This window comes from Drosophila miranda (assembly GCF_003369915.1).
Source record: "Drosophila miranda strain MSH22 chromosome Y unlocalized genomic scaffold, D.miranda_PacBio2.1 Contig_Y1_pilon, whole genome shotgun sequence".
Classification (NCBI taxonomy): domain Eukaryota; kingdom Metazoa; phylum Arthropoda; class Insecta; order Diptera; family Drosophilidae; genus Drosophila; species Drosophila miranda.
Genome location: NW_022881603.1, coordinates 20,482,480 through 20,616,932, shown reverse-complemented (window position 1 = coordinate 20,616,932; position 134,453 = coordinate 20,482,480). Strand labels below are relative to the sequence as shown.

The following is a 134,453-nucleotide window of genomic DNA, read 5'->3' as shown; positions in this document are numbered from 1 at the left end:
GCCCTAGGACATCTCCATGTTAATGTCATCGGCTCAGCTTATGGCCGGTCATCAACTATGTCATCGGGGGTAGTGACGCGGTCATCGACGTATCAGCAGCTGAGTCATTAATGACCCGTACTGCAGGGCATATACGGCTTTTAGCTTCACACACAAGCGCACTGAAAGCATGTCAGTGTCTGCTTGCCGAAACCGTAGGGCAGCGTGGTCGCTGATGTCTTTGGCGCGGCACAGTGGGGACTCAGCCGAAATAGTAAAAAAATTGTATGAGTGCTTTAGATAAATTTAATGTACGCATCTAATAGAGAATTTTCCAATCGAATTTTCAAGATAGTTTTAGTTTAGGAGATATAAGCACTCAAAGTTTAACATTTTTTCAGTGTGCAAATATTTATTGAACTCATATTCACTAACTAATTTAGCAAGCTGAGACGGCCAAAGGTCCCACTGTGCCGCTCCAAAGACATCGGCGATCCGCGACCACCGCTTCGACGGTGCTGAGGCTCGAGAGTCCAGAATTATTTCGTTGCTGGTGAAGGCATTGCCGAACAGACGAAACCGATGGGCAGCGGGGTCGCGGTAGAGACGAAGTACAGGCGAAAAGGGAATTAAAACCCCGCGCGCTCCCTCGTGCCTTTCGGGTCCTAATGTTAGGACCCGCCATAGAACAGCTTTTTGGTCGCTCATGCAACATCTTGGTATTGTATAGTCTTTGGTCGTACATTTGGCTAGTTTTTTTTTCTTTTCTTTTATTTATTTTTTGGCATGGGCCCTCCTCCAATATCTGGCAACCAACATGTTGCCAGCGTCACAATGGTCTGCGCCAACATGTTGCACTGCGCAGGGAAAAATAACACAAAGAATGTATACAAAAATCATATGGAATTTCCAAGGCCTTGGAGGGAGAGAGGTAGAACGCATATACACATAGGCATAGCCAGAGTGAGCGACATGCATGGCGACATTTGAGTGATAAGTGAAGTAAATAGGTAATATGTACTATGTATACATATATTATATACACATGTATACGTGTAGATCGTAAATAGAGGGGCAGACATCTCCAAGTGATAGCGATTCAATAACAAAAGCCAATCACAGATACAGAAAAGTATACACACAGCAATACAGCGAAACGAGCCCGTTTCCATATGTTTGAAAGATGATGATGACCAAAAATAGCTGGCATATAAAAGAATCTGCTTGGCGTTTTTGTTTTTGCTGCTTGAGGTATTTGTTGGGGGCTGGCAGACGCACGGAGCGGAGAGTTCTTGGAGAGAAGTAAACAACAAAAACGCAGGAAAAAATAAAAACCACAAAAAACGCATGCGCCCTCGCTGCACTTAATACATATGTATGTACTGTATGCGTGAATGTGTGTGTGTGTGTGTGTAAGTATAATCCAAAACCCAAAGACAGTCAGCAGTTGGCCAGACAGACCCCAAAAGACGTCGCGACCCAGACAAAAGCAACAGCATTTACAGTTTCAGTTTATGTTTGCTTAAGCTGCTGCTCTCTTTGTCTCTCTGCCTCTCTCTCTCGCTCTCCCCCTATATGTGTGTGCTATTCTCTCTGGACCTTGCAAACCAAACGATCCCTGCAGTACGGGTCATCGATGACTTAGCTGCTGACACGTCGATGACCGCTTCACTACCCCCGATGACATATGTAGTTGATGACCGGCCATACGCTGAGCTGTTTACTTTAACATGGAGATGTCCTAGGGCATAATCGATGACATTGTCATCGAGCATTGCGAAAAAATCATGCACTTAATAAGCGATGATTTTTCACGAAAAATCATCCATTTAATATAAAAAAGTAATACATTCAATTGTTTATTTTTCCAATTAGTTTTATTTATTAAAAACTATTGTTAATTATTGTCTAAGGATGCTTTGTATTTTTTGTCCCTTGCGCCCTTTTGAAAATAGCTATTCTTAATATTGTGAATAGCCTTCCTAATCACTTTATCTGCTGGCTCGTTGGGTATTTTCATCTTCACCGCCACTGAAATAATATGGATATGTTAATTAATTAATTATTATGTTTTTTTTAAAGTTTTTTTTTAAACCTACATTCTACATTCTTTATTCTTCTTTTATTCCCGAGAATAAGAGAAGAATAAAGAAATATAATGTGAATGCAGCGAAACATTAATATAATTTGAACACAGTTTTATTTAAAAATTTAACCTTTTATACAATTGAATTTTCTTTATTTAACACGTGCACACAACACATATTATTAGATATTTAAAAACTGCACTTACCTGATATTAATAATAATCACAGATTACTTTATTTCACTTATTAAAACTTTATTTGACGCTTGCAAATAGCAAAGATCAAAGCAAAAGAGTTCTGTCGACGCAGGCGTAAAGGAGACGAAAAGATAAAACGAAGTTCTCTGCTACTGCGCACGGTCGGCAGAACCGAATTACGTTCGGCACGCGCGGAAAAGAAAGAAAGAAAAGGAAAAACAAAGGGTTCGATTTGGCTGGCGTCAACGCCTAGATGACATTGTAAATGACATTCGTCATCGCTCACATCTGGTACTGCAGGGATGCGACATCTTATCAGCAGCACCCACACAAACACACACACACACTCGGAACAGTGATATGCTGATATGATTTGTACTTGATACGTCGTCACAGGTCTCTCTGCATGTGGCAGTATGTGTTGATGATAAGAATAAATCTGCTCAAAGTGGTTTCTTTGTATCTTAGACGAATATTGTTGAATATCTCGTTCCTATTGCTCTTTTTTTTTCTTTTCTCAAGACCAAATCAATGCGCACACACAATCGCGGACAAAAACAGACCAAGACCCAGACGCAGACACATCCACAACCACCCAGAAAACCAAACGCTCACAAATGATATCGCATACGAGTCAAATGCGAGACTTAACCCGACAAAACGCTCGCATTCGGACCCGCATATGATAGAAATATGATACTTGTGTCGTTCAGTTTGTGGCAGTGAAAGTATCATTTATGATAGCTCGCAAAGGAATCGTTTGCGAGCCTTTTGCGATATCATTTATGAGCCTTTTGCGATATCATTTGTGAGCCTTAGGTTAGGTTAGGTTCAGGCGGTAGCCTGGGGGAGTGATGAAACCCACCCAAGCTCACTTGGACCTGTAGAAGGTCCGTTGTGGTGCCGCATGGGCGTGTGCCCTTTGTGAGCCTTTTGCGATATCATTTATGAGTCGTTTTTGATATAAAATAATATCAAAAGAAATATTTTTTTCGAGCCCATAGCAGTATCAAAAAAGACTCATAAATGATATCGCAAAAGGCTCACAAATGATTCCTTTGCGAGCTATCATAAATGATATCGCAAAAGGCTCGCAAACGATGTCGCAAAAGGCTCGCAAGAATTAGTTTTTGCGAGAGTTTTTTTTGACCCGTTCCCATTTTGTTCCGTAATAAAAAATATTTTTAAATTGTAATATGAAATGAATTTAATGTATATATGTAATATGTATGAACTATGTACTAAAATTTAAGTTTTTTTGCATCACTTTTTTCCAATCTGGCCTTCCGTTCCTGAGCATACTGGAAATATTTTTGAGTTGTATGGTCGAAATCCTGATCGTCGAGCGCAAACTTCTGTTTAAATGCATCTGTAGAAAATATAAAATATATTAAAAATTGGGGAATTACATGTTCGATATATGTTCGGCTTTTTCTTTTGTAAGACATTTTATTTCTTTTATTAATAATGTACTTACCGATTGGCAGAAATTTCTTTTAAATGCATAAGAGATGGTAGAGATTTTTAACTTAGCACTGCACAGTTCGGCGAAAATAATTGAAATGACGGCGCAAGGAACGCACGCTTTATTTGCACTTGTTTCTAATGCTCGACACATGTAAAAAAAAGAAAAACACAAATGACTTTTCGACCACTAATCTGTCGACACGTCATCTGTCGAGACGTGAACACAAAGCCGAAGGAGAATTGCCGGACCGAAGGCACACGAAGGCTTGCTTTTTTTTTGGCTTTCGACCGGCAGCGCAGTCGAAGCGCACTTTCCTATTGTAAAACTCCCGCTCGCGAGCGTTTTGCGACACAAGAAGTAGAGCTCATTTTTGGCTCGCTTGCGAGCTCGTTTGCGAGCGTTTTGCGACACAAAACCATATCGCTCGTACACAATCTCGCTTGCGAGCTCGTTTGCGAGCATTTTGCGGAACTCTCGCAAAAGGCACGTTAGTTGGTTTGCTGGGCACCTACGGGTGCATATGGACTCTCGCCACTTGTCTGCGGAACGAACTTGAGTAACCCAAGCCGAAGGATACACGGCCGACGACGACGCGTCTCTGGCTACAACAAAGACTAGTCTTTAAGACTTACCACACCTTTAAGACCATGCGATGACTACATGATGTTTATTTTTGTAAATGCTGAACACGAAAAAAAAAAACAACAAAAGAAGAAGAAAAAATATTAACAGAAACACATCTAAACAAAGAGCTTTGCTTTGTTAACGAGTTAGAGAAATGTGTGTATACATATTTTAATTTGTTGCCTGATTGAAGCGATAAAAGAAACGCAAATTCCATCAAAACCAAAACACACAGTACATACCAGTCCCCCCCTCCCCACCCTACCAAGGATATGATATATGTATCCTTCTACAGGGTAAACAACCCTCGGATCAAAATGAAATTCTAAACAAAAAGAAAAACAGCAGTTAAGGGGTGATGGCGGGGGAACAACAGGCGAGACATCTACATCTCCTTCCGCTATCCCATGGCGCCTCCTCTCCTGTAACCATCGACATTTTGCTAACTCTCTTCTCACCCAAAATCAGCTGCGAATATTTTTTTGGTGGGCTGGTCGACTCTCTCTCACTCTCTCTCTCTCTAGCACTCTCACAGTTACGCTCTTCATTTTGATGTTTTCTTCTTGCTCGCACACGTTGTTCAAAGTCATTCAACCCAGCAACAAAATAACGTAAAGTAAAACGCAATAAGGAGAGCGACGCGGAGGTGGAGGAGTACCATAAGAACAGAAGCAACAACAACAACAACGGGAAGGAGAACGGGAAACGTCAACGGCAGCAGCGTCGATGGGGTCACTGAGCGTTGCCACTCTCTCCCACTCTCACCAACACCCCCACCCCCGTATCTCCTCCCACATTCATCACGTTTTGCGAGAGTGAAATTTGAAAATATAAGGCGTAGCAAAGTCCGCCGATGGAATGCGTCAAGTGGCTGGCTGTCCGCCACACATTGCCCCCCGCAAAGAACCCCAGGATACGATCATTGACACTCTGTTAACGAAACAAGAAGTACATAAGAGTTCCTGATTCTTTATCAGCCACCAAGTAATTTATGACCCTGAATTGTCGTCAGGCACTGCACTCGGAACTGAAACCCGAATCTGGAATAGTCACCATAAGGGGCGCAGCTTCTGATAGGCTTTCTGGCTTTTGATTGTTTGCTTATCTCGAGACCCGACTCTCCCCGCATAACCGTCACTGTGCGTTTCAGTGACTCCGAAGATAAGGCTCCCTTGCGGTTCGGTTCGCTTCGGTTCGGTTTCTCGTTATCGCAGATAATTAAGCCCGAAGAACTGTTTGAGAAGTGCTGAACGGTTGACTATACTTATGGCTTCATTAACTGAATGGAAAACCATAAAAAAGGCAAACGGAGGCAATCGCAAGGAGAGGTGGGGGCAGTGGCCTCCCAGTAGGGAAAACCTTATGTGTATTTTATTATGTTTGCATTTACTTTAAGGTACATATTGTACATAGTAAAACAAGGTTGAAAGTACACACAGATGTGTGCTGTACCGCATGCAGTGCTGTCTGCTACGTGTTCTACATGACAATTGGGGGGGATATAATGATGGGAACCTAGCTGATTGATACAGAATGCGGCAGATGCGGGCATTCGTTAAATTGAAAGCTAGTCCCCTAGCACGTTCATAGGACAGAATAAGCGACAGCAACTGTGCTCAAGTATTATTGTGGCCGCTGCTGTCAAATTAGGCAAAGCTTCTTCTCTGGAAAAATGCATAATACCCTTTCTGGATGGGTCTAACAAAAGTGATTTAACAGCGCGACAACAGGATAATTTCCGCAAGAGAGTAAGCAAATGTGAAACATGCTCTCTCTTTTCTTTCTGATCTCCTCCTTTCAGCAGTGTTCCGTTGATCCAAAGATCTAACATGGCTGCCTGCGTTACATGGATAGAAAGAGAGAGAGAGGGCAGAAAACAGTAAACTGTAAAGTCTACACTGAAAAGATCTTTGGAATGCTTTAATAGTTCGCATTGTATTTATTTATTTATTTTAAGCAAATCAATGCGAATATTAAATCAATATGGATGAGCGAACCTCTCTCACCCAAACACACACACACACACACAGACACACTCACACTCACACTCACTTGCGGGGACAAACTGTCAACTGTTTTAATACGATTTCCTTTGTTCTTTTGGGGGCTGCGCAAAAAGGAAATGGAAATGAAAGCAAGGATACAGGAGAGCCAAGCCAACGCGAACATTGCTGCGCCCCCTCTCTGTCTCTTTTGGCTTTAGCAGTTTCTTTGTCTGCAACACACACACAAGCACATCAGCTGATTGGGGAGAAATCTGTGTGTGTCTGTCTGTGGCTCTGAGGCGCGCTGCAAATACAAATTGAAATGAACGCAGTGAAACGTGAATTGAAATTATTTACTTTTGCAGTGCGGTTTGACCATATAAAGAGAAGAATCATTGAAGAACGTTGCCAAGAACACACATACATGTACATCGAGTATATAAGGCCATGTATCACTGTGCATGCTTTGTTTACTTAAGGCCCCTACTTACTGGAGAGAGCGAAACAAGTTTCGAGCAATCTTCAAAGAGAATTTCTAACAAAATTCCCCCCATAAAATATCTCGGACACGTCTTCCGGACGGACGGACGGACCTCTGTCCCCGCATAAAGTTCAAAGCAATTAAACACAATTCGCGGGATGGGATCCATTATGAATATTTCACTCGAGCAAAAGGAATGTCCAATCAAAATGGCCGCCTTACCTTTTTTTAAACAAGAAGATCGGGCAAAGGCAGAATGCACAATTTCCACACTTTGATGTAAAATGCTGGTGTTGCAGTTGTTGCTAATTATAATTTGTTGCCTTATTTAGACATGATTGCAGTTTATTTTGGTTGCAGATATTGATTTGATTTGCTGCTTTGGTGCGGCGCTGCTGCTGTTGCTGCCTCCCACACACAGCCCACACAAATATAAACACACAGGAACGCACACACACGAAGCCTCTGCTCAGCTGTGCTGTGCTTTGTTGCTGCTTCCTCTCTTCCTTGTGCCTTTCATGTGCTGGTACTGGGGCTGGTGCTGTGCCTTCCGTCCGTCCGTCTAAAACCGCATACATTGATTTTTTCGCTGCATTTTAAACACTTTTAAAATTCTTGGCCTTCATTTCGTATTAATATTTTATATAACACATCATCAGCCTTTCTTTGCATTGCACACACTTTTGCTCTCTCTTAACACTTCCACTTCGTTTCTTTTCACTCCTTTCCGTGAACAAACTGAAAAAAGCACGAAGAAAACGGATCTTGCGCGTTTCGCTCCTTGTCCCCGTCTCACCCGCACGCAACGCTCCTCTAGTAGTTGTCTTTATTTATTTATTCGCTAAAACTGATCGTTTTCGTGTACGCCATTGCCACTCACTGCATCAGCCACACAGCTGAAAACGTTGGTGCAAGAAATGCCATCACAGGTGCAGGCTGCCAAGACCGCTGCATCTAAGCCAACAACTTCGACTTGATGCGAATTCGATGCCGAAATAGGCATAGTTACGCTCACACACACGCACGTCACCGCGGTTATGTTTAATTAATTGTTTATTATTTATCTGATAGCTCAGACACAGTGTGACCGCGGATTTATTGTTAAACTTTACCGTCCGACCCTCAGAAATATACCAAAATATACCGTCTCATTTTAAAAATATACCGTAAATATACTGACGAATTAAAGTTCCATTATACATATTCCTCGATCTGATATTCCGAGGAATATTACTAGCTAGATAGACCTCTCAGCTTAGCCCACATAATTTTATATGATTGATGAATCAATTTTTTTCAAGATTAATTACTTTTACGGATTCTCATGTATTTCGATTTGACAAAAACACGGTATGAAATGTTACGTCAATTTACATAAAAAGCGCCAGAAAATCACAAGGGCCTTGTGTTGTGACAGCGCTGTTGCAAAGGCGCCAAGTTTTAAATTATTTTTGTTACTTATACCATTTGATGCAAATAAAACACTTGCAATTAGTTTTGCATTTAAAATATTATTTATGTAAAGCATATATGCATATGTACTTATATATGAATGTAAATTTCGTTAAACCAAAACATTTATTAGTGTCTGTTTAAATAAATATATAGTGACATATCCATAATTCCCCACATCCCATACACATTATGTTTATGTACAATTCATCCACCCCATCCACACAAGTAACAGGACCCCACTCAAGAATCAATAACTGTTTCTTCCCATACTCCAAGCTAGGGCCCCCCATAATATAAACAATGGACCACATTGTTTCATCAACATTAGAATCACGCCACTCTCGAGAAATCGATTCTTTAGAATCACGCCACTCATGAGGACCAATCAAAGCTAGACATAAAACCAAGGAGTATCACATTCCTAGTTCCGTCATGTAATGCAACACCGATCGCCAGCAGTGGATGCCTTTCATCAAAGCCGACGCATCCCCAAATATCGATCCAGGCACGTACGCCACCGACACGAAGATGCAGCCGAGGAAAGCAACGCTCGAAGCCAGAGTCGGGAGTTCCAAGAGAAGGGCTCATGGAAACTAGCCAGCAGCAGAGAGATCAGTTCCGTTTGAGACAAGCAGACGTAAAGTTAAGTCGGGGAATTCAACCAATCTTGTGACATAAAGAAATTAAGTACTAAAAATAAAATCTTTTTTAAAAACTAAATTTCGAGTTGCGGATATTTAACTGGCGCAGTCGGTAGGATTTCGTTTAAAATTAACTCCTATATTTCGGTAATGGTCAGCTTGTGTAATTTCTAATTACTGTGATCACGTAATCCCGGAATCGTTAATAAAATTGTGAAATCCGCAAAAGAACCTATGTGTTACGAGCACATACGATTTGCAAAACAAAAATTAAGTGAACTGAAGTAAGCGAAGATAGTGATCCACCAAGAACAGTGAAACACTAAATATAAAATCAAAAAACTTACAAGTGAACCAAAATAAAGTTAAAAACTACTGAAAACAAAACAAAACCCAATCAACACCAACAACATGGCGTTACCACCACTATCATTGAGCGAAATCCACTATCCACTTGAACCAGGCACTGCTGTCGATCAGACAAATACCTGCCTATGACGGTTCATCTGGACAGCTAAGCTCATTTATCAAACGAATCGAATATGTATGCGGATTATATCCAACTGAAGATCTTCGCCAACAAAGGATCCTATTTGGAGCGACCGAGATCCAACTGTTAGGAGAGGCACAACGCATATCGCAAATGATACAACCCAACACGTGGCTCGAACTGAAGACGGCGCTGATCAACGAGTTCAAAAATCACACACCATATGAAGAACTCTTACGACAACTATACACCACCAGATTCAACGGCGGTCTTCGTAAGTTTATAGAAGAATTAGAGATAAAAGCATTATTAATAAACAATAAGCTAAACTTAGAAAACATACCAGACAATAATGTCATTTATAAAAACGCTTTGAACAACACAATTAAAGATGTCATTACTCGAAAACTTCCTGACAGAATGTTCATGACCTTAGCAAGAAAAGATATTACCACATTGTCTAATCTTAAGAAGGCAGCACAAGAAGAAGGATTGTACGAAGCTAGTACAACAGATTCAGGTACAAATAAAGATCAATCGAAATCGTCTCAATCAAATCGAAAGAATGTTGGAAACTTTTATCCAAATTATAATACTACTAACTATCACAATAAAACCCAGAGTTCATCTGGAACAGGTCAGACTAATCGAACAAATCAAAATCAAAATTCCCAAAATCCTGGATTATACAATGAGTTCAAAAATTCCTTGAATCAAGGTAGGGCTCAGAATCCATTCAATCAGCAAATATCTCAAAACCAAGCTAGTGGGAGTGGACCCAACCAACCTACTAAAAGAGGGAGGGAGAGCCAGAGTGGCCAAACGAAGATGGACGTAAATTTTCATCAAGCCGACTCGGAAGAAACCGAGGAGGACCCTATATAAACATTACCATTAATAAAAGAATATTAAGGTGTATCGCTGACTCGGGATCATCGATCAACATCATGAAAGAAAATTATACAGATTCCGAGATAAAAGACGATAACCTTACGGTCCATACCATCAATGGACCTGTCCGTTTAACTAAGAGTATAATGAGGAATGCGAACAAAACATGTCCGTCCGAACAAAAGTTCTACATACATAACTTTTCCGAAAATTATGATATTTTATTAGGAAGAGAATACTTGATGGCAAGTAAAGCCGTCATCGATTACAGAAATGACACTGTAACACTAGGAGCTAGGTCGTACCCAATCATTCAGAGTGGAGAAGCTATTGAAGCCGGCAAGACCGCACAGAAGTGCACTGATGCCTCTACAAAAGAAGAGAAGATCGCACCTAAGTGCCTTGACCCATCTCCAGAGGGAGATCAATACTTCGCTTCCGCTCTAGCCAGTGAATTAAGGGAATGTAATCAATTAAGATTGGAACACTTAAACGACAAAGAGAGGGAAGAGTTAAAGAAGGTCTTATATGAGTTTAAGGATGTGCAGTACAGAGAAGGTGACAATTTGACATTCACAAGTACAATCAAGCACGAGATCAAAACTCAACATGAAGACCCGGTCTACAGACGACCATACAAATATGCCCAGATACATGATCAGGAGGTAAACCAGCAAATCAAAGATATGATCAGGCAGGGAATAATTCGAAAGTCGAATTCTCCTTACTGCTCGCCCATATCTATGATTCCGAAGAAGATATTTGCTTCAGGAAAGCAAAAATATCGAATGGTAGTAGACTATAGAAGTCTAAATGAAATAACAGTTAAGGACAAATTCCCAACTCCACGAATGGATGAAATCCTAGACAAACTAGGTAAATGTCAGTATTTTACGACAATCGATTTAGCAAAAGGTTTCCATCAAATACCCATGGAACCTAGCTCAATCCCCAAAACTGCGTTCTCCACTAAGCATGGACATTACGAGTTCACTCGTATGCCCTTTGGGCTAACCACTGCCCCAGCTACCTTCCAAAGATGTATGAACAATCTGCTAGAAGAGTTAATCTTCAAAGATTGCTTTGTATACTTAGATGACATCATTATATTTTCCACTTCATTGGAAGAACACTTGTCACTAAGGAGAGTATTTGGAAAGTTGAGAGACGCCAACTTGAAGCTACAAATGGATAAATGTGAATTTATGAAAAAGGAAACTGAATTCCTAGGTCTTGTAGTCACTACTGAAGGAATAGTACCAAATCCAGGCAAAATCTCTGCCATTGTCAAATTTCCAATACCAGAAACGACTAAACAAATAAGGTCATTCTTAGGTCTGTGCGGGTTCTACAGGAAATTCATTCATAATTTTGCAAACATAGCAAAACCCATGACACTCAAACTAAAGAAAGGAGCTGTCATAGACCCCAAGGAAGAAAAGTACGTCGAGGCATTTGAGAGACTAAAAGTACTCATCACCTCAGACCCTATCCTTGCGTTCCCAGACTTTGACAAAATGTTCACGGTAACAACCGACGCTAGTAACATAGCATTGGGAGCGGTTTTGTCACAAGAACACAAACCGATCTGCTACGCTAGCAGAACCCTAAATGAACATGAAATAAACTATTCAGCCATCGAAAAGGAATTATTAGCGATCGTATGGGCAACCAAGTATTTCCGTTCATACCTGTTCGGTAGAACATTCGAGATACAAAGCGATCATAAGCCCTTGATTTGGTTGAACAACCTCAAGGAGCCAAATATGAAATTACAAAGGTGGAAAATAAAACTGAATGAGTTTGATTTTAAAATGAAATATCTACCAGGCAAAGAAAATCATGTAGCTGATGCCTTATCAAGGGTAAAGATTAATGAAAATCTCCTTGGAGAAGCTTCCAATAGCGTTGGTGCAACTCTACATAGCGCACAGGAAGACAATCTAAATCACATTGCTACCACGGAAAGACCAATTAACTATTACAATCGGCAAATTGAGCTAATAAAAGGCAATGAAGATAAGGTAGAAACAATTCGTTATTTTCACAAGCTAATCATCAAGATCACGTATAAGGAAATGACTAACACCTTAGCGAAGGATATAATAAAGGAATTTCTATGCACCAAAAAGAGCGCATTATATTTCCATAACGAAATAGATTTTCCTCCATTCCAAAAAGCCTATTTAGAAATCATTAATTCTAACAATATAACCAAAGCTATTAAATCAAGCAAGAAACTCCTAGATATTCAGAATTACTCTGAAACCAGGGATAGAGAAAACCGTCAATTGGTGTAGGGGAAAATACTATTACCCGGATTATCAAAAACTAATCCAAAACATCATAAACGAATGTCCTACTTGTAATATTGCCAAAACAGAGCATAGATATACGAAGATGGCATTCGAAATTACACCGGAAATACTGAACATCAGAGAGAAATACGTCATAGATTTCTATATGGTTGGTAACCAACAGTTCCTATCATGTATTGACGTATACTCGAAGTTTGCCACTCTTGTAGAAGTAAAAAGTCGTGACTGGTTAGAAGCAAAAAGAGCCATCATGAAAGTTTTTAACGAGATGGGCAAACCAATTGAAATCAAAGCCGATAAAGATTCAGCTTTTATGTGCACAGCATTGCAAGCATGGCTGAATGCGGAAAACGTCAAAATAGAGATCACTTCCAGCAAAAATGGAATATCTGACGTAGAAAGATTTCATAAAACAGTAAATGAAAAATTAAGAATAATATCTAGCGAGGATAACCCAGAAGATAGATTCACGAAGTTTGAATTAATTCTTTATACTTATTGTTCGGAGCAGAACCCAGCCGATTAGCTGCTTGCCAAATAGCACCTAATTCTTGGCCCTCAGCCGCTTATTTTGTTTGTTACTTATGTCTATGTCACTCATTTGTTTGTTAAAGCTCTGCGCTTGCTTGCCCTGCTAAACGCTCTCTGCCAGCTCGCTCTTCGCTATCTCCGCTTTGCGTCTGCCTACCGACGTCGGCCGAGCGAAGCTGCGCTTAGCGATCGGAGCGGCAATGTAAAGGGCAGGCAAGCCACACTTGCAATTTGGATGTCACGCATTAAAGAACATATCGTAATTTTATTTCTGCGCCGAGTTTTGTTTAATTCGAAATAATTAGTCGGCCGATTGGGGATAAAAAACATTATCTCCACATAAAATTTGGTGACCCCGACGTGATCGAAGAGTTGCAGTGTCAATTAATAATCATTCGCGATCGACATTCGTTAGCCCTAGCAAATTTTCGGCGGTTAAGCACAATTCGGTGCTAAAACACACTTACATACACCTACATACACGCATTGCTGGCTATTAATTTCTCTGTCGCGACAATTCGGTCAGTGCAGTGCGGTAGGCAGTGCAGCGAACTCACTAATACACACAAGCGGAGTACAAAGCGGAATCGGACAGCTCGCACAGCCGCACAGCTAAAGGCATTAGCTGTAATCCCTTTGCTTTCGGTTCCCACGTTTATACGTATACAGGGTGTCTTTTTCGGTCGTGCTGAGTGACTCTTTTAAAACCTCAACATGGCAGCACCTGAGCCTACCAATGTCGCGAACGCAGCAATGCCGAGTGATGTAGATTTCTACAAGCACAAGGCCGAGTCCATCGCGCGCCAACTAAAGGCCATGGATCGCTTTCTTACCAAGGAAGAGCTTGCCGAGTTAGATGAGGCAGAACTTCAAGCTCGCTTAGAGCAAATCGAGCGAATGAATGCGGATTTCGATGCCGCTCAAACGAGCCTTGAAAGGCTGGATTTCCTGCAGTTAGCCCATGATGCCCGGCTGGACTTTTCGAATGTTTATGTCAAGGTTAGGTCCAGGCTGTCGCGGGAGTTGATGGCTGCTCGCACGGTAAATGTTGCCAATTCAACGGCTCGGCATACTCTCGAGGGGAATTCGTCGTTGTTCGCCTATAATAGTACAGGCCGTTCTCGAATGCCCGAGTTGCAGCTTCCGCGATTCAGTGGGAGCTACATGGATTGGCCAGAATTCCACGCGATGTTTTCGACAATGGTGCACAAAGACCATCGTATACCAATCATCGAAAAATTCCAATATCTTCGTGGATGTCTAGATGGTGCTGCGCTGGATACGATTCGTTCCTTGGAACTTTCTGAGGAGAATTACGACAAGGCGTTGAATTTACTAATGTTGCGATTCGATAATAAACTGTTACATTTTCAGGCACACGTCAAGGCTATTTTCGGGCTGCAAGGGGTGGAGAAGGGCTCGGCTATCGGCTTGCGCGCGCTCAGCGATAAAATCAATTCGCACTTGCGTGCACTTCAGACCTTGGCGACCCCGCAGGAGATTTCCGATGGGTTGCTGATCTTCATCATAGGCACGAAATTGGACCACAAGACCAAGGAGAAATGGGAAGAGAACTTGCCGACGTCAGGATTGCCTCGGTGGTCAAGCATGGCCTCATTCTTGGAAGCAAGATGTCGGATGCTGGAAAATTTGGGATCGGCTATGGTAACAATTCCTAGCCAGCAGGTGGGAGAAAGTAAACCTAGCACCCTAATCACCTCCATTAACGATCATAATAGCTCAACATGCAAGTATTGCAAATCCTCCGATCACTACATATCCCGATGCCAGGCATTTATAGATCTCCCTGTTTTTTCTCGATACAAGGAGGTGAAGAAGCGCCATTTATGTCTAAACTGCCTCAACAAAGGCCATTCATTGCAACGCTGCAAGTCAGGGGCATGTAGAAATTGCCAAGCCAAGCATCACACACTGCTCCACATGCAGTCGGGCGCTGACGCTGAGTTGCCGTCGCCGAGCACGGAATCGACCCAGCATGATCCTGCAAGTGCCCTAGTAGCAAGCAAATATATTAGCCCTCCCCCTCGAGTCAAAAATCTCTGCCTAGCCAAAACGTGCTGCTAGCTACTGCAATCGTATATGTCAGGGGCCGTTTTGGATCGCTTATTCCATGTCGTGCCATTTTAGATTCCGCTTCTCAGGTTAACTTTATAACATCGAGACTCGCCAATCAGCTGCAGTTAGATCCTCACCCGTCTCGCGTTAAAATCGCCGGTATTGGAGAGTCAATTCTACCATCCAGCAAGGCTGTGGACATCGTCCTGCAATCTCAAGACGAAAGCTATCGCGGTTTCCTCTCTGCAATTATCACTGCCTCAATCACAGGAATGCAGCCTAACTTCGGCCTAGACGCAAAGGATTGGCCAATGCCAAATAACCTAAAACTAGCTGATCCTAATTTCGCCAAGCCCCAGCGTGTCGATCTGTTGATAGGTGCTGGTTTGTTTTTCGAATTAATGTGCGTTGGACAGATTCGACTGTCAGACCAATTGCCAACATTGCAGAAGACGAAACTTGGCTGGATAGTGTCAGGAAGTATTAAAAACTCTGAGAAAGCCCGTGCGGCGCTAGCAGCCGTTGAAGATCCCCCTGTCATCTCCGCTTGCGAGACTAATTTGTGCGATATTGTAAGGCGGTTTTGGGAAGTCGATGGAGATTATTCGCCCTCATCAATTTCGGAGGAAGATGTTCATTGCAAACAGCATTTCGTCACAAACTGCATTCGCCTAGAGTCCGGAGCTTACTCCGTGCGTTTGCCAACCAAATTCAGTCTAGAGGAATTAGGAGAATCGTATCAGCAGGCGCTACGTAGATTTCTCAATTTGGAGAGGAAGCTAGCAAAAAATGCACAGCTTAAGGCAAAATATATGGAGTTTCTTCAGGAGTATCGTGATTTAGGACACATGTCGCCAGCTTCGCGGCAGTCAGACCTCCCGCAGTACTTCTTGCCTCACCATTGCGTCCACAAGCAGGATCTGCCAAAACAGCGTCTGGAGTATCACTGAATGATGCGCTTATGGCTGGACCCACCATCCAACCTAAAATTCTGATAACTCTGCTTCGTTTCCGCTTTTTTAAAGTCGCCTTGTGTGGCGATATCTGCAAAATGTACCGCTGTGTACGCGTTTCCCATCCCGATACGCACGTGCAGTGCATCCTATGGCGCAATGACCCGAAGGAGGAGATTCAGGTGTTCAAGTTGGAGACTGTTACTTACGGAACCAAACCTGCCGCTTTCTTAGCAATTCGTGCTATGCATCAATTGGCAAATGATGAAGAGTTGCGTTTTCCGCTTGGCGCTGATGTTGTTCGAAGAGATTTCTATGTCGATGATCTCATATCTGGAGGGGACAGCATTGATTCTGTCATCAAAATTCGTCAGCAGGTAAAGGAGCTACTTTCGAAAGGATGTTTTCCCATACGTAAATGGTGTTCCAATGAACCCGCTGCTTTGGAAGGCGTATCGGAGGCGGATCGCGAAAAGTTCCTTACCTTTCATGACGGGACTGAAGTAACCAAGGCGCTTGGTCTAGTTTGGGATCCCACCACGGACAATCTTCTGTTTAGCTTCGCTCACGTCGGAACCGCTGCAGGCCCAATATCGAAGCGTTCGGTCCTGTCTACACTAGCTAGGTTCTACGATCCTCTAGGGCTCATCTCTCCCATCATCACAAAAGCTAAAATATTTATGCAGTCGCTATGGAACGAAAGCCTAAAATTGAATTGGGACGAAAGCCTGCCCCAGGATCTACATACGACTTGGATTGAGCTGACTTCGCAGTTGTCGATGGTTAAAAACTTTAAGTTTCCACGTTACGTGCTTCGGCAGCAAGCCAGATTAGAAATGCACGCGTTTTGTGATGCGAGCCAAGCAGCATATGGCGCCTGTGTATACATGCGTTCGGAAGCTCTTGGCATTGTGCAAAGTCATCTCTTATGCTCTAAATCCAGAGTCGCGCCCTTGAAAAGTATGACTATCCCCAAGCTTGAGCTGTCCGCTGCCCTCGTATTAGCCGAACTAGTGTCCACCATAGTTAAGGGATTATCAGCTCCATGCCAAATACATTGCTGGTCGGATTCGTCCATAGCCCTTGCCTGGATTCGAGAATCACCATTGAATTTTAATATATTTGTTTCTAATCGAGTTCAGCGGATTCAGGAGCTCACCGCTGGAATGACTTGGCATCACGTGCCCACAAAGTTGAATCCTGCCGACATCATATCACGTGGAGCCACGCCCGCTGAACTAATGGATAGCAGCCTTTGGATCTCTGGACCACCATTCTTGCGTCTTGAGAGCTCAGAGTGGCCTGCAGGCTTGCAATTGCCGACCGATGTACCAGAACGTCGTCATGCAGCATTGGTTGTTTCAAACGAAAGGGATGTATCGTACGATTGCAAATTTCAAAACTCATTCGGATCCATGCAGCGCGTCTTTGCTTACATATATCGATTCTACATTCTCAAGGACAAAGGCATAGCGCGGTCGAAGGGTCAACTTACCGTAATCGACATCAAAAATGGTACGCATTTGCTCATAAGGGCAATACAGCAGCAACAATTTTCGGAAGAGATAAGGGCCCTCGCCAGCAAACAGGCCCTACCCCCAAAAAGCACGATGGCCTCACTGAATCCATTTCTGGATAGCTTTGGATTGCTGCGTGTTGGAGGCCGCCTCCAAAATGCCGAATTGGACTACGACGCGAAGCACCCGATCCTGCTTCCTAAGGGACATCCTGTCACTGTCTCTATTATTATCTTCTTTCACGAAAGGTTTCTCCACGCAGGAGCTCAAGGATTGCTCGGACTGCTTCGGCAAAAATTCTGGCCTATTGGCGGACGCAAATATGTTGCGGGAATCATTCGCAAATGTGTTAGATGCTTTCGTTTGAAGCCAGTGCTGAGGGAACATATCATGGGAAACTTGCCTGCGGATCGCGTAAGGACTAATCCAGCATTCCACACAACGGGCGTTGATTTTTGCGGACCCTTTTATCACAAGTCGGAAGTCAGAAGCAGGCCTCCTATCAAATGTTACATCGCTGTCTTCGTATGCTTTAGCACCAAAGCAACTCATTTGGAAGTCGTTCGGGATCTATCTACAGAATCCTTTCTGGCAGCATTAAGGCGTTTTATAAGTCTACGTCCCAAACCTCGAATCATCTGGTCAGACAACGCTACAAATTTTGTAGGAGCAAAAAATGAGCTTTTGGAGCTTCGGCAAATGTTCCTCAGCGATCCTCATACGTCGGCTGTGTCACATCTCTGCGTTTCTAGTGGAATCGACTGGAAATTCATCCCCCCTCGCTCACCTCATTTTGGGGGTTTGTGGGAGGCGGCTGTTAAAGCAGCTAAATATCATTTTCATCGCATCGTCGGGACCTACATTTTTACTCTTGATGAAATTCAGACCTTGGCTTGTGAAATCTCTGCTTTGTTAAATTCCCGTCCGCTTTATGCAATTACAGAAAGTCCCGATGATCTAGATGTGCTCACGCAGCTCGACGAGCCAGATGTGGCGCATCTCCGGGTCAACCTACTTAGTCGATGGCAGCGGCTGTGTCAAATGAAGCAGGCGTTTTGGAGAAAATGGAGCACGGCGTATCTTTCGATTCTTCAGGAGCGGAGCAAGTGGCGGTCATCGTCTCCAAACATCAAGCTAGGAGCGCTCGTCATGATCAAGGAGGAAACGCTGCCACCATTAAGGTGGCCGCTTGGCCGCATTGAGAGCGTCATCCCAGGAAAAGATGGAACCATCAGAGTAGCCGTCATCCGCACTCAAAAAGGCCTTTTCACATGCCCAGTTGGAAAAATAGCGGTTCTGCCCCTTCAGGATGGATCTGTTGAAAGCCTTTGCCTTCCAACGGGGGGTGAATGTTCGGAGCAGAACCCAGCCGATTAGCTGCTTGCCAAATAGCACCTAATTCTTGGCCCTCAGCCGCTTATTTTGTTTGTTACTTATGTCTATGTCACTCATTTGTTTGTTAAAGCTCTGCGCTTGCTTGCCCTGCTAAACGCTCTCTGCCAGCTCGCTCTTCGCTATCTCCGCTTTGCGTCTGCCTACCGACGTCGGCCGAGCGAAGCTGCGCTTAGCGATCGGAGCGGCAATGTAAAGGGCAGGCAAGCCACACTTGCAATTTGGATGTCACGCATTAAAGAACATATCGTAATTTTATTTCTGCGCCGAGTTTTGTTTAATTCGAAATAATTAGTCGGCCGATTGGGGATAAAAAACATTATCTCCACACTTATAATCATAAAACCAAACATAATACCACAAATAGGACACCAGCTGATATATTCATTTATGCAGGCTCACCTGATTATGACACCCAACTAAATAAAACTAAATAAAATCACTCAATTAAATAAAAACCGAATAGAGTATGAAGTAGATACCCGCTATAAACTATCACCTCTAGTTAAGTCTAAGGTAACAAATCCTTTCAAAAGGACGGGCGAAATTAGACAGGTAGACGAAAAACATTATGAAGAAAAGAATAGGGGTAGGAAAATAACTCATTATAAATCAAAATTCAAGAAAAAGAAGAAATCTAATAGAAGCAAATATAATAATTCCAGGACATAATCCAAATAAAATATCTAGTAGACAAATTGCAAAGAGAAATGAACGGGCTAAAAATAACCAAAAGAAATAAAAGAGGCCTAATCAATATAGTAGGAACAGCCTACAAATATCTCTTTGGAACACTAGATCAGGAAGATAAAGTCGATTTGGAACAAAAAATAGAAAATTTAGCCAGCCATAGCATTCAAATGAATGAACTAAATTTGGTAATAGATGCAGTTAATAGCGGAATAAACGTTATAAACAAACTAAATGAAGAAAAAGACAGGAATCAACAAATATAAATTTTGATATTCAATCTACAACATTTCACAGAATATATCGAAGATATAGAACTAGGTATGCAATTAACTAGGCTCGGTATATTTAATCCAAAATTATTAAAACAAGACTACCTGGAACAAATAAATTCTGAGAAAATACTAAATATAAAAACCTCCATGGCTAAAATCCGATACCAACGAAATTCTAATAATTTCCAACATTCCCAAAGACATTACAAAAGTACCAATCTATAAAATCGTTCCGTATCCAGACGAATTAATTAACATGTTAACAGATATGACATACGACAAGTACTACATAAAAAAAAGGAAGAAGTATTTGTTAAAGAAACTAGATTGAAAACCAATGACAATTGTATAAAAGGAATTTTAATGCAAATTCCCACTAAATGTCCATATTCCAAAACTTTTCAAAACTTTCAAACAAACTTTATTGAACCCAATATACTAATCACATGGAATCTTCCAAAAACAACGCTTAACCAGAATTGTGTAAACCAAGAAATCATAGCGGAAGGAAATACCATTATAAAAATCTACAACTGTTCAATCCAATTAAATGAATTTACAATATCAAACACTATGTTAGATTTTGCCCAGAATGTTTATGTCAACAACAACATAACTAAAATAAAACCACTGTCGTATGTCCAAACTAATGAAATAATTATGCAATACACCAAATATAGTAACCTATTACAAATAAGTCTACTAATTTCATTTGTCATAATTATATTAGTACTACTAAGTTATGTAGCTGTTAAATTTAAGAAAACTTCTAAAAGAGTCACGGTTAAATGTATTAACTCTATAATAGAAGCTGAAGAGGAACCAACCTCAGCCACCGCACTTGACACCCCGTCACTATACCCGAGGGTAATCGCCTAGGGACAGGCTAATAACAAACGTTGGGGGTGTGACATATCCATAATTCCCCACATCCCATACACATTATGTTTATGTACAATTCATCCACCCCATCCACACAAGTAACAGGACCCCACTCAAGAATCAATAACTGTTTCTTCCCATACTCCAAGCTAGGGCCCCCCATAATATAAACAATGGACCACATTGTTTCATCAACATTAGAATCACGCCACTCTCGAGAAATCGATTCTTTAGAATCACGCCACTCATGAGGACCAATCAAAGCTAGACATAAAACCAAGGAGTATCACATTCCTAGCTCCGTCATGTAATGCAACACCGATCGCCAGCAGTGGATGCCTTTCATCAAAGCCGACGCATCCCCAAATATCGATCCAGGCACGTACGCCACCGACACGAAGATGCAGCCGAGGAAAGCAACGCTCGAAGCCAGAGTCGGGAGTTCCAAGAGAAGGGCTCATGGAAACTAGCCAGCAGCAGAGAGATCAGTTCCGTTTGAGACAAGCAGACGTAAAGTTAAGTCGGGGAATTCAACCAATCTTGTGACATAAAGAAATTAAGTACTAAAAATAAAATCTTTTTTAAAAACTAAATTTCGAGTTGCGGATATTTAACTATATATATATTATATTTTTTGTTTTCTTGGAACGGAACTAATTTGTTGCACTTTACCGTTATGCTTGAATTTTCACGAGCATCCACTTCTCTCCATTCTTTTGAAGGGGGTTTAGTTGATATATGTTTGTATAGGTTGCGTTAAGGAAACCATTTAGTTGGGGTGTCGAAATCGGAAATATAAGTTTATACAGAGAGAGATCTAAAATGGTGAACTATGTATGTATGTATGTTGCCCCCTTGGGATAACGTTCTTTCTCTTCGCTTTTGCACTCCAGCCCCGTTTATAGATTTTTCCATGGCTAATATATTTACAAAATATATGTATGCATCAATATATAGTATTTGTGTGTATGGATATTGATTTATTTAATTATTTATCGTGTGTGTGGGGGGTTTTGCATGATTTGATTGGTTTGGTTTGGGTTTTGTTTTAGAAACGATGATCCATTCAGTTGCTGTCGTTTTTTGTTTGTTTTTTGTGTGTAAATGAGATTAATTATAGTTTTGTTTTTGCATGAATATAGATAGTCCCCCCGCCCCTCGTGTGAGTTGAGTAGTTTGTTCGTTGTGTAATATACATAAATATACATGGATAACGCTAATTGCTGTACAGAGTTTAGCTGGCACTAGACTTGAGTTTAAAATTAATATTAATATTAAATAAATATTCGTCCAAGGATTCAGTTGAAGCTTAAGGGATTCCTCAGGTGTGTGTGTGTAGTGGGGAGTATGGGTTGTATGGGGTAGGTGCATTGTGTGTATTTCGTGTGTGGGTTGAACGCTTTCTGGTTCTATCGACATGTTTCAGAGTTGTCTAAAATCCAAGTGACACGCACATTCCGATGGTTTCGTGTATTTTTTCTCTCTTTCTTTTAGCAACGTTTAATACAGGTATGTATGAGTTTTGTGGGCGTTACTGAGAGTTGTTACAACTAATTCGTAATTAATCGCAGTTACAGGCTAGACACAGAACATTCAGCGGGACGAGTAGTCCAGTGAGTGCGACAGAAGCGGTCACATATCGAGTGCGTGTGGGTGTGTGTGTATATCATTATGTACATATACATTTATCTATGTATAAGATGCACAAAATGAAAAGGTTGCACAGAGCTTGATATGAAACAAAATACTAATACAGGCTCACATATTACACAAAGAATCACACAAGAAGTGTAGAAGTGTGAACAAGTGCGGACGCGTTTCCTTGGTGCTCCCGGGCGGGCGGCCTGTAGCTGCGACATCTGCAGGGAAACGAAACCAGATGGGTAACTACAACAACGCTGGAGTCCGTACATACCCAGGAGAATGCCTAAGCATAGGAGTTGCCGCATCCACGAGCTCCGGAGGCCCTTGATGCAGAACGATGACCATGGCCAGGGGTGAGGGGTGAGAGATTTCCTCTCTGAGAGTGCCCTCTGCGCTCCCACTATCCGTGCCTTCTTCTTTTTTATTACGTTTGCAATTGCTGTAACTTGGGGTCGCTCTCCCGGCTCAACTCTCCCTGCAAATGCACTTGTCATGCCAGCTGATCTAGATATCAGCTGCTTAACAGTGTTAGGCAGCGGAGAAACCCGAAAGGTACCACAGGGAAGCTCCGGTAGAGGGTGAAAGCCCGATCGCCCGCAGCAACCTGACCAACAGATGGCGGCAGCAGACACTACGGTGCAGGGCAAGGCCCGTGCCAAAGTCTCAAAGGCTCCCTACTCCTAGCGGAACACACGGAACAATAGGGGTCAAAGGTCATGGAGCAGCACAACAGACACCCCCACCGTCTAGGCGGCGCACCCCAAAACGGGGCCCGCACCAGAAAGAAGGAAAGAAACCACTTCCCTTCTTGACCACCGATGGACGCCCCAAAGGGCCTACAATCCAACCAAACCCAAGCAGCGTCTGACCCACAGTAGGCGGCTGGCTTGGTCTGCGTCTGTATCACAGTGATCGGCAGTTAAATAACCTGGAAGAAGGTATAAAATGCAAACAACCTCCAAGTAGGTATAAAATGCGTATGAAATGGAAAGAAATGTATTCGAAAAACATAGCTACTCCAGGTGGAAACCCACAAGGTGGAAATCCACCCGCGCGGAGCAATCCCGCGGAAAGGGCACGGATTCTGGAGGCCCCAAGAAGCATTTCCCCCAACCTTGCTACGCCGGTGGCACACTTGGCCGGCGAAGCAAGTATGACTACAAGCATCGAAGCAACGGCTTTCCAAAAAGCCTCGAAAGTGGCAAGAACACCGCCACAGCAGCCAGCAGCCCCAGCCCTGCACATGAAGCAGAGCAAAATACACGGCGTTGCCAGCGGGCCGTCACAGGACGGCAACAGAGATGCCGACACCCCAAAGAGGCAGCGTGACCCCCCTACCCCATCGAGTAGCGGAAGGAAAACGCCGCCCAAGAGAAGCAGAACCAGCGTGCAGGACATTGATGAGATTGGCGCAATTCTGGACGATCTCTTGTACCAGATGAACGAGAAGGGACAGAGGTCCATTAACATGGCCATCAAAAAGATCATGGCGCGCATGAAGGAGCTGCAACTGGAGGTAAGGTCCCAGCTGAAGGCGCCAGCGGAAGGAAAGGTAGCGATGGGTGAATGTCAATGACACTGCCACACCGCAGAACCCACCCCCAGGCTAGTTAACCCCCACCCAGGCGATGCGAAGACCACATCGACAAAGGAGACGCAGACGACGCCAGGAGTTCGCAGGAAGGGGACAACACCCAGTATGAAGGAGGAAAACGCACGCCGTAAGCCCCGGACAGCGCAAAACAACGGTGCCAACCGGCAAGATGCGACAAAGAAGCCGACGACCAGCACGCAAAACACTGACCCCGCGCAGAAGTGGAACGAGGTCAGAGGGCGACGGGCGAAGCGCAAGCCGACAGCCCGGCCGGACGCGGTACTGGTGAAGTGCACCGAGGGAAAGTCATATGCCGACATCCTGAAGGTGGTGAAGGCAGCGCCAACGCTCCAGGCCCTGAAGAGCAAGGTCCAGGCCATAAGGAAGACTGCCTCGGGCGAGCTGCTCCTCAGGATGCAACAACCATCTGACCCTGCCACACAGGAACTGCAGAAGGCAATACAGGCAGCGATAGGAGAGATGGCAGCCGTAAAGGCCATTCAGGAGACAGTCGCGGTCGAAGTGCTCGACATAGATGAGCTCACGACAGGCGATGAGGTATTGGAAGCAATTACAGCAGCGACCGACCTGGACTTGACCCAAGCAACAAAGCCGAGGATGCGGAAAGCGTATGGTGCCACGCAGGTGTCTACACTAAACCTCCAGCCCACCCTTGCACAGAAGCTCCTGGAGCTTGGCAAGGTGCGAATCGGCTGGGTGGTGTGCCGCATGCGACGACGGATCGCGCCAACACGCTGCTTCAAGTGTATGGCCTATGGGCACACGGCAGCGAGATGCAGAAGCCAACGTACAGTGGCGAAGGATACCTGCTTCAGGTATGGCGGAGAGGGGCATGTACAAAACAAATGCACCAACCCCCCAAAGTGCCTACTGTGCGTGGGCAATAGCGGAGACGCTCGCTCAACAGCCCACTCGGTCCTCAGCCGCAGCTGTCCCGAGTATAAGAAAGCCCTTTCCCAGCTGCTAGATGGTTAAGCTACTTCAGCTGAACCTCAACCACTGCCAAGCTGCCCAGGACTTGCTAACGCAAACGGTGCTGGAGCAGCAGATCGATGTAGCGCTCCTCAGTGAGCTCTATAAGGAAAGAAGCGAAGCGATCTGGCACCAAAGCACAGACGGCGGTGCGGCAATCTGGAGCTGTGGCCCCCAACCAGGCCAGCTCACACATAGAGTGGCTAGGGTGGGTTATGTGAGAGCCAAACATAATGGCACGTACCTATATAGCTGCTACATAGCCCCCCGATTCAGACAGAGCGAATACGAGGGACATAGCCAACGACGCCAAGGACAGATCCCCGGTCATAATAGCGGGCGATTTCAACGCCTGGGCTACGACCTGGGGCAGTGCCAGGAACACGCCCCGAGGGACAGCGCTATTGGAGGAATTTCCGAGCCTGAACGTCTGTATCCTGAACGCAGGAAGCACCCCGACATACAGCAAAGCAGGCCGAGTGTCTATCATAGACCTCACCTTTGCAAGCCCGGAGATCGCTCGCCACGCAAAGTGGCAAGTCCTGAGCACGTACACGCACAGCGACCACCTGGCTGTGATGACGGACACAGCCGCCATCGGGAATGCAACAAGGGGGCAACGAGCGCAATTGACTGGCTACAAACTCGCGAGATCCATCTCCAGGACCGTCGTAGCGGCATGTGATGCAGCTATGCAGCGAAGGAAGCTAGGAGGAAGTAGACACCGCCCAGTACCATGGTGGAACGAGCACATCGCCCAAGCAAGGAGGGAGTGCTGCGCAGCTCGACGCGCGTACCATCGATCCAGAGGTACACCACAGCTTGGGATCAAAGGGGCGGTATTCAAGGCAAACCGGAGAGCCCTTAGAGACGCCATTAGAAGCAGCAAGGCCAAATGCTTCCAGCAGCTCTGTGAGGCGGCAGATGCAGAACCCTTCGGAGGGGCATACAAGTTGGTCATGGGAAAGCTCTGTAGGCAACCCACCCTGTCCCAAGTGCCCTGTCCTGCTGAGGGAAATAGTCTGCGCACTCTTCCCCCGGCAACCACCACTCCAGGAGGCAGACAGCGTCGAGGATCAGGCACAGGCGGCCACCACCACCTTCTCGGTGAAGGAGGTCACTGCCAAACTGAAGAACGGCAAGGCGGCAGGACCCGACGGAATCCCCAACGCGGCCCTGAAATGCTTGGTCAGTGCCCACCCAGAGGTATTCACACGGATGTACAACCAGTGCATCCAGGAGCGGTACGTACCACTAGCATGAAAACGCCAGAGACTTGCCCTGGTACCCAAGCCAGGCAAGGACCTAAGCGACCCATCGGCGTACCGACCACTATGCATGCTAGATTGTGTGGGTAAGATCTTCGAGAGGCTGGTATGCAACCGACTCGAGGCCGAGCTGACGCAACGGAATGGCCTCTCCACCCTCCAGTTCAGATTCAGGAAGCAGAGGAGCACCATCGACGCCATCCAGATGGTCACGAGCTTGGCCAGAGAAGCCATTGCAGGAACGCGATGGGCAGGAGGCTCGAAGGAATACTGCCTAGTGTGCACGCTAGACGTGCGGAACGCCTTCAACTCGGCCAGCTGGAAGAGCATCCTCGATGCACTGGCGAGGAGAGGCACACCCCAATACCTGATCCGGACGCTCCGAAGATATTTCACGGACCGCGTATTGCTGTACGACACGGAAGATGGAGCGAAGCAGCACTTAATCACCGGTGGCGTTCCACAGGGTTCGGTCCTAGGGCCAAGACAACGCAGCAGACAGCTCATCGCCGGAGTGGTCACCTCCATAATCCTATATGGATCGGTTGTGTGGGCACCAGCAATGAGGGTGCCGTCATACAGCAGGGACAGCAGAGGCGCATACAGACGCAGCGCCCTCAGGGTTGCATGCTGCTTCCGGACGGTGTCAGAGGACGCCGCACTAGTGGTGGCAGGCATGGTCCCGCTGGACCTCCTGGCGGACGAGCGGCATGGCAGCCGGTAGCGAACGCCGCGAGGGCACTATAGCACGCTGGCAACGGCGATGGGACCAAGCCGAGAATGGAAGATGGACGAGACGGCTAATCCCCCAGCTGAGACCATGGATGCAGCGGAAGAGAGGCCAGATTGACCACTACCTCGGACAACTGCTAACGGGGCATGGCTGCTTCAAGCAATACCTATACCGCTTCAAGCACGCCGATGACCCGTACTGCAGCTACTGCGGGCCAGGAGTAGGTGAAGACGCGGAGCACGTCTTCTTTTCCTGTCCCCGCTTTCGTCGGGAACGAGAGATGCTAGGAGAGGCGAGCCCAGGAGTAAGCGCAGACACCCTCACCGAGCGGATGGTAGCCGACGAGCAGACGTGGCACGCGGCTGCCAATATGGCAGGAAGCGTCATAAGGGAGCTGCGTAGGCTGGAGCGATGCCGCACCAACTAGAGCCATAGAAGACACCAAGCTCCGCACCGCGAAGTAATGCCTAGCGGCAGTCCCGCGGGAGCGGACCTACCCTCAACATTCCCATTCCAACAACCCATCCCCCCCCACCACCCACTATTGTTAATATTGTTTTCCCAATTAAAAAAAAAAAAAAAATAAAAAATATTATAGAATAATCACAATTTTTGATGCTGGAGCAAGTTTTGGAAACTCGCAAACAAAAAAATAAAATCTAAAGCTACTTTTCGTTTCATTTCCGCTTCGTTCGGAGCTAGCCGGTGCTGCTGGTTATGGTTGTGGTTCCGGTTCCAGTTACGTTTCCGGTTACGTGTTCTTAACGCCATCGAGCAGTCCCAGCAAAAACATGCAGATCATCGAGATGAGGGTCAGGCTGAACACCATGGCGAACATAACGATGCAAACAGGCCAACATCAGTCTGTGGCTGCCTTGCGCATTATCTTCCCGGCAAAGCCGATGGCCGTATCTCAGAGAATCTCACAGCAGCGACAGTAGCGCAGCCGTTGTCCGCTGGTCACCGCCGGCGGTGTGCCCGGAGCAAAGTATGCATGCACCTTGATATTTGGTAAATGGTTCTGAAAAATACACAAGAGGCGCACTCGTTATATAGTAATTTTCGCTCCTCTCTGCTCTCACCTTCAGCTTGCGTATGGCGGTGCGTGTAATGAGCTGACAGTCAAATAGTTCGATGCGCTGTAGATTGTGGCACGAAACCAAATGCTCCAGCGTTCGGTCCGTTATCAGCGGACAGTTGTCCAGCTCCAGAACGGACAATATCTCGGCGGCACAGCTGCCAGTGGTCAGGTGTCGTATGCCATCGTCCGTGATCAGTTCGCAGTGCGACAGGGTCTAGAGAATTACAAAATTTCGAACATATTTTGTACAAATTGGAAGCAAGCAAAGGATTGGGGCCATCCTACCAATTTCTCTAGGCCGGGACAGCCCGTGGCAAGATGGGCTAGCGTTAGGTCCGTGATTTGATTGCACTCCTCCAGATCCATGCGCTCCAGATACTTGCAGCTGCGTCCCAGGGCCTGAAACCCAATGTCCGTGAAGTTGCGACACCCGGACACCTCCAGCGTGTTCAGCAGGTGATTGTGCTGCGACAGGGCCATCAGCGAGAGATCAGTTAAATCCGCACACTTGGACACGCACAGTTTTTGCAGTTTGGGACACTTGGCGGCCAATTGGCGTATAGATAAATCGCTTATGGTCTAAGGAGTAACAGAGGAAACTTATAGTATGGGCAAAAGGTAACGAACTATTCCTGGGAGTCCTACCTCACAGCTGTGTACATTTAGCACCATTATATCGGGACAGTATTTGGCCAGGCACATTATGGCATTGTCGTTGATCTGTTTACAACCTTTGCTGCTGAATTTGCGCAGCTTAACGCAGCCGCGGGCCAGCGCCTCCACGCCATTCTCAGAAATCAGATGACACCACGACACATTGATCTCCATTAGGTTCTGTAATGCAATACACATGTAGTTCTCGCATTAGTAAGGTTTACGATTCGGATTGGTAAGAAAAGGCTTACCGGGCAGCCATCGGATAGATATTTGAGGCTATTATCTGTTATGTTGGGGCAGGAGTCCAAATTGATGGCCGTTAGTTTGGCGCTATATCTGCTGATGGACTGTGTTGATATATCCGTTATCTTCTTGCACTCGGACAGATCCAGATGTTCGATGTTGTGGCAGTGATTCGCTAGAGTTCTACACCGTACGTATATATAGTGAGCAGGTCTGTAAAGGGAGGACTTTGGGCATGGACTCACCTTACAGACTGATCTCCCAACGATTGACAGCCACGCAGCGACAGGGACTTGAGAAAACCGCGACATCGTTGCGAAATATTCTCAATTACCGGTCCCTAATGTAGAAAAGTCAATGATAGATTTTCAATAGATTTGATATGTAGTCAATAAAGTAGTTGTAAGCCCTGTACTCACCTCGATATCACGCTGAAAATCAAATAAATTGATTTTTTGCCAACTGGAACCGTCCAGGGCGAGCACATTCCAGTATTTGCACACCTGCAGTTAGGTGGGGCGGGGAGGGGCGATAGGGATATTCAAATATTCCTTAGTACAGGTGGCGAGGGAAGGTACAGGGGGGAGGCCCCTTTTTACAGACCTGTGCACAGCGGCATAGCGAGACCACATCCAGATAGGAGAAGACCCGCAGCAGTACCTCCTTTGGCAGTTGTTTGATTAGCTCATCGTCCAGTTGGGTGGCGCCTAGGAATGTTTGCTGCAATATGTATGGCACATGTCAGATCTACTATATATAATATGTACATATGTATGTATGCATGTTTTGTATCGTTCTAATTGGAGATGTGATGGATTTGCTTGGGCCCAACAAAATCAATTGACAAGAACTGAGGCGAATTTTTCTTTGATTGAATGGGTCCCAAAAACAAAAGCAATCGAAATAAAAACGAGGGGGAACGTTGTGAGTTGCTGCGGACACCGCAACTCTACAGTTATACCCGATACTTAGTCAGTATGGCTCTCCTCCGGCAGACGCCGCTAATATTGAACGACACGACAAAGAATGCGTGCGAGAGAGACAGAAAATCAGTCTGAGCGTGGCGTCGGGCGCTGCGTAGCCACTGCAAATTGATTTCTTGCTTTTGGCTACAAAAATGATCCGATCTGATCCAGATTCAGCAATCTGATAGATATGGTCATTATCTATGATTCTGGGTTTTTAGTTTTCTCGAATGTGCAATATTGTGGATGCAACAGATTTTCGTCCTTTGTGGGGGCGGAAGGGGGTGGGGCGAAATTCTGAGATATACGTTTTATAGTGATATCTAACAGAAGTTCGGATACCAAATTTGGTTACTCTAGCCTTAATAGTCTCTGAGATTTGTGGATGCCCCAGATTTTCGTCCTTTGGGGGGGCGGAAGGGGGTGTGGCGAAATTTGGACACGAAACGGTCGAGGTCCGATATCACAGGAGTGTGGATACCAAATTTGGTTGCTCTGGCTCTTATAGGTTCTGAGATCCTTGAACTCATATTTTGCAATTGGCAAAACCGATCATGAAACCTGTGTGTTAGAGAGAGACAGAGCGAGAAAGAATGAAATTGTTTTCTTGATTCTGGCTATAATAACTATACGATCTGGTTGAAATTTTACATTCTAGAACATATAGTCATCCTCTACGATTCTGCGTTTTTGGTTTTATCGTATCTTTAAAAATGTGGATGCCACAGATTTTCGTCCTTTGTGGAAATCTGGATCCGAAACATCGTTGCTCTAGCTCTTATAGTCTTTGAGCACTAGGCGCTGAAGGGGACGGACAGACGGACGGACGGACGGACGGACGGATAGACGGACAGACGGACAGACAGACAGGGCTCAATCGACTAGGCTATTGATGCTGATCAAGAATATATATACTTTATGGGGTCGGAAACGATTCCTTCTGGACGTTACACACATCCACTTTTACCACAAATCTAATATACCCCAATACTCATTTTGAGTATCGGGTATAATTAATAGATAAAATATAATTCTCGAGGATGTAAGGAAGCGATCCTGGGCTGGGGTACATATCTCAGTCTACTCCAGGGTCGAAATTACAGCAATATTTATAATTTGCCGGGACTCCGTATTTTGGACCGACGATGGGGGACGGGGCCGCAGTCCCGCGGACGGGAGCGATCGTAGCGTGGGACGGGGCAGTTGGTTTCACCGAGAACACTCCGGTTTTCGCCGAATAGCGCCTTCATGGCCCCACCGAACTCAGAATCAATACGGAGGTCTTTACTATGCGATAATACCGACAGGTGTCGCCGAGAGTACCTAGGCTATCGCCGGACAGTACTTACGGGCCCCCGCCGGCCTGAGAGTTACTACGAAGCGGAAAGGGGGACTATGCTATGCGGGAATACCGACAAGTGTCGCCGAGAGTACCTAGGCTATCGCCGGACGGTACTCACGGGACCCTGTCGGCCTAAGAATTACTACGACGCGGAAAGGGGAACTTTGCTATGCGGGAATACCGACAAGTATCGCCGAGAGTACCTAGGCTATCGCCGGACGGTACTTACGGGACCCTGTCGGCCTAAGAATTACTACGACGCGGAAAGGGATATCGACAAGCATCGCCGAGGGTGCCTAGGCAATCGCCGGATAGCACTTACGGGACGCTGTCGAACTAAGAATTACTACGAGGGTCGGGGGTACCGGCAAGCATCGCCGAGAGTGCCTAGGCAATCGCCGGATAGCACTTACGACACCGCCGAACTAAGAATTTCGAGTACGAGAATACCGACGCGTATCGCCGAGGGTGCCTAGGCAATCGCCGGATAGCACTTACGGGACGCTGTCGAACTAAGAATTACTACGAGGGTCGGGGGTACCGGCAAGCATCGCCGAGAGTGCTTAGGCAATCGCCGGATAGCCCCTTCGGGACCCAGGGAACTACGGGGATCAGGCGAGACACCAACAGGAGTCACTGGGGGCGCTTAGATGATCGTCGGATAGCGGCCTCGGGACCCTGCGGAGTCACAAACTACGGGATGGGATCATGCGGAGGGAACGCCGACAGGTATCACCGGGAACGCCTAGGCAATCGCCGAACAGCGGCCTCAGGATCCGGTCGGGCTACGAACTACTGGATGGAATCACACAGACTCGGGCAAGAGGCGGGAGGAAGGGCAGGGAAGATGAAGCCTCGGGCCTCCAGGTTCCCTAGTGTATAGATTGTTGGTGGTCGTGCTATGTTTCTGTTATATTACATTTCACTTTATTCTTTCTGGGTTCCCTACCTATCGCACCGCTCAGCAGCCCGTATGCACGTCCAGAGACTCGCTTACCCCTGAACTCCCACGCTTGTATTCGTCGAAAGCCTCCTCTTCCCCGTGGGTAAGGCGTAGATGCAGGATCTCCTCTCCGTAAGTGTAGTATCGATGCAGGGTCTGCTCCCCGTAAGCGCAGCGTCGATGCCGGATCTTCCCCGTGTCACTGATACCGTTGGCGTGGATCCGGGCCGCCACGTGTTTTTACTTTTTCCAAGCCACTCGAATTTTTCCGCGAACACGTCCGACTCCTACGACTGCTCCCAATCGACTTTTTCTTCCTCCCACGTTTTCCCAGCTCATAGCCGGCGTTCTGCTGGCTCTGCCGATCCAGCGTCAGCGTGGGCGGCTAGCGTCGTCATCCTCGCTGCGGCAGAAGGCTGGCGTCGTTGTTTCCCCTCTCTTTCGGCGTCTGTAGCTGCGCCGGTGCCTTTCGCCTCTCTTTTCCGCTGCTGGCGCGTCGTTGCTGGATTTGATTGCTGTTCTCAGCGGTCCTCTTCTGCCGTTGCTGCGTTGATGCTGTTATCTTATCTTTTCAGAGCTTCTCCTCTGCCGTTGCTGCGTCGATGCCGGCGGCTCGCTGTTCTCGGCGTTTCTCTTCTGCCGCTGCCGCGTCGATGCCGGCGGCTCGCTGGATCCCGGTGTTTTCCTCGTCTCTCTTGGCCGCTGCTGCGTCGTTGTTGTTGGGTTTGGTTCCCGGCGTATTCCTCGTCTCTCTTTGGCCGCTGCTGCGTCGTTGTTTTCGGGCTTTGTTTCTTGGTGTATTCCTCCCCGTTTTGGCGTCGGTGCCGTTAGGTTTCGGTTCTTGGTGTATTCCTCGCCGTTGCTGTGTCGGTGCCGTTGGATTTCGATTTTTGGTGTATCCCTCTCCCTCTTTGGCTGCTGCTGCGTCGTTGTCGTTGGGTTTCTGCTTTCTCGGTGTATTCACGCCGTTGCTGCGTCGATGCCGTTGGTTTTCGGTCCTCGGTGTATTCCTCTCTCGTTTTGGCTGCTGCTGCGTCGTTGTTGTTGGGTTTTGGTTCTGAAAAGCCAGTGGCGTCCGCCGTGATCGCGACTGTCCCCCCCCCTTTAAAAAAGATAATAAGCTACGTGGAGCTTAGAGACCCCTCGGGCCGTATAATATATCAAATTAATGACATGTATCCTTCGTGGCCTTCCCCCTCCCACCCCCCTTAACCTAAAACTGCAAAGTCAATAAAGAAAAGTCAAAAATCTTAATTCTAATAACGTAATCTCGGGTCCCTCCAATGCGAAAATGACGGCGAACTGATGGGCGGAAAAAATGTGGGTGGAGCGTACGCTCCCTCACACCCCCTCCATACTTCAGGGGTGCCGAAGAGAGACGGTGACGGCCCGGCTGCGGGTAATTTTGATGCGAAAGCAAGTGCCGTCATGGACCTCCAGTCGCCGGACTCCCAGTCGGTAGGCGCGATCGCGTAAGAATACGGTGTTGTTGGATATGAGGTCCCGGGGCAACCGACGACCTGTCGCGTTGGTCCGCCATTCGGGGGAGCCTTTGCCCATTCCGGGTCGTCCTGCACCGCGGCTACCGTAGGGTGGAGTCGGAGGATCTGCAGCAGGTCGGCCATCTCGCCATACTCCAGCGGGAGGCTCTCTTCGGAGTCGAATCAACTACTCCCTCATCGGGACGTTGTGGGGGTAGTCCGACGTGGGCGGCTACGAGGGGAGGCGGGACGTCATCTGACTCCGATGGGTTGGCTGGTGCCACTGCTGGTTCGCCTGGGGCGCGAAGCCCAGGCTCATGAGGGACCTGGAATCGGACCCTCCGTCGTCGCGTTGGGGTCCTACTCCTTCCCCTGCATCGCTTGCGTGGGACACGTCGGAGTAGTGTGGCCCAGCACCGTCCCCGGATTCGTCCTCGACGTGTACTGCTAGAGGGGTGGCTGCCCGACCTTGACCGGCCAGGTTCCACTCGGCCCAAAGGGGCGAATCCCATTCGTTCCCGCGAGCCAGTGGGTGTCTGTTCCCTTCGTCCTGCAGCGTGGACGCCAGGCTTTGAGCGTCGCGTATTATCGTCTCGTGCTCGTCGGTGTCCGTGGTCGCGTTGTCTTCGTCGATGGCAGCCCCATAACTCCCGAACCAACGGCGATTCAGGGCGGCGACGTCGTGATTGGGCGCCGAGCGGACACCTGCGGTTGCGAAGCGGCCATCGGGCTCTACTTCCTCTTCGGAGTCGGTCCCCGGGCCCTGGGTTTGTTGGTCGATCCACCCTTGGATGGCTGCCGCGCGCCGGCACCATGGCATCCTGTCCTGTTGTCGAAGTGTCGCCTCTCCGACCCTCCTCAGCCGCGAGTCCGGTGTGTCGTTGGTTCGTCGGCAGGTGCCGGGACTTCAGGCTGCTGGTCTCCGCTAGGGTGTCCCGTCGTATCACCATTTGCCCCTAGGGGCCGAGCTTGCCTTCCGTCTCTTAGACGCTTCATGTCTTCAGTCGATTCTAGGGAGAAAATGCCTGTCGGTTAGAACCTGCCTGTCTTAACTAGAAGTATTAATACCCTCCCCCTATCCTGTTTGAGCGGTGCGAGTAAGAAGATGTTTACATTGGGTGTAGTACTTATCTAATCCCATAAGGGGATGTATACGTAGCTTACGGTTTCGGTGGTCGCGCCCCTTACGGGGCGAGGACGTTACGGTAGCGCGCTACCGCAAGTGGCCCCTGCGAAGTCGGCAGGTCATTCAGGTCTCTCCAACGTCGTTGGGTTCTCCTCGGGGTGGTCCACTCCGTGGAACGCCTTTAAGTCGGCTAAACTCGCAGTTTTGAGCCGCACTGCTGGGCACTTCTGATTTGGCTCGCGTCGATCGCGTTGTATTCTTAGCGCCGCCGGGTCCGGGGCTTAGATGCGTTGTCCTTGTATTGCTGCTGGGTCTGGCGTGGTCGAGGCTTCGATGCGTTGTCCTTGTATTGCTGCTGAGTCTGGCGTGGTCGAAACTTAGATACCTTGTCCTGATGTTACTGCTGGTTCTGGCGTTGTCGTGGCTTAGCTCCGTTGTCTTGGTAGGGATACCCTGGGTGGTTTTCGAGGAAGACGGACTGGCCCTGGGTGTGTCCAGCGGTGTCGCAGTCGTCTCCGTCGAATCCTCGTTGCTCTGGGTGTTCTTCGAGGCGGACGGACTGGCCCTGGGTGTGTCCAGCGGTGTCGCAGTCGTCTCCGTCGAATCTTCGTTGCTTTGGGTGTTCTTCGAGGCGGACGGACTGGCCCTGGGTGTGTCCAGCGGTGTCGCAGTCGTCTCCGTCGAATCTTCGTTGCTTTGGGTGTTCTTCGAGGCGGACGGACTGGCCCTTGGTGTGTCCAGCGGTGTCGCAGTCGTCTCCGTCGAATCTTCGTTGCTTTGGGTGTTTTTCGAGGCGGACGGACTGGCCCTGGGTGTGTCCAGCGGTGTCGCAGTCGTCTCCGTCGAATCTTCGTTGCTTTGGGTGTTTTTCGAGGCGGACGGACTGGCCCTGGGTGTGTCCAGCGGTGTCGCAGTCGTCTCCGTCGAATCTTCGTTGATGGTTCTGGCGCGGTCGTATCGAATCGTGGGTTGGGTTCGGGTGGCGTTGCTGGGTCTGGCGTGTTCGAGATCCTGGGGCGTTGTCATGGTTACGTAGCTGGGTCTGGCGTGGTCGAGATTCTGGTGCATTGTCATGGTTACTTTGATGGGTCTGGCGTGTTCGAGATTCTAGTGCGTTGTCATGGTTACGTTGCTGGGTCTGGCGTGGTCGGTATTCTGGTGCGTTGTCACTGGTACGTTGATGGGTCTGGCGTGTTCGAGACTCCGGTGCGTCGGCTTCGTCCGGTGGGTCGCTGTTGGATTGGTCGAGTGGGTAGGAGCAGCGTACCTTGACCGAAACTGCTTGCGTCACCTCCTTTGCTGTACCGTCCGCAGGGAAGATGAGGCCTCGGGCCTCCAGGTTCCCTAGTGTATAGATTGTTGGTAGTCGTGCTATGTTTCTGTTATATTACATTTCACTTTATTCTTTCTGGGTTCCCTACCTATCGCACCGCTCAGCAGCCCGTATGCACGTCCAGAGACTCGCTTACCCCTGAACTCCCACGCTTGTATTCGTCGAAAGCCTCCTCTTCCCCGTGGGTACGGCGTAGATGCAGGATCTCCTCTCCGTAAGTGTAGTATCGATGCAGGGTCTTCTCCCCGTAAGCGCAGCGTCGATGCCGGATCTTCCCCGTGTCACTGATACCGTTGGCGTGGATCCGGGCCGCCACGTGTTTTTACTTTTTCCAAGCCACTCGAATTTTTCCGCGAACAAGTCCGACTCCTACGACTGCTCCCAATCGACTTTTTCTTCCTCCCACGTTTTCCCAGCTCATAGCCGGCGTTCTGCTGGCTCTGCCGATCCAGCGTCAGCGTGGGCGGCTAGCGTCGTCATCCTCGCTGCGGCAGAAGGCTGGCGTCGTTGTTTCCCCTCTCTTTCGGCGTCTGTAGCTGCGCCGGTGACTTTCGCCTCTCTTTTCCGCTGCTGGCGCGTCGTTGCTGGATTTGATTGCTGTTCTCAGCGGTCCTCTTCTGCCGTTGCTGCGTTGATGTTGTTATCTTATCTTTTCAGCGCTTCTCCTCTGCCGTTGCTGCGTCGGTGCCGGCGGCTCGCTGTTCTCGGCTTTTCTCTTCTGCCGCTGCCGCGTCGATGCCGGCGGCTCGCTGGATCTCGGTGTTTTCCTCGTCTCTCTTTGGCCGCTGCTGCGTCGTTGTTGTTGGGTTTGGTTCTCGGCGTATTCCTCGTCTCTCTTTGGCCGCTGCTGCGTCGTTGTTGTTGGGTTTGGTTCTCGCCGTATTCCTCGTCTCTCTTTGGCCGCTGCTGCGTCGTTGTTTTCGGGCTTTGTTTCTTGGTGTATTCCTCCCCGTTTTGGCGTCGGTGCCGTTAGGTTTCGGTTCTTGGTGTATTCCTCGCCGTTGCTGTGTCGGTGCCGTTGGATTTCGATTCTTGGTGTATCCCTCTCCCTCTTTGGCTGCTGCTGCGTCGTTGTCGTTGGGTTTCTGCTTTCTCGGTGTATTCATACCGTTGCTGCGTCGATGCCGTTGGTTTTCGGTCCTCGGTGTATTCCTCTCTCGTTTTGGCTGCTGCTGCGTCGTTGTTGTTGGGTTTTGGTTCTGAAAAGCCAGTGGCGTCCGCCGTGATCGCGACTACCCCCCCCCCCCCACCCACTTTAAAGAAGATAATAAGCTACGTGGGGCTTAGAGACCCCTCGGGCCGTATAATATATAAAATTAATGTCATGTAGCCTTCGTGGCCTTCCCCCTCCCCCCCCCCCCCACCCCCCTTAACCTAAAACTGAAAAGTCAATAAAGAAAAGACAAAAATCTTAATTCTAATAACGTAATCTCGGGTCCCTCCAATGGGAAAATGACGGCGAACTGATGGGCGGAAAAAATGTGGGTGGAGCGTACGCTCCCTCACAAGGAAAACAAATTAATTGATGGAGGAATCATGGGAGTAGAGCGAGAGCGAAAGAGTAAGACAGAGAGAAAGAGAGACTGAGAGAAGGGGGTGGGGTGGGAGGAGGGGTGGCTATGTACAAATGCTTGACCAAGAATGATATAACGACCGCTGAAGGAAATGTCATCGCAGATGGAAACGAAAATCAATTAGTTTTTTTTTTTTTTTTGGGGTTCTTACTATCTGCTGAGCGGCGTCCGAATCCTGGCCAGGATAACTGTCTGTGCTGATGGCCTCACAATGCTGGAGCGGCAGCTGCTGCTGCTGCCGCTGATCATCATCAGCCAGGCTGGCGGCATCGGGGAAACCGACAGGCTGGACGAGGAACAGTCGCTCATGGCAGAGCCAGAGGTAGGGGCAGAGCCCAAGCCCGAGCCTGAGGCAGAAACAGAGGTAGAGGCAGAGGCAGGTGCTGCAGTTACCACCACAGGTGTGGCACTCCTGGCTGAGCGCCAGATGCTGCTGCAGAAGCCGCTGATGAGATTTGTGTGTGTGCTGTTGCCGTTGGTAATGACGCTGCTACTTCTGCAGCCGCTACTGTGATTGTTGCTGTCGTTACCGTTGCCGTTACCGTTCAGTTGTAAGCTCATATTGTGATTGTGGTTGTTGTTCGCTTCGGCCCGCTCTGCGGATCCACTCCTACTGACACTGGTGCTGTTGGTGTTGGTGGAGGTGGCGCCTGTTCCAGCGCTGATACTGCTGCTGCCGTTGGGCGCAAACATTGTGGGAGTCTCCTTTGTTTTGCCTGCTCTTATCAGAAAGCGACGCTTCTTTCTGCGTCTGTCGCTGCGCTGCGATGCTCTTTCAATCAACTCTTTGGCAGGCAACACTCTCCCACTCTCCCACTCTGTCTCTCTTTGCTGCCTCGCCTTCGTGTGTGCGTCTGAAGTCTTCGTCGGTAGCCTCGGCGTCTTCGTGTGAATGCACGATTAAAATATTCACAAATTGCGTCTTCGATTCGTTGCTCCCGCGCTCTCTTTCATCCGCTCTCCCTGCCTCCCCTGCTGACGCGTATGGATCTTCCACTCCTCTCTCTCTCGCAGCTTATTTCGGTAATCTTCGTTTATTTATTTTTAAATATTCGCATCAGCGTTGTCGCTTCCCTTAATCTCGACGTTGCACCGGGAACTGTTTTTATTTATTTTTTCGATTGTCGATTGTGTGTGCACGTGAGAAAGAGAACAACAACAAAATTATTAAGATACTGGGCTTTAAAGGTTCGCCTCCCAAGGTTGTCAACGACGGCCGCTTCAGTTGATTGTTGTATTTTGCATGCTTTATTATTTATTTGATCATGCAACACATGGCGAATACGTAATGTGAGCCACAACACACACACACAAACACATACCGAAGCTCCCATGCGAAAGCTTTATAATAAAACAGCTGACAAACGTAGAGAAAGGGAGAGGGAGTGAGGAAAAGGAAAAGGTGGATGTAGATGCGTGTCAAAGGCTTTGAATTTGAAAAACGGTAAGCAAATTAAAAATTCCTGTTCAGGCATTTTACTTGCTCAGTGACCTCGAAAAAAAAGGTAACAACACACCCACAGTCAGACAAATAGGGCCACATGACAGCAAGTTCTCTGCTGCTGTTGCTGGCTGCATTTTATATAAGCCATGGCCAAAGTCAGTTGGACAGACACCACCAAAAGTTTAACTGTTGGGGCCGCCATCGATGGCGATGGCCAAGCTTTGTGCTCTGTTCTATTTACTGCAATATACATATGTACATATTATGTGCATATGCTTATATAGAATGCTACTGCAGCAACAAGGTCAGCGAGAAGAGCAGAAAATTGGGTCAGCCCCTCCAAAATGGGTTGCATTTAATGTTTGTTGCTGTTGTGGCCGATGCTTCAGATAAATATAGCACACAGCACACACACATGCTCTCCAAAACCTTATCGCCAGGCCCAACAATGGCACGCTTAAACGGGCTTAAGAAAGAAAACAGCTGATGACACACCAAAAACAGACGAAACAGCACAAAAAACAGCAAACGAAGTGCAGCAAAAAGAACTTAAAACGGTATTTTCTTCAGCAGCAATACACACACACACACACACACACACAGACTTTTCTCACTCACTCACTGGCCCACACATACGAAGACACTTTTAAAGTACACAAAAACATACACAAAATTTACAACAATATACCATTTGTTTATACGTTCTGCTTCCACCGAGTTATTATCGACTTTAATTGCATCGAACGCCCCAGACCCAGGCGGGGGTATGTTTTGTGCAAGAATGGATTTTAAATAGTTTTTCCAGCAGTTTTCGGTTTCGTTTCGTGTCTGTTGCTGCGGCCTGGAAAAATGACTGAACCAACACCAACGGAAAACAGAACCAGGGTAAATGCAGAGGCGCGCGAGACACACTACGGCTAAGGCGAGAATGACGGGCAACCACAGCGAATGCGAGCAAACATCGATGAAAACAGAGCGCCGAATGGGGAGTGAAACTGAATGACATCGAGCTTGAGCGAGGAAAGTGCAGAAGAACAGCTGAACGCGACGGCTCGGTTCTCTCCGACAATGCACGCCAAACAGAGGTCAGACCTCCACAAAGAGAGCGAGCAGCCTCGTTAGCTGCTGCGTGCACGAAGGGCGTGCGGGGGCGTCTTATGGGGCGGTGCAATGGACCCACGCCATTAAAAGAAATGAAAGCAAAAAGAAGTGAAAAAAAAATAACACAGTCTCAATAAGAGCGAGTCTGTTTGCGCGCGCGTGTGTGTGTGTGTGGAGAGAGAGGGAAGGCAGGTAGAGTTCAAGCTACAGCATGAACATTTTTGTATGTCCTCTGAAAAACCATTTGAACTTTTTACTGCGGCGACAGCAGTACAACAAATGTTCCCACATTAATTGTGTGTGTGTGTGTGTGTGTGAACTTTTAAGTGGGTTGGAAAGGGGGAGGGAGGACTATGCCATCACTACAAATTTTAAAACCAAGAACTTCATTAAAATCTGACTAAAGGGTATCTCTCAAAATAAACTGTAAATTCCGTGAATTGGCTTGCTCTCTCCCCCTCTCTCTGTTATTACTGTTACTCTCTTGTGCTTGAAAATCTGCTGAAGCTGTTGCAGTGCTGCCAGACCGCTGCAGCAACATGCGCCCGTCAGCTGTTTATCTTGACGAGCAATCTGTTTACTTTCGTTTGTTATTGGTTTTCCGCCTCGGGGCAAGGACTAGATAAGTGCTCATTGGGCATTGCGAATCGCTATAAGCTCCAAATGAATAAATGCTCCATTCCATCGATTAAACCATATGAGAACGCAATTTAAACCAGTTGACTATCTGAGAGGGGGTGAGTTTTTCAGTGATTTTATTGCACTTTTGCCTGGAGCCACTGGGCTGGGGGGTTGGGTGGTTGGACGTTGACATTAGACACTTACACTTTTACATTTTTTGTAAACTCCTTTCCTTGTCTTTGTGGATCGCCAACAAAGGCGATGACTCCTGCTGGTGCTGTTGATGAGGATCAAAGCGAGCCCAGGAAACAAAGAAACTACATCTAGTAGGGGAAAGAGGGGGGGGGGGGGGGGGGGAACAGGAATCTGTTGACTGACAAACATTTGGGTGGAGAGGGGCGAAAGAGAGTAAATACACAAATGGGAAGCCAGTCAGAGTAGTGAGGTGCGGAGCCTTAAGCTGGAGCAAGACCCCTGCGCAATACCCCAAGCCACATACCACATACCACACACACCCAAGCAAATCCATTCTTGCACTCCCACGTTGCAGGCCGCAGAGCATTAATTGCAGTTGTCTTTGAGGGGGTTTATATAAATTTTAATTTTATTTCTTTCAATTTTTATTTTATTTTATTCGGTTTGAGATAGGCGTGGCGACGGCCGACGCGGTTAATTTCTCCCCCGAACTACTCTACTCTTACAAGTAAGTTCCCAGCACTCCCGACGCTCACTGCTCGTTCTGCAACATTGTTGCGTACCCAAAACTCCGGTGTCGCTGGGCAACATCCCCTGTATAACCGCTGATCTTGTTTTTATATATTTTTTCGATCGATTGTGTTAACTCCTCTTTCACTTAAGTGGAAGACGTCCTCGGACTCCTTTAAGCCGTCAATTAGCACTTGGAGGTCACGTTGGCGTCTGTTTCTCGGAGCCAATCCAGATATTATCGGTCTTCTTACGAGTCCTGATTCCAGTTGGTCGATGTGTCGTAAGTTTCCATACTTAACCTTTATAAGTACGGCAAGCTCGGTACGTCTTCATGGTTTGTTATGTCGAGGAATGTGGATACTGTTGATCCTGGAGACTTGCTCGCGTAGTTCTGTTTATCGATTGTATCCACTATGTCGTTTATGATGATTATGCCATCATCGATGCGTGTTACAGGTTCGAGATGGCTGGGCCGAGTTGGACAGTGCGCGATGACACCGGAGTGTAGTTGCTGCGCACAAGTTGTGTAGGGAAGTTTTTTACAGAATGTTGTTGTAAGAGTGGTAGCGCGGTTTCCGATAGCTGTAACATGGTTACCACCGTCGGCAATTTTTCGTCTTCGGCGAAGTTAATTGTGATGCCGTTGTGCTCAACAGGGTGAATACAGATTAATCTTACAGAATATTTTTTTTTTTTTTTTTTTTTTTTTTTGCAAACTAGGTAAGGCTTAGGAAAGAATTCATTATTAAATAAAACTTTGATTTTAACTTCCTCTATTAAATCAGTAATAGTTAAATTCGTAGAGTGTTCATTAATTATTCTTCTCAAATCGTGAGAGTCTAATACGGAAGGGTTAACAATTCCTATCTTTTCTTTGCAAGTGTAACTGATAACATTAATGCTTTTAATTCTGAAATAATTATTCTGTTTCTTGAAAGTAATGTCTCATTTGCGATTGTAGGAATTGGTTTCTTAACTCTTCTGTATCCTCTATTATTGTTGTATATTGAAAAGTGAAGAGGAATAAGAACTCATTATGAACTGATGTCTATCTTAAATTGTCCTTGTGGACCACCCTTCCTTTTATTAGGACCGTTGTCCCCAAGTCTGCCTCGATTTTATTTTCGGTGTACAAAGGTGTCAGTTTGTTTCCTAATCGTTTGTTTGCTTTTACAAGGACTGTGTCACCTACTTGAAACTGTCTATCATGTCTTACTTCATTCAGTTTTTTCATTTGGAGTTGTTGTGCTTTATGAACCCTATTCCTGATTTCCACCTCAAGTTCAGGGGAGGACGAGTGAATTACATCGACCGCACGTTTCTTCGTTACGGAGTGAACTGTGTTATTGTATTCAATAGTTGCTTGAAGTATCGTTTCCACAGTATTTTTAAGCTTCCTTTGGGCTGTTAAACATCTCGCAATGCCATTAAGGGTGCTATGGAATCTTTCGACTTGTCCATTGGAAGTACTATGAAGTGGTGGAGCATTTATAATTTGAATGTTATATTGGTTACTTAATAATGATTTTATTGTCTCGGACTTTATGGAAGGTTCGTTATCGCAATAGATCAACTATTGTTTTTGAAGCGATGGGTTGGACAACTGCAAATTTTGAAAGCTTGTCTATGCATGTGAGGAAATATTTTTTATCGGTTGAATATACGTCGATATGTAGCATTTCGCCCACATACGAGGGTATGGGTGTTTCCCCAAGTATTTGTTTTTGTGGGTGTCGGTTGTACTTGGCCGTTTGACAAATTTTGCAATTTGCAACAACCTCGACTGCTAATTTGGTCATTTTCGGGAAAAAATAGTCTTGTAAAATTTGTTTTACATTCTCCTGTGCCGCCCTATGGGCTCAATTGTGTTCTGTAATAACTATTTCTTTTTGTTCGTTCTTGTCCAAAATGTCATTTACTATATGTTTTGTGTATCGGAATATTGTTGTTGGAAATGTTTCTATTAATTTATGTTGAATGAATGCTAATATGGGTAATCTGCAGTGGATTGCATTTTCGACATCTTTTTTGACAGCGTCACTTATTTTTTTAATTAACGAGTCCCTACTTGAGAAATATATTGTATGTCGGATCTTTTCCCCGAACAAAATGGTTGTGCGATTTGAAGCTACTTCATGCTCCTCTATTATAATTTGGTTTCGAAAACAGTTGATTGGTTTGTCTGTTGATTCTATAGGGTATGTAAGTGATATTTCGCTGTGTATTGTGGCCCTGTCTGACTGTGCATCATCTTCTAAGGTATGGATGTTGTGTCGTGATAGTGCGTCAGCGACGAAGTTTTCTTTTCCTGGCTTGTAGAAGATATTTGCATTGTACTCGTCTATGAGAGCTTTCCAACGTCTTATTTTTGCGTTTGGGTTGCGATCAGAAACTGCAAACGTTAGAGGCTGATGGTCTGTAAAAATATTTAAATTTTTTACTCCGTATAGATAGTTTCTGAGGTTTTTCAAAGCCCAAACTATAGCGAGCAGCTCTCTTTCGTTTGTTGCAAAGTTAAGTTCCCTATCATTTAGTGTCCTTGATATCATGGTAATTGGCTTCCCGTCTTGTGATAAGACGGCTCCCAGACCGAAGGACGAAGCATCTGTTGTTAGGTCAAATGCTTTCTTATAGTCAGGATAGAGTAACATTACGCTTTCGGATGCCAGAATCTCTTTTAGTTTATTGAATGCCGCGCACTGACTTTCGTCTAATTTGACTGGTATTTTCTTTGACTGTCCGGCGCTTACCTTGCCATTTTCGACCTTAAGGATGTCACTTATGGGTTTAGCTATGGATGCAAAGTCTTTAATAAAACATCTATAGTAACTTGCAAGTCCAAGGAATGATCTGACGTTGAACAAAGTGGTTGGTTGTTCGTAGTTACGAATCGCTTCCACTTTATTGGGGCATGTTTTTATACCATTACTTGAGACGACAAATCCTAAGTATTCGACATTCTCCTTGAAAAAGTGCGATTTTTCGCGCGAAACTCTCATATTGGCATCGTACAGTTTGTCTAAGACCCATGCGATATGCTTGACATGGCTTTCCATGTTTTCGGAAAAAATGATTACATCATCGACATAAACATAGCAAGTTTTCCCAATTTGCTCTCTGAGCACGTCGTCAATGGCCCTCTGAAAAATACTAGGTGCATTTTTCAAGCCAAAGGGGAGTCTACAGAACTCATACATCCCATTTGCTACGGATAAAGCTGTTTTTTCTCTATCTTTTTCTGCAAGTAAAATCTGATGGAATCCAGATTTAAGATCTAGGGTTGTAAAGTATTTAGCTGTACCCAAGTTGGATAATATAGAAACTATATTGGGAATGGGATATTTGTCATCTGTTGTTTTTAAATTTAGTTTCCTGAAATCTATGACCAAACGTTTTTTTTTATTTCCCTGTTCATCGGTAGCTTTTTTGTCTACAACCCAAACGGGGTTGTTGTATGGTGACCGAGACGGTCGTATTATACCACCTTTCAACAAGTCTTGAGTTTCTGCATTTACGAATTCTGAAACGCCCATTGGATATGGGTACAATTTTGAATATATGGGATCTTCATTTTCTGTTGGGATAGTGCCAATGATATTTGTATTATATGGGAGTGCTTCATTTGGGTCTGCGAAAACCCCTGTTCGGTTTCCTAATATCAGCTGAAACTTTTGGGATATAGTCTCAGGGACCTGTATTTCCTCGACATTTGTGAAATTTATGTTTGCACATTTTAAAAATGGGATTGTTTCGGAACCGAAGTTTGTTATTAATTTCTTATTCTTTAAGTCCAGTAGAACGTCACTCTGTTTTAATAGGTCAAGTCCAATTATAACGTCAAATGTCGTGAGGTTTGGTAGTAAAAAAAATGTTGAGTTGGTATTGAAAAGGTGCATTATACATTTTTTGTCTATGCCACTATAGCCATGGATTGACTTCACTCGGAAGGGTTTATTTACTAGGGTAATACGTTTTAGTTCTTTTAATGGTTTTATGTAGTTTTTAGAAGCTCCTGTATCTATGAGTAATTTGATTGTTCTCCCTGCTACTGTCCTTTCTATGAACGGAAGCAAGGAGTTATGTCTAAAAAATTAATCTGGTCATAATCTGAAAGGTCGTTTTCTATGCCATCAACTTCGGCGTTTGCTATAGTTTGGTAATCCTGTTCTTTCTGATCGAGTAGGGTATCTTCTGCTTCTACGTGGTTAATTCTTTGTTGTTTCGGTCCCGTAAAACGTGCGCTACTATTGTTCGGTCGCTTGTTTGTTTGTCCCTGGTTGTTGTAGTCCGATTGGTTGTTTTGTTGCTGACTTTGCCACTGGTTTTGTCTCTGAAGCGCGCTATTTTGTTGATACTGAGTAGTCTGCCTAAAACGTGAGGATGTGTCCACGTCCATTGGTTGGACCTGTTCTGATTTTGGTAAAAATTCTTGTTTCCTATACTGTGGGAGTTTCCCTAGTTGTCTTTGCCTTGTGTCCGTCATTAAATTCTCTCTGCCATGCTGTCTTTGTTCAGTTCTCTGAGCTTTTTCTTCTATGCTACGGGCGTAGTTTGAAGCGAACATATATCGATCATGATTAGCCTCAACTTCTTGAGCCAATGCCAAAGCAGAGGGTAGATCTTTTGGTCTTGCCGAGAATAGAACATCACTTAAAGTCTTCTTGGTTCCTGAGATGAACACTCGTAGAGCGTCCGCTCTGTATTTCTCATTCAATGAAGAAGCTACAGTGGTTTCGTTAGTCATAATTGTTTTGTTTATAAGGAGGGTCAGTTTCTTTTCTACTTCGTCATAGTACTGTAATAATGTAAAATTTCCCTGCCGGAGCGTTGACATCTCTTGTTCAATTAAGTATATAGGTCGTTTGTCTGCGTACGTAAAGTCTAGTCGATCTATAATGGCTTTAAAATTAAGGGGAGTGTCGAAAGAAGAGAGTACTATATCAGCTGAGTTCTTAACTTTGTTTCTCAGTATTCCTAAAGCTTGATAATGTTTTGAGCTACCGTCAAATTTCTCATAAACTTTGTATGCGGTATGCGCAGCCTTCCTCCATGAGACATAGGTTTCATTCTTTCCCTCAAAGTCGGGCAGGGATTTCATAATATCAAGAGTCTCATTACAGACAACGTCTGTTCTTATCTCTGCATCCTTGTACGCCACCACTTGAGGAGCGTTAATTTGTACACTATTTAAGCTCTCCTGAATACCCTGTAGTTTAGAAGTGAAGCTCTGTTCCTGTACGGCTAGTGCGCTTAAAACCGCGGCCTCTATCATGAGTCTGAGCTGCTCGTTTGATATATTCATTTCTAAATTTATGTTCTCTATTACGTCTTCCTGATAATTTGTTCCTTTTAGTTTCTGAAATTCTTTCACCAAATCTTGTTCTTCCTTATCACTCATAACCTAAACAAAAAATAAACCTGTTTTTTATTTATTTCACTATCAATCAACTTGCAAGACTAAATTGTGTTTTATGTGGGGTTTTTTTTTTTTTTTTTTTTTTAATGAACACTCTATTCACATGTTCTTTGTCATAAACTATGTTAGTATAGCTGCTTCTTGATGTCTTCTTATTGGTAGGTGTATGGTGGTGTATGGTGTACGGTTTATGGTGTATAGTGTACAATTTATGGTGTATGGTAGTATGGTGTCTTCTTTGTCTTCCAGATGCTGCTGGATTTATACTATGTTAGTATAGCTGCTTCTTGATGTCTTCTTGTTGGTAGGTGTATGGTGGTGTATGGTGTACGGCTTATGGTGTATGGTGAACAATTTATGGTGTATGGTAGTATGGTGTCTTCTTTGTCTTCCAGATGCTGCTGGATTTGGTTTTTTTTTTATGTTCAATTGCGTGTATTGTTTTTTTATTTTTGCCGCTGGTTCAGGTTTTGCCGTGGGTTCGAATTAGTTGGGCGCCAATTTTAATTTTATTTCTTTCAATTTTTATTTTATTTTATTCGGTTTGAGATAGGCGTGGCGACGGCCGACGCGGTTAATTTCTCCCCCCGAACTACTCTACTCTTACAAGTAAGTTCCCAGCACTCCCGACGCTCACTGCTCGTTCTGCAACATTGTTGCGTACCCAAAACTCCGGTGTCGCTGGGCAACATCCCCTGTATAACGGCTGATCTTGTTTTTATATATTTTTTCGATCGATTGTGTTAACTTATACATATTTATATACCAAGTAAATATATAACTAAACCTGATTCACAGCTCGCATTGGTTATATTGAAGAAAAGTGCAAAGGGGGTAGGGGTACAGTACAGAGTACTCTCAAGTGGTTTACTTACATCTGTAAGGAAGCGATCCTGGGCTGGGGTACCGACGGACCGACGATGGGGGACGGGGTAGCAGTCCCGCGGACGGGAGCGATCGTTTCGTGGGTTCGTGGCAGTTGGTTCCACCGAGAGCACTCCGGTTATCGCCGAATAGCGCCTTCAGAACCCCACCGAACTCAGAATCAATACGGAGGTCTTTACTATGCGATAATACCGACAGGTGTCGCCGAGAGTACCTAGGCTACCGCCGGACAGCACTTACGGGACCCTGTCGGCCTAAGAATTACTACGACGCGGAAGGGGGACTTGGCTATGCGGAAATACCGACAAGTATCGCCGAGAGTACCTAGGCTATCGCCGGACGGCACTTACGTGACCCTGTCGGCGTAAGAATTACTACGACGCGGAAAGGGGAACTTTGCTATGCGGAAATACCGACAAGTATCGCCGAGAGTACCTAGGCTATCGCCGGACGGCACTTACGGGACCCTGTCGGCCTAAGAATTACTACGACGCGGAAGGGGGACTTTGCTGTGCGGAAATACCGGAATGTATCGCCGAGAGTGCCTAGGCTATCGCTGGACGGCACTTACGGAACCCTGTCGGCCTAAGAATTACTACGACGCGGAAAGGGGAACTTTGCTATGCGGGAATACCGCAAGTATCGCCGAGAGTGCCTAGGCTATCGCCGGACGGCACTTACGGGACCCTGTCGGCCTAAGAATTACGACGACGCGGAAAGGGGAACTTTGCTATGTGGGAATACCGGCAAGTATCGCCGAGAGTGCCTAGGCTATCGCCGGACGGTACTTACGGGACCCTGTCGGCCTAAGAATTACTACGACGCGGCAAGGGGAACTTTGCTATGCGGGAATACCGACAAGTATCGCCGAGAGTACCTAGGCTATCGCCGGACGATACTTACGGGACCCTGTCGGCCTAAGGATTACTACGAGGCTCAGGGATATCGACGAGCATCACCGAGGGTGCCTAGGCAATCGCCGGATAGCACTTACGGGTCACTGTCGAACTAAGAATTACCACGGGGGGGTCAGGGATATCGACAAGCATCGCCGAGAGTACCTAGGCTACCGCCGGACAGCACTTACGGGACCCTGTCGGCCTAAGAATTACTACGACGCGGAAGGGGGACTTGGCTATGCGGAAATACCGACAAGTATCGCCGAGAGTACCTAGGCTATCGCCGGACGGCACTTACGTGACCCTGTCGGCGTAAGAATTACTACGACGCGGAAAGGGGAACTTTGCTGTGCGGAAATACCGGAATGTATCGCCGAGAGTGCCTAGGCTATCGCCGGACGGCACTTACGGAACCCTGTCGGCCTAAGAATTACTACGACGCGGAAAGAGGACTTTGCTATGCGGATATACCGGCAAGTATCGCCGAGAGTACCTAGGCTATCGCCGGACGGTACTTACGGGAAACTGTCGAACTAAGAATTACCACGGGGGGGTCAGGGATATCGACAAGCATCGCCGAGGGTGCCTAGGCAATCGCCGGATAGCACTTGCGAGACGCTGTCGAACTAAGAATTACTACGAGTACGAGAATACCGACGCGTATCGCCGAGAGCGCTTAGGCAATCGCCGGATAGCACTCACGGGACACTATCGGGCTAAACATTACTGCGAAAATCTTTATCATACAGGGCAGGTATCGCCGAGAGGGCTTAGGCAATCGCCGGACAGCCCCTTCGGGACCCATGGAACTACGGGGATCAGGCGAGACACCAACAGGAGTCACCGGGGGGCGCTTAGACGATCGTCGGATAGCGGCCTCGGGACCCTGCGGGGTCACAAACTACTGGAGGGAATCATGCGGAGGGAACAACGACAGGTATCACCGAGAACGCCTAGGCAATCGCCGGACAGCGGCCTCAGGATCCTGTCGGGCTACGAACTACTGGATGGAATCACACAGACTCGGGCAAGAGGCGGGAGGAAAGGCAGAGAATATGAAGCCCCGGGCATCCAGGTTCCCCAGTGTATAGATTGTTGGTGGTCGGGCTATGTTTCTGTTATATTCGATACATTTCACTTTATTCTTTCTTGGTTCCCTACCTATCGCACCGCTCAGCAGCCCGTATACACGTCTAGAGACTCGCTTACCCCTGAACTCCCACGCTTGTACTCGTCGAAAGCCTCCTCTTCCCCGTGGGTGCAGCGTAGATGCAGGATCTCCTCTCCGTAAGTGTGGTATCGATGCAGGGTCTTCTCCCCGTAAGCGCAGCGTCGATGCCGGATCTTCCCCGTGTCACTGATAGCGTTGGCGTGGATCCGGGCCGCCACGTGTTTTTACTTTTTCCAAGCCACTCGAATTTTTCCGCGAACACGTCCGACTCCTACGACTGCTCCCAATCGACTCTCCTCCTTCCACGTTTTCCCAGCTCAGAGCCGGCGTTCTGCTGGCTCTTCGATCCAGCGTCACCGTGGGCGGCTAGCGTCGTCATCTTCCGCGGCGGCAGAGGGCTGGCGCCGTCGTTCGGCGTCTACGCTGCGCCGGTGACTTTCGTCTCCCTGTCTCGCTGCTGGCGCGTCGTTACTTCGCTTTAGTTTTCCGCGTCTCTCTTCTGCCGTTGCTGCTGTGGGCTTACTGTTCCAGCGCTTCGTTGCTGCGTCGACGCTGGCGGCTTATCTTTTCGGCGCTTCTCGTCTTTGGCCGTCGCTGAATTGATGCTGTTGGCTACCGTTTCGGCTCTTGGTGTATTTCTCTCTCTCTCTTTGGCTTCCGCTGCGTTGTTGTTGTCGGGTTTTGTTTCTTGGTGTATTCACGCCGTTGCTGCGTCGATGCCGTTGGTTTTCGGTCCTCGGTGTATTCCTCTCTCGTTTTGGCTGCTGCTGCGTCGTTGTTGTTGGGTTTTGGTTCTGAAAAGCCAGTGGCGTCCGCCGTGATCGCGACTTCCCCTTGCGCTCCGCTCTAATTGAAATGCGCGCCCAACTCAGAGACTCCGAAGAGGGGCGGAAGCGAAGACTGCTGGCCCCGGCACGCCCCCTTCCTGAATCGGCCACTCACTGGCACTCAACTTAAATGAAAAATCATCAAAGCCAATTGAAAAAGGCAATCGAATGGAAAGTGCGACGAATTTTTGAGTGAATCGCGAACAAGAATTGTGGATAAAAACAAACTAGGTTTGATGTACATACGTGTATCATGTACATCAAAAATATATAGACTATAAGACTATAAAATACCCTTAGTTTTTCAGCACACAATCCTCGCAAGGGAGATGTATTTATCTTTTTAACCCAATAGGGATCTATCCACCAGAGACTTTCAACGGTTTTACATCCTCTGAAGGTCACTCCTCTTACGGGCATCCAAATACGTACAAAGCAAGTTCCTAGTTTTCTTTTTTTTGTTACAGACATTTACAATAATTACAGAAGAAACGAGGGGGAACGTTGTGAGTTGCTGCGGACACCGCAACTCTACATTTATACCCGATACTTAGTCAGTATGGCTCTTCTCCGGCAGACGCCGCTAATATTAAACGACACGACAAAGAGTGCGTGCGAGAGAGACAGAAAATCAGTCTGAGCGTGACGTCGGGCGCTGCGTAGCCACTGCAAATTGATATCTTGCTTTTGGCTACAAAAATGATCCGATCTGATCCAGATTCAGCAATCTGATAGATATAGTCATTATCTATGATTCTGCGTTTTTAGTTTTCTCGAATGTGCAATATTGTGGATGCAACAGATTTTCGTCCTTTGTGGGGGCGGAAGGGGGTGAGGCGAAATTCTGAGATATACGTTTTATAGTGAGATCTAACAGAAGTGCGGATACCAAATTTGGTTACTCTAGCCTTAATAGTCTCTGAGATTTGTGGATGCCCCAGATTTTCGTCCTTTGCGGGGGCGGAAGGGGGTGTGGCGAAATTTGGACACGAAACGGTCAAGGTCCGATATCACAGGAGTGTGGATATCAAATTTGGTTGCTATGGCTCTTATAGGTTCTGAGATCCTTGAACTCATATTTTGCAATTGGCAAAACAGACCATGAAACCTTTGTGTTAGAGAGAGACAGAGCGAGAAAGAATGAAATTGTTTTCTTGATTCTGGCTATAATAATTATACGATCTGGTTGAGATTTTACACTCTAGAACATATAGTCATCCTCTACGATTCTGCGTTTTTGGTTTTATCGTATCTTTAAAAATGGGGATGCCACAGATTTTCGTCCTTTGTGGGGGCGGAAGTGGGCGGGGCAAAGTTTTGAAATATTTTTGTAGCAGTGACATATCACAGAAGTCTGGATCCAAAACATCGTTGCTCTAGCTCTTATAGGCTTTGAGCACTAGGCGCTGAATGGGACGGACAGACGGACGGACGGACGGACGGACAGACGGACAGACGGACAGACGGACAGACAGGGACTCGGCTATTGATGCTCATCAAGAATATATATACTTTATGGGGTCGGAAACGATTCCTTCAGGACGTTACACACGTCCACTTTTACCACAAATCTAATATACCCCAATACTCATTTTGAGTATCGGGTATAAAAAAAACAGTGTAAATATACATATATTGTTACGCGCCTCCTGGCGTAAGTTCTGCAGCGAAATCGAGAGTAACTCAGAAGCCTCACGCTTGCGCAGAGTTCTCTCGAAGACAACACCCACCCTGGGCTACTTGAAGAACACCGACCAGTCGTGGACTACGTCCAGCGAGGAGTCGCTAAATCTTCTCCTAAATACCCACTTCCCTGGCTGCGATGAAAACAGACCCAACTACCTCGCGCCTCCTTCTGTCGCCTCAAATGCCATCTTGGGACTGCTAAGCCAGGAAAACATTTCCTGGGCGATCAGAAGCTTTAAACCCTACAAGTCCGCGGGGCCAGACGGCATTTTCCCTGCCCAACTGATTCACGCGGGACATAAAGCCATTAACTGGCTCAAAATAATTTACGAGGGAATCTTCTCCCACGGGTGCATTCCTGACACCTGGCTTCAGACCAAAGTCGTATTCATACCCAAGGCAGGCAAGCCCTCGCACACTGCCCCAAAAGATTTCAGACCCATAAGTCTATCGTCTTTTCTTCTAAAGGCGATGGAGCGGCTCCTGGGGCTGCATCTAACGGCGTGCATTCCGTCCAGTCTGATCTCAGACTCCCAGCATGCCTATCGGAAGGGAAGATCCACCGAAACGGCCCTACACTCGATCACATCGATCATCGAAGCGTCCCTTAACTTTAAGGAGTACACCCTAGTAGCCTTCCTCGACATAGAAGGCGCCTTTAACAACATCCTTCCGACCGCCATCACGGGCGCACTGACGGATCTGGGCGTTGACTCCAGGACGGTGAGCCTGATCGATCAGATGCTACAATGCAGGACGGTTGAGGCATCACTGGGGACGTCAACGTGTACCAGATTTGTCAGCAGAGGCACACCGCAGGGCGGAGTCCTCTCGCCCCTCCTATGGAACGTGGCAGTGAACACACTGCTGCGGGAGATAGAGGGGGGTGGCTGCCGTGTGGTGGCGTACGCGGACGATGTTGCCATAGCATTCTCCGGAAAATTTCCGCAGACATTGTGTGAGTGCATGACAAGTACTCTCACGAAAATGTCGAAATGGGCAGACAAATGCGGGTTAGGCGTCAACCCGTCTAAAACGGAACTGGTGCTTTTCACTAGGAAGTACAAAGTTCCGGTACTGATTCCCCCAAGACTATGTGGGGAAACGCTAGTCTTCAGCAACAACGCCAAGTATCTTGGCCTAATCCTCGATAGAAAGCTCGATTGGAAATTGAGCATAGAGGATAGAGTAAAGAAGGCCACAGTGGCCCTCTATACCTGCAGGAAAGCCATCGGACTAAAATGGGGAATGACCCCCTATATAGTTCGGTGGCTCTACACCGCCATCATACGACCAATCATGCTCTATGGAGTGGTGGTATGGTGGCCAGCCTTGGACAGAAGGACATGCCTCAATAAACTCAGCAGAGTTCAACGCATGGCAGAGCTATGCATAACTGGCGGGCTACGCACTACTCCAGGGGAAGCCCTGGATACTGTGCTGGACCTCCTCCCTGTGGATCTCATGGGAAAGAAGGTGGCAACACTTTCCGCCCTCAGAATGAGAGAAGCCAGACTGTGGAAAGCATCCGCGGTTGGGCACTCGGGAATCCTGATGAGACTCCCGCAATTACCAGAGAGGACAGATTACTGTATCCCCAGTGATCACCTCTCGACGCCCTTCCAGGTATCAATCCCATCTAGGGAGGACTGGGAGATGGGCGAACCAGGACCTGCAAATGCGGTCCACTTCTACACTGATGGCTCAAAGCTAGACGGCCGCGTGGGAGGCGGAGTCTACTGCAGCGAGCTGAACATCAGTCATTGCTTCAGGCTCCCGGATCACTGTAGTGTGTTCCAAGCGGAGGTTGAAGCCATCAAGGAGGCCATTTCGATTGTCTCCAAATTACTTCTAGATACGCACTTAGTGTGCGTCTTCTCGGACAGCCAAGCAGCTATCAAAGCTCTAGGCTCAATATCGTCGAACTCAGCGACTGTAAATGACTGCCGCAGGTCTCTGCACGAGATCGCAGAGCAGTTAGATCTCTTCCTTATATGGGTCCCCGGCCACAGGGACATCGAGGGGAATGACGCCGCCGACGAGCTAGCCAGGCAGGGTACTACGATTCCTCTCCTACCGGAGAGGGAGCAAGTAGCGATGCCCTTGGCTACCTGCAGGCTCCTAACGCACGAATTGTTCGAGCAAAATGCCAATAGGAGATGGCAGCAAACAGTTTCCTGTAAAGTCTCAAGATTGATATGGCCATATCGATCGAAGAAGCGCTCAGCAGAGCTGTATAAACTCAGCAGAGCACAGTGCTCTGCAGTTACTAGAGCCATTACGGGACACTGGCAGATCGGCACTCACGCCTCTAGACTGTCAATCCCTCATAACGACTTCTGCAGGAGTTGTCGCGACGAGGAGGAGGAGGAATCGGTCCCCCACTTCTTCTGCCACTGCCCAGCCCTTGGAAATCGTCGTCTTCGTATTCTCGGGGCCGCTTTCCTCACGGACATTTCGGACCTGTCCGTAATCAAACCAGGGACCTTGTCCAACTACATCCAAGCCACCGGATGGGACTGCCCTTAACCTGCAGAAGTATGCTCTCACGGTTCGGGCAACGCGAAGGGGCACATGCCCATGCGGCAACACAACGGACCTTTTATAGGTCCAAGTGAGCTTGGGGGCGGGAGGCTCTTATCCCCCCCCCTCCCGGCTACCGCCTTAACCTAACCTAACCTACATATATTGTTATTAAATTGCTATTTATACGATTGTGGTTAAGCATGCAAATTAAATAACTGCGGTAGCGGATTGTGTTTTTAAAAAGTTTTTATTTTACTTCTAACTTCACTGATATAGATTTAAGTAGAGGGTCACAAAGGATTCCGGACAAAGGGTTTGCGCGATCTTAATTTTTAGCTCGACTTTGCGGTGTCGCTTCTGGATCAAGACTGACTTGAACTTTCTGATCTTTGCATCGTTGATCCCTTTCGGGAATAGTTTTTCTATAAACATTTCAATTGATTTCGCCATCCCGAGTATTGGATTTTCGCATCCAAAGAGAGAACTGTAAAATGCCTAAAGTGAAGGATCTGCAGAAAGCCGGGAGTGAGATTGTTTATGAGAAGCCGGGTGTGGGCAAACATTGGTTTTTCATTTAGGCGAGTGTCAAAGATTGGGATTGCGGCGGGAGCCCTTGCGATTGTACATCTTAGAAATCAATTAGGCGGAGGCCCAAGATTGAAATTGTTTTCGTTTTGGAAAGCCAAAGATTGTTTACAACTCGTATAAGAGCTCAATAGAATTGGGTACGTTAACTCCCCCCATTCTTAAATGTTTCGTCCCGATACATTTTGAAGTTCTGATAGAGCTCTAATTTCTTCTGACAGTATTTGAATGTTGCTTTCCACTATTTCTTCTGACGGTATTCTTATTGATTTAATAAGTACAAATTTGGTTAATTTATAGCCGAAGTAAAATAACATTATCAATATCAAAATGATTAAGAATAATGTTGTTAATGGTAAGGCCGTATTACCTAATGTTATAAGGGGATTTAAAATATTAGCATTATCAAAAGAAAATTGCTTATCATTCGATTGTATATAATCAACTAATTCAAAATCGCTATATCTATGATGCGATATATATCTTAGAATTTTACCCTTATTATTTATGTGGGTTATATTATTTATTACAATTGTGTTGTTGAATATAAGGAGATACGATCCTAACAAAGTAGTATTGTCTACGATATTTTTGCCTGAAACTAATATGGCACCATCCTGAATGATGTCTATTTCTATGTTTTTTTCCCTTTTTTTAGTGCAGTTGGCTTTAAAGCCATTAACTAAATTGGTGAAACAGGTCTTCTTTAAATTTATTTGTGCGTAATTGTTAAAAGTTTCACTTTTAAAATTATTCATTAAATAGTATTTCTCCGTACATTCACAAACTTTTTCACTTATAACTAACATTCCATCATTTTGTGAGATGGCTCTTGCATGGTAAAACTTGCAAATATCTTTAATTTGAGGATATTTTATGTAAATGATTATTAAATCAGCATTTCGAATTATTTTAACCGCTGCAAAGTCCAGCAGATCAGACAGTTCAACAGGATGTTTTTCATGCTTATAAATGTCCTCTATTTCGTTTTTATTTAAAATTTTTGTATTGAAAATGTTTACTTTTAAGAGGGTTATGGTATCAACTAAATTTAGTAGGTCAAAAGTTATTAATTTTAAACGATGCTTTCTCAGTATCGTTTCTTCATTGAAGATGACATTTTTTAATGAATTTGATAGCAATTCAATTTCTTTGAAAAATTTGGTATTTATTACAAATTGTTTATTATTATTTTCAGTTAATTCATTTACTTTATTTTGTATTTTCAAAAAGTCGTCATGATCAGGGCTGCCTGCTATCCATTTCCAAATGGTACCTAATTCATTTATTCCCCTTTCATTCCGTTTTGGAACTAATTCTGAAATCATTAATTTTAATAGACTTAAGTCCATTGATATTTCCTACTCATCGTCTGAATTAATTGATTTGTTGACATATTTGGATTCTTTATCAATTATCTCTCTATTAAAACTCAAATTAGTAATATGGAAAAGTTCAGCGTATGTTTCATAAGTGTAAACGTCTCTGTCGTCTTTGAGCAATAGATAGTCACTATGCGTATAGTCAATTACTTCCGAAGTCGTCAATATAACAAAAGTCAGTATTAGTATATTCGCATACATTTTCTGGAAAAAAAATATTTAATATTTGATGTTATCTTTATGTATAATTCTGTTTCTATTGTTGATTATAATTTTATTCGGTCGATTTTCCTTAACTACCTGCTTTTTGTATCGGGATTGAAGTTTATTTCTTTCCCCGAATTTCTTTTCATAAACTACTTCTCCTATTTTATAATCTTTTTCTCTTCTATCTTTGTTATGTAGCTTAAGCATTTTGGTCTGAGCTTCCTTAAGTAATATTGGATTATGCTTGTGTTCTATTTTGTTATACAATATGTCATATGGCATTTGATTGGTCGTTGAATGTATCGTCAGGTTATATTTCAGTGCCGCCCTTATTATTATTTCTGAATAATCTGTTAGATTTAGTTCATCCTTGATGCACCGCGCTATTTCTGTTAGTGTGGAATGTACCCTTTCTACCTGACCATTTGAGGTGCTGTGTCTGGGATCAGCATAATAAATAGTTAAGTTACTTCTTTGTATGAATGATCTAAATTGTGCTGAAGTAAAGCTTGGTTCGTTGTCAGTCATTAAAGATGTTGCTAACGGAAAGTGTTGCTAAATTTCCATTACCTTATTTTCAATGTTTAATTTACTTGTTTAAATTTCCTTGACCACCAAGTATTTGGAATACGAATCTATACAAGTTATGAATGTTAGGTTTTGGGCATAGTATATGTCTAAGTGTAATTGATCTCCTTCTTTTGCTGGAATGGGAGCTTCCCCAATTGGAACTTTTACAGGGTGTCTGTGATATTTGTTTTTGTTACAGATCTCACAATTTTTTATATATTCTTTTAATTTTTTGTGCAGGTTTGTCCAATAATACAGCTTAGTTATTTGTTTGTAATTTTCGTCTAGTCCTCTATGGGCTCTGCAATGTGTTTCTTCTATAATTATAGCTTTATCTTCTGGATTTACTACATCTTGGGGGAACTTTCTCGTGAAGAGAAATTTATTTATGAAGTTTTCCTTTAGCTTATTTTGGATAAGGTATAAATCTTCTAAAGTGCAGTGTATTCCTGTGGTTAAGTGAGGCTGAATAAATTCTTTTAAAATGATTAGCAGATTGTCTACCGTATCAAATTCAATAATATGTCGGGTATTTTCATAAACTCTTACTAACTCATGAACTGTGAATCTCCCTTGCGCTAATAGTAGCTGCTGTTTAAATTGGTTTAGAGGCTTGCTAGTCTCTTGAATGACGTTTTCAAAACTACTCTCTGCTGAATGCTGAGTATTTATGTCTGATTCTGAATCTGTCTGGTCGACATCACTATCTGTCATATGATTTATTTTAATCCGAGATAAAGCGTCCGCTACTATGTTAGTTGAGCCTGGCTTATAAATGATTTTTGGTGTGAAACTTTCTATGAAGTAATACCAACGTTTCATTTCAACATTTGGAATTTTTTGCGACATTGCAAAGGACAAAGGTTGGTGATCTGTATGTATTTCAATTCCACTCCCTCCGTATAAATAATTTCGCAAATTTTTTAATGCCCATACAATAGCTAATAATTCCTTTTTATTAGTTGAATATAATTGCTCGGTTTTACTTAAAGTTTTAGAAATAAATGTTATGGGATTCCCATCTTGCGACAAAACTGCACCTATTGCTATGTCCGATGCATCTGTGGTTAATGTGAATTTTTTATTGTAATCTGGTTTTACTAATTCAATATGTGCTATTAAACTGTCCTTTAAATTATTAAATGCTCCCATTGCTGGTTCATCCAGCTGTATTAATGTTTTCTTGGATGCCCTTCGTGAAACTTTCCCATTTACTCCACTCAGATAGCATAATTTCGGACAAATTTTCTGTAATACCCTGTTAGTCCTAAGAAGCTACGTAGCTCTCTGATATTTTTAGGAATTGGATAGTTTTGTATTGTGGAGATTTTTTCTGGATCTGTTTTAATGATATTTTGGGAAACAATGTATCCCAGAAATTTGGTTTCCAATTAAAAGAATTTAGACTTTTCTAGGAAAATTTTCATGTTAGCGTTTTGCAATATCTGTATTATATGAATTAGATCTTTATAATGTTGTTCTATAGTTTTTATACCCGATACTCAAAATGAGTATTGGGGTATATTAGATTTGTGGTAAAAGTGGATGTGTGTAACGTCCAGAAGGAATCGTTTCCGACCCCATAAAGTATATATATTCTTGATCAGCACCAATAGCCGAGTCGATTGAGCCATGTCTGTCTGTCCGTCTGTCCGTCTGTCCGTCTGTCCGTCCGTCCGTCTGTCCGTCCCCTTCAGCGCCTAGTGCTCAAAGACTATAAGAGCTAGAGCAACGATGTTTTGGATCCAGACTTCTGTGATATGTCACTGCTACAAAAATATTTCAAAACTTCGCCCCGCCCACTTCCGCCCCCACAAAGGACGAAAATCTGTGGCATCCACATTTTTAAAGATACGATAAAACCAAAAACGCAGAATCGTAGAGGATGACTATATGTTCTAGAGTGTAAAATCTCAACCAGATCGTATAATTATTATAGCCAGAATCAAGAAAACAATTTCATTCTTTCTCGCTCTGTCTCTCTCTAACACACAGGTTTCATGGTCGGCTTTGCCAATTGCAAAATATGAGTTCAAGGATCTCAGAACCTATAAGAGCCAGAGCAACCAAATTTGGTATCCACACTACCGTGATATCGGACCTTGACCGTTTCGTATCCAAATTTCGCCACACCCCCTTCCGCCCCCGCAAAGGACGAAAATCTGGGGCATCCACAAATCTCAGAGACTATTAAGGCTAGAGTAACCAAATTTGGTATCCGCACTTCTGTTAGATCTCACTATAAAACGTATATCTCAGAATTTCGCCCCACCCCCTTCCGCCCCCACAAAGGACGAAAATCTGTTGCATCCACAATATTGCAGATTCGAGAAAACTAAAAACGCAGAATCATAGATAATGACCATATCTATCAGACTGCTGAATCTGGATCAGATCGGATCATTTTTATACCCAAAAGGAACAAATCAATTTGCACTGACTACGCAGCGCCCGACGTCACGCTCAGACTGATTTTCTGTCTCTCTCGCACGCACTCTTTGTCGTGTCGTTTAATATTAGCGGCGTCTGCCGGAGGAGAGCCATACTGACTAAGTATCGGGTATAACTGTAGAGTTGCGGTGTCCGCAGAAACTCACAACGTTCCCCCTCGTTGAAAATATTATTATATCGTCCGTATAGACGTGACAAGTTTTCCCAACTTGTTCTCTAAGTATATCGTCCATTGACCTTTGGAAAATTCTGGGAGCGTTCGTCAATCCCATTGGCATTCTTAGAAATTCATATTTGCCGTTGTTTATGGAAAAAGATGTTTTTTCAATATCTGATTCCCTCATTAAAATCAGGATATTTTAATCCCAAACTATTAAAACTTTGGATGTCGGATAATTCAACGACGGCGGGTTCAGGATATTTGAATCCCAAACTATTGACGGATAATTCTTCGTCGGCGTGCTCAGGATTTTTTGATCCCAAGCTATATAAACTTCCTTCTACCTTTACTGAATCACTTTTCATTTCTTTTTCTTCTTCAAAATATTTTTTTATTATATATTCCTTCAACGGAGGGATGGTTTTTCTTCTATAAAGGTCAATTTGTTTAAAGAAAGGACCTCGTCATATATTAGTTTCTCCTCATTGCCTTTATAACTTAAAGTCCCCTTTCCTGTATCAATAACAGCTCCGATTTTCTTTAATAGGTTAAATCCTATTAGTAAATCTGCCTCCATTCCATCTATTTCATAAAACACTTGTTTTGTGTTGAAAATAGTTATATTATGGAAATATTTAATTATTGAAAACCCATTCACTGTAGCAACTTTCTTATAAATTGATAATTCTTTTTTATTTTCGTAAATTCCCTTTTTTATATAACAGGAAGTTGCTCCCGTATTTATCAAAACTTTTAATTCTCTGTTTATTTTTTTATCTACTCTTTTTAAGTAGGGCAGACCTACTTCGGGGGCTGATCTAAAAAATGGTCCTCCTGAATGTTATTTATCCGCATTGCTTTATTAGCCGGTTGTTCCGACATTTCGTTTGGCTTTCGTTTCTGCGCCTGATTTTCGTTAGACTGATTATTCGGTACTACGTTTGCCCTAAAATGCTGAGCTTGGTTATAATTGTTATTATTTCTCCTATAATAACCGTTAAAATTCTCCCGATAATTTCTATTATTATTATTTCCCCTGAATTGATTGCTGTTCTGTCGGTTCTTGATTTGTATCGATTCGTCTACATCCATTGGTTCTGGGGCCTGATTTTGTTGTCTATTACCCAAGAAATAGAGTTGTCCCCATAACATGTTATTCCTTTGAAGATCCCTTTTTTGGTCGAATGGTGAACTATTAGTCCTTGGTTGTCGTTGGTTGAATCTTGTATGTAGTTGTATTGTAGTTATTATTCCCTGAATTTCTGGGGCCACTGAATTGGTAGGCAAATTGGGCCCGAATGTTATTTGATTGCAATTCCTGTACCTTTGCCAAGGCATTCGGTAAATCTGGGGGATTCAATGAAAATAGGATTTCTGCAATGCCGCCGTTTAGGCCAGTGACAAAAATGCGTAAGGCATTGTCGCTAATTTTCTTATTTGATTCTTTCGTGATTTCACTGTCCTTTCCGTGAGTCATTATTGTCTTATTTATTAACAAGGTCATTTTCTTGTTAACCTCGTTATAGAAATCTATTATTGAAAGGTTCCCTTGTCGGAGAACGCTTAACTCCTGTTCTATTATGTAAATTGGTCTTTTGTCACTGTAAACAAAGTCAAGTCGTGAAAGAATGGCATCAAAATTTAAAACTGTTCCGTGGTTGGTCAGTGCGTCATGTGCTGGTCCTGTTATTTTGTTTCTCAAAATTGTTAAGGCAATATAATATTGCTTACTTCCTTTCTTATATAACTTCACTGCAGTTTCTGCAGCTTGCCTCCATCCTACGTATTGCTTTAATCCACCATTGAAAATTGGTAGGGATTCTATTACCTTTAATGTGGTGTCATCTTTTATTGTCTCGTCTATTGTTTCTGCCTGATAATCTGATACCTGACCGGATTTAGTTTCTATTTGTTGTTTTAAATTTACAATTTGCTCCTGTACTTGTGAAATTTAAAGTGCTATCAATTGTTTGACCAGATCTGCAGTGAGATCGGTCCTTGTTTGTGAGTTAATCATTTTTAGTTTTTCAAAATCTAAAGTTAGTTGATCCACCTTAAATTTTTCTTATATGTTTGTTTTTATAATCTAATATAACCTAATTGAACTTATATATTTATTAATACAACTTTAGCTCACGAACTATCCGGTAGGGGTCGTCCTTCTTAGTTTGGCTGACAGATCTTCGAACGGGTCTTCCTTCTTGATTTGGCTGACAGGTCTTCGAACGGGTCTTCCTTCTTAAATTTCTTTGTTTAACTGGGTCTTCTGGGGATCTTCCTTCTTTGGTTTAGCTGATAGTTTCACTTTCTTTGTGTTTTGGTTTGGTTGGTTTTGTTTAAAAACTTTGGTTTTTTTGGTTTTTTTGTATTTTTGAATTGTCTTGATTAGCTTTTGTATTTATTTGTATTTTGTATTGTATTTGTATTTGTATTTGTATTGTATATTGTATTTATTTTTGCACACCCTAAGCTCCGGTTTGTTTCCTTTTTATCTCACTTTTTCTTATCTTATATCTCACAGTCACTCCGCGTTTTTATATCTGAAGGATTTATTCCATTAATTAATTGTCCTTCGGGTTTCGGCACGACGCAACACTTTTATTATTCGGTGCTTTTTATACAACGTCGCCCCACGTTGGGCGCCAATTAAATAACTGCGGTAGCGGATTGTGTTTTTAAAAAGTTTTTATTTTACTTCTAACTTCACTGATATAGATTTAAGTAGAGGGTCACAAAGGATTCCGGACAAAGGGTTTGCGCGATCTTAATTTTTAGCTCGACTTTGCGGTGTCGCTTCTGGATCAAGACTGACTTGAACTTTCTGATCTTTGCATCGTTGATCCCTTTCGGGAATAGTTTTTCTATAAACATTTCAATTGATTTCGCCATCCCGAGTATTGGATTTCGTCATCCAAAGAGAGAACTGTAAAATGCCTAAAGTGAAGGATCTGCAGAAAGCCGGGAGTGAGATTGTTTATGAGAAGCCGGGTGTGGGCAAACATTGGTTTTCCATTTAGGCGAGTGTCAAAGATTGGGATTGCGGCGGGAGCCCTAGCGATTGTACATCTTAGAAATCAATTAGGCGGAGGCCCAAGATTGAAATTGTTTTCGTTTTGGAAAGCCAAAGATTGTTTACAACTCATATAAGAGCTCAATAGAATTGGGTACGTTAACTTTCATATGTATGAGCATCGAATAAAGCGATTGACCGAAGGTCCAATGAATTATTGATTGCTGGGGGGGATCTTGAACCTAAATGGAAGTTGAGTTGACACATTTTGCTATCATATTAAAAAAGGCAGGCACTCGAATACAATTAGTTTATCAAAACAAGCAAAACCATTAATAACATGTGCGGCGTGTGTGTGTGTGTGTGTGTGTGTGTGCGAAGAAAGCACTTCTGAAGTGTCCGTCCCCGCGAATGCAATCAGAGCAATTACGTGAAGGAACAATTGAGATTCATGGAACACAAGCGATATGTTAAGCGCATACCAACCGCATAGAACCCACCCAAGTACAATGGTCGCTCAGGAACGGCAATCCCAATAGCTATAGAGGTGTCTTGGATGCTGAGAATTCGCTCAAATGTGATGTATACGGTTATAGTTTCTGGAAATTTCCAAGTTATGCAAGTTCTCTTTTCGGAGGGACTATCGTAGCTCAAATTCAATTCGCTTTGAGTGATAGAAGCGACAAGTGCATGGCATTTCAGTTGATTGTTGTATTTTGCATGCTTTATTATTTATTTGTTAGCCAGTTCTCTGCTGCTGTTGCTGGCTGCATTTTATATAAGCCATGTCCAAAGTCAGTTGGACAGACACCACCAAAAGTTTAACTGTTGGGGCCGCCATCGATGGCGATGGCCAAGCTTTGTGCTCTGTTCTATTTACTGCAATATATGTACATATTATGTGCATATGCTTATATAGAATGCTACTGCAGCAACAAGGTCAGCGAGAAGAGCAGAAAATTTGGTCAGCCCCTCCAAAATGGGTTGCATTTAATGTTTCTTGCTGTTGTGGCCGATGCTTCAGATAAATATAGCACACAGCACACACACATGCTCTCCAAAACCTTATCGCCAGGCCCAACAATGGCACGCTTAAACGGGCTTAAGAAAAACCAAAGAAAACAGCTGATGACACACCAAAAACAGACGAAACAGCACAAAAAACAGCAAACGAAGTGCAGCAAAAAGAACTTAAAACGGTATTTTCTTCAGCTGCAATACACACACACACACACACACACACAGACTTTTCTCACTCACTCACTGGCCCACACATACGAAGACACTTTTAAAGTACACAAAAACATACACAAAATTTACAACAATATACCATTTGTTTATACGTTCTGCTTCCACCGAGTTATTATCGACTTTAATTGCATCGAACGCCCCAGACCCAGGCGGGGGTATGTTTTGTGCAAGAATGGATTTTCAATAGTTTTTCCAGCAGTTTTCGGTTTCGTTTCGTGTCTGTTGCTGCGGCCTGGAAAAATGACTGAACCAACACCAACGGAAAACAGAACCAGGGTAAATGCAGAGGCGCGCGAGACACACTACGGCTAAGGCGAGAATGACGGGCAACCACAGCGAATGCGAGCCAACATCGATGAAAACAGAGCGCCGAATGGGGAGTGAAACTGAATGACATCGAGATTGAGCGAGGAAAGTGCAGAAGAACAGTTGAACGCGACGGCTCGGTTCTCTCCGACAATGCACTCAAACAGAGGTCAGACCTCCACAAAGAGAGCGAGCAGCCTCGTCAGCTGCTGCGTGCACGAAGGGCGTGCGGGGGCGTCTTATGGGGCGGTGCAATGGACCCACGCCATTAAAAGAAATGAAAGCAAAAAGAAGTGAAAAAAAAATGAGGGGAACGTTGTGAGTTGCTGCGGACACCGCAACTCTACAGTTATACCCGATACTAAGTCAGTATGGCTCTCCTCCGGCAGACGCTGCTAATATTAAACGACACGACAAAGAGTGCGTGCGAGAGAGACAGAAAATCAGTCTGAGCGTGACGTCGGGCGCTGCGTAGCCAGTGCAAATTGATTTGTTCCTTTTGGCTATAAAAATTATCTGATCTGGTCCAGATTCAGCAATCTGATAGATATGGTCGTTATCTATGATTCTGCGTTTTTAGTTTTCTCAAATGTGCAATATTGTGGATGCAACAGATTTTCGTCCTTTGTGGGGGCGGAAGGGGGGGGGGCGAAATTCTGAGATATACATTTTATAGTGAGATCTAACAGAAGTGCGGATACCAAATTTGGTTACTCTAGCCTTAATAGTCTCTGAGATTTGTGGATGCCCCAGATTTTCGTCCTTTGCGGGGGCGGAAGGGGGTGTGGCGAAATTTGGACACGAAACGGTCAAGGTCCGATATCACAGGAGTGTGGATACCAAATTTGGTTGCTCTGGCTCTTATAGGTTCTGAGATCCTTGAACTCATATTTTGCAATTGGCAAAACCGACCATGAAACCTGTGTGTTAGAGAGGACAGAGCGAGAAAGAATGAAATTGTTTTCTTGATTCTGGCTATAATAATTATACGATCTGGTTGAGATTTTACACTCTAGAACATATAGTCATCCTCTACGATTCTGCGTTTTTGGTTTTATCGTATCTTTAAAAATGTTGATGCCACAGATTTTCGTTCTTTGTGGGGCGGAAGTGGGCGGGGCGAAGTTTTGAAATATTTTTGTAGCAGTGACATATCACAGAAGTCTGGATCCAAAACATCGTTGCTCTAGCTCTTATAGTCTTTGAGCACTAGGCGCTGAAGGGGACGGACAGATGGACGGACGGACAGACGGACAGACAGACATGGCTCAATCGACTCGGCTATTGATGCTGATCAAGAATATATATACTTTTTGGGGTCGGAAACGATTCCTTCTGGACGGTACACACATCCACTTTTACCACAAATCTAATATACCCCAATACTCATTTTGAGTATCGGGTATAATAACACAGTCTCAATAAGAGCGAGTCTGGTTGCGCGCGCGTGTGTGTGTGTGTGGAGAGAGAGGGAAGGCAGGCAGAGTTCAAGCTACAGCATGAACATTTTTGTATGTCCTCTGAAAAACCATTTGAACTTTTTACTGCGGCGACAGCAGTACAACAAATGTTCCCACATTAATTGTGTGTGTGTGTGTGTGTGAACTTTTAAGTGGGTTGGAAAGGGGGAGGGAGGACTATGCCATCACTACAAATTTTAAAACCAAGAACTTCATTAAAATCTGACTAAAGGGTATCTCTCAAAATAAACTGTAAATTCCGTGAATTGGCTTGCTCTCTCCCCCTCTCTCTGTTATTACTGTGCTCTTGTGCTTGCAAATCTGCTTAAGCTGTTGCAGTGCTGCCAGACCGCTGCAGCAACATGCGCCCGTCAGCTGTTTATCTTGACGAGCAATCTGTTTACTTTCGTTTGTTATTGGTTTTCCGCCTCGGGACAAGGCCTAGATAAGTGCCCATTGGGCACTGCGAATCGCTATAAGCTCCAAATGAATAAGTGCTCCATTCCATCGATTAAACCATATGAGAACGCAATTTAAACCAGTTGACTACCCCACCAACTGTGTTGTGGCCACCCAACCACCCACCTCCTCTCACTCCCTCTCTCTGTCAATTAACACTATTCTAACCATTTCGGCGACGCAGAAACTCTCCCCTTGCCCTATTTGCTTATCTTAACTGTAGTACATATTGCAATTGGCTTGGAGCAGAGTTTCTTCGAATGAAAGAAGTCGCCGTTCCCGTCGCTGGTCATTATCTGAGAGGGGGTGAGTATTTCAGTGAGTTTAGTGCACTTTTGCCTGGAGCCACTGGGCTGGGGGGTTGGGTGGTTGGACGTTGACATTAGACACTTACACTTTTACATTTTTTGTAAACTCCTTTCCTTGTCTTTGTGGACCGCCAACAAAGGCGATGACTCCTGCTGGTGCTGTTGATGAGGATCAAAGCGAGCCCAGGAAACAAAGAAACTACATCTAGTAGGGGAAAGAGGGGGGGGGGGGGGGGGGGGAACAGGAATCTGTTGACTGACAAACATTTGGGTGGAGAGGGGCGAAAGAGAGTAAATACACAAATGGGAAGCCAGTCAGAGTAGTGAGGTGCGGAGCCTTAAGCTGGAGGAAGACCCCTGCGCAATACCCCAAGCCACATACCACATACCACACACACCCAAGCAAATCCATTCTTGCACTTCCACGTTGCAGGCCGCAGAGCATTAATTGCAGTTGTCTTTGAGGGGGTTTATATACATATTTATATACCAAGTAAATATATACAAACTAAACCTGATTCACAGCTCGCATTGGTTATATTGAAGAAAAGTGCAAAGGGGGTAGGGGTACAGTACAGAGTACTCTCAAGTGGTTTACTTACATCGAATCGATGAGGATTGCGTCCAGAATTGGTCATTTTATGCCTTGCGATTTGTAAAAATCAAGAAATGCAGCAGCTCACTCTCTGTCCCGCTCTCGTTCGTTTCCCTCCACCGAAACGATATTCTTTGTTGGCCGGCTCTCCTCCTCTCTGCTGTGCCTCTCCACACGAGCACACACAGACACAGCTTTTGGCTCTTTGTGTGCTTATGTGCGTGTGTGTTTGTGAGCAGGAAATTATGCGTCGCTGATATTGTCGATTTTCTTCCTCTTCTTGTTGTGATTACTGTTGTTGCCTTAGGTAGTTCTTTGTTCTTTTGCGTAGCAATTGTTTAACTCCTGCTGCTGTCTTTGCATTCTTTTCATTGCAACTGCATTCGCTGCAATTTTTCGCCATTGACATTATTGCAACCTGCAACTTCGATTGGCCAATCCACTGCTTGATGCGTAAATAAGTTTTTCTCTTTCAGTCATTTTTTTTTTCGCTTCTCTTCTCCTGTGAGCCGCCACTGGCCTGCACTTGTTGCTGCGTTTTTTACTGCCTTTCGAAATGTTAGTTTTTATGTAATTGCCAGTTTTTTCATCGCTTTAATAAACTGCAATATGCACTGCACTCAGAACTAAAACTGCACTCCAATTGACTTTCCCAATGTCGGGCCACTGATTGATTAAGTTGACTTTATATTTTGCTGCTTGTTTTGTTCCTTGCGTTATGCTAATTAATTAATTAATTACTATTTTTTCTGTTTACATTGTTTGCGGCCCGAGAAAGATTGTTTTTTGTTTGTTGGCGATGAAGTAGAGGTGTCAAAAAATCGAGGGCACTATCGATAGTATCGATGTTATGCTAGCCGCTACTATCGATGATTTCCTATCGAGCTAAGTATCTGTCGCTGTAATTTTATTCGCTGAAATCGATAAGCCGAAATTTAAATGAAGAAGAAAAGCCATGTACAGCGGGGTTGAAGTACATCACTACATCCAAGTACAGCAATTAAAGTATATAATTTAAAAGTATTTAAAATTCTTTCTACCGATTCATACCCCATTCAAAGAGAGCACAAAGAGCCGAGTGGTGCGCGCCAAATAGAAATTGTTTGAAAATGAGCGATAAGGATTTAAATGCAATACATTGGAGAGAGCGATTTGAGAGCGAAAGTTCAAAATAAATAAATAAACCTTTGAAAATGAAGATGTCTGTCTGAATAACGGAAATCTTTCTTAATTTTCTTACATGGCAACTACACAGGGAAGCAATTGTCAGGGAGGCACCTGATGAGGAGACATGACATTTCTACATTATTTTTAAATCGGTGTGTTAGCACAACAAGGTGCGTTCAAAGCCCGTTAAGACAATATTTTATAAATATACCCGTGTGTATAAAAAGATTTGAGCAAACAATAAGCTCATAAAATATGTTGTTTTTTGTTGGCGATAATGAATGCAGTGAATGTGCTACGAGAAGAATTGACAATCAGTACTATTGCCGCGGCTTAACTCAAGTTGCACATCTGCTGAAATAAGAGAAGGTTTAGTGGGTTAAGTTCGATTTTATCGATATCCACTGTTGATATGGCCGCTTGTCAAATTGCAAAATTCTGAATCTAAATTAAGAAAAATAATATAATAAAAAATAATCTATATTCTTACAATAAAAGAAGTACAATGTGGCCGCTTGTAATGGCTGTCCTCAGGCGCAATGCCGTTTACATAACTCTGCCCATTGCCGGCGTGGTGGGATTTATCGGCTATAACCTGGAGAGCCTGCTGTCTGACAAATATACCCCATACAGTCGTAAGTGAACGTGCCGAAAGAACTTTCTAGTTGGTCTACAACGTATTTTGATTACCTTGCAGCCTCCATTCAGGAAGTTCGCTCCAAGCGCTTGTCCGAAGAGAGCCTCACAACGAATGCCGACAAACTGGAGAACCTCCGGCTGAGCGGCTCTGTCCTGGAGCGAAATCTGTCCCCTTCCCTGCAGCCAAAGGCCTGAATTAAAAGTTATACTCTGTAGATATTAGATAAAATTACAAAAATATTTAAAATCAAACTAACTAAAAAAGAATTCTTACTGACGGACATCCCTTGCGGGGATCGAACCCGCGGCCTTTGGATTAGAAGTCCAACGCGCTATCCTCTGCGCCAAAGGGACAGGTGGTGGACGATGTGCCAATGACTCACTCGAACCCAGTGGAGTTTCGACAGCTGGAATCCCGATAAAATACCTCAAACCATCTTTAATTGCTTGATTATCCAATAATTAATTACCATACATTTGGAGTTCATGCTGAATGTTTTCATTCTGAGAGTAGAACCTTTGACTGTGCTCAAATGTTCCTTAGACCGCCTCGGTGGCGCAGTTGGCAGCGCGTAAGTCTCATAATCTTTAGGTCGTGAGTTCGAGCCTCACCCGGCGCATGTAACTTTTTTGCCCTTGTTATTATTTTCCTTTTTTATTCAATATGGAATAAAGTATAGTTTTGATTTCTTCTTTTAGATTTTCCCTTTATTGTTAGAATATTTAGTAGACAGTAGCAGACTTTTAGTTTAAGTTAATTAAGAGCTTATGGATCGAGTGGAATATCAGTGTGGTTTACTTTCCCATGCGCTGAATGGACCACTCCTGCTGGCAGAGAGGACACCGGTTGTTCTGCTTGACCCACAGCGACATGCAGCAGTGGTGGAAGGAGTGGTTGCATTCGCCCCACACCACCACACAGTCTTGGCGTCCCATCACATCTCGCTTATTGTCCGCCTGGCAGCGCAGGCACGAGTCTGGAAGAGATCAGAGAAAGAGAGAGCAGGCATACGTTAGCAATTGACGACAATGAAGAGTCCCCGCTTACGGGTGTGGACTGGTCTTGAAGTGCACTTGGCACTTGGCAATGTCCGAGCCGCGTCAAGTGCGACCAGCGACATTGAGCGACAATTAGTCGATGCCCATGACGCAGGCAGAAATCGCTTCCCTCCATCACATTATGATGCAAAATTATCCACAAGCCCTCTCTATTTGCAGTATCTATCAGAACTATTTATAGGGTGCTAAGAACCCTAAAATCCCCCCTCTCCTTCTCTTACTTTCTTATGTAAAAGCAATAATCTGAGGCTTATCAAAATTCATGTTAATATCGACAATTACCTCAAATGGCAGTCATTTGATATGCACGGTGAATCGCCTGAATCGCACTTTATTCAGAAAATATTCACACCAGAAACTGCCAAGTACTTTCATTCAACAAAAAGTGCAACGAAAATCATAATTCATCCAACCCATGGGGAGGCCATCGAGCCTTTCCCCGTTTTCGGTGGGTTTTCGTGGGAGAGGTCACTGACTCAGCGGCCCAAATTTGGGAACGTATCGGTTTTCAGTGCTGCCCAAAAACGGTTTCTCAGAACCGCTGCGAAATTTCGCCAAGTCAATGCAAAAATGGTTCAATCATTGCGTCTGTGTTTGTGTTTTGTGTGTGTGTGTGTGGATCGGGCATCACCTGAGCCGCTTGAGAGACCTGCAGGGGTTGGTGTTCACATTTCGAAATATGAGCTCGTTGGCAGAAACTTTACATACAAATCATTCGAAAAACGGGCTAAATGCGTCGTCGTTGTTGGACATGACGTGAGGCATCAAGTAAACGCCGCTGTGGCTGCCGGTGCATCGCTGTATGCTGCTGACTGGGGCAGAAAGAAACCCACAAGAATAATACTCTGTTCAATGGAGGAGTCGACTATCAGGCACCCGCTACTCGGAATTTTTTAAACCAAAAAATGGGGAATCCCCTTTGGGCACTTTAATGGTAATGGTAATGGTAATGCAATTCAATATATGAAAAGTAAATCAGTTTTTAATGTGATGCCCGCCCATGCCAATACACCCCTTGTGCACCGTGCAAACCGCGGATTAAGTACAAGGGAAATGTGATTACTTCGATGAGTCAAAGATTTATGTTGTGTGAGGTGAAAAATTACCATTCGATTTCCCTGATTCATGTTTTTGCTTAATTCTGTATTTCTTTTGTTAGTTGTAATTGAAAACCGAACGACAACAGGAAATTGTTAACATATTTCCAAGAATTTCGCTTTGCTTTTTTTTTTTTTTTTGTTGCACTGCAATGAAGTCAATAGCCGTTTGGGTGGGGGAGGAGAAGCAGGGTGTTGTTGCTGTGGCTCTAATCGAGGCTTAAATGCGTTCTTTCAATAAATTCGCTTATGTGGGCGGTAATTTTGATGGGATGGGCCTTTGAATGGGGTTACAGCAAAATGTTCAAAAGCCGCTAATTGCGTCGTTCATTTCGATTTTTCACATGATTCAAAATTATACGAGGAATTGAAACTCCGATTCACACTTATCCGAGGCTCTAGATACGCTTTTCACAGCAAATAAGCTATTTGTTAAAAGGAATAAAGATTATGATCAATCTTTCGATCAAGAACTCTTTGAATATTCTTTTGGGGGCTTTAGAGGCTTCTGCAATAATCACGAGTACCCTCTGTCAGGGTATCCAAATTGTTAATTATATTTAGATTGATATTTAACTGTCAAAATTGGTTTATAATGTTCCATCAGGCCTTTTCACTCTGACCGCAAGTCGTACAAATTCCAGATCATTCTGTGAAAATGCGCCCAAGCCTGATAATATTGCTGGCGGTTCTGCTCCAAGCAGCGAGTGTGGGTAAGATCAACGCCAGATGGGATCCAGCCACTCAAGGCACTTCTTGCAGGCCACCCGCCTGCTGAAGTTCACCAACGTCAAGTGCCAGGATCTGCCCACAACGGCGGGCTTCACCAGATACGAGTACTGTCGCCTGAAGGTGGTGCGGCGCAACCATGTGGAGCTCTCGCTGAAGGTCAACCTGCTGCAGCCGCCTGTGTGCAACCTGACCACTCGACTGCAGTGCTTCCAGCGGCGCGACGGCTACCGCCCCTTCATGTACAACGTGCTCTTTGACTTCTGCAAGCTGATGGCCGCCACCAGCCGCGAGCTCTCCTTCGAGCGCTTCATCTTCGACACAATCCGCAAGCACAGCAGCTTCAACCACTCCTGTCCCTGGACGGAGGTGGGTTCTATTCTGGGGTCCGCTCAAAGCCAATGCTCATATATCTATCCTTTTAGAACCACATGACTGTGGATAAGTTTGGCCTGGATCCCAAATAAATTTGCCATTTCCTGCGGGTGTCTATCGCTTGGATTTCACCTTCTACGCATACGGCATACCACGCACATTGACACAAGTGTTTTTCGAGAAGATTGACTGAAAGACAAATCTTCAACCCAGATCCTAATAAACATATGTTTTCCAGTGTCTATTAAACTTGAACCGGTACTCGTACCTGTCATTCCTTTCGTCAGAAGAAATATGAGTTACTCAAGAGGAAATTTCTCGAAAATAATCTAGGGAAAACATTTTACACATTACACTACTACGTATATACTCGTACATAAATACTTACGTGGTATGGTACGATCGTTCAATCAAATATCATCGCTATTTTCAATTTACATACAGTATGTACCCAAAGTTTGTTCATCGATTTGTTGTGTTCCCTATTTAGTTATAAATGTGTAGCAATGTGCAAGTCAATCAAGGCAATAAATAAATAAATATTACGATCGTCTAGATGGATCTACGATGGAATATTTTTAGAGGGCTCGCCTATCCCAGGAACAGTGGAACAAAGTTGGGCCCAAAGAACGGGCAAAGTGGTGTAAATATTTCTAAAAAACTATCCTTAATTTCATAGTTTATATATTCACGTACATAAATATATGTATATTAAAAATGAATCATATAAATTCGTGGGAAACGCCCATAGTACAGGAAGGGACAAGAAGCTCTACTGCGTCGTTGGATATCTTCGGAATTGATTTATTCATTCGACTCTTTTCCAATTGCGATCGTTCAGATAGTAGTAGTAGGGCCTGCCTCCAGGGGGTGTGTCATGGGAATTGGTATTTATACTATAAGGAAGATACATACTATACTACGTATATGCAAAACGACAGCCAGACGACAGTTGAGCCCCAACTCGGGCTAATTAGAAAATGTTTACTGTCAGATCACACGAAGCGCAGACAAACGAAACGTGACAATGACGCCGAACCCCAACCCCAACCCCTAACCCCCTTGCCAACCCAACCCCTGTTCAAGAGACTCTCAGGTGTAAGGCATTACACAATCAAATAACTGAAAAATACCTTCTCAAAGAGTCTGAGACTTTGGAATACAAAGAGTTTACGAAATAGAAGAGGGATAGGATGTTTTCCTTTGATTCTTGATGGTATTACCAGAAGGCCTCTGCTTATATTCATAAGTTATCCTACAACAAATTCGCAGTCCAAGTAATCCATATACCCGACCACACATATAGAGCCAGCTGTCGTTTGCCTGGTAAACCTGTTCGACGGTTATCGGTATATTCGGCCGATACATTCCGACAGTTTGTGGTTATCCATTCCGTAGTACGTTTAAATTCCAGTTTGCTGCACCTGACCAGACCGGACGCCGTCTGTGGATATATCTGTGGATAAGTGATTCGGATCTAATGAAGTCTGGCGCTGGGTATGCAAATGCCGTGCCTCTCAGGGCCGTCTGTCTCTGTGGAATGCAAGTTTAAGTTCAAGGTTAGCGGGTGCAACGGATGTCTGTCTTTGATCGGGAACTAAATTTAGCCTCGCAAGTTCTCGCCAGATCTCGCACATGTGACCAGATTTCTCGCGCCCCAATCGGCGCACGGCGTGCGGCAGGGGGGTGGTCGATGACCCCAATGGCAATATCGAGTCGATAATTTGTATCTGTGTCTTATCTATCGCCCCTCGCGTCACATGTTTTCTTGGTCTTCTCTTTGGCCTGACGGGCGGACAGTGCCTCGTTTCAAGTATCACGTTGCACGATTCGTTCTGGTTACTTATCTGCTGCTGCCCTCCACCGTCGATCCCCTCTCTCCAGCACACAACTCGTTTTCTCGTGTTAGGCTGTGGGGCTGTGTGGCTGTAACCGTCGCGCTTACGTGACGTCACGCACGGGGGCTTGTCGCCCCAGCAGCCGCCATCAGGCGGCCAACAAACAGCGAAACAAACGTGCCCCCTAAAACCAGCTGCGCTGCGCGCTCTTTGGCGCTGCTGCGCCAAGCGGGCGCTCTCTTAAATGCATGCATCCTCAGCCAAGAGACCGAATCGATCTCTGTGGTGTCTGTGAGCCCAAGGTGCATTTATTTAAGGTGGGGGTGCCTGCATCGGCGGCTGCATGGAAATATACTCTGCTCGTGGAAATTTTAAAAGTGCGGGAGATTTTTTAGTTGACACCGTATTTCTGTGGAAAGTCGCTCATGTGACCAAGATTGAGGTGTGAATGTTAGTAGACAACTGTTAAAGTCACGCTCCACAATGGCGGGAAGTCCGGAGAAAGAACTGGGAACAAATTAACGAGCTGTAGATGATGGGATAATACAATGGAAGTCTAAGTATTACAATACAAGTAGTTAACATGTGTAGATAATCCCCAATGCGATTCGATCATCCTAGAAGTGAGTGATCAGATATTTTAGAATGATGAAAAGCACTTACTCTTTATGCGTATTAGCGGGAATGATTCAAAGATTTAAACATATTTGACCATTGATCAGAATGGCAACCCGTCTACCTTTTTTTCTCATCAAAGATCTCTCAATATTTTCAAGGTTGTCCAAGTTCGCTTTCTGCAGCGATTCCTACCCGATCTCGTTGACCTTGGAACAGTGTTTTTTTTTTTGGCACGCTTTACATAAGCAGTGGAGCACAAAAATGGTGGCATACAGGTGCACTTTAGAAGGAGAAAGGCCCAGCTAATATTCAGCTAATGACTGCTTGAAATTTCATGTTTCTCACTCGAAACTGAAGACATTCCAACGTTAGATTGCAAATTAAAGTCCGACCTATGGCAATACATCGTACGACTGCTGTTAAGAACTTAAAAGAAAAGTCTAGACATTTGCGAGTTGAGTTGTAAATTCAAACTAAATTTTATTCTTAAAATCAGAGCCTTATATGTGATTTGACAATGAGGTAGGAGGTACAATTTGGTAGTCTATAATTATCGTTAGACCTACACAGAGGATACACTTTACTGAGTGTACATTTGAGTACATGCTTACATTAGTTTTATTTTAGGACCGCATTTGTTAAGTGTTTTCTCCACTTGTGTTTTGTTGTCGTATTAAAGGGTTACAGATCTCTGTTATGTGATTTCTTTAGAGATCGGTGTACATGAGTGAATGTGTACAATAATCTATTTATGTTTAAACATTCTGCAAGGGGCCGAAAGTGGCATTGTATTGACGATAATATGTTCATGTTTGAACATTCTGCAAAGGGCCGAAAGTGGCATTGTTATACCCGATACTCAAAATGAGTATTGGGGTATATTAGATTTGTGGTAAAAGTGGATGTGTGTAACGTCCAGAAGGAATCGTTTCCGACCCCATAAAGTATATATATTCTTGATTAGTATCAATAGCCGAGTCGATTGAGCCCTGTCTGTCTGTCCGTCCGTCCGTCTGTCCGTCTGTCCGTCCCCTTCAGCGCCTAGTGCTCAAAGACTATAAGAGCTAGAGCAACGATGTTTTGGGTCCAGACTTCTGTGATATGTCACTGCTACAAAAATATTTCAAAACTTCGCCCCGCCCACTTCCGCCCCCACAAAGGACGAAAATCTGTGGCATCCACAATTTTAAAGATATGAGAAAACCAAAAACGCAGAATCGTAGAGAATTACCATATCTTTTATTCAGAATCTGAATTGGACCGTATTATTATTATAGCCAGCATCAAGAAAACAATTTCATTTTTTCTCGCCCTGTCTCTCTCTAACACACACGCAGCATAGGCGGCTTTGCTTAGAGTAAAACATTAGCGCCTAGATCTCAGAGACTATAAAAGCTAGAGCAACCAAATTTGGTATCCACACTCCTAATATATCGTACCGAGACGAGTTTGTTTCAAAATTTCGCCACACCCCCTTCCGCACCCGCAAAGGATGAAAATCTGGGGATATTCACAAATCTCAGAGACTATTAAGGCTAGAGTAACCAAATTTGGTATCCGCACTCCTCCGCACGCTTTAAAACGTATATCTCAAAATTTCGCCACACCCCCTTCCGCCCCCGCAAAGGACGAAAATCTGTTGCATCCACAATATTGAGGATACGAGAAAACTAAAAACGCAGAATCATAGATAATGATCATATCTATCAGATTGCTGAATCTGGATCAGATCAGATCCTTTTTATAGCCAAAAGGAAAAAATCAATTTGCACTGGCTACGCAGCCCCCGACGTCACGCTCAGACTGATTTTCTGTCTCTCTCGCACGTACTCTTTGTCGTGTCGTTTAATATTAGCGGCGTCTGCCGCAGGAGAGCCATACTGACTTAGTATCGGGTATAACTGTAGAGTTGCGGTGTCCGCAGCAACTCACAACGTTCCCCCTCGTTTTGTATTTTGATTCTTGTGAACCTTTTTTGTGTACATTTTCTTTATAGCTATAATTACAAGTACAGATAATCATTTACAGTCAATTACAGTGGGTAGGGAAGTGCTATCGTTTGCAGTCTTCGTGCTTCTTTAATTCTTCTTATGGCATAGATTATTAATATTATCATTATTATGATTCCGATAATCAAGGCCGCATGTCCAGATACATGATGGAACTTAAGTCCTTTTAAGTCATGATGACCTTCTTTTAACAATTTTATTTCGTTTCTTAACTTATCCATTTCTTCTGTATGGTTAATTAATGGTACTGTTAATGGATTCCAAACAATTTTTGGTATTTTACTTATATTACTTATATAAAAGGATGAAATTGGCTCGTAGCTTTCTGTTTGAATACTGTGATGAGGTACTAGTATTTTATCATCGGTTCGCACAGTACAACCATGTATTATTGTTAAAATTCCTTGTTGCGGAAGATCAATTAGTTCTTGATTTGAGTTACTACATTGAATTCTAGCATTAATGTTTACTGGAACTTTGAAGATCCAACTACCCTGTCTTTCTAATTCGACCCAAAATGACATTGTCTCTGCTATCTTCCTATAAAAGCCATTTGAATTACCCTTTGCTTTGAAAGGAGCTATCTCACAAGCATTATCATTGGCTTTGCTCCAAGGCCAATTACCTTTGCATACTCATCTATTCGTTTGCCATTTTTGGCATTTGTTCAAGGTAGCTTCAGTCATCGAATGATAGGAATCAATTTCGAAATTATATACTAAATACCTGGAGTTCAAATCTACCTTGACTAATTCTTGTTCATGCTCAACCGGCATTGGAATTATCCTAAACAAATGGGATGCGTGTCTACCAAACAGGGGAATCTTCACGTTCAGAATTAATTTGCTATCAACAAAAATTCCTTTCGCTGTTAATAGGCTGTAAATTTCCTTCAATTCTGTTCCTGTTCTTTTTCCTGGAAGCACCAATGTTTCTAATAAGTTATCTTTTATTTTTGCTATTTCTCCCTTTAATTGTATAGGTTTTAAAATATTTGGATTTAGTCTACCATGATTAATATCTATCAGTAGATTTATAACTGCTGATTGAATTTTATCGCACTCTTCAATCAAGGAGCTTAGTTGCTTTGTTACCATAAAGAAATTTATAGGTTCTTGGTACACATAGAAACTTTCCTTTAATGCTTCCGTTATGTTTTCTACTCTAGCGCTCATACTTCTAAAGTTCAAATTTATTTCCTCGGTAGTTCTTTTGAGAATATTTACCGTTGACTCTACCACCGATGTTTGTTTTTTAATTAAATCATCTCCCTATCTTCGTCGTCCATTATCCCAAATAATATATTATAAAGTGAGCCCATAAACTCAAATGGTGCTCGCTTCTTTCTTTTATTATCCTGAGTCATGAAAAGTTTATTATTTTCCTCCAGGTCTGCAATTTGTCTTTCCGTATTATCTAAGACATCATTGCATTGATCTTCAAAAGTATAAAGTTTACCACACACAACTCCCATTTTCCCAATCAATTCTTTCCCCTTTTTATACCCGATACTCAAAATGAGTATTGGGGTATATTAGATTTGTGGTTAAAGTGGATGTGTGTAACGTCCAGAAGGAATCGTTTCCGACCCCATAAAGTATATATATTCTTGATCAGCATCAATAGCCGAGTCGATGGAGCCATGTCTGTCTGTCCGTCTGTCCGTCTGTCCGTCCGTCCGTCCGTCTGTCCGTCCCCTTCAGCGCCTAGTGCTCAAAGACTATAAGAGCTAGAGCAACGATGTTTTGGATCCAGACTTCTGTGATATGTCACTGCTACAAAAATATTTCAAAACTTCGCCCCGCCCACTTCCGCCCCCACAAAGGACGAAAATCTGTGGCATCCACAATTTTAAAGATATGAGAAAACCAAAAACGTAGAATTGTAGAGAACGACCATATCTTTAAGACTGCGGAATCTGAATTGGATCGTATTATTATTGTAGCCAGCATCAAGAAAACAATTTCATTTTTTCTCGCCCTGTCTCTAATAACACACACGTAGCATAGGCGGCTTTGATTAGAGTAAAACATTAGCGCCTAGATCTCAGAGACTACAAAAGCTAGAGCAACCAAATTTGGTATCCACACTCCTAATATATCGGACCGAGACGAGTTCGTTTCAAAATTTCGCCCCACCCCCTTCCGCCCCCACAAAGGACGAAAATCTGTTGCATCAACAATATTGCACATTTGAGAAAACTAAAAACGCAGAATCATAGAGAATGACCATATCTATCAGATTGCTGAATATGGATCAGATCGGATCATTTTTATAGCCAATAGGAACAAATCAATGTGCAGTGGCTACGCAGCGCCCGACTGATTTTCTGTCTCTCTCGCACGCACTCTTTGTCGTGTCGTTTAATATTAGCGGCGTCTGCCGGAGGAGAGCCATACTGACTTAGTATCGGGTATAACCGTAGAGTTGCGGTGTCCGCAGCAACTCACAACGTTCCCCCTCGTTTATCATTTGGAAATACGGGTCCATATTATAATAAACAATTAAATCCCAGGATGAGGCGACTATTTCAACGTCCCCCATCGGGTCCAAATATATCGAAGTGGAACTGTTCATTTTTTCAATTGACCACTTCGCCGTTCCTCTAGCAGCAATGTTTGCATTTGACACTTGGCAACATAACACAAGCATTAACAATGCTGCCATCAGTCCTAGCTTGGACATTCGAGGTCTACTACGCGTACTTCTGGTCTCTTTTGGAGTCATTCCTGAGTCTTGCTCTTCTGACTCAATTCCAGCTAATGGACAAATTTTAGTTATAGGTCGTCTCTACCTTTATGTATTTCTTCTATTTTTCCCAAGGGCCATCTAGCTGGGTGACAGGTTTCATCTTTTATTAATACAATCTGTCCTGTTTTAATATTCTGCATTCCTATTTTCCATTTATTTCTTTGTTGCAGTGTGTGCAAATAATCTTCTTTCCATTTAATCCAAAATTCTCTTTTAATTGTCTGAATTAATCTCCATCTATCCAGATTCCCGATTTTTTTCCTCTGAAATTGTCTCAATCGGGCCAAATATTGGCCTTCCAATTATAAAATGACCTGGTGTTAATACATCCAGATCGTCAATATCATTTGTAGCTGTATACAAAGGGCGTGAATTTAGTACCGCTTCAATTTGACATAATAGAGTTGCCATTTCCTCATAGGTTAAATTATTGTCCTCAATTACCCTTTTTAAGTGATATTTCACTGATTTTACCCCAGCTTCCCAAATACCTCCGAAGTGAGGTCCTGCCGGGGGAATAAAATGCCACTCGATCTGTTCTCTTTCTAATATTGGAACCACTTTTATGTTGTCTTTGAGGGCTTTTTGGTGTTCCTCGCCTAATTTGCGCGAAGCTGCCACACAAAGTTGGTTCCATTATCGTTCCATTTTTTTGCACATTTTCCTCTTCTTGAAAAAAATCTTCTAAGTGCAGCTAGAAATGCATCTGAAGTAAGATCGCTGACTACTTCCAAATGAATAGCTTTTGTCGCCATGCATACGAATACGGCAATATATCCCTTATAGGATTTCTTCCCCCGGTTTTTAGAGCATCGGATATGGTAAGGCCCGGCGAAGTCTACACCTGTATTTGTAAACGGGTGCGACATTGTAGCTCTGTGTTTCGGCAGATTTCCCATAATTTGTTCTGCAGTATTCTGTCGATACCTAGCACAGGTGACACACTCTTTTAGTTGTTTCTTTAAGCAATTTCTTAGCCCAAATATTCAAAAAATTCGCTGGATATAGTTTCGCATCAGATTAATTTTTAGGCTGGCGAAAATCCTCTAGCTGAACCCTCCACGAGGGTGCCGGCTGGGCAATGGACACTGCATTACCCGGGACAAGGGTAATGCACTGTCGCTTGCTCTGTCCGGGGTAATGCAGTGTCTAGCTAAGGCTATGGTCCGGCGTCTTCCCGATTCAAAGTCGGGGGAACCGAACCAGGGCCATGGCTAGGGGGGCCTGGCGGTCAGGCCTAAAACGCTAGGGGGTGGTCCCCCCGAAAAATATTAACCAGTATGGACCCTCGGGCCAAATATGGAGGCGAAGAAGGAAGATAAAGCACGGGTTGGGATGTCAACCCAAACGTCGGTGGGAAGCGTGACTGCTACCACCGGCGGGCACGGGGAGGAGCAATCCTCTCTGCGTGTCGCCAGCGGTCACACCTCAGACTTGGCGGGAGCAGGCCAAGTCAGTTGTAAAGCTACTGCCACCACAACAACAACAACAAAAACAACTCACTCCGCAGCCTGCAAGTTGAGCCGCACAGATGCCGTAGTCGACACAGACACGGATCTGGAGAGCGTGCTCTCTATGAGCAGGACGGAGGAAGAGAGCCTTCTCCGCTCACCGGAACCAGGCACCAGCTCCCTGCGTAGGGAAGGGCCGAAGCGTTCCAAGGAGGGGATGAAGGCCAAAGCACAATACAAAGCGGCCCTCAATATCAAAAGCCGGCTGCAAGGTAAAGTGGACATCTCCCAGGAGGAGAAGGTCAAGCTAGCCTGGGCCGAGCAGCGAGTAGAGGAGGGCCGACTACATTACGCCCAGATGCCACAGATGAGGGCGTCGAATGGCGACTATGCCAATAAGGTGGAGGAGATGATGGCCACCTCGACGCTCGACTGAGAGTGCCATTAAAGACACTCCGGCGAGCAAGCGGCAACGCGGGCCCAAGAGTGCAGCCCCTCCACCGAAAGTGGCCAAGAAGCCATCGAAATCGGACGCGAATGTCAGCGATGTGACCAAACGACATTTGATCGTGGCACTCATCGACCGGAGCGAGGAAAACGGCAAGATGTCAGCGGCATCTCGTCGACGCACTGTTTGCACACATGGAAGAAGACCCCGCGGCCCTATGCCCACGTTCGATGGTGCTGGGTGGCTAAATGGGGTTAAGATCCTAAAATGCAACGACGATCCAACCCTAAGGTGGCTGACGCGTACGGTCTGCCAACTGGAGGCGATGTGGGAGGGGGCCAAGCTGGAGGTTGTGGACCGGGAGCTTATCCCGTCCAAGCCTAAGGCGAAGGTACTCTTCCCCATCACAATCCAGGGAGACCGAGCGCTAAAGCTCCTTCAGCGGCAAAACGCGGACGTGCCAACGACCGATTGGAGGATCCTACACATTGGTAGCCCACTACCCAACGAGGGGGGCCAATGTGTGATCCTCCAAATAAACAAGGAGGCAGAGGATCTGCTGTATCCCAAGTTCGGGAAGATGGCGTGGGGCATGGGTAGCGTCTACCTGCGCCTCAAAAAGCGCCACCCTGAGGACAAGGACGCGCATACCCTGCAGGTAGGCGAGGTGGAAAAGGACTTAGGTCTCGAGTCCATCGTGGAGGCCGCCCAGGGTCTTGCGCTTGAGGACGAAGACGAGGAAGACGGTGACCTGACGTTAGTAGTCAACCCGTCGGATGCAAGTGAGCCAGCCACCCATGCTGAGTGTGCTGCAGCTAAACTTGCATAAAAGCAAGGTAGCGTCGGCGGAGCTCCTCATCGCCATGGAGCAAGGGCTCGCCGACATAGCTCTAGTCCAGGAGCCCTGGATTGCGACGGGCAATTCATGGGCCGGACTAAAGTCCTCAAATCACAAACTGTTCTACGCAACATCGGTAAGCAGGAACAGAACCGTCGTACTCGTACGAAAGGGAATCCATGCTTACCTTATGTCTCATTACAGCACGGATGACCTGACGGTTGTGATGCTGGAAAGCGAGGAAAAGCGCCTTCTGGTGGCTTCCTGCTACATAGCTCACGACAGACCCGCACCACCCGACGAACTCAGGAGCCTGGTGACAGAAGCCGGCACCAAAAACTATCAACTCGTCATCGGGACGGATGCCAATGCCCACCACAATGTGTGGGGAAGCACCGACATCAATGATAGAGGTGAGTCACTCTTAGACTTTATACTTTATACTAATCTATATATAGCAAACGTCGGGGAGGAGCACACCTTCGTGGGTCCGACTTCATCCAACGTGCTAGACCTAACACTAGCAACGGGAAACAGTACTACGGTATCTAGCTGGAGGGTCCTTGAAAGACCCTCCTTCTCAGATCACAAGTACATTCAGTTTAAGTGCGACTTCAAACATTCTTCGAAGGTAATAGTCTATAGAAACCCCCGGAATACAAACTGGGAAAAGCTTAAAAAGACAGTTACTTCGAAGCTCGCGAGTCCGGGCACAGTGAAATCCGCGGAGGACATAGAGAAGTCTCTAGAGACCCTATCCAACGCGTTGCTGGACGCCTACCACACATCGTGCAAACCCTCGAGGACGAAGAAGAGGTCCAAGCCACTCTGGTGGAGCCGGGATCTCTCTCTTCAAAGGGACAACCTCAAGGAATTCTTTAAGATCGCCAAACAAGCGAACGAAGGGATCGTCTATGAGGAATACAGACTCCTACTCAGGAGCTACAAGAAGGAAATACGTAAAGCACAACGGAACTCGTGGAGGACCTTCTGCTCCAACATCGAGAAAGTACCAGAAACCGCACGGCTACGGAAGCTGCTCTCTAAGCAGCCTACCATACAAAGCCAATTAAAGCTAGATGACGGACAGTGGACAGAGGGCAGTGACGAAGCCCTAACAGCACTAATGGAGGAACATTTCCCTGGTTGCACCGAGGTCGCTGATGCCAAAGAGCACCAGGACCTAGCAACCGAGGAACAACACCCCCCAACAGATTTGTTAACCACCAAGCGAATCCACTGGGCAATAGACTCCTTTGCGGGCACAAAAGCACCAGGACTTGACGGGATATTCCCAGCCATGATGCAGGTGACCAAAGAGGCGATTACCCCATGGCTCTCCGCAATATTCACAGCTTGTATAAGTACTGGCTATATCCCTATCCAATGGAGAACCTCGAGAGTTGTCTTCCTCCCAAAGGCAGGAAAGTGCAGCCATGCGAGTCCCAAGGACTATAGACCGATAAGCCTTACCTCCTTTATATTAAAAACGCTAGAAAAGCTGCTGAACTTACACATTAGGAATGAGGTAGGGGGACTGATGTCAACCAACCAGCATGCCTATACTAAAGGGAAATCGGTGGAGACCGCACTACATTCGGTAGTAGCTACCATTGAGAAAGCCCTTCACAATAAAAAGTATGCACTGGGAGTATTCGTGGACATCTCCGGAGCATTCAACAACGTGGCTACGGAAGCAATAACAAATTGCCTGGTAGCAACTAATACACACCCAGCAATCAACCTGTGGATAAGGAACCTCCTAGGTTGCAGACGGATGCAATCAGAGTGGGGCACCGCTTCCATGGTGAAAGAGGCACACAGAGGCACACCCCAGGGTGGAGTCCTGTCGCCCCTCCTGTGGAATCTGGTGGTCGACGACCTCATCAAGAGATACGAAAGGCAGGCCCCAATAATAACAGCTTATGCGTGGACCCCCCCGAAGATCAATCAAACTAGGCTACCTGGGCACAGTACTGGATAGTAAACTGGCATGGAAACCCAATGTATTGGAAAGGGTGAAGAAGGCCACCATTGCGCTTTATGCATCGAAGAAGATGCTCAGCAGCACATGGGGCCTATCTCCGGCTCTGATGCATTGGATTTACATCTCGGTGGTGCGACCAACTCTGCTGTATGGAGTCTTAGTGTGGTGGCAAGCTACTGGAAAGAAAACGTATCATAAGCTTATGGAAAGGACTCAGCGACAGGCTTTGCTCTGTATTACAGGGGCGCTGAGGTCAACCCCAACAAAAGCACTCGAAACCCTACTTGGAATCGAACCCCTAGACATCCACGCCCGTCTGACTGCAGGAAAGGCAGCACAACGCCTCATCGCTTCAGGAAATATGTCGCCACAAGAATACGGGCATAGTTCAATTGGAAGGGAAATGAACAGATCAACTGATTACATGCCCCCCCAAACATGCCTCGACGTAAAAACAACTGCATCCTTGGGACCTGAAGACTGGAAAATCGGAAGAGACCAAACGGAGCACCTCAATATATATACGGACGGCTCCAAGATGGACGGAGGAGTAGGAGCGGGCCTATACTGTACAGACCCTGAGATAAGGCTGTCATATAAGCTACCGGACCATTGTAGCATATTCCAGGCAGAGGTTTTTGCCATCAGGAAAGCAGCAGAAGTCGCTCTTCTCACTGAAAGAGCACACGATGCGGTCAACCTATTCGTTGACAGCCAAGCGGCGATAAGATCCATGCAGTCGTCCGCAGTCAGTTCCAGAAATGTCTTGGCGAGCAGGGAGGCACTAGATACCCTAAGCACGACAAAGTCAGTGCGGATCTACTGGATTCCCAGCCACCAGGGCATCGAAGGGAACGAGACGGCGGACGTACTAGCTAAGGAAGGCGTCGGGCTGGCGAATACGGGAACCGAGAACGTGCCTGTCTCCCTCAGAACGCTGCAAAGCGATCTAGAAAAGCAGGCCGGATCACAAACCGAATGTAGGTGGAGGAGTACCACCGCCTGCAGAACCTCGAAAATCATGTGCAAGGAACGCAATGACAAACTCAGCCACTACCTGCTGCACCTACCACGGAAGGACTGCAGATTATTAGTGGGAATATTAACGGGCCATTGCCTGGCTGCGGCGCATGCAACAAAGCTAGGCATCACAAACAGAGACAGTTGTAGGAAATGTGACGAACCTGGGGCAACCGAAACCCTGGAACATCTCATCTGCAACTGTCCTGCTCTCTTAAGGGCAAGGAGGAAGTACCTGGGCGCCCCAGTGCTGGCATCACTGGAAGATGGCTCCAAGAGGACGCCACAGCAACTACTGGCCTATGCGAAAAATACCTGGATCCTCGAGGACTTCAAAACCCACTAAACACTGCCGCGACGGTTCATACCCCCCCCCCCCCCCCCCCACCCACTATCCGGACAACTAAGGGCCATACTGGCCTATGTGGGGCCCCTCTGAGGGCCGTCCGGGTCAACCTAACCTAATGTTTCTTTATGTGCATTCTTGATAATTAAAGACGTCAAGTGACACTTATCTAAAATCAAGTGATGTTTAACCTCAAATTCCGCGTTGGAGTTTTGCAATCTACCTCCAACTCGTAACAATCCGTCTTTATCTAAGAACGGATTTAAGCTTAATGGATTATTTTTTGTTTCTATTTCCTTTTTATTAATTAGGCTAGCTATTTCGGAACCGAATTGGATAGCTTGTTGTTGTTTTACTATTAATACTTTGGCGCTCTTAATCTCCTTCACTGTCAAAAATGATGTAAATTCTTTCTTTTTGGTTTTGATTTGAATAAACCTCAATACATATGCCAATGACTCTTTCTGGTTTATGCATACACGAATATTTTTGTAATAATTCACAAAAAATGTTATTTTTTGCTATTACCATTGTTGTGCCAACAACTAATTTTTCTTCAATTTCCTCTGTGGAGATAATGTTTTTTATCCCCAATCGGCCGACTAATTATTTCGAATTAAATAAAACTCGGCGCAGAAATAAAATTACGATATGTTCTTTAATGCGTGACATCCAAATTGCAAGTGTGGCTTGCCTTCCCTTTACATTGCCGCTCCGATCGCTAAGCGCAGCTTCGCTCGGCCGACGTCGGTAGGCAGACGCAAAGCGGAGATAGCGAAAACGAGCTGGCAGAGAGCGTTTAGCAGGGCAAGCAAGCGCAAAGCTTTAACAAACAAATGAGTGGCATAGACATAAGTAACAAACAAAATAAGCGGCTGAGGGCCAAGAATTAGGTGCTATTTGGCAAGCAGCTAATCGGCTGGGTTCTGCTCCGAACATTCACCCCCCGTTGGAAGGCAAAGGCTTTAAACAGATCCATCCTGAAGGGGCAGAACCGCTATTTTTCCAACGGCCCTCTTGAAGAGGCTTGCTTGGGCGCAGCTGGCGGCTACGCTGGGATGATCGTCGAACGCAGCAATCGGCGCTTCTTTACGAAGGCGGCTTGTCGTGATTACGTCTTGATCATCGGGAACCTCTGTAATTGCATAGAATGGCAGGAAATTTGGCAATGTAGAAACTGTTGAAAGTTGAATTTCATTTGGCGTGGATATGTAGGTTTTTAATATATGGAAAAGTTCGCGCTGCAGTTCCTGATTCTCCGATCGCAGTTTTTCCACTTGCACCTGGCACTCGAGCAGCTGCTTCCTGCATTGCTGCTCTAAGTTTTGGGTCTCCAGCGTTGTGGGTCGAAAATCGTCAATAGAGATGCACGAGGAATTTTCAAAAGCGGTTAAAGCTGCACGCTTATTCTCCGAGCTATCAATGCTTCCTGATACTATCCAACCAAGTTTTGTCTCCTGCAATGTTGGCAATTGGGCTGATAGTCGAATCTGTCCGACGCACATTAAATCGAAGAACAAACCAGAACCTATCAACAGATCGATACGTTGGGGCTTGGAGAAATTAGGATCAGCTAGTTTTATATTATTCGGCATTGGCCAATCCTTTGCGTCTACGCCGAAGTTAGGCTGCATTTCCGTAATTGAGTTGGTGACAATTGCAGCGAAGGAAGCTCGATAGCTTGCGTCCTGGGATTGTACAACTATATGTACAGACTTGCTCGAAGGTAGAATGGAATCTCCGATTCCAGAGATGTGAACATAAGACGAGCGATGATCCAACTGCAACTGATCAGCAGGTCTAGATGTTACAAAGTTTGCCTGTGATTCAGAATCCAAAATGGCACGACATGGGATAAGTGCTCCATAACGATCTGTTACATGGACGAGGGCAGTAGGTAGCAACACGTTCTGGCTAGGCTGAGATTTCTGGATCGAGGGGGGGGTGGGCTAGAACACCCGCTTGCTAGAACACCAGCACAGTTGCGGCCTCTTGCTGGATCGATTCCTCGGCCTCGGAATGTGGAGTAGCGTGTGATGTTTGGCCTGGCAATGCCTGCAAAGTCCTGACCTGCACCTCTGCAATTCATGGCCTTTGTTGAGGCAGTTCAAACACAAGCGGCTCTTCTTTGCTTCTTTGTATCGTTCAAACGCAGAGAGATTCAGGAATTCCTGACATCTAGATATGTAATGCTCGGAGGAATTGCAATGGTTACATATGGGGTTAGGATGGTCGTTACTGGAGGTGATAAGGGTGACAGGTTTGTCTTCTCCCACCTGTTGACTAGGACTTGTTGCCATGGCTGATCCCAAATTCTCCAGCATCCGACATCTCGCTTCCAAAAATGAGGCCATGCTTGACCACCGAGGCAATCCTGACGTCGGCAAGTTCTCTTCCCATTTCTCCTTTGTTTTGTGGTCCAGTTTCGTGCCTATGATGAAGATCAGCAACCCATCCGAAATCTCCTGCGGGGTCGCCAAGGTCTGAAGTGCACGCAAGTGCGAATTGATTTTGTCGCTGAGCGCGCGCAAGCCGATAGCTGAGCCCTTCTCCACCCCTTGCAGCCCGAAAATAGCCTTGACGTGTGCCTGAAAATGTAACAGTTTATTATCGAATCGCAACATTAGCAAATTCAACGAATAATTAGAATAATTCTCCTCAGAAAGTTCCAAGGAACGAATCGTATCCAGCGCAGCACCATCTAGACATCCACGAAGATATTGGAATTTTTCGATGATTGGTATACGATGGTCTTTGTGCACCATTGTCGAGAACATCGAGTGGAATTCTGGCCAATCCATGTAGTTCCCCCGAATCGCGGAAGCTGCAACTCGGGCATTCGAGAACGGCCTATACTATTATAGGCGAACAACGACGAATTCCCCTCGAGAGTATGCCGAGCCGTTGAATTGGCAACATTTACCGTGCGAGCAGCCATCAACTCCCGCGACAGCCTGGACCTAACCTTCACATAAACATTCGAAAAGTCCAGTCGGGCATCATGGGCTAACTGCAGGAAATCCAGCCTTTCAAGGCTCGTTTGAGCGGCATCGAAATCCGCATTCATTCGCTCGATTTGCTCTAAGCGAGCTTGAAGTTCTGCCTCATCTAACTCGGCAAGCTCTTCCTTGGTGAGAAAGCGATCCATGGCCTTTAGTTGTCGCGCGATGGACTCGGCCTTGTGCTTGTAGAAATCTACATCACTCGGCATTGCTGCGTTCGCGACATTGGTAGGCTCAGGTGCTGCCATGTTGAGGTTTTAAAAGAGGCACTCAGCACGACCGAAAAAGACACCCTGTATACGTATAAACGTGGGAACCGAAAGCAAAGGGATTACAGCTAATGCCTTTAGCTGTGCGGCTGTGCGAGCTGTCCGATTCCGCTTTGTACTCCGCTTGTGTGTATTAGTGAGTTCGCTGCACTGCCTACCGCACTGCACTGACCGAATTGTCGCGACAGAGAAATTAATAGCCAGCAATGCGTGAATGTAGGTGTATGTAAGTGTGTTTTAGCACCGAATTGTGCTTAACCGCCGAAAATTTGCTAGGGCTAACAAATGTCGATCGCGAATGATAATTAATTGACACTGCAACTCAGAGATCACGTCGGGGTCACCAAATTTTATGTGGAGATAATGTTTTTTATCCCCAATCGGCCGACTAATTATTTCGAATTAAATAAAACTCGGCGCAGAAATAAAATTACGATATGTTCTTTAATGCGTGACATCCAAATTGCAAGTGTGGCTCGCCTGCCCTTTTAATTGCCGCTCCGATCGCTAAGCGCAGCTTCGCTCGGCCGACGTCGGTAGGCAGACGCAAAGCGGAGATAGCGAAGAGCGAGCTGGCAGAGAGCGGTTAGCAGGGCAAGCAAGCGCAAAGCTTTAACAAACAAACGAGTGACATAGACATAAGTAACAAATTAAATAAGCGGCTGAGGGCCAAGAATTAGGTGCTATTTGGCAAGCAGCTAATCGGCTGGGTTCTGCTCCGAACATCCTCTTTTGGCCAATGTTCCTTAGATTTCGCCAACCATTGAGGCCCTTTCCACCAAATCTTAAAATCTTTTAGCTTATCTGCTCTAATCAGTTCTAACGTGTCCCCATTTAATTTCCTTAATCTTTCTTACTTCGTCAGTTCGACGCCTGATAAACTTGTCTTTATTGTCTCCATTCTTTATCCAGGCTAGAGTAATAGTAGAATCACTCCAGGCATAACACTCTACATTACTTCCAACCGCTACTTTCACCCGTTGAATTAATTTTGCCAGAAGATGTGCTGCACAAAGTTCTAATTATACCCGATACTCAAAGTGAGTATTGGGGTATATTAGATTTGTGGTAAAAGTGGATGTGTGTAACGTCCAGAAGGAATCGTTTCCGACCCTATAAAGTATATATATTCTTGATCAGCATCTATAGCCGAGTCGATTGAGCCATGTCTGTCTGTCCGTCTGTCCGTCCCCTTCAGCGCCTAGTGCTCAAAGACTATAAGAGCTAGAGCAACGATGTTTTGGATCCAGACTTCTGTGATATGTCACTGCTACAAAAATATTTCAAAACTTCGCCCCGCCCACTTCCGCCCCCACAAAGGACGAAAATCTGGCGCATCCACATTTTTAAAGATACGATAAAACTAAAAACGCAGAATCGTAGAGGATGACTATATGTTCTAGAGTGTAAAATCTCAACCAGATCGTATAATTATTATAGCCAGAATCAAGAAAACAATTTCATTCTTTCTCGCTCTGTCCCTCTCTAACACACAGCTTTCATGGTCGGCTTTGCCAATTGCAAAATATGAGTTCAAGGATCTCAGAACCTATAAGAGCCAGAGCAACCAAATTTGGTATCCACACTCCTGTGATATCGGACCTTGACCGTTTCGTGTCCAAATTTCGCCACACCCCCTTCCGCCCCCGCAAAGGACGAAAATCTGGGGCATCCACAAATCTCAGAGACTATTAAGGCTAGAGTAACCAAATTTGGTATCCGCACTTCTGTTAGATCTCACTATAAAACGTATATCTCAGAATTTCGTCCCACCCCCTTCCGCCCCCACAAAGGACGAAAATCTGTTGCATCCACAATATTGCAGATTCGAGAAAACTAAAAACGCAGAATCATAGATAATGACCATATCTATCAGACTGCTGAAACTGGATCAGATCAGATCATTTTTATAGCCAATAGGAACAAATCAATTTGCAGTGGCTACGCAGCGCCCGACGTCACGCTCAGACTGATTTTCTGTCTCTCTCGCACGCACTCTTTGTCGTGTCGTTTAATATTAGCGGCGTCTGCCGCAGGAGAGCCATACTGACTAAGTATCGGGTATAACTGTAGAGTTGCGGTGTCCGCAGCAACTCACAACGTTCCCCCTCGTTTTGGAATAGTTTTCCGTTTCTTCTTTGGATTAACTTTGCTTTTGCTGGCTATTATAATTGTAGAACTATCTACCTTGGCACTACGGCAGCATAAGCCTTTTTAGCCTTTGCTGAGAATTTAGCCATCTCGCTATCCGAATGCTCTCTAACTCTGTTAAACTATTTTTAAACGAATTCCATTCCCGAGTATCCTGTTCTGATAATTCTTCATCCCAATTTTTGTCTGCTAGCCTAAGTTTTTGAATAAACAATTTTCCGACAAGTGTCACTGGAGACAACCAGCCTAAGGGGTCATATATCTTGGCTAAGGTAGATAATACTATTCTTTTGTTATTTTTCTTAATTGGTTCATAGTGGAAATTGAACCTAAACACGTCTTTAACCGGTTCCCATTGTAGTCCTAATGTTTTGACGGATTCATTCTCCTCAATGGTTAATACTTTATTTTCTTGGTCATCTCTAATGCCTTCTATAATTTCTGGGATATTTCTTATCCACTTTCTTAAGTTAAACCCAACCTTATTAAACTCCCGGGTAACTTCCTTTCCATGCTTTTTAGCATCCAGTATCGTGTCGGCACCTGTCATCAGGTCGTCCATATAAAAATCATTCTTTATGATTTCCCTGATTGCTTGATTTTTGCAATTATCTTCTATTGCAACAAGCACCCTGGTTGCTTAGTAGGGTGCTGAAGCTGTACCGTACGTAACGGTTGTAAGTTTATAATCTTCTAACTTTTCGTTTGGATTATCTCTCAAAATGATATGCAAATATTGTTGATCGTCTTTATCAACATTATTTTGCCGGTACATTTTTTCAATGTCCGCAGATATTACAAATGGCCATTTACGCCATTTCACCATAATATCGAAGATATCTTTTTGGGCCATTGGTCCAACCCACATGATATCATTTAAACTTTTATTGTTTGTGGTTTTGCTGAAGCATCGAAAACCACCCTCAGCTTTGTCGTTAGACTGGAATCTCTTATGACTCCTTGATGGGGTAAATAATATTTCCCATCTTCTTTGGACTCTACCATATGTCCTAAGGTTTTATATTCATGCATGATCTTTACATAATTTTCTTTTAATGTTTTATTATTGCTGAGCTTTCTTTCTAAACTATCAAATTGCGCTATAGCTTGGGGTTTTGCATCTCCTAGATCCTTTTCTTTTTTAAATGGTATTTTAACCACATACCTACCATTCTCATCTCTTCTTGTTGTTTCCAAGTGTTCAAAGTGACCGCCACGATAATTAGATATTGATCTCTAACAACACTGCGCATGTGCCCTGCTGCATATCGATGTTCTCATATCGATGTTCTCATATCGATGTTCTCATATCGATATTCTTCTTTCGGCGTCTGTCTCTTGCGTATGTAACTCGGAAGCACATATAATTCTGTATACTAATCTTCTGCTGTATTACAAATAAAATAACTTTAACAGGTTATGGGCCCAGACACCAATTCACCCAGAAACAGTATAAAACAGAAACAGTGAGAAACAATAAACAGTGAGAAACAATAAACATTGTTTGGTGCTTAGTGAAAAGCATTGCTAAAAAAATGGCATAGACTCATTAGTGTATGTGTGTACATAGAAAGGCAAAAGAACAAGTTGAACAAATTCGCATTGTGTTTTTTTTTATTAAATTTTTGCACCGAATCGGACCGTTGCCGTGGTTTAAAGTCCAAAATAAAGCAGTCCCAACGGATCAAGAAACACAAAAGCGAACGGAGACTCAAGTGTGTATACCAAAAAGTGCGTATGCCAAGCCGCACAAAACCGCGAGTGTGTATACCCAAAAGTGTGTATACCAAGCCTTAGAAAATCCCGAGTGTGTGTGTGTAAATAGCAACTCGGAGGGATACTTAAAAGAAAACGAAAAAACAAAAGAAAGACACGGACAACAGTATTGTCGTCGTAGTTGCTTTGTGCATGAGACGATCGACAGTTACAAATTTTGCACTGTGGGACAATAAGTATCAAAAATGAGTGGAAATATGAATTTCAATATTGAGAAACTGGACGAAAACAATTATAGCACATGGGAAGTTTTGATGAGAAGTGTTCTCATACAAAATGATTTGTGGCCAATCGTCAGTGGTAAAATTGAGCTTAGTGAAAGTGCAACAAATGAGCAACGTGCAGCTTTTGAACTAAAGGATCAAGAGGCGTTGGCGTCAATTTTACTTTGTGTTAAATCGACCCAACTAAACAATATTAAAAATTGTGTATCGTCGTCACAGGCATGGCAAAAGCTAAAGAAAATTCACAGGCCAAGCGGACCAGCAAGGGTAGTGCTTTTAATTAAACAATTGTTGACGTTAAAAATATCGGATGGTATAAGTGCACAGGAATATTTGCGGAAATTCCAGGTGTTACACGAGGCTTTAGCAGAGGTCAACATAAAGGTTGATGAAAAGATCTTATCAGTTGTGTTGCTAAATGGTTTGCCTAAATCGTATGAAAGTTTTGTTGTTGCGATTGAGACGCGAGATGATTGCCGAGCTTGAGCATGCTAAAAATAAAAATTTCTGAAGAAGCGAATAGGCAGGAAGATAGCATTAGCAAGGAAATTACAAGTAGCGCGGAACTACACGTCAGTTAAGACAACAAAAATTTTAAGAAAAACTTTAAGAAGGGCAAAAAGTGTTTTAAGTGCGGAAAGGAAGGGCATTTTAAATCGGAATGCCGTGCTAAAAGCAAGCAGGAAGGAGCAAACAACAAGGGCGCAAACAGTAAAAGCGGGGAAAGATTGGGTACAATGCTTTGCGTAACCGAATATGCCAAAGTGGAACCAGAAAAATATGTACCAATCCTAAATTTAGCTAAGCCAAATGACCAGATGTTAAATGCATGGTGCATAGACAGTGGCGCAACGGCGCATCTATGTTGTGACAAGGAACGCTTTGTGTCGTTCACGGAAGATAATCAAAAAGTATTTTTAGCCGGCGGTAAATCACTTATTGCTGAAGGGCATGGAACTGTTCAAGTAAAGTTCGGTGATAGATCCGTTACGCTGGAAAATGTTATCTTGGTACCAGATTTGCAGTACAATCTTATATCGGTCACAAAACTATTAAAACATGGAAAAAAAATTGTGTTTGAGAAAAATCAAGCGATGATTTTTGAAAACGGAAAAATAGTTATAAAGGCACATCTGGAAAATGGATTGTTTATGGTTCAGGACAATCAGGAAAAGTGTATGAACATTGTAAATGTTGAGGCATATGCATTCAAATGACACAATAGGTTCGGCCATGTACATTTTGACGCATTAAAGGAAATGGTTAACAAGCAGATGGTAATAGGTCTCAAGGGCATATACAAGCCAAAACAAGTGTGTGCAACATGCGCAAAAAGTAAAATTTGCGTGCAACCATTTCAATCGAGCACAAACAGGTCAAAGGGCCTTCTAGACTTAATACATACTGATGTATGCGGTCCAATGCAAAAGCAGTCAATAGGAGGCAATCGATATTTCGCCACATTTATTGATGATTGTTCAAGATATGTATCAGTAAGTTTCCTAAAAACCAAAGATCAGGTTTTCGAGGCTTTTAAAGAATTTAAAAGTCAAGTTGAGTGCCAAACTGGGAGAACAGTCAAGGTTTTACGAAGCGACAATGGCCGAGAAAACATATCAAACGTTTTTGATAATTACCTAAACCAAAATGGAATAAAGCGAAACTTAACAGTGCCATATACCCCCCAACAAAACGGAGTTGCAGAAAGGGCCAACAGAACATTGGTCGAAATGGCAAGAAGTATGCTGCTGCATTCTGGGTTAAGTGAATGCTATTGGGCAGAAGCGATTCGAACTGCCACGTATTTGCGAAATAGAGTGGCAAGCAGCTGCTTGAGCGGGGTGACACCTTTTGAAATATGGACAGGTAGAAAGCCAGTGGTATCGCATTTAAGAGTTTTTGGCTCAGTAGCGATAGCTCTAGATAAAACAAAGAAATCAAAGTTCGCACAGAAAGGCTTAGAGTATATAATGGTGGGCTACTCGGATACGGCCAAAGCATATCGTTTGGTCAGTAAAGAAACCAGGAAACTCGTAGAGAGTAGGGATGTCATTTTTGTAGAACCTGAAGGGGGGAAAACAAGATGCATCATGTTCCAATGACATGGCATCAATTGAGGTTCAACAAAACCAGGACTCTGAACCCGAAATAGATAGCGAGCAATTTAAAGATCCAGAAAATGAGCCAGAAAATCAGGAGGAGATTAGGTCTAGTAATGACATTCTTGTAATTCCAGAACCAATAAGAGGACCAGGACGCCCAACCATAGTACGGACGGGCAAACCAGGACGACCAAGGAAGCAGTATCATATGCTCAATGCGATACTGGCAGCAGACGTACAAGTTCCACAAAACTACGCACAAGCTGAACGGTCTACTGAAGGCGAGATATGGAAAGCATCAATGAAGGACGAGTACGGCAAGTGGTCGCTTACTTAATTGCCTAGCGGGAAAAAGTCCATTGGATGCAGATGGGTTTATGCAGTTAAGTCCAATCCGGATGGAAGCGTGAACAGGCTCAAATCACGTCTGGTGGCGAAAGGTTGTAGCCAACGCTACGGGATCGACTACAAGGAAACATTTGCACCAGCTGTACGCCACGCAACTATCAGGTTGATAATTGCACTTACAGTCGAACATGGTCTCCACCTACATCAAATGGATGTTGTCACTGCGTATCTCAACGGCGAATTGGAAGATGAGGTTTTTATGAGGCAACCTGAGGGCTTCATCAGCGAAGTTCACCCAAATCACGTTTTGAGGCTTCACAAAAGTATATATGGCCTAAAACAATCAGGAAGAGTGTGGAACTCTACGTTGGATGCAACGCTGAGACGCATTGGTTTTATACCGACTGTTAACGAACCCTGTCTGTATTGTAAGCCAGGTAAAAATATGTGTCTAATAGTTGTCTACGTAGATGACATTATTTTGGCATGTAAGGACCTAGATGATATATCTGATATCAAGATAAAGATCGCAGCAGAATTTGATGTGGTTGACATCGGGCCTATGCAATACTTTTTAGGTATTGAGGTGAAACGTGAAGGCAGTACGGGTGCGATTTCAATCAGCCAACGGAAGTATATTAGAGAGTTGCTCGAACAGTACAATTTGAAAGATTGTCGACAGACGTCCACGCCTCTTGAAGCTGGTTACCAGGTGGCATGCAACAAAGAGGACTGCCGCACGGTCGACATCACATCGTTCCAAAAGATAATTGGAGAGTTATCTTATCTTGCTGTTATGACTCGTCCGGACACTGCGCATTCGGTGAACAAATTAGCACAACGTAACAAGGATCCTCATTCCGAGCATGAAGCGGCAGCCAAGCACATCCTTCGATATTTGGCAAAAACTATCGACTGGGAGATATGCTACACAAAGCAAGGAAAGGCAATTGAGTGTTTTGTTGATGCAGATTGGGCAAGTGATATGACGAACCGAAAGTCATTCACTGTCTATGTATGCATGTTGGCAGGAGGAGCGGTTTCTTGGGAGTCAAGAAAGCAATCGACGGTTGCCCTCAGTTCCACGGAGGCAGAGTACATAGCCTTATCATCTGCAGCAAAAGAGGCGATATACTTTCGCAGCCTACTGATTGACTTGAAGCTGATGTCCAAGGAGTCAGCTATTCAGATGTACGGCGACAACATTGGAGCACAGCAGCTTGCTAGAAACCCCATGTTTCATGCACGTACAAAGCACATCGACGTCAAGATACATCATATTCGAGAGGTTCTCAAGAGAGGTGAAGTCAACATTGCGTATCTGCCAACCGATGAGATGATAGCAGATGTCCTCACAAAGAACTTAGCCAAGGTTAAGCACCATAAATTTGTTTTATGGTTGAGTTATAAGTGCTTGACATGTTATTGAATATTAGTTAAGTATATTTAAAGTTTGTAAACATGCGTTGTGTTGAGGAGGAGTGTTCAAAGTGACCGCCACGATAATTAGATATTGATCTCTAACAACACTGCGCATGTGCCCTGCTGCATATCGATGTTCTCATATCGATGTTCTCATATCGATATTCTTCTTTCGGCGTCTGTCTCTTGCGTATGTTACTCGGAAGCACATATAATTCTGTATACTAATCTTCTGCTGTCTTACAAATAAAATAACTTTAACACCAAGAAATGCTCCTCGAACACATCTTCTTCTACGTCATTCTTTTCACTTTCCAATTCCCAGAACCGCTCTAAGTCCCCAACTTCAATTGTTGTCCCCACAATAAATTTATCACCTTTTAATTTGGTGCAACCGGATATAATCCATCCGAATTCTGTATTTTGTCCAAGTAGTCCGTCTATTTTTACTACTCCGTCTTTTAAAATATGGGTATACAAATCTATCCCAATTATTACATCTACCCTACCTGGTTTGTTAAAGTTAGGGTCTGCCAACACATAATCTTGCCACTTAGTTTTATCAATATTGAAAGACTTTAATGGTAAAGCTTTCATCAGTTTCGGAAGAATAATTGCTTCAATATTTAGAGGACCTTTATTATAATCACGAGTTTTTACCGATAAAGTAATTTTGTACTTTGAAGTGCAAGAGTCTGTAGATGACACTCCACTTACCTCGGTGTTCGCTCTTTTTATACCCGATACTCAAAATGAGTATTGGGGTATATTAGATTTGTGGTAAAAGTGGATGTGTGTAACGTCCAAAAGGAATCGTAACCGACCCCATAAAGTATATATATTCTTGATCAGCATCAATAGCCGAGTCGATTGAGCCATGTCTGTCTGTCCGTCTGTCCGTCCGTCCGTCCGTCCGTCTGTCCGTCCCCTTCAGCGCCTAGTGCTCGAAGACTATAAGAGCGAGAGCAACGATGTTTTGGATCCAGACTTCTGTGATATGTCACTGCTACAAGAATATTTCAAAACTTTGCCCCGCCCACTTCCGCCCCCACTGTGGCATCCACAATTTCGACGATACGAGAAAACTAAAAACGCAGAATCGTAGAAGATGACTATATCTTCTAGAGTGCAAAATCTGAACCAGATCGTATAATTATTATAGCCAGAATCAAGAAAACAATTTAATTTGTTCTCGCCCTGTCTCTCTCTAACACACACGTAGCATAGGCGGCTTTGCTCAGAGTAAAACATTAACGCCTAGATCTCAGAGACTATAAAAGCTAGAGCAACCAAATTTGGTATCCACACTCCTAATATATCGGACCGAGACGAGTTTGTTTCAAAATTTCGCCACACCCCTTCCGCCCCCGCAAAGGATGAAAATCTGGTGATATTCACAAATCTCAGAGACTATTAAGGCTAGAGTAACCAAATTTGGTATCCGCACTCCTGTTAGATCTCACTAGAAAACGTATATCTCAAAATTTCGCCCCACCCCCTTCCGCTCACACAAAGGACGAAAATCTGTTGCATCCACAATATTAAGGATACGAGAAAACTAAAAACGCAGAATCATAGATAATGATCATATATATCAGATTGCTGAATCTGGATTAGATCAGAACATTTTTATAGCAAAAAGGAACAAATCAATTTGCACTGGCTACGCAGCACCCGACGTCACGCTCAGACTGATTTTCTGTCTCTCTCGCACGCACTCCTTGTCGTGTCGTTTAATATTAGCGGCGTCTGCCGGAGGAGAGCCATACTGACTTAGTATCGGGTATAACTGTAGAGTTGCGGTGTCCGCAGCAACTCACAACGTTCCCCCTCGTTCGTACTAAGTTTAATATTTGCGCAGCTTCTTCTGAAATTATGGTACATTGCGACCCACAATCCATGGGAGCTCTAAGGTTTTGATAGCCACCATTCCTTGCCCTTACTTTTATAAGTGCTGTGGCTAAGAACGCTTGTTCTTTTGTCAAGCAAGTGTTAACATTTTCCCTCTTTTCGTAGGGAATATGGAGCATCGTATGATGAGGTTTTTTACAAATCCCACATAAAATTTCAGAAAAGCATTTCTTACACATATCATGCCTACAGCATTTTGTGCAAAGGCGCTGTTTTTTAATAAACTGGCCTCTATCTATCGGACTCATTCCCTTAAACTTATAGCAGTAATTATGGTATGTCCTGCCATTTTACATAACGGACAATTTTCTTTTATTTTACCATATTGCACTACTTTTTTCAACGGTTTCCACTCTTTATCCTGCGACGTGTAAGGAGAAGTGTACCGTTGTTCTAAAAATTCCATTACATCTGGCAATGCTTGGATCTCTTTTGTCCTTTTTATATGACTTTCATATAATTGTAAGGTATCTTTGTTGAATTTTTTCAACACAATGTGCGCGAAAATCACATCAACTTCTTCTGTTAAATGTGACTTTAATTTAATTAAATGTATTGACTCATTTATAGAATCAGAAAACCATTTAATATGTTTCGCTGAATCGTGATCTAGCATTGGTAAGTCTAGTAAACGATTCAGCTGATCCGAAAAAATTTTTCGCTTATTTTCATACCGCTTGGTCAGCAATTCCCAAGCGGCATTATAATTCTCCAGCGGCCCAGTTAAAAGGTGAGCTACTATACTCCGTGCCTCACCCTTTATCGCGATTTTCAAATAATTGAATTTTAGAGATGTACTCAGACTTTCTCTGTTATGAATTAATTCACAAAATATTTGTGAAAAGCCGTCCCACTCTTTTTCTTCGCCCGAGAATGTGGGTACTTCCACTTTCGGAAGATCAGGCAAATCGATATCTTCTTTTTTTACCGTTGCCCCTTTAGTATCCATGCTGTTTTCTTCAGCTATGGTTTGCATCCTAACTTCTAGGTTGCTCAACATGCTTTGAATATCAAAGTCCAACTCGACGATCTGCTCGTTGAAGCTGTCGTTTGTTTCGTAGCTATGATTAAACTCCTCAATTTTTGAGATCAGTTTTTTACTAAGGAACTCAATTTTTTTCCTTTCTCATTCTACACTCTCCCATTTTTGCCTGATCAAACCTCTGCATGGTTTGCTCTAAATATGTCCTTAGGTTTTCCACTATTCTGTCGATTTCCTCAGATACTTTTTCTATGCTATTGTCAATTTTGGGCTCTATGTTTTCCTTCAAAGTTCCAGTCTCCACTGGTTGTAAGTTTGTTTTTTCTACCTTCCCTTTCGTTAATGTCTCATTATTTTTTGACTCTACATACTTTTTATGTATGTCCTCTATATTTTTAATCATTTTTTCGTACTGCTGTCTCTTATAGTAGTCATGATCGACGACTCCATATGTTAACAGTGCAGAATTATTGCCTGTAACTTTGTTTTTAAGGTCTCCTAACCTTTGGATGGTCAAATGACCAGCTTCAATCTTTTTAATCTCCCTTGCTATCGCTGCTTGAACCTCTAATAGCTTAATTATTTGTTCCGACAACATCTTAGTTTAATTTTTTTTTTTTTTTTTTTTTTTTTACTTAATTAGGCTTAAAAACAATTTGAAATATGAGACTTAGCTGATGAATTCTGCTTCTGCTGCTGTTGTTACTGCTGCCGCTAAAGTCGCTGCTGCTGAAACCGCTGTTGCTGCTGCTGGTGTTGCCTCTGCTTACGTCGCTGCTGCTGATATCGCTGTCGCTGCTGCTGGTGGTGCCTCTGCTTAAGTCGCTGTCGCTGATCTTCCTGTCGCTGCAGTTATTGTTGCTGTCACAGTGGGCACACACAAACCCATTTATATATTTATTTTTCACAGTCACAGTTATTTGTCACTTTTTTTTCAATTCTAGCCATTAAGCACTTTTGATGTTTCGGATTATTTTTTTTTCTCTTTCGATGTTCCGGCCTCGAAAACGCCACCGTCGCGAAAACTTTTTATTTTTCAATTACAATAGATACACATATTTCGTTATCTATTAAAATACAGCCTGTCCAGGTCGTATTTTTCAAAATTATTAATTGAAACTTCCGTTTCATTAATTTTTATTTATTTTTTTTGTATTCTCCGATCACAATAGATATACCCAGTTATCTATTAAAAATACAGCCTGTTTAGCTCGTATTTTATACTCTGTTCCTTCCTATAGGAGGGAAATCAAAGTTTTTTATTTTGCTACCTTTAGCTGTCAGTGAACTAGACACTTGTTCAGTCTCAAGGAAGCTGGTTTAACTCCGTGCTCTTACCACAAGGGGGTAACAACGGAGAGTCTCGAAGGACCAAAATGTTAAGACCTTAAAAGAAAAGTCTAGACATTTGCGAGTTGAGTTGTAAATTCAAACTAAATTTTATTCTTAAAATCAGAGCCTTATATGTGATTTGACAATGAGGTAGGAGGTACAATTTGGTAGTCTATAATTATCGTTAGACCTAGGCAGAGGATACACTTTACTGAGGATGTCTATTTGAGTACATGCTTACATTAGTTTTATTTTAGCACCGCATTTGTTAAGTGTTTTCTCCACTTGTGTTTTGTTGTCGTATTAAAGGGTTACAGATCTCTTTTTACACTTGTCTACTTTATGTGATTTCTTTAGAGATCGGTGTTGTTACATGAGTGAATGTGTACAATAATCTATTTATGTTTAAACATTCTGCAAGGGGCCAAAAGTGGCATTGTATTGACGATAATATGTTCATGGTTGAACAACTGCTATTATATACGTTTTATTATCACAAATCCCATCTGGTTGGAACTACTTTCCGGCTGTGCTCCCCAGGGAGCAAGCAACCGCGTGACATGGGCCAGAATTTTTGATCCACGCCTCTTGATGCACTTGCACTTGCACTGATCATCGCACCGACTGGTGGCTGGGTTTGTTTGCTTTGTCTCATTGCTAGCTGGAAGCGCGAAGGCGGCTGCCCATTTGGCATCTGGGAGGTAATGTCCCTCGTAATGGCCGTGTAATTGCCCAGTTAACTGCAGCTCTAACTGCCGCCTGCCTGCCAGCCTTTTGTAATCGTAATACTCGTAATCCCTGTCCGCACGATAGTGTAATTTCATTTTAGAATTTATGGCATTACCTGTTGCCGTTTTTGTTGCTTTTTTTAGGGTTTTAAAATGTGGTAAACATCTAAGAAAGATTTACTAGGACTACTAAATTCGTTTAAATACTAAAAAGTCAGAGCCTAGTAACCAAGAAGAGAACAAAAAAAAGAAGAAAAGGAGCAAAAAAAGTTACATGCCCCGGGTGAGGCTCGAACTCACGACCTTAAGATTATGAGACTTACGCGCTGCCAACTGCGCCACCGATGCCATGTTCTTAACGTCGGCCAAGTGCCAAGATTACACTAGGCCATATTGCATATTCTTTCAATATTTGTGCATTAATTGTAAAATAAAAGGTTGCGTCGAAATGTTTTGTGTGGTTTTGAGACTGTTTAATTGGAATTGCGTTGTGGAATATTGTCACAAACGATTGCTTTTTACAAATTGATTTGAATGGTAGACTAAAGGATCAGAATGGATAATCTTTGTTTTTATAATGAAATTTCTTTGGATGGAAAGGTATTTTACGAGCCTCGTGGTGCTTTCACAGCAGCATGTTAATTAATATACAGACTTCCAGACGGTTATACAACTCTGACCAAATCTGACCTATTACATGGTCCCCCCCCATCTATCGAATTCTTTTTTTACCATTTCAGGAATGTGCATATTCATGAGGCCGTTTAAAAATACATATGTATCTTGTCTTGCTCGTAATCAAATAAAGCTACCGAAACCTGATGGTGACCGTGTTCGGATATTTCTATAGCTATTCGCAGACTGGGTGTGTGCTTGTGTGGGTCTAGTGGTTATGACTAATTAGTCAATGTTAGTCGGCGAACTACGTAGAGTTTAAGCTTGTTTTAACGTCAGAAACTTTGCAAATATTCGCTGATCGACGGCGTGGAGTCGGCGTAACCTTGAATGAAGGGCACTGGTTTGCCATTTAGCCATAATTGCTGTTACTTGTACAATACACACGAATATAGGCAGACAATCGTACACGCACACTCTCTCACTCTCCCTCTCTGTCTCTCTCTCTGAGAACAGGTCTCATGTGCACACGTGTTTGCTGTTGTACTAGGTAAGCACTTCCCATTGAAAATTAGCCACCTCAACAGCAGCAACAAAAGCAACAGCAATATATATAAATAGAAAGCAAAAGTCAAATTCTAATGATTAATTAGTACAAAAGAGAAAAATGCCGAAGATTTTGATACACTTTTGCAGATCGATCGTTATTAGAATTGCCATATTACCTCAAGAAGCATATGAAAGTACATATGTATGGCTCTCAACCGATCGCTCTTATGTATAAACGTTTGCATTGCAAGCGTCTGTTTTGAGTCATCATACCCTCATGCAAAGTGAAATCAATGTTGCTCTGCCCAAAAAGCTTTCTCGCTCTGAGCTTTCGGCTGGGGGCAGCGATCAGTTCAGATTTGGTCAATGACTGGAAAGTTTAAAGTACAGACGTGCATCGATTAAAGCACAGGAATTCTGCAAATCACAATGTTCGTCATGAATCTCTAATCGGCAAATGATATTGTAAATGTTCTTCGGAGGTGGAATTTCCACGGATAGTGGATTTAGGTGAGTGGGTTGGGGAATAAATATTATTTTATTTATGGCGTATGCAGTGGAAACTTGCGTTTATTTGTTCTCGTGTGCAATTTTCTCTGCATTAGTTCGGAGGCTCGTCTGGGTCTTGCCAAAAGCAACGTCACCAGTCTACATATGCATAGCTGTACATACATACATAAATACATATGTACATGCCAAAGGCAAATCTACACATACATATGCATATGTAGGTACTTTGCTGTGGGCGCGTGATAAGATACTAAGAGAGACAGAGAGAGAGAGAGAGAGAGATAGAGAAAAGCGGGGTGGGTAAGAGGCGGCAGCCCACGGCATCACATGCTTAATTTTATTTTTTGTATTTAATTTATATGCTATTTTCTTTTGATATCTGTTCTTATTCTTCGTCTGAATGCTAATTTTAGCATTTTGGCACAAAAAGAGAGCCAGGGAGCAAGAGAGCGTAAAGCAGATCACGAGAGCCGCCGCGTCGCAGTGTGCGTGAAACTTTCCTCTCTGTGATGAAAGCGAGCGAAGAGGGAGAATATATTCGCGTCGTTTGGCGTATTGATGTGATTTTCGTAATTTATTTCAATTTGGTCGCAATTCGAAAGGATTGCCGGGCAGGGAGTTCTTTAATTAGCGTATGGAAAATTTTTACGCACACGCAAGACAATATTTATGTCTGTATTCTGGTCCATGAGCAGCATGGAGCGAAAAATAGATATTTTCTGACGCAATAAATGCGCACTTGCATCAGCCAATTATAGCCACAAGCTTCGGCTTTGACTCTGCTCTGTCCATAGGCTGGATGCACTGGAAAGGTTTAAGAGCTGTCTTGGGGAATGCTTTCATTTTGCAAAAGTGCATCTTCCACTAGCTGGCTGCAATGCGAGCGTCATGCTCGAGAGAGCTCTTCCCCCCCTCTATCACTGTTGTCAAGCGACCAAAGCGGCCACCGAACACTGACTCTCTTCTGGGTACGTGCAGCCGATGGGGGCTCGTCTCTTTCCCATTTAGTTGTTGTTGGTTGCGAGTGCGGTTTCTGCTCTTCTGTTTTTGGCTGTGCTACGCTCTAAAAATAGCCAAAGAGGAAGTGTTCGAGTGAGCGACTGCTTTGGCAGCGATCTAAGAGGCAGGGTACAGTACAAGTACATTAATTACGAGAAAGCTCTATGCTCGTTACGTCATGTATGGAACAGAACTGATATTGCTATCTAGTCGGAGATAATGGTAGGGGTTTGCCCTGAATCACATTTTTTTTACAGCTCAATAATCTCTGAAAGGGCACCACTAAACCCCCTTCCTTAAGTTCTGCACTTTTTCGTCCTCCAGTAGTTCCTGCATTGTTTAAAGAGAGTTCATAGCACTTACTTCAAATTCACGTTTCACAAGCTTTTTTGCAACCCGCTCTCTCTCTCTTTTGCTCAGTCCCCTGTCAATCAAGTTTCGAATTGAAAACCAAAACTAAATCCAACGAATTGCAGAGGCTTTGTGCTAACTTTTCCTCGACTTCTGGCAGAGCGGAGCGGAACCTTGAGTCATGGCAAACGCAGATTCGATCAAATCTCCGCCGAGTCGAGGGCAAATACTGAACGCATGTTTCGCAGAATCGTGATTAAAAACTTGGCGATAATTGTTCGCTCCACTCTAGAGACAGGGGCGCAGACCCGTGGGGGGCCTAACCCCTTCTTTCGGGGGTAAAGCCAAGCTCAGAGGTCAGGTCGAGTTTTATTTGAGTCTTTGGTAAAATTTCATCAGTACAAGCTCCAAAACGTCATGGAAACTTTTGTATATCCCTGTCCGAATGTTTAGATCTGACTGGCGTCTGTCTGCTTTCGGTATTCATATCTGTTTCTACAAATAAACCCACTGGTACTTGGAATTGGTGCGGTCTCATTGGGCGTCATGTTTATGCCACGTTGTGAAATAGGGAAAGACGAGCCCCCGCTTTTGGAGGCGCGTTTGTCATTTGCATCGAAATAAATAAGGCAATTAAACAGCAGCCATGGCGTGTGTTCTGTACAAATTATTTGTCTTGTAAGGGGGACAAGACTGAAATGCTCCTCAAGGCTTCCACAAATTTGCACGAGCCTCAAAGTCAACTCAATAATATTAAATTGAAAATATGAAAACTCACACAAACACATCCGCCACAGCATCCAGTGGACCATGCATAACCGAACAGCGGCCAAAACAAATCAATAAAAATATAAACTAAACGGAATTTCATCACAGCGAACTGGGATTTATCCTATCTTTGATTTCCAACCTAAAATGGGAAAGTTTTAGCCATTGGAAAGCCACTGAAACTGCACCGATCTCATCCTTCCAAGCCCTTCACTACCAGAAAACCCCCTGGTCTGTGTGATAGCCTAGAGACCTCGCTTCCTTGTAGGGTATACATACATGTTTTTGATGGTGCCACTGGGTCGCCGTTCGCGCTCTCTCTTTTATCCTATAACTACTACGCCGAACGCCTAATCGCCCACCCAGCTTCCAAGACACAACAACAGTTATACACCTCCAAATAGGAGGCGTCCGTCCGACTCCCACAAGCGTAGAGACGGGGGACAGAGAGGCAGATTCAAAGTCAAACACGGGCGACCCCCATTCATTCATGCCTTCTTTTCGACCTTCGTTCCGCGGCTCACTCTCTGCAGTCTGCTGACTGTTCACCGCTCATTCTCTCACTCAAACGCTCGCTCACTCACACACGTGCAAAGAGAGAGCGAGAGAGACTCTCTGGCGGCCTGTTTTACCGTTGGGGAACAACACAGTGTGCACAAAAGCTCAAATAAGTTGTTGTTGCTGCTGCTTCTGCGGAATCGGAATCGGTGTGCGCTATATAAGCGTTGCGCATTCGAATCTCGTACTTCAGTGCCACACTAGTGGATACATTTAGTAGTTTGTTCAAAAGGTAATAATGGGCGCTCTCGTCTCCCGAGCAATTCGCTCAAAGATATAAACAGTGAAAACTATAAATTTTACAAACAACTGAAGACTGAATATCGATTAAAATTTTAAAAATAAAATTAATTACCGATGTACCGAAAAGTGTAAACTCTTGTAAGTTAGTTATGTATTTCTGCCCAACCAGTTCCGGTCGGTCCGTAACCTTATCACGTTTTTACTTGGCGCGGTTCTCAAGAAATTTATGCAGAAAAAAGCGAAAAATAAAATAAAACTACAACAAAGCGAAGCAGCAAGTCTCTGGTCTGTCTGGCGTCAAGAAAAATGTTTATTTTATTGGAAATTTATGGGCATTTTTTGCACACTACGTCAAATGCCAAAAAGAGAGGGGAAAAGGTTCCCATAAACCGTTCGAACAATTATACACTTCTACTGGACCTGCGTCGGATGGACTGGACTGGACTGGACGACACTTGTACACTTGTATTTGCAGTCCCGAATTTTGTCTGCAATACCACTTTACGTAATGTGTGCTGGCTCTGTGCAAAAAAAAAAAAAAAAAAAAAAAACTAAAGAAAGAAAATGAAAAACGGAAAATGCTGTAAGACGACGCGAAAACCACCCAAATGATGTGCCAAGGGTAAAACTGCAAATTTGCTGAGAAGAAATGTCGAGAAAACTGTTGAGCGATGCGGGGCCAGAGGGAGAGTGCGGCGGCGACCGCGAATATTTTTAAAGTTAGACCACAATTTTGTGTGTGTGTGTTTGCACGCCCCAGTGTGGCGCTAGAAATTCCTTGCGAAAAACAAGATGAAATAAATACAATAACAAATGCGATATGCGAAATATTTCGGAAGCGCGCAAAAAGTGAAAACAAAGTCCAATGCGAAAAGTCATCCTTAAGTCGCACACGCCCAGACTCCGAGTGTGGGCGATGTCTAATTTACTCGAAATTAATTATAATCTGCAACTTAATATGGACATTGTCGGCAGTCTTTTGTTAATTTCAGCGCTCCTCAAGCAAAAAGTTTGGGTACTACCGCATAAAATGCCAAGAGATCATGACACAGCAACAACAACAACAACAACAGCAAAATCGCAACGTTGCACTGTTGACAAATGAGAGCAGTCAGTCACACCTGTGTGTGTGTGTGTGGCCCAAAGAGAACCGGGTTCATTCGGCACGTGAGGCGATTTGTAAGAGAGCGCGAGCCAGCCAGTCAAAGAGAGATTAGCTTTGAGCGCGGTTTAAGAGAGTGTCACAGCACGCTTTGCTCGAGCGTGTGTGGAAGGGGCTCGTGTTGGGAAAGATCAATCGGTTAACATTCATATAGATATCTAGATAGCTAGGCCCCCGAAAACTAGATATCCGTCATGATTCACCCATACACACCCCACTCCACACAGCCCCAAATATAGACCTGATATAGTTTCAAGGTTAATGGGAATTTTCGGATCTGCAAATTATTATTTGTAATTGCGTTTCAGTCGGCGAACACACGACAAACTACTATTATAAATGGCAATCATTGCAATTGAACTTTGCTTATCAAACTTTGTTCACCACGCCCCCGTGCCCCATTAATTTGCTAATCGTTATGTCATTTGCCGGTTGATATTCGCGCAGAATTCTAAAAAAAACGAGGGGGAACGTTGTGAGTTGCTGCGGACACCGCAACTCTACGGTTATACCCGATACTAAGTCAGTATGGCTCTCCTCCGGCAGACGCCACTAATATTAAACGACACGACAAAGAGTGCGTGCGAGAGAGACAGAAAATCAGTCTGAGCGTGACGTCGGGCGCTGCGTAGCCACTGCAAATTTATTTGTTCCTATTGGCTATAAAAATGATCTGATCTGATCAAGATTCAGCAATCTGATAGATATGGTCATTATCTATGATTCTATCTATTTTAGTTTTCTCGAATGTGCAATATTGTGGATGCAACAGATTTTCGTCCTTTGTGTGGGCGGAAGGGGGTGGGGCGAAATTTTGAGATACACGTTTTATAGTAAGATCTAACAGGAGTGCGGATACCAAATTTGGTTACTCTAGCCTTAATAGTCTCTGAGATTTTTGAATATCCCCAGATTTTCGTCCTTTGCGGGGGCGGAAGGGGGGGTGGCGAAATTTTGAAACAAACTCGTCTCGGTCCGATATATTAGGAGTGTGGATACCAAATTTGGTTGCTCTAGCTTTTGTAGTCTCTGAGATCTAGGCGCTAATGTTTTACTCTAAGCAAAGCCGCCTATGCTACGTGTGTGTTAGAGAGAGACAGGGCGAGAAAAAATGAAATTGTTTTCTTGATGCTGGCTATAATAATAATACGATCCAATTCAGATTCCGCAGTCTTAAAGATATGGTCATTCTCTACAATTCTACGTTTTTGGTTTTCTCATATCTTTAAAATTGTGGATGCCACAGATTTTCGTCCTTTGTGGGGGCGGAGGGGGGGGGGGGGAAATTTTAAAATATTTTTGTAGCAGTGACATATCACAGAAGTCTGGATCCAAAACATCGTTGCTCTAGCTCTTATAGTCTTTGAGCACTAGGCGCTGAAGGGGACGGACAGACGGACAGACGGACGGACGGACAGACAGACAGGGCTCAATCGACTCGGCTATTGATGCTGATCAAGAATATATATACTTTATGGGGTCGGAAACGATTCCTTCTGGACGTTACACACATCCACTTTTACCACAAATCTAATATACCCCAATACTCATTTTGAGTATCGGGTATAAAAATGCGGAGCGCAAAACAAAAACACGTCTGATCACTACGAAAGAGACCGGATTTTTTGTGAGATACGTTTTATAGTGAGATCTAACAGGAGTGCGGATACCAAATTTGGTTACTCTACCGTTAATAGTCTCTGAGATTTGTAAATATCCCCATATTTTCGTCCTTTGCGGGGCGGAAGGGGGTGTGGCGAAATTTTGAAACAAACTCGTCTCGGTCCGATATCTTAGGAGTGTGGATACCAAATTTGGTTGCTCTAGCTTTTATAGTCTCTGAGATCTAGGCGCTAATGTTTTACTCTAAGCAAAGCCGCTTATGCTACGTATGTGTTAGAGAGAGACAGGGCGAGAAAAAATGAAATTGTTTTCTTGATGCTGGCTATAATAATAATACGATCCAATTCAGATTCTGCAGTCTAAGAGATATGGTCATTCTTTACAATTCTGCGTTTTTGGTTTTCTCATATCTTTAAAATTGTGGATGCCACAGATTTTCGTCCTTTGTGGGGGCGGAAGTAGGCGGGGCGAAGTTTTGAAATATTTTTGTAGCAGTGACACATCACAGAAGTCTGGATCCAAAACATCGTTGCACTAGGCGCTAATAGGGGCGGACAGACGGACAGACGGACGGACGGACAGACGGACAGACAGACAGGGCTCAATCGACTCGGCTATTGATGCTGATCAAGAATATATATACTTTATGAGGTCGGAAACGATTCCTTCTGGACGTTACACACATCCATTTTCACCACAAATCTAATATACCCCAATACTCATTTTGAGTATCGGGTATAAAAAAAACGAGGGGGAACGTTGTGAGTTGCAGCGGACACCGCAACTCTACAGTTATACCCGATACTAAGTCAGTATGGCTCTCCTCCGGCAGACGCCGCTAATATTAAACGACACGACAAAGAGTGCGTGCGAGAGAGACAGAAAATCAGTCTGAGCGTGACGTCGGGGGCTGCGTAGCCAGTGCAAATTGATTTGTTCCTTTTGGCTATAAAAATGATCTGATCTGATCCAGATTCAGCAATCTGATAGATATGATCATTATCTATGATTCTACGCTTTTAGTTTTCTCGTATCCTCAATATTGTGGATGCAACAGATTTTCGTCCTTTGTGTGGGCGGAAAGGGGTGGGGCGAAATTTTGAGATATACGTTTTAAAGTGAGATCTAACAGGAGTGCGGATACCAAATTTGGTTACTCTAGCCTTAATAGTCTCTGAGATTTGTGAATATCCCCAGATTTTCATCCTTTGCGAGGGCGGAAGGGGGTGTGGCGAAATTTTGAAACGAACTCGTCTCGGTCCGATATATTAGGAGTGTGGATGAATACCAAATTTGGTTGCTCTAGCTTTTGTAGTCTCTGAGATCTAGGCGCTAATGTTTTACTCTAAGCAAAGCCGGCTATGCTACGTGTGTGTTAGAGAGAGACAGGGCGAGAAAAAATGAAATTGTTTTCTTGATTCTGGCTATAATAATAATACGATCCAATTCAAATTCTGCAGTCTAAAAGATATGGTCATTCTCTACGATTCTGCGAATTTGGTTTTCTCGTATCCTTAAAATTGTGGATGCCACAGATTTTCGTCCTTTGTGGGGGCGGAAGTGGGCGGGGCGAAGTTTTGAAATATTTTTGTAGCAGTGACATATCACAGAAGTCTGGATCCAAAACATCGTTGCTCTAGCTCTTATAGTCTTTGAGCACTAGGCGCTAATAGGGACGGACAGACGGACAGACGGACGGACGGACAGACGGACAGACAGACATGGCTCAATCGACTCGGCTATTGATGCTGATCAAGAATATATATACTTTATGGGGTCGGAAACGATTCCTTCTGGACGTTACACACATCCACTTTTACCACAAATCTAATATACCCCAATACTCATTTTGAGTATCGGGTATAAAAAGAGAATACAGTCAAAACCAGTGCCCACATTCCGCAAAGGCGGCGAAGGAGGAGGTAGTGAGAGGGCAGGGTTATGATTGAGCGGCGGAGCGAGCAGAGACGACGTCATGACGCCCACACAGAGTCGCTGCCAGTAGTCACATGACGCAGGAAAAGAAGGAAAAGCGAAAAAAGAAAAACTAAAGCCAAGAAAATGCTTGACAAAAACCAAACAAATAAAAATATTTCGCTTCTTTTTTTTGCGCGCGGTGCGCGTTCATTAATTAGCGGGTGGAAAATTTTTATATGTCCAAGTGAGCTTGGGGGCGAGAGGCTCTTATCCCCCCCTCCCGGCTACCGCCTTAACCTAACCTACACATACATATACAGTTTTGTACATATCTACGAGTAGCCGCATGCCAAGAATAAAGATCATAAATAAATTCAGTGAAAGACAAAACGCTTACAGTGGGTGCCAAAAGGAAAAGAGTACAACAAAATATCAACAAATACGTATTTTCGCGTCGGGGAAATATTTCACTGTTCCGATCCACTGTGTGCAAAGTTGGTCACGCGTCTTAGCCAAGGACATTCGATTTCCCGTTGAAAGTGGGTGTGTACTTGGAGCCCAAGGGGCCTGAATGCGCTATCAAAGAGCAAACACATGCATAAATTTCCTTTGATAAGAGCTCCAGACATCAGGGTAATTCCAGACAGTAAAAGTACAAATACTAGTAGCTAATAATCACATATACCTATCTATCTATCTATCTACAAGTACTGTATTCTAATTTGTGCATTCTTTCGCTATTTTTCTTGTTTTACAGCAAAGACAAAGAGGATTACCATCCAGAAGAAGACACTGTTTACTAAAGAAAAAAGGAAAAAGGGAAAGCAAAACTAAGTCACAATACTAAGACTCCCCCCAGAAGGACGAGCGACTAGTTCAAGTTCAATCATACAGCTGATAAGATGAGCGGACGCGACAACCGAGGCGCCGGCGGCGGCGGTGGCGGTCACCAGCCCCTGAGCAGCGCCATGGGCAAACTCAAGGAGAAACTAACCAGAGCAGGTGTAAGTACTATTCTACGCATGAGATCAATGTTGTTGTGACCCAAATGGGAGGGTCAAGGCGAAACGCACACACAAACATCGGTTGTTACATCCGTTGGAACTCAATTTGATTAAAACTAAGGGGGCTATTACTGATATCGATGACATTTTCAATTCATTATGCCCCAATCGGTATAAAAGATGACCAATCATTGGATTTGGTACATATTCCCATACCTATTTTCCAACATTTTCCAAAATTCTTCAAAAAATTCACAAACTTCACGTTCGCGCCTGCTTTATGCGGGCTCTTAGAGGTCTGTGAATAACGGATCCATACAATTCATTGTATGAAGAACAACACGGCATAGACACATGACCGATAAGGACCGATCGTGCGTCCAATGCTAGATGGCTGAACTGAACGCCAAGATGAAACTTTGTGGTTCGGATTTTAAGATGAGCATAATCGCAAATATATTTTGTGGACGATCTTGGAAATATTTCGGATTGAAGCGGATTTGATTGGATGGGGGATTGGGTGTGGTGGGTTCGTTATAATTGCTGCCAGGCCGATGGCGATATTCATTAATTCGCGATTGTCTGCTGCGAACAGAGATTAATTTAATTCGAACGTTTAAATACTCCGCAGGACGACCAGGGCTATCATCGTGTGGAGAGCAATCTGTCCACATCGAATACGGCCACCAGTTTGGACACAATACTACCGGAGGATCCGTTTCTCTTCCCCCAAGCGGCGCCCCAGAGGCATCCACAGCCCCGACCACAGCAACAGCAACAGCAGCAGCAGCGCCAGCAGCTGCGCCTGCTCGAGGACGAACCACCTCTGTCGTTTCGGCCACTGCTCGAGGACGACGACATCAACGAGCCACCCACACAGCCCTTTCAGCAACAGCAGCAGCGCACACCACTGCGGGCCAGCGGAAGCTTGGAGCTGACACCACTACCCCCACCACCCACGTCACAGGAGATACGCGAACATCGCGATCGACAGCAGCGCAGCGTGCCCGTGCCCGTGGAGGATCTGCAGAGGAGCAAGCAATCGCTGAAGGGCTCCCGCGTGTCCTTCGAGAAGAACAACGCCAGCAGCAAGCCACCCGCACAGGCGGAGAGCAGCGACGAGGACAGCTTTGAGGACAAGCGGATCGGGTTCCAGCAACAGAAGGCCACCAGCGTGGACCACAAGGGCATATTGAAGGACCTCAAGCACATTTTGGCCAACGACAATCGGCGCCAGTTCCAGGCCAAGAAGCACGTGTCGCTGGACGTGAAGGGAACTCGCTTCCTGCAGGACCTACTCAAGGAGTCATCCTCGGAGGAGGAGTTCCACAAGACGCGCCGCGAGTTCCAGGGCCGCAAGCACCAGAGTCTCGATCCGCGTGTCACCTTCAAGCTAGACAAAGTATTACAGGGCTCCAGCACCGACAGCGACGAGGAGGGCGACGACCCCGAGCACAAACGCCTCATTCACCGGCCCAAGGACATCACCAAGCCGCTCATTATCGACCTCAAGGATTTGGAGAGCGAAAGCGACGAGGACTTCCACACGTCGCGACAGCACTTCCAGCAGCAGCGCTCCATCAGCACAGATTCCCGCAAAAGGTGAGTCCCGGGGTCAAGGCATTATCTGGATCTGTCGCTAGGGGATCTATCAGTTCTGTTCTGCCAGCTGTCGAGCGTGTAATTCGAAAACGTGTACTAGACTCCAGGGTAGGCATCAAGGGAACCCACACACAGAACAATGATATATAATAGATATAGCAGGGCAATATGGAAAATCGATAGTCTAAAGTGGAATGAAAAGTGAATGGTTTACTGAAGAATACAGCTAAAAATTGTTAAAAATATACAGAAATAAGCAGGGAACCTCAGATGAACCCAAAGATGTTGCCCGAAACTTAATGCGTAGCACGTTTATGCTCAGGCTAATTGAAGTGTCTGTCCGCTTAAGTGGAAGACGAATAGTATTTTGATAGTATAATGACGGTTAGTCACCTTCTAATCCAACATTGAAACGCAATTTCAGCCGTCGCCTGTACGAGATGGATGAAATGGGGAACAAGCGGGGCGAGAACATCCGTCATGCAGTGCCCTTTGTGCGCCAGATACCCGAAGATGGAAAACCCAAGCTGGAGGTCTACAGGCCCACCACGAATCCCATCTATATATGGACACAGGTAGGTCGAACACTACAGGGTTAGAGTGTGCTATTGCTATTACTGGTTTCGTCCCCTCCCCCTATACCCCGAGGACACATCGTGCGGCTATTGTCAGCTCGTTAAGCTTGTTGGCGCCGCCACGGGCTGGATATAGCTATGGATTATGAATGGGCATTAATCCCATCATAAAGCATTCTTTGAGCCAATTTAAAACCCAAGAAGCAGCCGCAGCACCAGATTGTGGGTCAGAGCGGGACATGCGTGTCGAGAGCTATTTTCGCACGCCTTGAATTATAATTCGCTGGCGCTGGTGCTGGCACTCGCACTGCCGTTCACTTTAATTGAAATTAACGCATTTAGTTATGGCCAGACTAAAAATACTTGTATCTGATGGATCGTATTGGATACGAGTCGAATGCAATGCTCCCTTAGGGGCTAAGGGCCTCTCCTGTGTGTGAGACGTTTCCCACGCGTTCGCTCGCTGCCGCTGCCGCTGCCGCTGCCGGACTCCCGCGATTTCCAGACTCAAGCAGAAACAACTGCAGCTTCTTCGTGCCCGCTTTGGGGATGCTTATCAATCCGAGTGTCTCTCTCACACGTAAATAGCGTGATAAGATGCCGTGCTGCCACTAAAGGCATCGCGCATAGTCGATTGAGTACGCTGCTGTGCAGCAGCAGTGCAGTCAATAAGTGATAAGCCGCAAAACTGCATCTACATAACCGTCTTTACATATATGTTTTCGTCGTTCATGTGTGCCTGCCCGCGCTTATGTACGTGCCTAAGCCTAACAAATAGATCGCCAAACGGTTTGATTCTCCAAAAACTGCAACTGCAAAATGACAAGTTTCAGTTGAGTTTCGTCGGGCGAACGGCAAACGTGCTGAAAGCATTCAGGAGTGAAAGGCTTAAAGTGAAAGGCAGCCCCCAGCCGTAACATTCTTTGCATTCGGATCGAAACAGATCTATCCATAAATCCGCTAAATACAAAGCACTGATCATGAAGATCTTGATGCGTGCGGACACCCATGTGTCCTTCGCCGTGCCCGTGGAGGAGCCCAAGGCCATTTGCACCTTCTCTCAGGTGGATTTCCCTTGTCCTTGATCTCTATAGATCTTTGAAAGTGTTTGACTTTTAATTAAATATTATATTCCTTGTTGTTTTACAGGTCTTGGCTGCTATGAGCGTGTCTCTGGGCTCTCTCGTGGTGGGCTTTGTCAGCGCCTACACCTCCCCGGCCTTGGTGTCAATGACCAACAGAAATATAACTTCGTTTGAGGTCACTCCGCAAGCGGTAAGTAGCAAGAAGCAAGCAGAAAAATCCAGCAATCGAATCTCTGTGGGGGTATCAGAAATGTGGAATTTCTTCAAGTGAAAACAGCACAAGCAAAATGATGGCTTTGACCTCGTTTTAAAAATGGTGTTGCCATTGGATTTGCTTTAGAAAGAATCTCCTTTCGATCTCCTTTCTTCTGCCAAAGAAAGGAATCTGCTTTAGCTGCTGCAAAATCTTCCAAATTTTCCCAGAATACTATGTTCCCAATTGAATTCCCATAAAATTCTCTATTCAATCGAATTTTCTTCTCAAATTGCAGGCCTCTTGGGTGGGCGGCATCATGCCCTTGGCTGGTCTAGCCGGCGGCATTGCTGGCGGACCCTTCATCGAGTATTTGGGCAGGCGCAACACCATCCTGGCCACGGCCATACCCTTCATTGTGTCCTCGCTGCTGATTGCATGTGCCGTGAATGTGGCCATGGTGCTGGCAGGACGCTTCCTGGCTGGATTCTGTGTGGGCATCGCCTCGCTGTCGCTGCCCGTTTATCTGGGCGAGACGGTCCAGCCGGAGGTGCGCGGCACTCTCGGACTGTTGCCGACGGCCTTTGGTAATATTGGCATACTGTTGTGCTTTGTAGCCGGAACGTACATGGACTGGTCAATGCTGGCCTTCCTGGGGGCGGCATTGCCAGTGCCGTTCCTCATCCTGATGTTCCTCATCCCGGAGACGCCGCGCTGGTTTGTGAGCCGCGGTCGGGAGGAGAAGGCCCGCAAGGCACTCTCATGGCTGCGCGGCAAAGAGGCTGATGTGGAGCCGGAGCTGAAGGGACTGATGCGGTCGCAGGCCGACGCCGATCGCCAGGCCACCCAGAACAAGATGATGGAGCTGCTGAAGCGCAACAACCTGAAGCCGTTGTCCATCTCCCTGGGTCTGATGTTCTTCCAGCAGCTGAGCGGTATCAATGCCGTCATCTTCTACACTGTGTCCATTTTCAAGGATGCCGGCTCGACCATCGACGGCAATCTCTGCACCATCATTGTGGGTATCGTCAATTTCATGGCCACCTTCATAGCCACCCTCCTGATTGATCGCGCCGGACGCAAGGTGAGTTCCGAATGGCCAAAGCCTCGAGATTATTGTCCCTCTTTACTGACGCTTCCCGTTTTCTGGCAGATCCTGCTGTACGTGTCCAACATAGCCATGACCATCACCCTGTTTGTGCTGGGCGGCTTCTTTTACTGCAAGTCGCATGGACAAGACGTGAGCCAGCTGGGTTGGCTGCCGCTGAGCTGTTTCGTCATCTACATTCTGGGCTTCTCGCTGGGCTTCGGCCCCATTCCCTGGCTGATGATGGGCGAAATTCTGCCGTCGAAGATTCGTGGCTCACCTGCCTCTGTGGCCACCGCCTTCAACTGGTCCTGCACTTTCGTGGTGACCAAGACGTTCCAGGATATGATTGGTGGGTAGCCAAAAAGAGAGTCCCAAAAGAAGAGGTTGCTAATGAATGTTCCTTGTTCCTCTTTAGATTTCATGGGCGCCCATGGAGCCTTCTGGCTGTTTGGATCCATCTGCTTCATTGGCCTGTTCTTTGTGATATTGTACGTGCCCGAGACGCAGGGCAAGACGCTGGAGGATATCGAGCGCAAGATGATGGGCCGCGTGCGCCGCATGTCGTCGGTGGCGAACATGAAGCCGTTGGCCTTCAACATGTAATCATGTGGAGTCGAGAGTCCACACAGTCCATGGCCATAATCAAGGATCTGAATGCGATCAAACCAAATATTAGACTAGTGCCTTAAGTGCTTAAGTTGTGTAACAGCGCAATGGATAGAAGTAGGAGAACCCGGTCAGGCGACATCAAGACGAGGACGAGAAGGATTTGGGGCCTAATATTGTTAGTCCTAGCTATCGTGTAATGCTTAGCAAAAGAATTTCCTTTCTACACACATAATTGTTACTATTATTTATAGCCATTAAGTGCATAGTTTTATTATGTATGTAAATTATGATGATTTTTGATAGATATCTGGCGAGGATGATTGCTCCCAGAGACACCACAGATCGTCAGCTTTAATTTATCGGTGTAAAAAATGACATAAACGCGTAGATCTAAATCTAAGGACACACAAAACCCCCCGACACAATCTCCCTTACAAAATACACCAATTGGCTATATATATATATATATATATATATATATGGCTATATATATATATATATATATATATATATATATATATATATATATATATATATGTATATATATATACATATATCGAATATATAATTGTATACTGTACCTAAGTCCTAAGCGTATCTATATTTAAAAACTAATTTAAAATACAATCAAACCAAATTGAAGTCACGCCCCTCTCTGGGTCAAGTGGAAACCGAAGCCAAATGCACAAACTACCATAGGACCTTCAGGGTGCAGTTTACAGTTGGAACAATGTCAGCGCCTTAAAATACGTGAGTTTCATTGGAAATATGCCCCGCCAGAGTCTAGGCTAAATACAGCCAAACGGATGGCCATTCCAGATGCACATGAACTACAAAAATAGAAACGCATTTACGTCCGCCCCGTCCAGTGGCACTGGCAACAGCATTTTGTATTGTATAATTGACAATTGCATTTAATATTTGAAGAGAGATATGTGGCTGCTGACGCTGCAACGGAGTGATAGTGATGCAGATAAGGCAGAGCATTACATGGGCCTCGGTTCGATTCGGGGTTCGTTCCTTATCGGATTCCCATTAGGACAGGGACTGAAAGCGGTGCATTCGCCCGATGCCTGACTGATTCTAGACAGATTTAGAATTTGTTGCCTCAATTCGAATCTCTGATTGCCTGTGTAATCTGTTGTTTAATTTGCCTGGATTGAACTGGTAATGGGGGCAGTCACGCACAATGGAGTTGCTCTACAATCCCTAACGATTTAGTATATACAATTTAATATCTATTGCAGCATCTACCCACAGACACCCGGAGTGGAGTCAAGCTTGAGGGCAAGTTACAATTCAATACAGAGTGGAGTTTAATATGGATGGAACTATGAAGCCTGTACAGGGATACCACTTACCTCCACTCCAAGCAACAGCTCGAGCCAGTTGGAAATGATAGAATGAATAGGATCATAGAAGGTTATCCAAGATGGACACATGTTAATATCTTGATACCAATCATTTCCGTTGACAATAGCTTCAAGTTGAATCTTGTTACTCATTCCATCAGTCATTCCTTTCCCTTTGTTTCATTGTCTCTTTGGTTTCAACCGAATCTGCTGTATTCACTGAACGCCTAGACTTTTCGAGATTTGGTTAGCTGTGTACATATTCAGTGCCTAATATAAATGCAATCTACTTACCCATTACTTGCACACGACAAATCGCGCAAATGTCGCACTCCACATCCCAGCTCCACATAGCCACCGCGTTCCATTTTTTCAGGGTGAACATATTCTCCGGTTTGCTGATGTCGCTGTCATCCGTGGGTCGCTCCATTGAGCTCTCTGGGTCGTCGGCCATGTTTTGGCGAGTCAATTACCTCGTTGATTGTTATTATTAATTGAAAATTTCAAACAAAACAAACAATTATTGCAAGGAGACTTATCGATAAGGTCGATAAAATAAACCCGTCTGATCCAGTGTTGCCATTTTAGCTTATTTTAAGCTAGATTTGGCTTATTTTAAAACAGAATAGCTTGAAAAATAATTGATATGCTTATAGCTTGAAATCTATTTTATTTCAAATTTCATTTAGCTTATTTTGGCTTCAAAAAATGTGGTACAAAACACTTATTGTTTTTTGATTTTATTGTAATATATGTTAATATTTATTAAAAAATAGGGTTTGTCCTATTTGTTGTTGCTAATTTGGTATATTATCCAATTTTGTGTATAGATTTAAGGTAATTATTCGTTGATAAGTTTCAGTCACACTATGGTATTGCACATGTTTGCACATTTGCATACAAAAAAATGCCAAAAGTGTTTTATAAACAAAATTTCCACAATTTCTGGTTAAATTTCGATTAATTTAAGGAGGGGCTACGCAATGTGCCAACTGAATCCACATAAGCGTACTGCTGCATTTGTAAGTCAACAATTGGGGCCAAGTCGTGGGAATTATGGCAGTATGCTGTCGCTATAAAACATATGCGTCCAATGCTAGCATGACACAAACTAAAAAAATACCTCTTGTTAGAAAGTCCTCAAAGACAGAGGAGCAAAAGGCTAAAAAAAACATATATATAAAATTGAATTGTACATTATTTTGATGTGTTTTTATTGTTAGCTTATTTTTAAGCTTTTTTTGGATTTAGCTTATTCTAGCTTATTTTTTCTTCAATCTAACTTATGGTGACTCTCAAAATCTGGCAGCACTGGTACTCAGTGTGCCCGCAGCGCAACACCAACGGCCACATTACAAGCTGAATTTTGTATATAAAGCAACTACGCCAGAGCCAGAATCGGCGGCTGCATCCAACTCTATCCTCCTCGAATTGTACTAACCTCCGCAACCACACTTCTTGGAGCGTAATTGAACCTCCGTAACGAATCTTCTTCTCGGAGGGCATGGCTTTTGATTCTATTAGTCGGTTTAAATGGTTGAAAACTAAATTATTTAAAAGCTAATTTAAACATCAATTAAATAAACCCTCGGCGGGGATGATGCAGGCACGAGTGCTGTCGGCCACCCCGACGGAGGGCAGGCCGTGCTCCTTGCACATGGCCAGGAGGTCCTTGTTGGAGAGTGTCTCCAGGTTCGAGAGCTCCGACATTTCCGCACAAAAACAAAACGGAAAACAGAAACAAAAATCTAGAGCTGACGACGGCTTCTCCGAAAACCAAATAATGCTCCCAATCGCGTCTCGCCTGGAGTATTGTCATCTGAATATAGTATATTCCCATACATTTTCGAATGCCACGGCATGGCTGCTGGTCGAGCCGTCGTCCTCCACCTGGGCGGCGTCCTCATCGCTGGGCCGCTTAAAAATTTTCTCGAGACGGGAATCGGTGGTCGGCGTCTTGCTGGGCTTCTTCGTACTGGCCGGGCTGCTGGGCTGCTTTTTTTTGTATTTAGCTTTTTCTAGCTTATTTTTTTATGCAATCTAGCTTATGGTGACTCTAAAAATCTGGCAGCACTGGTCTGATCCTCAGAAATATACCAAAATATACCGTCTCATTTGAAAAATATACCATAAATATACTGACGAATTCAAGTTCTATTTTACATATTCCTCGTTTTTGATCTTCCGTGGAATATTCTCAGCTATATAGAATATTTAGCCATGCCCACATAATTTTATACGATTAATAAACTTTCAACCAAAGTTGCTATTTCAGCGAGTACTTACCTTTGCCGACCAAAGACTGGTATGATTCATCCATCATCGTATCCGGTCTTTCGTATCACCTTTCCTCTGTGCACTCCTTGTCCACGTTGCTGTCTATTTCGTGTTTTAAATCATTCATGGTTTGGGAGTGGTCAGTGAAATTATTATCCCCACCACACGGGCCAAGTAGTATAGAGGGCACCGCCGAAGCTCCTCTTGTGGGTGCAGATTCGCAGCATACACCATTATTTCAAAAATTTTTGGCCCAAGGGCTGTGCCCAAGGACTCCAATCTGTCGCTACTTATTTTATGGGCTATCAAAGGATCCTTTGAATTGCTAAAATAAAGTTGCAGCATTTTGCTGAACATGAGCACTTCGTTCTGGTAACTTAAGCGTAAGACATCGTCCATCGAGTTATCCAACTCTGAAACATTTCTTAATTTTAATTCCTAATACGTTTGGCCATATAAATAGTTCAACATATTGTCTGTTATGAGATGCTTCGCCATGTTATTAACTATATGTTTTGTAAACCATAAAATGGGGAATTTGGCTGCACATCGACCAATCATGTCTAGATTGGCCTGGCAATGGTCAGTCACCACCGCCAGCAGGTTGTTCTCATATCCTGTTTTGATAATCTTGCTTAGAACTTCATCAAGAGCCGACCATATTTTTCGCAAGCCTAGGTGCGACTCGTTTGTGACTGGAACCTGTTGAATACAAGTATTCGAAAATATAATGTTGTTATGTATAAGAATAATACTTACCACACGAATGTACAAATAATGCACTTTCCACTTCGGTATCGAAAGAAATGTCTGTAAATATATAGTTATTAATTATAATTTGCCGAAGCAGCTGGATCAGGAAGTGGAGACGGTTGAGTCGAACACTTACCATATGAGGGATATGATACTCATCTATCATGATGAAAAAAGGTTCGTTTTTGAAATATGTCAAGTGAGACACGAAGTTAATTTTTTCCTCCAACATTTCTTAACTGGTCATCCACAAATGGCACTTTTTGGAATGTTTTGAAAAGATAGAATATTGGGCAGAAGTGGCGGTGGGAGGGTGGAGCAGCAGCAGCAGCAACAGCAACGTTAGATGTTAGCTTCCTCCTCCCACGCTTTGCCGGCACAGGAGCCTGCGCTAACTGGTTGTTGGTACTGCATTTCCTTGTTGGCGATGCCGATACCCAGCGGTCGTTGCTGCTTGTGGTAGCAGTGCTCGAGAGCCATTGTCTCCAAAAGCTAAAATAAGGAAAAGAAACCATGATTAAATATTGCTCCTTGCAAAGAACTGCATTTAAATACACACTTGTTGCTGCTGATGAGCTTGTCGTTGTATTGGATGTAGTACCAGCGGCTGCTGCTGGCGGGGTTCAATCGTGGCCGTCTGCTGTTCCTTGGGCTTCGGAGTGGGAGTAACTTTGACCTGTACCGTGGCCGTATGCTGCTTCTGGAGGCTATCCATCTTCACTTCACTTCACTTACACTTGCGCTTCGATTTGATCGGATCAGATCGAAATTGTTTTGAAATTTTCGCGTGCGCCACAGTTGAAAGTTAAAATTTAATTTGGTCTTGCAGCCCTAGTCAAGTCACGACACGACACGCACCTATCGACTGTTTTAAAAACAGACGAGAACGTACTATGGAGAGTACTATCTACTATAACGTACTCCATAAGAACGTACTATAGTATTATAAATTATATTAATCAATTAATTGATTATTATTAATATAATATATAAAATATATATATTTTATAAAAATATTCTTTCGATACTATTGAATCGATTCTGCCAACGATTCTGCAGCCCTAGGCAAAAGATCCGTTATGTTTTGGCGTCGCCGCGGAAAAATGCAAAAAAAAAAAATGGTGACCACGGACGGACGAAATTTAAATTAAAAGTGTCTAGTTAGAATTTAATGGAGTAAAGCGGAAAAAAACGGAAACCGACGCGGAATCGGACACTGACGCACCGACCGGATCACCTACGGGATCACGACTACGCGCAGCCCACACAACTTTATTTCTACTACTTCAGCAGCGACACTGATGACTTTGACTTAACTACGGACAGGGGGGAATTTTCCGGCCATTTATCCGACGCGTCCTCGGTGTCTGCCGCATCGTCGGTGACAACAGTCGTCAATGTATACGAGATCCTGCTGCAGAGCGGCAGTGCAGGCGAGCGCTTGCTGATAAAGCAACGCAAGCAGGAGATGATAAGCCCAAGAGAGATTTCTCTTGTAGCGAAATATTTTATGAAGAACAACATTGAGCGCAGAAACTATATAATTGTCATAAAAACAGTGTCCGAGCAGAAAGGAAAGGCAAGAAAGCCAAGTCAGACAGTGTCGCCACTGCTTTTCCCCTACGCTGGCCATCCAGATCCCATTAAGGATATGATGAGCAAACAATCTTCGGAACCGAGTATATTTGAGGCTTTCCTCGTTGGCTTAGAGTAGAATTGACCAATATGATATGATAGATCTTGGATTAGAATAAGAGCTTATGAACGAACGCATTTATGGGAAAACTTTATTGAAAATCATAATAGCAAAGTACACAAGTAATAAAATCATATTTAAATACAAATCTCAAGATCAAATCGATTATATAGTAATACATTGTTTGCAAGGTTCAACATTTAAGGGATAACTAGTTGTAAAAACGTGGATTCTATGTCTCGGTCCTGTATGACCAACAGCTATTGGACCGTTTCTTAATTGATCACGCCTTCTGCACGTACGTTCAACGCATCCAGCAGGGCACCCATGGGAGTAGATGGAGCAAAACTCTCGATGGTGTTGGCCAATTTATTCTTCATGTTGCGTAGACGCAGTGAGGCGTGTATGAAGGTCACCGAAATGGGCAGCAGCAAGGTAAAGGCGGTCAGCAGCACGGCGCTAATCAGGTGCAGAAAAAGATATCCGCCAAGCAGAGCACCAGCCAGGATGTACCATTTCTGTTGAGCGTTTTGTTCGGCCACAATTGCATTCCCTCCCGTCAGACGGCTTGCAATGAAGCTGGGCTTCGATTTGCTGCTGAAGAATTGCCAAATGACGGCGATGATCAAGGCCTGCACAATCAAGCCACTGATTATCTTGGTTGGATTGCACACAATCATCAGCGCGTAGATGACCAGGCAGAGCAGAATGTAGTTGGTTTGGTAATAGAGCAAGTACTCACCACGCGATTGCCCCAATTGTCGAAATCCTTCAGGTTGGGCAACTGGAAATGCATTTGTTAATGGTAATGCAACAGTTTTCTATAAACAACACATCCCTTTACTCTTCATTTAATATCTGATTAGGCGTCTTTTATTGGCCGTGGTTAGATTTGATCCAATATCAAGGTTTGCTTACGATTATAAAAGGCTGAAGGGCCCCCTTGAAGGGCGAAAATTTCAAATTTCAAATGCTAAACGTGAACGAGAACGTAACGTTCCCTGGAACGTCAGCTGCAATGGAATTACGAAAGCGGCGTGTCCTGCAATGTCCCAGGATCCCAGTCGCTGGTCGTGGCAGATGTGGCAGAGGAACGTTTTGCTTCCTCACGCCTGCTTCGCTTCTGCAAGGAATCCTGCTTGGTGAAAATTTGCATTAATTATTTGTACGATTTTGTTGTTACAGTTACAACTTACCCGTTCTCTTCGTTCCGGGGTTCTGCTAAGGGTACGAAACCGATTGTATATACAATTACTTCCCACCTTCCGGCACCAAAAGTTCCTCTCGTGGGGACACAGCTCCAACAGCTGCCTGCCCAGCTCTTTACATTGGGAGAAGCTCAGCTCAAGTCCTTCCTTTCTGTACATATTGGTAGCTCCGTCGCATAGTAGACGTACCTCATTCGAGTTCATCTTGTGGCCTATCTTCTTCCGCGCTAGCAGTTCTTTGTAGAGTTTTTGAAGCTTAGAGCTGGACTGCAGCACGTCCACAATTCTTGGATTTGTTATCCTACCCGTGCCCTGCTCCTCTTCTGCCTCCGACAGCGGTGAGAGCGGAGCTAGAGGCTGCTCCTCTTCTTCCATTAAAGCGTTTATGCTCTCCTGGAGATCCGCTTCAAACGGCGTCTGCTGTTGCTGTTGTGGCGTTTGTTGCTCATGCTGTTGCATCTCAGATGGGGATGGCGAGCTCACATGTGCCTGAGCCTGGGCCTCTGCCTGTGCCTGTGCCTGTGCCTCTGCCTGTGCCTGGGACTCGTCCTTCCATGGGAAGTGACTGCGAGCCGACAGCGGGGCAGTCAGCCAGAGAGGCACCATATATGTATATATAGTGACATATCCATAATTCCCCACATCCCATACACATTATGTTTATGTACAATTCATCCTCCCCATCCACACAAGTAACAGGACCCCACTCAAGAATCAATAACTGTTTCTTCCCATACTCCAAGCTAGGGCCCCCCATAATATAAACAATGGACCACATTGTTTCATCAACATTAGAATCACGCCACTCTCGAGAAATCGATTCTTTAGAATCACGCCACTCATGAGGACCAATCAAAGCTAGACATAAAATCAAGGAGTATCACATTCCTAGCTCCGTCATGTAATGCAACACCGATCGCCAGCAGTGGATGCCTTTCATCAAAGCCGACGCATCCCCAAATATCGATCCAGGCACGTACGCCACCGACACGAAGATGCAGCCGAGGAAAGCAACGCCCGAAGCCAGAGTCGGGAGTTCCAAGAGAAGGGCTCATGGAAACTAGCCAGCAGCAGAGAGATCAGTTCCGTTTGAGACAAGCAGACCCAAAGTCAAGTCGGGGAATTCATTTAAATCTTGTGACATAAAGATATTTAAGTTGTAAAATAAAAGTCTTTTTTAAAAACTTAAAATCGAGTTGCGGATATTTAACTGGCGCAGTCGGTAGGATTTCGTTTAAAATTAACTCCTATATTTCGGTAATGGTCAGCTTGTGTAATTTCTAATTACTGTGATCACGTAATCCCGGAATCGTTAATAAAATTGAGAAATCCGCCAAAGAACCTATGTGTTACGAGCACATACGATTTGCAAAACTAAAATTAAGTGAACTGAAGTAAGCGGAGATAGTGATCCACCAAGAACAGTGAAACACTAAATACAAAATCAAAAAACTTACAAGTGAACCAAAATAAAGTTAAAAACTACTGAAAACAAAACAAAACCCAATCAACACCAACAACATGGCGTTACCACCACTATCATTGAGCGAAATCCACTTGAACCAGGCACTGCTGTCGATCAGACAAATACCTGCCTATGACGGTTCATCTGGACAGCTAAGCTCATTTATCAAACGAATCGAATATGTATGCGGATTATATCCAACTGAAGATCTTCGCCAACAAAGGATCCTATTTGGAGCGACCGAGATCCAACTGTCAGGAGAGGCACAACGCATATCGCAAATGATACAACCCAACACGTGGCTCGAACTGAAGACGGCGCTGATCAACGAGTTCAAAAATCACACACCATATGAAGAACTCTTACGACAACTATACACCACCAGATTCAACGGCAGTCTTCGTAAGTTTATAGAAGAATTAGAGATAAAAGCATTATTAATAAACAATAAGCTAAACTTAGAAAACATACCAGAAAATAATGTCATTTATAAAAACGCTTTGAACAACACAATTAAAGATGTCATTACTCGAAAACTTCCTGACAGAATGTTCATGACCTTAGCAAGAAAAGATATTACCACATTGTCTAATCTTAAGAAGGCAGCACAAGAAGAAGGATTGTACGAAGCTAGTACAACAGATTCAGGTACAAATAAAGATCAATCGAAATCGTCTAAATCAAATCGAAAGAATGTTGGAAACTATTATCCAAATTATAATACTACAAACTATCACAATCAAACTCAGAGTTCATCTGGAACAGGTCAGACTAATCGAACAAATCAAAATCAAAATTCCCAAAATCCTGGATTATACAATGAGTTCAAAAATTCCTTGAATCAAGGTAGGGCTCAGAATCCATTCAATCAGCAAATATCTCAAAACCAAGCTAGTGGGAGTGGACCCAACCAACCTACTAAAAGAGGGAGGGAGAGCCAGAGTGGCCAAACGAAGATGGACGTAAATTTTCATCAAGCCGCCTCGGAAGAAACCGAGGAGGACCCTATATAAACATTACCATTAATAAAAGAATATTAAGGTGTATCGCTGACTCGGGATCATCGATCAACATCATGAAAGAAAATTATACAGATTCCGAGATAAAAGACGATAACCTTACGGTCCATACCATCAATGGACCTGTCCGTTTAACTAAGAGTATAATGAGGAATGCGAACAAAACATGTCCGTCCGAACAAAAGTTCTACATACATAACTTTTCCGAAAATTATGATATTTTATTAGGAAGAGAATACTTGATGGCAAGTAAAGCCGTCATCGATTACAGAAATGACACTGTAACACTAGGAGCTAGGTCGTACCCAATCATTCAGAGTGGAGAAGCTATTGAAGCCGGCAAGACCGCACAGAAGTGCACTGATCCCTCTACAAAAGAAGAGAAGATCGCACCTAAGTGCCTTGACCCATCTCCAGAGGGAGATCAATACTTCGCTTCCGCTCTAGACAGTGAATTAAGGGAATGTAATCAATTAAGATTGGAACACTTAAACGACGAAGAGAGGGAAGGGTTAAAGAAGGTCTTATATGAGTTTAAGGATGTGCAGTACAGAGAAGGTGACAATTTGACTTTCACAAGTACAAGCAAGCACGAGATCAAAACTCAACATGAAGACCCGGTCTACAGACGACCATACAAATATGCCCAGATACATGATCAGGAGGTAAACCAGCAAATCAAAGATATGATCAGGCAGGGAATAATTCGAAAGTCGAATTCTCCTTACTGCTCGCCCATATCTATGATTCCGAAGAAGATAGATGCTTCAGGAAAGCAAAAATATCGAATGGTAGTAGACTATAGAAGTCTAAATGAAATAACAGTTAAGGACAAATTCCCAACTCCACGAATGGATGAAATCCTAGACAAACTAGGTAAATGTCAGTATCTTACGACAATCGATTTAGCAAAAGGTTTCCATCAAATACCCATGGAACCTAGCTCAATCCCCAAAACTGCGTTCTCCACTAAGCAATGACATTACGAGTTCACTCGTATGCCCTTTGGGCTAACCACTGCCCCAGCTACCTTCCAAAGATGTATGAACAATCTGCTAGAAGAGTTAATCTTCAAAGATTGCTTTGTATACTTAGATGACATCATTATATTTTCCACTTCATTGGAAGAACACTTGTTGTCACTAAGGAGAGTATTTGGAAAGTTGAGAGACGCCAACTTGAAGCTACAAATGGATAAATGTGAATTCATGAAAAAGGAAACTGAATTCCTAGGTCATGTAGTCACTACTGAAGGAATAGTACCAAATCCAGGCAAAATCTCTGCCATTGTCAAATTTCCAATACCAGAAACGACTAAACAAATAAAGTCATTCTTAGGTCTGTGCGGGTTCTACAGGAAATTCATTCCTAATTTTGCAAACATAGCAAAACCCATGACACTCAAACTAAAGGAAGGAGCTGTCATAGACCCCAAGGAAGAAAAGTACGTCGAGGCATTTGAGAGACTAAAAGTACTCATCACCTCAGACCCTATCCTTGCGTTCCCAGACTTTGACAAAATGTTCACGGTAACAACCGACGCTAGTAACATAGCATTGGGAGCGGTTTTGTCACAAGAACACAAACCGATCTGCTACGCTAGCAGAACCCTAAATGAACATGAAATAAACTATTCAGCCATCGAAAAGGAATTATTAGCGATCGTATGGGCAACCAAGTATTTCCGTTCATACCTGTTCGGTAGAACATTCGAGATACAAAGCGATCATAAACCCTTGATTTGGTTGAACAACCTCAAGGAGCCAAATATGAAATTACAAAGGTGGAAAATAAAACTGAATGAGTTTGATTTTAAAATGAAATATCTACCAGGCAAAGAAAATCATGTAGCTGATGCCTTATCAAGGGTAAAGATTAATGAAAATCTCCTTGGAGAAGCTTCCAATAGCGTTGGTGCAACTGTACATAGCGCACAGGAAGACAATCTTAATCACATTGCTATCACGGAAAGACCAATTAACTATTACAATCGGCAAATTGAGCTAATAAAAGGCAATGAAGATAAGGTAGAAACAATTCGTTATTTTCACAAGCTAATCATCAAGATCACGTATAAGGAAATGACTAACACCTTAGCGAAGGATATAATAAAGGAATATCTATGCACCAAAAAGAGCGCATTATATTTCCATAACGAAATAGATTTTCCTCCATTCCAAAAAGCCTATTTAGAAATCATTAATTCTAACAATATAACCAAAGCTATTAAATCAAGCACGAAACTCCTAGATATTCAGAATTACGCTGAATTTAAAGCACAGCATTGCAAGCATGGCTGAATGCGGAAAACGTCAAAATAGAGATCACTTCCAGCAAAAATGGAATATCTGACGTAGAAAGATTTCATAAAACAGTAAATGAAAAATTAAGAATAATATCTAGCGAGGATAACCCAGAAGATAGATTCACGAAGTTTGAATTAATTCTTTATACTTATAATCATAAAACCAAACATAATACCACAAATAGGACACCAGCTGATATATTCATTTATGCAGGCTCACCTGATTATGACACCCAACTAAATAAAGTGAATAAAATCACTCAATTAAATAAAAACCGCATAGAGTATGAAGTAGATACCCGCTATAAACTATCACCTCTAGTTAAGTCTAAGGTAACAAATCCTTTCAAAAGGACGGGCGAAATTAGCCAGGTAGACGAAAAACATTATGAAGAAAAGAATAGGGGTAGGAAAATAACTCATTATAAATCAAAATTCAAGAAAAAGAAGAAATCTAATAGAAGCAAATATAATAATTCCAGAGAAACCGAGGAAGTTAATGGAATCGGCGAACTTCAACACAATTAAAATCCTCATCTTCCTCATAATTACCATCGTAATGGCACAGGGCCAAAACATAGAAATAAATCCTATAAAATCCCAAAACGGATATATGATATTCAAAACTGGATCGATTAACATACCTATCAATTACAAATACCATTATCTAACTGTTAATGTAACTAAAACCGAAGAACTATACCAAAATTTATTAATGCAAGCCGCTAAATTCCAGGACATAATCCAAATAAAATATCTAGTAGACAAATTGCAAAGAGAAATGAACGGGCTAAAAATAACCAAAAGAAATAAAAGAGGCCTAATCAATATAGTAGGAACAGCCTACAAATATCTCTTTGGAACACTAGATCAGGAAGATAAAGTCGATTTGGAACAAAAAATAGAAAATTTAGCCAGCCATAGCATTCAAATGAATGAACTAAATTTGGTAATAGATGCAGTTAATAGCGGAATAAACGTTATAAACAAACTAAATGAAGAAAAAGACAGGAATCAACAAATAGAAATTTTGATATTCAATTTACAACATTTCACAGAATATATCGAAGATATAGAACTAGGTATGCAATTAACTAGGCTCGGTATATTTAATCCAAAATTATTAAAACAAGACTACCTGGAACAAATAAATTCTGAGAAAATACTAAATATAAAAACCTCCACATGGCTAAAATCCGATACCAACGAAATTCTAATAATTTCCAACATTCCCAAAGACATTACAAAAGTACCAATCTATAAAATCGTTCCGTATCCAGACGAATTAAATAACATGTTAACAGATATGAAATACGACAAGTACTACATAAAAAATGAAGAAGTATTTGTTAAAGAAACTAGATTGAAAACCAATGACAATTGTATAAAAGGAATTTTAATGCAAATTCCCACTAAATGTCCATATTCCAAAACTTTTCAAAACTTTCAAATAAACTTTATTGAACACTTCACAGTCCAAGTTCAGTCCAAGTTCAACAGGAACTGGAATTCCTGTGTGTAAAACTGATTCTTCCCGCTTTCGCTATATTCATTACTTGCTCGTATATCCCACCTTCTTTGGATATTTCAATTTATGAGCAGCACTTGTCCGCTTTAACCGCTGTTTCTTCCTCGCTATCTGATAAAGATCGTATGATAGTTCTTGGTGACTTCAACTTGCCAGGAACTGTTTGGTCTTCGGTAAACGAGTCTAGTATCCTAGTGCCCATGTCACGACATGACTTTGTTGACGGCTTGCTTGACCTATCCCTGTCTCATGTGAATAATTCCTTGGGTCGATTGCTTGATCTGTGCTTTGTATCGGATCCGACCATAGTGTTGTTAACCCGAGCCCCTCCGCTCACTATACCTGAAGACGCCCCCCACCCGACTTTCGAGGTGTCGCTAGATATAGGACCAACTGTATTGGATCGGTCGAGTAGGCTGCCCGAACGTGTCCGCTGCTTTCGTAAAGCCGAGTTTGCGAAGCTTAATAACCTCATTAGGGATTTTGATTGGTCCGCTTTGTACTTGTGCACTGATATCATAAAAGGCACAAACATTTTGTACAATGCTCTTGGCACATTTTTCGATTCTTGTGTCCCGCTTTCTTGTCCGACTAGATCTGGAAAACCCCCTTGGTTTACCAAAGAGTTATCCAGTCTAAAAAACTTAAAATCAAGACTTTATAAAAAATTTCAAGAAGTGGGTTCTCCTACTTCTCACTCTCGCTATGTATTAGCTCGGTCAAACTTTTCAGTTCTTAATGCTCAATGCTATAAGAACTACCTATCTCGATGCAGGATACGTTTTTCTCAGGACCCTAAACAGTTTTACAGCTTCGTAAACAGTAAGCGTAGAACGTCCGCACAACCATCCTCGCTATCATTTTGTAATTCGTCGGCAAATAATGATCAGGCAATTGCCGATCTTTTTGCCCAATTCTTCCAAACCACCTATTCTGAGGAAAGCTACTCTGGTCATCCGTACCCATACGGTTTACCGAGGTCGAACGGCATTTTCAGTCCCTTGTTAAATGAATGTTCCCTACTTCATGATCTTCGACTAGTTAAGCCGGTGTTTTCACCGGGTCCAGACGGGGTTCCAGGTTGTGTACTCAGGTACTGCGCCGAGGCTCTGTGTGGACCTTTGCTTAAACTATTCACCCTATCCATTGATTCTTCTTGCTTCCCCCGATCTGGAAGGAATCGTTTATAATTCCTCTCCATAAAAAAGGTAGCAAGTCTGATGCAAAAAATTATAGAGGTATAGCAAAGTTATCCGCTATTCCTAAAATGTTTGAGAGGGTTTTAACTCCGCACTTGCAACATCTCTGCAAGTCACTTATATCTCCAACTCAGCATGGATTTATAAGGCGGCGATCAACCACCACGAACTTGTTAGAGTTTACCTCTTTCATTATTAAAGGCTTTCAATGTAACTTACAGACGGATGTTATTTACACCGACTTTAGTAAAGCATTCGACTCTGTAAACCATTCCCTTTTAGCGCATAAACTTGACCTTTTAGGGTTTCCGCCCAACCTCCTGAGATGGATTTCTAGCTATCTTTGTTCTAGGTCTCAAAGAGTCCTCTTCAAAAACTCCCTCTCTTTACCAGTAAAGGTTTCTTCGGGAGTACCACAAGGCAGCCATCTAGGCCCCTTACTCTTCACACTCTTTATTAATGACTTACCTTCAGTATTAACATACTCTCGAGTACTTATGTATGCGGATGATGTTAAACTCTGTGTCCAGTACAAGGACATTTCATTTCATTCTCGCTTGCAATCCGATCTCAATAACTTTCAGTCATGGTGTTGTGCAAACTTGTTACACCTTAATACCTCGAAATGCAAAGTTATGACATTTCATCGTTCTAGCCCTTTGTTGGCACCCTACACCCTATTTTGTGGTTCTCTTGAGAGAATTACCCTGGTGGATGATCTGGGTGTTATGTTAGACCCCAAGTTAAAGTTTTCCGAACACATTTCTACCATGGTAAATAGGGCCATGGGCGTGCTTGGGTTTATAAAGAGGTGGTCAAAGGAATTTGACGACCCCTATATAACAAAGACTCTCTATACCTCGCTTGTTCGTCCGATCTTAGAATACGGCTCCTGTGTATGGTGCCCTCAGTACAAAGTACACCAGGACCGTATAGAATCAGTACAGAAAAACTTTTTACTCTTTGCTCTGCGGGGCCCTAACTGGGATGCGGGTGTAAGACTCCCATCTTACTCTAGTAGACTACTATAAGTAAACCTCCCATCCTTAGTTAACCGTAGAAAAATGCTTGGTGTGATATTTATGCACAACTTGATCAGGGGTGACATAGACAGCCCTGATCTGTTGAGCCGCATAAACTTCACGATTCCTTTTAGACTGACTAGAAATTTTATACCGTTGTTCCTTCCACTTTGTAGATCGAATTATTCCTTGCATGAACCGTTTAGGGTCTTATGCTCGGATTATAATTCCCTCTACCATATTATATCCACCACTAATTCTCTTCCTCTTATTAAATTATTAATCCTTACACACCTTTCTATTAATTAGTAACTGTAGTGGTATTTGTACTTTGATTGCATGCTTAGTTTCTTAGTAAGTTTAGTACTAATTTTCCTCGAATGTTAGTCTAATAGCTATCTTTCTTGCATGTTCGCGTTTGGTTCGGCTACGCACCGCGCGTCATGCGGCAGCGCCCCTCGGTCGGTTGGGCGGGAGGAGGGCTGCGGTTTGCCTGGGATCCGCGCGTAACAGCCTTCTGCTGGTGTCACACGGGCCACTTGACGGTGCAGTAACTGCATCGCCTCTTGAAAGATGCAGTCATTGCATGTCAACGTCCACAATATACTAATCACATGGAA

General features: G+C 44.1%; 5 protein-coding genes, 1 long non-coding RNA gene, 3 other non-coding genes and 1 pseudogene across 10 annotated transcripts; 4 read left to right on the top strand and 6 right to left on the bottom strand.

Moving 5' to 3' along the window:
- Window positions 1-1,384: 1,384 nt before the first annotated feature.
- Window positions 1,385-7,901, bottom strand: LOC117192114. Its single transcript, XR_004474212.1, has 4 exons — window positions 7,044-7,901; window positions 3,741-6,644; window positions 2,273-3,632; window positions 1,385-2,010 (listed from the first exon to the last, which is right to left on the bottom strand). It is a non-coding gene; the product is annotated as an uncharacterized LOC117192114 (long non-coding RNA).
- A 19,855-nt stretch (window positions 7,902-27,756) lies between these two features.
- On the bottom strand, window positions 27,757-68,745 carry LOC117189798 (F-box/LRR-repeat protein 20-like). The gene is made up of 9 exons (XM_033394860.1): window positions 67,945-68,745; window positions 29,749-29,865; window positions 29,565-29,648; window positions 29,391-29,485; window positions 29,151-29,328; window positions 28,891-29,079; window positions 28,531-28,824; window positions 28,247-28,459; window positions 27,757-28,185 (listed from the first exon to the last, which is right to left on the bottom strand). The coding sequence occupies exons 1-9, from the start codon at window positions 67,978-67,980 to the stop codon at window positions 28,078-28,080; spliced, it is 1,314 nt and encodes a 437-aa protein (XP_033250751.1). The 5' UTR covers window positions 67,981-68,745; the 3' UTR covers window positions 27,757-28,077.
- A 739-nt stretch (window positions 68,746-69,484) lies between these two features.
- Window positions 69,485-69,999, top strand: LOC117190066 (small integral membrane protein 12-A-like). Its single transcript, XM_033395149.1, has 2 exons — window positions 69,485-69,739; window positions 69,802-69,999. Exons 1-2 carry the CDS (start codon window positions 69,610-69,612, stop codon window positions 69,936-69,938), a joined length of 267 nt encoding a protein of 88 aa, XP_033251040.1. The 5' UTR covers window positions 69,485-69,609; the 3' UTR covers window positions 69,939-69,999.
- Window positions 70,000-70,024: 25 nt separating this feature from the next.
- Window positions 70,025-70,097, bottom strand: Trnar-ucu. Its single transcript has one exon. It is a non-coding gene; the product is annotated as a tRNA-Arg (tRNA).
- Window positions 70,098-70,290: 193 nt separating this feature from the next.
- Trnam-cau lies at window positions 70,291-70,363 on the top strand. The gene has a single exon. It is a non-coding gene; the product is annotated as a tRNA-Met (tRNA).
- A 147-nt stretch (window positions 70,364-70,510) lies between these two features.
- LOC117185973 (RING-box protein 2-like) lies at window positions 70,511-119,830 on the bottom strand. Its single transcript, XM_033395148.1, has 2 exons — window positions 119,656-119,830; window positions 70,511-70,720 (listed from the first exon to the last, which is right to left on the bottom strand). Exons 1-2 carry the CDS (start codon window positions 119,813-119,815, stop codon window positions 70,539-70,541), a joined length of 342 nt encoding a protein of 113 aa, XP_033251039.1. The 5' UTR covers window positions 119,816-119,830; the 3' UTR covers window positions 70,511-70,538.
- On the top strand, window positions 72,629-73,095 carry LOC117190087. Its single transcript, XM_033395168.1, has 2 exons — window positions 72,629-72,997; window positions 73,054-73,095. The coding sequence occupies exons 1-2, from the start codon at window positions 72,629-72,631 to the stop codon at window positions 73,093-73,095; spliced, it is 411 nt and encodes a 136-aa protein (XP_033251059.1).
- Trnam-cau lies at window positions 102,832-102,904 on the bottom strand. Its single transcript has one exon. It is a non-coding gene; the product is annotated as a tRNA-Met (tRNA).
- On the top strand, window positions 112,610-118,381 carry LOC117190065 (facilitated trehalose transporter Tret1). Of its 2 annotated transcripts, XM_033395146.1 has the most exons (7): window positions 112,610-112,855; window positions 113,487-114,457; window positions 114,882-115,032; window positions 116,182-116,307; window positions 116,609-117,394; window positions 117,464-117,749; window positions 117,816-118,381. In XM_033395146.1, the coding sequence occupies exons 1-7, from the start codon at window positions 112,754-112,756 to the stop codon at window positions 118,001-118,003; spliced, it is 2,610 nt and encodes an 869-aa protein (XP_033251037.1). In that variant the 5' UTR covers window positions 112,610-112,753; the 3' UTR covers window positions 118,004-118,381. The 2 variants fall into 2 exon arrangements, with proteins under 2 accessions (XP_033251037.1, XP_033251038.1); XM_033395147.1 differs by lacking the exons at window positions 112,610-112,855; window positions 113,487-114,457; window positions 114,882-115,032 and adding an exon at window positions 115,883-116,096.
- Window positions 119,831-124,149: 4,319 nt separating the features above from the next.
- Window positions 124,150-125,754, bottom strand: LOC117191485 (annotated as a pseudogene).
- Between the last annotated feature and the right edge of the window lie 8,699 nt (window positions 125,755-134,453).

Coding starts and splice junctions, on each gene's coding strand:
- LOC117189798 (XM_033394860.1), bottom strand. CDS start 67,980: ATGACCAATTCTGGACGCAATCCTCATCGATTCGAT. Junction 29,866..67,944: donor GCAATCCTCATCGATTCGAT/GTAAGTAAACCA, acceptor TACATATTGCAG/CAAACATTCCTAGGCGCCAC. Junction 29,329..29,390: donor TTGGGAGATCAGTCTGTAAG/GTGAGTCCATGC, acceptor CGTACGGTGTAG/AACTCTAGCGAATCACTGCC.
- LOC117190066 (XM_033395149.1), top strand. CDS start 69,610: ATGTGGCCGCTTGTAATGGCTGTCCTCAGGCGCAATGCCGTTTACATA. Junction 69,740..69,801: donor CAAATATACCCCATACAGTC/GTAAGTGAACGT, acceptor ATTACCTTGCAG/CCTCCATTCAGGAAGTTCGC.
- LOC117190087 (XM_033395168.1), top strand. CDS start 72,629: ATGGGATCCAGCCACTCAAGGCACTTCTTGCAGGCCACCCGCCTGCTG. Junction 72,998..73,053: donor ACTCCTGTCCCTGGACGGAG/GTGGGTTCTATT, acceptor CTATCCTTTTAG/AACCACATGACTGTGGATAA.
- LOC117190065 (XM_033395146.1), top strand. CDS start 112,754: ATGAGCGGACGCGACAACCGAGGCGCCGGCGGCGGCGGTGGCGGTCAC. Junction 114,458..114,881: donor AGCACAGATTCCCGCAAAAG/GTGAGTCCCGGG, acceptor ACGCAATTTCAG/CCGTCGCCTGTACGAGATGG. Junction 115,033..116,181: donor CCATCTATATATGGACACAG/GTAGGTCGAACA, acceptor GTTGTTTTACAG/GTCTTGGCTGCTATGAGCGT.
- LOC117185973 (XM_033395148.1), bottom strand. CDS start 119,815: ATGGCCGACGACCCAGAGAGCTCAATGGAGCGACCCACGGATGACAGC. Junction 70,721..119,655: donor TTGTCGTGTGCAAGTAATGG/GTAAGTAGATTG, acceptor GATCTCTTCCAG/ACTCGTGCCTGCGCTGCCAG.